This window comes from Vidua chalybeata, chromosome 3, assembly GCF_026979565.1.
Source record: "Vidua chalybeata isolate OUT-0048 chromosome 3, bVidCha1 merged haplotype, whole genome shotgun sequence".
In the NCBI taxonomy this organism is placed as follows: Eukaryota; Metazoa; Chordata; class Aves; order Passeriformes; family Viduidae; genus Vidua; species Vidua chalybeata.
Window position 1 is genome coordinate 69,921,982 of NC_071532.1, and position 144,179 is coordinate 70,066,160.

The window sequence follows — 144,179 nt, forward strand, 5'->3', positions numbered from 1 at the left end:
GTCATCCTTGACTACATGATAACCATTAAAATGCAGTTAATTCTTACCACTAATTTAAATTCAATGTAGTTTGAAAAATAAACTTACCTCTAAATATTTTTTAACTTTTCCTTGTACAGCAGGCAGAAAGTGGACTTCTCTATCCACTTCTTTTTTTTTAATCTCCCATTTTACCCTACTTTGTAGGTTTAGTTTAATAGCAAGTGAAGCTTACAATGAATTGCAAAGGATTTTTAATTCAATCTGAGAGGAAGTAGCAGTGATCTTGTTGTGACTGAAAGGAGTTCAGATAGTGAAAAAAACACTACTTCATCCACCAACACTTCCTTTTTCCCTGAAGCCAGAGTGGTCATTCAAAATACTTTATCTGGAAGGGTCAAATGATGGTGAGCCCTATGAAATTTTTTCTGACAAAGGCTGAACAGGGGAAGGGAACTCTGAGGTGGGAAATAATATATTTGGAATGAAGGTCAAAATAAAGGAGAGATAAAAACAACACTATGAAAAGACAGGGAAAGGACAGAAAAAGTAGGCAAAAAGATTGAAGGCATAAACTAGAGAGAGAAGATTAAGACACAAGGTATTCTGAGAGATAGACTGAATGAGATAAAACAAGAAAGAAGACTGATGTCCTCCAAAGAAAGAAAATACTCTGAAAAAGAGAAAACAGAGATGACAGGAATTTATCGTATAAAATAAGAAAGAGGGAAGAAGAAAAAGAAAAGGCCATTTTAATTTTTAATCCGTGACTCCACTTTGTTTTTACTTTAAAATTTTTTTTTCAACATGTCTGTTCTGCTATACATGTCACAAAAAAGTCTTGTGTTCTGATAAGTCAGCCCCCATTTACTACAGTGTTTCAACAAACAAATGCTATTACAGCTTATCTGCTGGTTACTCTGACTCCAGCAGACACAAATGCATTTTCTGGTGTTATTTTAATTAGTCTCATGGCTTTCTGAGGTTCAAATTCATTTATTCTGAGTGTGAGCCAATAACTAAAGCCTTCTCATTGTACTTAGATTAGATTCACATGTCGATGTACAAATTCCATTCTCAAAACCATACCTGGTTGCAGCATCTGTTGCTGTTTTATTCTCATGACCACACTCAGACAAGAAATAGAAATTGGCTAAAATGTAATTCCGTCACTTGATTTCAACAGAAACATCTATTTTGAGGCATTTTAAGCTGTTTTATAAATGCTTCAAGCAAAAAAGGCAAATAAACAAATAGGCATAGATTTGCCTTTGCCAGAAACAAACAAAAAACGGTTTTCCGTAATAAATTATATAAAGAAAGATAGGATGCAATAAAAAAAAAAAAAAAGACATAGCCAGGAAGAAAAAAGAATTCAGTGTGACTGACCTTCAAGTTCCCTCTGCTCTTTCATTAACTGTCCACTGAGGTGATCCCTGGCCAAATACGAGCAATTCAGAGCCTGTCATAGAATTACAAGATGAATTAGGGACTGCTGCCACAAATTTACAGCTACCAAGGCCTCTGCTGATTGCTTTTTCCCAGACTTGAAAGTGATTTCACTGGAAACACTCTTACCATGGCCCCAAGATCAGCATCACGACAAATGAGGAACGGGAATAACACTTTTCCCTTCCAATTATCGGGTGATTTTTTTCTCCTCTGTGATTTGTACGCAAATAGACATAATTTAAACCAGTGTGACATGGAAATGCCAGACCTAACATGGACTGTTTGCTTCCTGAAAAACTTCCCAGGAAAACTTGAGTTTTCAATTTCCTTGCAGAAAGGTGACTCCTGTATTTTTTCTTTAATTTCTGACTGGCAGAGCTTGTTAAATAACTACAATTATCAGCCTGAATAATTACTGACTCACTGCACAATCAATTGAAAAGCTAATGCAGTTGAAACTGTACACAGATAGCTCACTACAGGTGAGTAACTTCACATGCATGAGTAGTGTCACTGCACCCGGTGGCATAACTCATGTGCATAAGTATTTGCAAAACCAGGGCCTCAGATTGTAAACTCACTGAAGCAGAAACCAGATCTTATCTGCCTGTAAAGCACCTGGCAGTGCACCTATCTTTGCCACTACATAAATTAATTATCATTAGCATCTGAATTTTGTCAGCTCCAGCATTCTCCTCCAAGCTCAAACACTGAATTTCTTGCCAGAGAAGTATTGGTGCACAGTAGATGATAGTAATATGTGCATGAATATTTAACTATTGTGGCATTTAATGTAGAATTATTTCAAAAATTTCAACACAAGATGAACATGTGTAAGGCATCTGAAAAACTTCTAAGGTCCGAGATCTGGGTGGGGTGAGGGAAAACTTTAAACGTAAAAAATATACAGAATTGAAATCTTGAAATGCTTTGACCTTTAAACGGAACCTTCCTCCCTCCTGAGGTTTAAGATAAGTTCAGCAAACAAAATTTCACCCTAGGCTTGACACATAATCTCCTAAATTACTAAAGAAATAAATAAACACTTTTTCCTTTAAAAAAATTCAACATAATTTCAAAAGAAAGACAGACACCAATTTTTGTAACCGTTGGTGATAGTTTCTACGTACAAGCTTACCTACAATGTAAAGCCTTCAGATTTTAACAGGAAATACATACTTAGAAAGAAACTGTTGTGAAATAGCACCTTGAAGATAAGAAACTCTGGACAAGATGACTTTTGGTCATCTGAAGAAAAGAATAGTCATCTTCCTTAATCATTTCAGACTGATTGCTTCAGTTTGGTAATCTCACATTTCAATAGGTTTTTACTGCTGAACCTACAGAAACAGGGAGTGGTGGGACAGGAGGGGATGTGAGAGGACAGGACTGGAAGTGCCAGTCAGTTCACTCAACCCTTCCCAAAAAACCCCAAACAAACAAAAAACACCCTACACAAACCAATCTCAGTCATGAACTAATAAGTCAAAAAAAAAAACAAAATAAAACAAAACAAGAAACAAAAAAAAAAAAAACCAAACCAAACAAAAAACAAAACAAAACAAAGAAAAAAACAAGTCACAGCAGCTGGCTTTGATGCATTTATGGGTATTCAGTGCCACTCTTTCTTCTCTGCTTTCTCTTTCGACTTTCTAGTCTTTGCTAGTGGACTATTTCGATAGCTCCTTCAACAGGCACAAAGTACTGCAGTGAACAGTGAAAGCTACTGCATGTTCATCAAACCAAAACTAAACTAAAATTGAGAAAAACAAATAAAACTGATCAAAAATTTGAAAGGATTAAGCTCTTCACTCATTTGTCTAGGTAAGACAGAAACCCTATCTTATGAATCCCACGCCACCAAAGACATTATAACTGTAATCACAAAGACTCTGATTAACTTATATATTGCACAAAAAATATTGCCTCATTAAAATGAAAAAAGAAACTGCGTTATTTTTATTCTAGTCTGAGACCTGCTTGGATATGTATGGACACAGGAGCTCTTTACTTGCTACCTTATGACATCGCTATTTAAAAGCTGTTTTTCTTTTATTGTCCCCAAAATTACAAAAGCTCCACAAGTCAGTTTCTGGTAGCACATCTATCCTTGAATTCTTAGGTGGGTCCATTAAAAAAAAAAAAAAAAACCTTGAAGAAATTTTAGCATTTTTGCAGGAGTGTGATGCTAAAGTCCTACCATGTAGAGCAGTACTTTAGGTCAAAGAAAGAACAGTGTTTTTCATGTCGATGACAAAAAGGGAAGGAATACCAAATCAAATCTGTCACAAAAAGATTTACAGAAATAAGTGTATGATTAAAATACACACAATGACAATGAAATCGAATCTATTCTAAATCTTTACTCTTTCCCTGTTTGTGTTGTGTAACAGAAAACTGAATACACTCAAGATACCTCACCCCAGAGAGAAGAGTCTCTCCTCACACAACATACACCACTTTGCATCTAATAACTATGTACATTTGAAAAAAAGAGAAAAGGATTTAACTCCCAAGAGTGACAAAAAAGTACAGCTGATAACTTGACTACGAAAGCACTTCCTTAAATTGTGCATCATCTTGAGGGCTTCATCCACCTCAAGATGCTATCCTTGGTGGCAGCTACTTACACAGCTCTTTCTTCCCGTGGAAAACACTAAGTGGAAACCTCACCTTGGATATAGGTCAGGACAGCAAGTGTGGTCTGCTGGTCAGTGCCTAGGGCAGGTGTGAACAAGGGCCAGCTGGTCGCTTTCACGCTGAGACCTGCGCCAACACTTCAGGGTCTTTATGAAGTGAGAAAGTAGAGCAGAAGCTCAGAGAGTACATCTTTTAAGCAGGATATTTAGGAGCCTCTGCAATCCTTTTACCAGACACACAAATGCAACCTCGGCTGCTTGCTGTTTTTTTTTTTTTTTTTCCCTCCACTCTAAAAATATTAACCCTTCTTCTGAACTAGTTGGAAGGGACTTGTGAAGGGGTGGAGTAAGGGAAATCAGTGCACAAGTCACCTTTCAGCCACCTATGACATCAGCCTGCTGCCCTGATTCCTTCATTAATACCTTTGAGCTGAAAACAATGGGGCTACCATTAAGCACCACACAGTTCGAGATAAGAAAGCCCTAAGCAGATAATAATCGGTGCATTTAGCTGGATTTCAAACATTCAGCTGCTTAATCATTTCTTCCTCACTGCATGCTACCCAAACACACGGGGAATGCTTTGGATGCCTTGGGCTAAGGAAGAAGGAGCTGGGGTGTGGGGAAGAGGAGGGAGAGAACGGAGCCACAGGATGGGGGTTGGGGGGGAGAGGGGGATTTCATTGGCAATCCTCTCCCTGGGAAATGAAAACATTTCTTAATTGCCATTAGGGAAATAGGTTAAATACAGGCTTGCTAAGCTGCTAAGGGCTGGCTAACAGATTAGAGGGGATGGCTGCTGAAGTATTCTCATTTCCATTATATGACAGAGCAGGGAATTTTTATTTTCTTAATAGTCTTCAGAGACTGTTTCTGTCAGGCACTGGGTGTGAGACTGCTAGTTAGATTTTAACTAGTCACCTTCCAGCTGATGAAATGAGGCCCAGTTCCCTGGCCCTGAAGTGACTGCTTTCCTGTCTCATCCAAGGAAACAGAAACTGCAGGACATGCTGACAGGGAAGGTATTGTAACACCTGCTGGCTTTGCTCACACAAAATAACAATGAGTAATCACAGAATCAGAGAAACTAAAGGCATGATGAAGCATACCTGTCATACAGGAGGGGAAGAAACCACCTCAGGATCCCCAAACACTGAACAGATTCACGAGCTGAGTTTGGGCTTAACAGCAGTCCTGAACAACTCCTCACCTCGGAAACCTTGGGGTCTATGGTGGGAAGAGTGTGGACAAACCAAAAATCTCAGATGCCACTGCCTGCCTGCTAAGATCCTCGAAGTCTTGTCCTTCTCCACATTCTCCCAAGGCACCTCCTTCAGGTGAGTGCCCTTCCCCCTCACTTGTAAGTTCCTCAAAAGCCCCATCTCTAGCTTATAAAGAGGATGATAAAGTTTTTAGCAAACTGATTGGGAGCAAACGGAAATCAAATTTTCTTGTAAATGGGCACAGCCTTTATTAATCCATAGAACTAAAACGCAGCTACAGGCAGCACACACAACAAAGCTGAGACACCATCCTGTAATCCTGCGTCATGCAAAACTCCCTGGGGCATGAGTGGGAGTTTTATCTGAGTAAGGTCTGAGTTTTTAAAGGAAAGTCTTTGTTCTGGGGCTCCCTGAAGCCAATATACTGAACTATTCAAACGACCATGGATTGTCAGGTAAGTCGACAGGGGGTCATTTGAAGAACAAGTTTCTGGCAGCAATGCTGGTTTAAAGCAGTTGCTGCCACCTCTCTGTTTCTACCTGCTGATATATTTACCTTCCCCCACCCCAGTCTTCTCCAGTGATAAAGACACAAGGATTTGCTCAGCTGTGGCTGCAACCATTCTATGGCACTTCAGACTACTCACCCAGGAGGGCCTATGTCACATGTACCAGCACCATTCAGACTCCTTCACAGGGCTGCATGCAAGCCACCTACAGCAATGGCAACTACACCTAGCTTTAACACCCCAGCTGTGTCCAGGTATCGTCCAAAAGAATGCTGGATGAGTCAGGCCACAGCTGCTAGCAACTGTCCCCACCAGTGCAGTGTAGATATCCAGCACCTAAGACTCCTGTACCCAGTAGGCCAGCATCACTAGCCCAGCAGCTCAGAGACTGATTGTTCAAGGTGTTTTGTCTCCTCAGGGACAAAAGAGCAGCCTGGAGTGATCTCCACCATCTTTTGACATACTGTGTATCCTTCTGCATCATCAGACATCTATCTCAACACACTTTAAAAGTCTGGTGCTAAGTGTCAGTTTCATCTGACCAAATGTAAACTTCTCTGTTGATGATGTCTGAAAGAGATTGATAAATGTGTTGTAAATGTTGGCTGGTTTTCTCTGTGGACAGTAAAGGAAGCTCTGAGAAAACTGACTCAAACTCTGGCATGTGAAGATGGGTGAAAAATATGCCACCCCCACTTCCTGCCCATGCTGGAGGCAAATGCCAGCCATGAAATTTAATTTGGATGTTCTCTCTTCCAAGTAAATGTTCTTGCCACAAGATGAGACCCAAAGCACACTTACCTGGGTGTACAGACTGTGCAACAGCAACCACTTTGCTAACAAATGCTGTTGAAGGGCATTTGCTCAGCTATGCTGCTATCCCACATTCAGCCAGCACGGGCAGAAAGCCCTTTCATTTACACAGCACTAGGCTGTGTTTCACTTGGCTGGTAATTCTATGGACCTCATTTGCATGGAGTGTATTTCCCAGGAACACACCTGATCTTGATCTGATGTCAATAAGAAATGGAAAAGCATCTCGCTTGGTTCTGTTTCCCTTTGTAAGCTCTCATTCAAAAATGTTTGACTGTTCCCCATACAGTCTTCCCAGATGATCCAAGAATTGATTACATATACCAGGGCAGCTAGGAAACCAAGGTTATAGTGTGCTTGTTCTAAAGAGCCTGGGACAGATCCTTCATATCTGCCAATCATTTCAGGCCAGAAGTTTTTAATGCATGGTTTTCCTGTGACCACCTATTTAGTCACAACCTACTTAAACCAGCCACAGCAGTGCCTGAAAGACAACGGAGTAAGGAAAGTACATCTTTGTGTACAATACAAAAGTACATCTTTGTGTACAATATCCTTAGCACCTGAAAGCAGCTGCTCTGGCTGGGTGTAAGAAACACTGCTTTAGGTCCATGGAAATCAGTGGCAAGTTGAGAATGTGCCTTTTGTATGCAATTCTATAATAACACTGAACTATCTTTCTTAGAAAAGAATTATTAACATAGGGTTCATTTATGCCGTGGTGTTGGTGGGTTTTTTTGTTTGTTTGTGGTTTTTTTTTTTTTTTTGGTTTTTTTTTTTTTTTTTTTTTTGGTTGATAGCGAACAGGAGAACAGCAGGGAAGTAAAAGAAGGGTCTACTGGTCTACTGTTATCCCAGAGTTTCTGACAAGACTTTTTTTCCAGCATAGGTACAGTTCAAGACTGTGCACCCTTTATTTACATTTGGACATGCAAGTGTTAGCCTTTCCAAACATAACCACGCTATGGTGCAACCCTTCTTGGCAAACAGCACACATTTATTCGTGTCCAAGACCATCTGAGTGCCTCTGAAAGGCACTGCAGGCTAAGCCAGCACAATCCTGCTTCCCAGTGAAGAAAAAAGAGGCTGTCACAGTTAATGTGTTTTTTTCTCTTGTTAGGGAAAGGAGAGGTACTCTTTTGAAGTACCAGTACAGCGGCAAATAGTGGATACACTGTGCTTAACATGAAGTACTTTCCTTTACAACCCAAGTAGCTTACAGGTAATTTGTCTCTTTCTGCAAGTTATGACAAGTCCAATGACTCTGAACTCTACCTTTGGTTTAAAGAACTCAAATTCTCATTCCATAAACCCTCTAGCATGCACATTCCTGTAATATAACAAATTCCTTTTCCCTGCTTATTGCATATGCATTTATACTACATGTAAATATAGAAATAATGTGTCTATATTAATGAAGATCCTCCAAAATAGTATCATAACATCAGAGAGTTATCCTTCATAAAATTAATAGGGTCAGTGGAAGAAGTGGCTCTGTGGTAAGCATGGAAGCTGTTGCTGCAAACAGGGCTCCTGATTCCTAAATATAAATAACTCCAGATTTTTTTTTTCCCTAAGTTATTATTTACAAATTTTTTTCCATCTCATGCATCTATAGAGAACATCTCTATTACAGTATCATATTCTACAAAAAGGAAAATTAACAATTTTCATCAGCAATTCTGGAATCCACCACATTATTAATTGCATCTCAAACCACATTTGGCAAACCCAAAACTTTGAGTAATCCTGGACAAGTATTTGGACAGAGGTCTACTTATAATTACATAAAAATGTTGTGCTGGGAAATAAGTTGCTTGTGAATTAACTATTAAGAATAGACCATTTTTCATCAAAATGGTACTTGCATCCAGTCCTTTACACCAAAGGAAAATGAGGAACAAATGGACTATATGCCAAATAGATGAAAATCATCTCAGCTACAGTAGAGCCACTCCACTGCTGCCCAGTACAGACACAACAGCAAGAAACTGTAACTGTATGAAATCAAAGAAAAATAAATTTTAAATACTAAATTTTATTTTAAACAAATAATAAACTGAACAGTCTGACACAGGGGATTGTCTGTGTTACTTAATACCTTTCAAACAAGATTAAATGGCTTCCTAAATACAAGCACATTCATTTAGGATATGACAACTGTGCAGATATTACTGGGTGAATTTCTATTACTGATGCTCTGCTGAAGATAAAACTATGTGATTGTAACAAATGTAGGCTTTAAATTCTCTAAGTATGAGGAATGTGACCCGCCACTACTTATGATGTGACAAAAAAACTCCATTGACTATTACTTAGAAAAGGAAAATTAGCTTTAAAGGATATTAACAGAGTTTTTCATTATTCAAGTACATTTTTTTCTCCTGTCACTCTCCTATCCCTCCTTTTATTCAAAACACTAATACACAAGCTTATTTTACCAAATTAATGTGGGACTGACTTTGTGCATGAAAAGAAAGCAAGCCTGAGTTCCTATAAACCTTTCAAACTTTCATTCCACCTCCTTCCCAGTTTGCACGGAGGAGTCTATTTTACAACTTTATCCATGTAATGATCCTTGCAGCCTGCTTCTTCATGCCAGAATTTCTCTTTGAAGTTTGCTCTCCCATTAGTGTTTCAGTGTAGGTATTCAAACTGATGGCGCAAGCACAGCAGAACTCCAGAACTGTCCATGTTCCATCAAATACAGTTGTTTCATGTTGCTCGTGATTTACAGTCTTAATTAATGCTCTCAAAGAAGAAGAGCACATCTTGGTGGAGCATCCCCCTTACACACACACACACACACACACACATGCACACACACACCCCTCCTCCCTTTTTTTTTCCCCCCCTTTTTTTTTTTTCGGTACAAGCCAGTGCTCTCAGGGTTTTGTTGGACATTGTGCAGGATGGCTTTGCCAAGTAGAATGGAACACACTTAATACTTTTCCTTTATAACCTTTGCAATAAATCAGCTACCACTCCACTTACACAAGAATGGCCATTAGTGTCCTGTCCCCTCCCCCAGCACTTCCCGAATTTTAAACAAAGTAGGAATAAACTGAAGCTGAGCAGAGCCAGCGAGCCCAGTAAATCAGTTTAATGAGAACTGAATCAATCGTATGAAGTCCACTACTGAACAAATAAGGTGGACAGGAGAGGCTGAGCTTTCTGTGGAGGTACTGGGGATGGGGAAGCAGGAAAGCAGGGTTCACATACTTCATCTTCAGCAGTGACGCATGTCTGTTGTGAACACTCTGTTCTTCCAAATCACATTTGCCACAGCTTGCTGCTGAATTCCTTGTTTAGATTTGGCTGTTTCCTCTCCTGTTTGTGGTTTAGCTCCTCCATGTTTTCCCACAGAAGCAGAGTTTTCTGTTTACCCATTTTCACCACTTATCTCCTCTGAGATTCACTTTGACTCTGTGTTTATCCTTCTCAGGTCTTCCCTATTTCCACATTTACTGTAAGTGAAGACATCTACACACACACACACACACATATATATATGTATACACACACACACACACGCACAATGCTATTCCATTACCAAGTCAGAAAGTGAATAATTATGTATTTTCAGGAATGCACGGTATTAAAGAAACCACAAACTTTTGTGTATGACAGCATGTAGACTCGGACCTTCGGCATTAAAAGGGCCTTGCCAAAAGTGTAAACACCCACCCAACAAAAAAAAAATTAAAAAACGAAAAACAAGCCAAAACCAACCAAACCAAACCAAAGCACAGTGCTTCAAATGTGGGTTTTTTCCCCAAACCAGAGGCAGTAACTTATACAAGTGGGGCCAAGTATGGATTTCCTCAGTCAAAGGATACTAAGAGGCTTTTTACTTCACATATATCAGTCCCCATCTTAGGGACTTTTTGATCATTCTGTCTCATGTACTCAGAAAAAGGAGCTGTTATAATGCATTAATGAGCAAAATCAGGAATTAGTATGTCCCCTTTGCACAGGGTTATGCTACTGTCCTGCTCCAGCTGCAAAAACTGATGGATGAAGGAGTCCATGGCCCCGTCATTCAGGTTACCTCTGTGTGTCTTCCACAGGTCTGCCAAACCTCCTTCACTTGGGACTCGGTAGGACAACCTCATCCAATCTCAGATATCCCAACCCCAGCTATAACTCTTTTCTTCTTGAAACAGTCATCCCTTTTCAAAATTAAGGGCAGAAATATGAGTCACATTTTCTCTTCTGTCTTCTTAGATCCTCCAGAATGAGCAAGCAGATCCCATTTGTGAGATCCTGTTATCACAAGTCCCAAAGTTTGGACTAAGATAGAAGCCTTTAGAACTTATTTGTGAATGCGGTCCTGTTTCCAGAACATTACTGTCTTCACTGTGAGTCTAAAAGAAGAGTGCACTTTGATTCATAATTCTGAAACACTTCAAGATCATACAGCCATACTTTTAATCTCAGCAGGTCAGTCAGTGCATCGAGTCAGAGCATCCAGTGTTTCTTCTCTGCCAGTGCATCAATTTCTCAGATGTACTATGACCCATGAAAAAGTTGAGTACCTATTAAATTTCCACACTTGGCAACAGGAAAACCTATTACCACTGTCACCTCTCTACCATCTGCATGGCTTCTGGGAAAAGGCAACTAATTAACATCGCTAATTAGAGAGACAGACAGGGCCACTTTGCGCCCTCTTTCCCCCTGCTTTCTCCTTTCCCAGTACAAAGGAGAGAAGAGGACAGACCCGGAGCTGCCAATCTGATCTTGGAAATGGAGACCTTCTGCTACTGCAGGCACAGCAGAGACCATTCTGCACAGTTAAGGGTGGCAGGTGGTCCTTAGGTGTTTATGAGCACAATATTTAAGGATGTTAAGATAGTATGTATCCTTACCAGGTGAGGAACAGACAGCATTTATTAGAGTAAGTTTGGAAAACCTGCTTATCTATCATCAGCTTGTACTTCATGCAAGACCAGTGCTGTGAGCTCTTTGGAATTCAACTGTGAATCTTACAAGATAGGCTTTTCTTAAAGCCTTGTATTTAAAATAAAAAGTGATTTTGTGGGACTATCAGTTGTCATGAAAGAAAGAAGTTAGGTGTCTAGCCTTGGTGACAAAGAAAAGCCTGACACTGAAATCTATTAGCACCAAGCCCAGAATTAAAAATAATTATTTTTTATGAAAATAAAATAGTTATTTTCATAAACTGTGATTTTTAAGGCAACTTCATGACGTGACTTACAGTTCTTGAAAGCTAGGGTTTGATAATATTACAGGTGATAATCTAAACCCCTCATATTCTCTGAACTGATTTAATTTTTTTCTTGGCTTTTTTTTGGTAGGTAAAATATTTTGTCATCATACCCTAAGACATAATAAACTCCTTTCTCTAACATCTAGACCAATGTTTTGCTCTCCACTGCATTTAGAGTGAAGGCTGTGGTTTTCTCACAAAGCAAGTGCAGTGTCTGCTGTTAACGATAAAAAAACCCAAATCCAAATGATAAAAAAAATTAATGCAAAGCAAATTACACTAGCAAATATGCAGTTTCAAGCTTCTGATATGCAAAATCACATTGAAGAACTCAAGATAGAGAATATTAGGACTATATTTGAATTTTTTTTGAGTCCCTGCTGTTCACTCTGTCTTTTCTTCTGTATGATAGGTATTTAAACTACCTAGGATGACCTATGGATTCAGATAATCAAAAGAACTGAGCATTTAAGAACAACAAACAGAAAAGGAAATTAAAAGCAAGCCCTTGGCATGGCTAATTCACTCTTCATTCTAAATGGTTACATATATCTCTAATTTTTGTAAAAAGAGAGAAGAAGAGGTACTGCATTCAAAACAGAACAATTAAGAGTCATAAATAAACTCTAGTTTCAAAGAGAGAAGGAGATTTCACTGGAAGGTTGTGCTTTTCTTTCTATTCTTACCAAAACTTTGCAGGCATCGGGAAAACATGATTCCAGTAATTATTTATTGTAAGAGACCATTGTTCTGGTCATAGCCACCAGTGGGTCAGTCAGATCCAAAGCCCTCTGTAATGAGAGTCTTCTCTGTTGATTTCATGGCTTTGGAGCCAGACCAATGTTTGTGCATTTCTTTCAAGGAACAGTTTTTCCAAATAAGCTGGGATTCTTTTGGAATTATTCCAAGGGCTACGTGACACTTTATATTCAGTTTATATTCATCCAAGTGACTTTGAGGAGCCAGTTCTCTTATTTTACATGGAAAAAACTTGGCAGAGGATGGGAGGGAATGAAAAGCACTGTATGAATCCATCTAGGTATTTCTAGACTCTTCTTTGGAAAGTGTCCCTCAGATTTGATGTCAAAGGCAAGGCAGACAGCAGCACACCTTCCCTTCCCTTCCCTTCCCTTCCCTTCCCTTCCCTTCCCTTCCCTTCCCTTCCCTTCCCTTCCCTTCCCTTCCCTTCCCTTCCCTTCCCTTCCCTTCCCTTCCCTTCCCTTCCCTTCCCTTCCCTTCCCTTCCCTTCCCTTCCCTTCCCTTCCCTTCCCTTCCCTTCCCTTCCCTTCCCTTCCCTTCCCTTCCCTTCCCTTCCCTTCCCTTCCCTTCCCTTCCCTTCCCTTCCCTTCTCATGACTTTTGCTTCCCCACAAAGCAATCTGGTAAATGCTTTAAAGCATGAAGAAGCAAAAATTAAACACACATTCTCCCAGTCATGGGGTGTAATTAGAGATATGGCTGAAGAACAGAAGTCCCACTCACTAGCTGCAAACACAATTTTTTAGTTCTCAGAAACCTTTGTGATACGTTTAAAATAAATACCCAGCTACAAAAGTACTGTTAATATTAAAATTATGTCAAAAAATTCTTGGTAGACCTCTGGGATCTACCCAACTAACACTAGTGTCAAAGTGCTTACAGATAAATAATTAACACAGCTTGAAACATTCAGTACAAATGTTGAGCAGCCTGAAAATTTTACTTTTACAGCAGCACTCCTGCACAGATGGAGTAATACCATGATTTGTTACAGCAGCAGCCTGTTAGAAGAGCAGTGAAGACACGACAACATCTTTATTAATTAAAACACTAACTTTTGCACTTAGTTTTTCCTTCAGTGGACACAGAAAGGTATTCATGCCCTTCAGTGCTGGAAAAGTATTCAGGTGGTCCTTATGCCCAATATCCTCAGGCAATTATGGGTTTAAAATCCGTTGAAATCAAACTGTTTTGCTAATATGTGAGGGACTATACTTTGACTCTTTAGCAGCTTTTTATAGTGTTCAGTTAACAAACTTTCTGCCCAAAAGCCAGGCCAAAGGGTCCCACTGCATATGCAGCTAGCTAGATTTATCACATTTACATTAGCTACTCCGAGCACAAAATAGTGAGTTCATAAAAAACCTAAAAGTGTCTCGATTCAGCAAGAGCTGTTGCATAGACCTGCTCTTATTCACTTTGCGATTTTGACTGCCCCTTGCAAGCACTACTGTGAATACTCAAAAGCACTTTTTCAAATGAAAGAAAATCAGAGCATCTAGTGTCGGCAAGCCTTGTAAAGTCCATACATGTTTACACTTGGCATCAGATTACACACATTTGACTTCTTGATTTACTGAGCACACTTGTGTTTTCCCTTCTTTTGTCAGAAATAAAATACAGCTATTCTTAAGAGAAGTCTTTGTTTTTAGAAAGACCTAATTTGTACTGTATGTTAGGAGAGTTCACTTTTTGCCCCACCCAGAGAGAAGCCTGATCCAAATACCAGGGGAAAAAAGAGAAACTCAGAAGAGGTTAATTTGGGTAACGGCAATGTCTGTTCGCAAGATGTAAAAAAAGAGAAAGACAGAGAAAGAAAACAGACAGTGAAGTCCTTGGACAGGTTCGGGGGGGTTTTTTTGCTGCATCACAAAAGCAATTCTGCTGAAATCTTACTCGGAACATTGCCTGAGTAAAAAAGAGAAACACAGTTCTTAAATTATTTTGTACTTTCCACGTAGAGGAACAGTCAGAACTGTATGGGGTTTTACGCCTTCTTAGTAGCCAGCTTATAAACAGTGCTGCTACCAGTCTTTCCATAGGAAAAACAGTGTTCTGTGGATGATGATAACATGACTAACTGCCTGAGCTTCAGAGGAATAGAAGGACTTCTACCTAAATAAGGTGTGGTGTCAGGCCATCTATTAACTAACAGATGACTGGCAATCAATAAACATTGGATGAGAGTCAGGAATCAGAGAACAATCTTACACACGTGAAAAATTTTCACAAGTTTACTTTTCTATCTCTTATTTCCGTGATTCTCCAAGAAGAATATTACATTAAATCAGATGAAAGGGAAGAAGTTTTATTCGAACAATGTGTGTTAACAAGCCATCAAGTGGAACATTGGTATGTAAGAGTTTGAGAATCAAACTCATAAAGATAGCAGTAACCACAACAAAGTGAATAATTAGGTGAGACCTGAAATTTTCAACATATTTTTATGGATATTTACATGCAGGAAAAGGAAACTTATCCAAATGTAGAAATCAGGTCAATTAAAAACAGTTGTGTGATTTCCAAGCTAATTCAGGAACTGCCCTATTATTGATCATTAGGCAAAAGAAAAGCAAGATAAATCAAACACCATTTGTTCTGCTGATAATTTGAGGGAAAACCATAATCCAAACAATTTTTTCCAAATGTAACAAAGCACAACTGCCTCAGAACATGGCTTGATGCCCTCTGCACACAGGCAACCTAAAATCAGCCCAAAAGAAACCATTTATGAGCAAGTAAACAAACAGAACATTTGGTTATGAATCCTACTATCTCTCTAAATTGCCTGACAAATGAGCACACTTTGCTTTGCTGCCATGGGGAAACCTACTGGAGATTTGCAATACTGGAGCCTTACTTATAGCTCCCATCATCTAAACACAATATATTTATCTGTATTAAAAAAAAAAAATTTAAAAAAAAATTTACAAATGCTTTATATGTGCAATTGAACCTATAGGTTTCCCTTTTGTGCTAAGCATGCTAACCCCACAGCATTTCTCAGATATTTCCTGCAGTACCTTTTCTAGAAAAAATGATTTTCACACATAGGTTCTGTCATAAATCTATCACAGTTCAGTGTCAAATTAACAGTGACAGAGAAAAGTCTGTCTTCTTATTTCTATGACCTTAATGTTGAAGGCTGTTGTTCAGAGCTACTGTGAATGCACCAAATAAATTCAGGTCCATATAACATCTTCCTGATAATGTTGCAATTGATAAAGCTATAAATGACATTTGTGTGATTTTTATATGTGCTGTGAAATTGCTGATCGTTTAAAAATTTACATTAATTCATTATCTTGCCTCAAAAATTTCATGAGTGAAAATAAAATCCATGATCTCAATATATGGTCAAGTTGTACTTTTCCCAATTTCAATTTTGTCTTTTTTTCAGAGTCACAATATAAGACCAAATTTGTAATAGAGGACACAGACACAACCTGAATACATTACTCACATATAAGAAAATTTTGATATTTTATTTTCAGCTGAGATGTAAAATATCCCCCTGGAAATTGCTGTTAAGCTGTGATTTGGTACCTCTGCATTCAATTAGGAAAGTTATTATTTAGACTTAAAGGCTACCACAATAAATAGTTGTCTTATCCCTTCTCAGGAATTCTCTTTGGGCTGTTAGAAATCTCAGCTTGGGCAGTCACCCGTACACTGGGGAAAACTGCAGCTTTGTTATTCATCACTTTTTCTTCATCTAGGAAATGCTAGACCAGTACTAAAGCATGTTATGCAAACAGCTTGTACCAACATGGAAACCACATTTAAAATTATATATATTAGGGTTCATTTAATGAGTTTCAAAGAATTTTTCCCATCTGTTTTATTAGATTTTGAAAAATAAACTGTGTGATGTACTGATGAAACCCAAAATAGGAAGGTAACTGTAGTTGCTTTTTTATATGAAGAACAAGTGTGTTTCTCTTTAGGTTAGCAAAGACAAATAAATTTATGTATAAGAATTTTTTTAAATTGCTGATGTGCAATCATTTTAGCAACTGAGTGTGTACTTGAATTTTGAGATGCTGCTTGTCTGCTTTAATAATCACATTAATTATAGTTTTATTCTGAATTCTCTGGAACACAGAGATGTCACAACAGTAGAAGAGCACACATGCTAAAGGAGCCTTCATCATTAGGAATTTTGATGGGACACATGGAGGAGTGCTCACAGAGCCTGTGAGCAGAAATCCCAAACTACTTTAAAGTTTTATTTAAACATTTTCAAACAGAGATGCACTAACTGCAATTCTGAAGGGATGTCCTGAAAATGTGGATTCAACTGCTTAGAAGCCAGAGCTGCCATGGTACACGTTCCTGTGGTGGCTGCTGCTTGGCCAACACCAGGCATCATTCCTAAATCACTAATCTGGCACTGTCTTAGAAGGTTTGCAGTTTGATCACAGCTTCTGCAAGGAAGCACCTTGGCAAGAGGAAGCTGTGTAAGTCCATGCACACCAGCTGAGCTAAGGCTCAGTCACTCTCTCTACCCTGCAGAAAAAAACTAATGAGAAGGTCACTGATATCTATTTTGCAGTTCCACCACTTGTGATACTGGAGTGCTGTATGAGCTGAGGACCTGTGAAGCTTTTTTTTTTTTGCCCACTCATATTTTGTCTCTTTTAATAATAATAATTTCCCAATGTCTGTTGGCATATTTTTAAACCAAACAGAAGGGGTATTTTCAGTTTCTTCATCAGGATGCAAAGATGAAAACGTCTGTGTATGGGAGCCTCCCCAAAAGTTTGTCTGAGACAGGTGCAGGAAGGAACAGTCTGTGTCTAAGAACTACAAGGGTCTGCAGGAGACATCATTATAAAGTGTGCTATGTGTCTTGAGATAATTCACCTATGGTTTCTGGTTAAAAGCTATAACCTTTAAAATATTATTTCTATGCTAGGCAGGATGGAAATAGAGTAACTAGTATGTGAGACCCAAAACCAGAGAGCTTTGCAAGGTGTTTGTGGTTCAGATACTAAATTACAATTTGATTAACCTACTTAGTAATATTCAGATGACAAAAGTAACTTTGGTGGAATTATTTTCTGAAAACAAAAACTTCTGCAGACTACTTAAGGATATTAAATACTGTTACAGTGATTTAATGAGTGTTTGGTTTCACTGCGACATTGGAAAATCAAGTAAGAGTTTCAGTTCGAGCTTGAGTAAATTCTGATCAAAGGCTCTCAGTATTTTCAGTTTTATTTTAAGGAAGTTTATAATTTTTGTATTGCTGAATTTTGCTTAAATTAGTAATGTAAAGTGCCTCCATTGTATAAAGTCTGCACAATTTCCTTTGCCTAACACAATGACATGCTTCACACATAAGCCTTTCACACTGCACATCTAGAGACAAAAATATTTCAGTCTTTGTATCTCCCTCCAATCCATCTGCTAATCACTGGCCAAGGGGCCAGTTTGTTTTGCCCTCGCATTTGACTCTTTTTGATGAGCTGGTGCCTGCAAAGCCTCCACCTTCCAATGACTTCCCTGCTGATGTACAGTGCACACCTGTGATTGCAGTTTTTGGAGGCCACCTGCTTCTAGCCCATCACAGCCAAGGTACTTTGTGACCTACTTCACATTGCTGTCTGACAAGGACTGCGTAGCTTCACTGATAATTTTGGCAGGTATTGTCTCACCTGGAACCTTCAAGCTCCAATGCAAAGTAAAGTAACTGAGGCAAGAGGAATATACTAATTAGTAAAACTAATTTCAGGAAAATTTTGTGGCAGTTGAGAAAGCCTCAGAGAAAAAAAAAAAAAAAAAGAAAGAAGAAATAACTTCTAGATAAAATTAACAATTGTACCAAATACCTCCATCATGGCAGTCAGGTGACAATGAGAAACAGGAAATCTCACACTTGCATAAGTGAGAAAGGCTGGAGACCTTTAATAGTGTAACTACAATTTCCAGTATTTTGTATTGCTCACTCTGTGGAGCCAAAAAAAAGACAAGACACTCTGTATAAACATGAAGCAGTATTACAGGAAATATGCATTTTTCCTAATTTCAGGGAGTTGCTTGCCACATTTGTTTACAGAATAACTCATTCTGTTTACAGGGACATTAACTGCATGAGTATAATTTTTCCTCTCTGTGATTTTTATACACTGTGCACTCATTCTGAAAGTAAGTCAGTGGACCCTCTTTTATGCAGTTCAAGCCTAACATTGCAACATAGTCATTATGGTGCTTCCTACATGCATTAGTTTTTGAAAGGGCTGACCCCAAAATAAAATGATGCAAATCACATTAGCACTCAAGCCGAATGCCACTGTGCCGGGAGAAGCGGAAAGGCACGAGTCTGTCTCCGGCACTGCAACAGCAGCAGGGGCTGCTCAGCCAAGCTGCAAAGTCCTCTGCTGGGGCTGGGCAGGAGGAAGCAAGCAGCTTGGAAAGGAGGAGAGGGGGGACCAGGGGATCTGGCATAATCACAGAGGAGAAACGAAAAGCAAATAGCAGAACATGAGAAAATGCATGCTGAAACTTGAAGGAAACCAAAGTGAAAGAAACAGGTGTGAACAAGTAGATAAATGATGAGAGGAAAAAACAATCAGTCATGATTCTTATTTTCAAAAATAAAAGAGTAGATGAGAAGGGAGGAGCGAGCCCACCCTTTAGAGAGAACACAGGAAAAGTAAAGGTGAGAAGGAAGGTCAGCATGAAAAATGGAAAAGTAAAGTGGGAAAAGAGAGAAAAATCTCAAGAAAAATGAGAAAATTGTGATGCTTATCCCTCCACCCTCCCCCCCCTGCAAAAAAGCTTCTCCCTTGTCTTGTTTTTCTTTTGGCAGAAAAAAAAAATGGAGACTGAAAGAAAGCAAAAGGATTATTACATTCTCACAGTAAGGAGATAAAGGACAGGAGCAAATTGGATATGAACCGTATTCATCAGAGGATATGTAATGAAGTAGTTGAATTCAAGAACACTGCAATGCAAAAAGAACATTTCTTCAAGAATGAAAACTGTCTGTCCAGCAAAATTCCTAAAATATTACTGCAATCCCACAGCTTTGTCCAAAAACCCAGTAAATAAAACTTTTGTCTGAAACTTTTCCCACCATTCCAAGACAGTTGGTATTTAATCTAAATAACCTCCTGCTGAGTGTTGATCACAGGCTGTAGGTCTGCAATTCAGCCTCATCACAGCTCAGTCTAAATAAACCTTTAATAAATAGTCAGCTCAAATTCACTCAAATTCCAACTTGCTTAGAGTATGATCTCTATTTCTGAACTCATAATGGCTGAACCAAAATCTGGAACTTTGCGATGTTTCTGGAATGCAGGATTTTTCTGTTGGGTCTCCAGCTGTTGTGAAGTCACTGCTGTTTAGTGTATCAGCAATTTTGACTGGAAAAAATAGAATGTGTTTTCAAATATGTGGTGAAGTCTGCAGCTATGGCCAGACTAGAGTATGAGAAATGCCTTGATGGTAAATAGGCCACCAGCACTGCATCTCAGGTAGAGGCTGAAAAGGGAGACCAAAACTCTATTTGGTTCAGCCCAGGTTCCTCCCACCTCACTCCAAATGCTGCTTTTGCAACTGGTTTGCTTCTGCTCATTATTCATTTTAATGGCATAAGGACCTCACTGCCTGTCCTGTGCTCACCTTGAATCCCACTGAGCCACACCTCATCACAGCAAATCCTCCCTGAACAATGACGGATTTATTGACATGCACAGGGGTCCAAACATGAGAAAATTAGATTTGTTCAAATCCAAACTTCACAGGAACCATGAGCCCAAAAAGCTGCAGGCAAGACTTCTAATGACATGGACATTTTTAAGCTCCATAGAGACCCACTGCCTCCCTGATATTTTTTTTTTTTTTTTGGAAGAAAAAAAACCCAGAAAGCTCCTATTTGCAAGCAGATGAGGACTCCCCAGTCCTCACTTAAATGCAATGCACTTGCTGCTGCAAGAGAGCTGTGACTGCAGTTGCTCAATCAGCCAGATACCTCTTCCAAAATAGCCCCTTCCCACCTGCCAGGTCTAATCAGTAGCCCAGAGGAGGGCTTTTATAGAGGCCAGCTATCATTTCCTCCTGCTTTAGATCCAGTGACCCAATGCTAACACCATTCCCCACTCCCAGCATTACTGCACTGACTGACAGGGTCAGTCTTTGCTAGATGCCACTAAATCAACATCCCTGCAGGGTCTCTTTCCAAAGGGAGAATACGCTGTCCCGGGTGACCCTCAGAGTTCACAAGTGACGGACGCAGAAGCGCCACACCATCCATCACTCCGGCAGGAAGGGACATTTGCAGAGGATCAGAATGGCACGGGACTGCCATGAACTTCCTGCACCCTGCTTCCCCTGCATACCGAGCCCCACTGTTTCCAGTGGTTCATTTATCAGGAGAAGGGAATAGAAGGTGAAGTCAATGAAGCTGCACTGAGTGCGGCAGAGGTCAGGCCCAGGAGGGAACCCAAAGTGCGCATACACACATACACAAGAGACACAGAGAGAGGGCAAGTATGTTTTCTATTAGCTGCCTGCTATAAATATTACAGGTCAAATATTTTGTTTTGAAAATAGCCAAATCCCAAGGACTGCTTCCACCCATCAATCTAAAAGGAGGGGAAAGAAATGTCAGTGCTTTCTTCATCCGAAAATTAGCTCAAAACCAACAAGGTCATGGCTTCATAGCTAACAGTGATGAGCGACTTCTATCAGCTCCTCTTCTGTTCCTGACCTAGGTAAGAGAAAAGCCAGATTTCTAATGCACAGAGGAGCATTTCCCAGGACAATACCTAGACAGGCAGTCCTTCATGTGAACTGTGATCTGGAGTGCCTATACAGCAGGTCTTAAACTGACCAAACTGATTTTCAGCATGAACATGTGATGCAGCTAATGCCTTGCCACACAAAGATATTAAACCATAAAACTAGAAGTAATGGATTACATGGTAGATTAATTTTCCAGGAGATACGACCCTGCTTTAATACATCCTTTACAATTAATATTTGCCTTAATGGCCTTATTTAAATACAAACAAACAATAAACACTCCTTCACTATACACCACCTGTTGCTGAGGAATATTTGTGGAAACGTAGCTGCTTGGCTGGCAAGTAACACCTGAGACCTGATAAACAGCCCTGTTTTCCATAACACAGACCTTATCAGAGATAGGTGGAGTCTGGGGGACACAAATGAAGAGACTGCTTTCTGAAACCCCTCTGCCCGTGCTGTTTCAGTATCTGTAACAGCTCACAGCCCCAGCTGCAGGCGGGCAGTCACTGGGAGCACACCTGCTGCCCAGATGCCAGAGCAAGAACCACACTGGTCGCTTTTCCCACTGGCATCTTTTCCCTCCATTTGCTGAGCAAATGACGGAGGAGGGCTGTGTTCCTCTGCTCAGAGCCACGCAGAGGGATGGAGTCTGGGCAACATTGCGAGTCAGCAGCTCTGACTCACACACCCCCGTTTGAAGGCTCTCCTGAGTGAGTGGAATTTTGCTGGGAGCTCAAGCATTGCGCTGAGTTTTGTAAGGTAGTGTGTAAACATCACATCAAAACCCAAAGCAACTCACTCCCTTCTAAATACACTATCACCAGATTCACAAAGACATGTTTTTTCATTCTGGCAGGTGCACTTACATATGGCAACTCCTCATAGTGTATTTTTTATGGCCTGGTAAATACTCTGCATATGTTTTGAAAAATAAAGAGGTTAATAAAAGGTTAGAACATTCCAGCCCAGGAGCAGAGAGCCCTACCTGGCACTCTAGCTCTGTCCCATGAGTCCATGGGATGGGAGGAGGGGTCCCTAGGCACACCTCACCCATGGCTCCTCACTCTTGTACTCCCCACACCAAAAGTGTAACAGGCATCTTTGTGCTCTGGCTCCTTCCTAAAGTCCAAATATATTCATTTTCACTAACCACAGCCATGCTAGTAGTTACACTACATAGCCAGTCACTAACAATTTTTATACACCAGTGAAGGCAGAGTTGGGAATATCAGCATTTTCTGGGATGGAAATGTAGGAAGTGGGACAGCAGAAATAGCTACCACCACCAACTCACCTGTGCCATTCATTAGTAACTTGGCAGCTGAAATGCCATTACAACCTATCTGGAAGCCCAGGCTTTGAAAGTGCTTTTATAGTGCAAACCTTATGCCTTATTTTGCTCTGCTCTGGCTGCTGGTACAGCAAGGGCCAGGGAAGACAAAGTTGTCAGGGCAACCCTTCTGTCCCTGCACCTCAAGTCTCTGCACTGAGAAAACATGCCAGTCACCACAAGAGTGACTATTCTGCTGTGATAATGTGTGGGACCCCTTTAACTTTCAAAAATCAAGTGGAGCATGTCCTTAACCAACTGCAAAATCCCCCCTTCTGCCATCTTCATGGACAGCCTGAATTCTGGAGGAAGTGAACACCCTGATCATACACATCCCTGACACCCTAACATGTGCAATACCTATGCAGGAGCTGAGGACTTCTCATCAAACCAGCCAACACCATTTCATGGCTGAAGAGTGAGGACCAACGATCCATGCAACAGATTAATTACAGTAATGTGATGGGAAGGATGTTTCTTACCTAGCAGAATATCTAACCCATTTTTTACAAAACTTAAAGGCACTTCAAAGACAGTGGTAGTGTGAGAAAAGTATAGCAGAAAGGCTATAACGTAAGGCTAACATGCTCCCCTTAGTTATGTCATCCTTTACCATTTTCCTACCACATCCATTGCCTACAGTAAATACAGCATAGGAAGATTTACCATGCCCACATATCCAGGGATAGAAGTCAAATTTATCAATAATTATGACTCAAAGAGGGGCACTGTCTTGTCTTATGCTGTCAGATCAGGTGTATCAAAACAAACTCCTTTACAGTGAGAAAATGCCAGGGCAAATCAGGACTGTGAAGGAGAAAGGCATGAAAGAGGGGTCCTTATGATTTACGTAGGTCTTGCCCCAGGCACAGAAACAGGTATGAGCAGCAGTGGGGTGAAGGGAAATGGTAATATTAATTCAGCAAAGTATTAAACTCTATAGGTATGGAAACTGCTATGTGTGCTGGGAACCAGAGGGAGACACCAAGGCCACCTTGCCACCTGAGGTGCTGCTCTCTGGGCAGCAGCATTTGATGTCCATCGGCCTCTCCAGTGGGAGTATGTCTGCAATAAGCAGCTGCTATGCAATTGTTTACTGCTGTTATGGCTGCTCTGGTTTATGCACTGGAATGGGATTATCTGGGGGGTTTAGGTGATTGGGCTGGGATGAGGACTAGCTGGCTGAGACACAAGCTGGCCAAAACAGAGATCACCCGAGAGGCGCAGAAGGCAGGTGGGGGGTGGAGAGGACAGGAAGGATAAGCCTGTACCAGACCTTCCACCCAACAGTACAGCCTTTTATACACAAATCGAGTTCGAGGCAAAGGTCTTGTTACAGACAAAGCTGATACTACACTAGAGCCACATCAAAGAGCCTTTTTTCTTCATCTGCGCTTGGTAAAGAGTGTGTGACCTCTTATTTCAGATGTGGATTTCTGACATTTACCGTATTTTGGTCACCTCAAGAGCAGGCTACTGTGGTGGCTTTACTTGCTCGGGTCCTTAAGATTACACAGAAGCTGAAGTGAAATCAAACACACAGGGCAGCGTAAGCGTGGCTCTATGATTACTTATGCACAACAGTTGGCAGGTTGAACTTAATGCAGTGATAAGGGTTTAGCTGTAAGTGCTTTCAGTTTCCCCAAGACGCGGCTGCCTACCCTGCCACAGCTTAACTCCGTGGTCCCCGAGGTCTGCATAAGTTCATTGATATGCAAGAAGCAACACTGTCTAAATGCTAATCTTAGACTTGTAATCAGTTCACTGGGAAGGCTTCTCTTCCTGAGATGACGTTTGCTATCAATTGATGATTTTTGCACTATCAATTCTTCCTGGTTTTGCTTGGATTTTGACACTGTTGGCTTTATATTTCTTCAGAGAGATAAATTTTATACTAAATATAACCAGGCAGGAGGAGGACTGCTAGTCTGTGACTCTCTGAAATAATAATAGAGCTGTCTTATAAACTATTAGACACTGAATACTGCAATTCAGTACTCCAAATTTGGTGGTTATGCTGTACATACCTATTATATGCACAAGTTACACTGCATGATCATAAAGCTTTCACACTTCCCTCCTGAGTGAGATGAGATTCAATAAGATAACTGCTTCCCATAAAAAATTCATCCCCAGGAATTATGTGTATATAAATACACAAAGCTATATCACAGTGCAAGACACATCAGTCTAAAACAAGCTCAAAATATTTCCCAATATAAAACAATGTAGAAGGTATTACCTTTACCACCATAAAATATTTTTATTTTTTTCTAATCCTATCATTGTCAATCTAAAATGGAATGCACTGAAAAAAATCTAGTTTTTCTGAGAGGAGTTTTCCAAAACACACCAGCTTACCAATTTCTAAAGAATTTAGCAAGCATGCCCATGGAAACAAAGACCTATGCACTGTTTCCAGGTTTAATGGTTCAGCAGGGTACTGAGGTATGAGAATCAGAAAGCGAGCTAAAAAGAGTAAATTTAGTGGGATGTTTTCAGCTGAGACATGCATAGGAAATAAGCCAAAATCTGGGGTAACTAAAGAAACAGTAAACTTATTTTGATTCTAAGAAATACAGTTTTGCAAAACAGGCATGTTGTTTATTACTAATTTTAATTTCCTACCAGCTCTGAAAGCACAGTAAGTGTCTGCTCTTGCCAAGTGCAGCACTAATAATAAGTTTACTTTTTCAAGTGACATTCTGCTACATTGCTTCCCTTTATTTTTTCCAAAAAATGAGGAAAATTTGCTTCAGTAAATTCAAGACACACTGAGATACCAGACACTCTACTTAGATCCAAGAGAGTGACATAGAAAAGGCAGTGGAAGGAAGAAGAATTGTCTTAAAACCAGTAAAGAAGGCAGGAGGCGGGGGTTTTTCTGCACGTTGTAAAAGTTTTGTTTTGGAATGAATGAATAATGTTAAGCAGTGTGAAAAAGAAACCTCTCAATTGTTCCCAAAGAAAGCCTGAGTATTTTTAAAAATACATGTCTTATTTCAAAAGGGATGCTCAGAGATGCTACGCTTTGAGAATGATTAAGGAAATTAAAAGCTTAAAAAAGTTTCAGCTGAAAATTCTCCAACTCTCAACCAGAACAACAAACTGAATTCATAACCAACCAAGTTAATTACTTTGCTTTTCACAGCAGCACGTATTGGCAAAGTTATTTGTCATGAAAACCTCTTTTACACAGCTCTAGCTGAAGAGCACAGGGCTGTTTCCCCGAATCTGAGGGATGAAAGAGCTGCTGTGACTTTGGCCAGACCACAGTTTGCATCTCTGGTTGCCAAAGGCAGCTAGTACTCTGCAGAGCTCCAAATACCCCTTGTTTTTCCCCAGCACACTCTGGAGATGGGATAGGCAAGAGATAAAGAAGAGGCATGGAAATTCCCCTCCAAGCAGAGGAAGGCTGGAGGGGGGGGAAGCATTCGGGGAATTTCCTTCACATGAGGTGAATTTCCTGGGAGCAGCACTGGCTGGGATCTTTTCACAAAAACCATATGGACCATCTACAGAACATGGTATTGGCCTCACCTCCATGAAAGGGAATCAGCAATGCCACTGCATTGATCAAATCTGGCTTGTGATGGACTTCAGAAGCATTGTGTGTTATTAGGTCACCTATTTCTCTTGCACATTTTTCCAGTCATCTTCCTCCAGCAGTCTTAAAATATGTAACTTCAAACTAGTGGCTAGGTACCCTCAATGATCCAGGCTGCTTCTTTATTTATCTCTGCTTGGAATATTATTTTTTTAAGCTCCATTTAAATAACATTCAAGAGCTGAGGACTGTTATCCTTCACCACCTAACTTTTTCACCTGTAATTCCTGACCAGACTAAACCACTAAACCATTAACTTTGGTACCTTTGTGAAAGAGCATATCAAAAACATATCCAATTTTTGTTTTCACACTTTCTTTCCCTCTTCAGGAGAAACCAGAATGCCACACAAAATCCTCAGTGTCTACTTCACTTCCTCCTTTTACCTACTAGGGGGATTGAAGGTGACTATTCTTACACCTACCACAACCATTTAAGTCATTCTTTGCTTTCTTCAGAAGTCTCCACACACACACACAAGTTCCTCCTCCCTTGCATATGTTTCAATGTACATTGTAAAGTTCTTTTATTTCATTCTTTGGGGGAAGAAATAAGGGAAAATTTGTTGCATTTTTCCAATTCCTCATCTTCATAACTGGCAGTGAGTAACTCTCAATTCCTGTATGGCTATTTTTCTCCATCATCCATTGGGGTGAAGTTGACACAGTAATTCCTAGCATACAGTTGCTAGAAAAAAAAAATCAAAATGTGTTTATTTTCATTATATGGTGCTAAAAGGATGTGCAACTGCAGCTAAGGAGCTATTGTGTAAAGCATTGAACGGTTATTTTCTATTTCATCCAAGCACTAAGTAAAAGTTTAACATCAAGGATACGAGTCATCCTACCCATTCAACCAGTATCCCTCATGGCAGTAAAACTGAGGATGCCACAGGAGCATGTGCCAGTACTGAGAAGCCTGTGAGCTGAACACATGCCTTTCCTACGTCAGCAGAAGTGTAACACTTCTATAAAAAAATACCCTTTACCTTCTGACTCTCAGTCACAAACGTACCTGCACTTTTAAACTCAGTTGAACAAACCATGGCAAACACTTTAAAAGTTGTACATTTCCCATTTGAGGACCAGCAGAGGTATCAGAGCTGGCTGAGGAATTGCGAGCTCACATCAGCACTCAGCCATGCAGAGAAACATTGAAGGAAAAAACCCCGAAACAGCCACCCGCCAGGGAGATCCCGTATATAAAGTTGTTGCAAGAGGTGCCAAAAGAAATAATTTCGAGCCAAAGAGTTTGGCTTGATGGCTCCGCTAATTACAGGCCAGGGCTGCTCCCGCTGGGCTGAAGAAGGCCAAGGCTCGCTGTCAGGCAGACGGATTAGCCCCTGCTGCCCATTAAGGGCACCGCTTGAGTGTAGGCAGGGACACGGAAGGAAACATAAGAAGGCGGCATGTGCATAACCAAACAGGCTACCTTGCTGAAAAGAAAACCCCTAAAGCCACATTCTGCTTCATTAGCACATGAAAATAAGGTAATTGAATACTTCATTCTCCCATCCAGAGCCAAGATCCATCACTCAGGGAAATGGAGTTTTGATAAGGTGGGGCGTTTAAATGAGGCAGAAAGAGTCTTTGAGAGTGGTTACTTTGTTTATCTGAGAGAAATCCCACTAAAATATAAGCAAAAAATATATAAAAACCACTTTGTCCTATGAATCACTCTAATATTACAAAGCCCCTCCAAGAATGGAATTTATACTAATTTCAACGTTATTCTAAAGACAGAAGGTATTACACTTGTTGCTGCCTTTATTTTTCTATCAAAACCCACTTGTCTCTCTTGTTTAGCTTTTTTTCTTTCTTCCTCTCGTTGAACTCTTTGTCTCACTAGGTATTTTTACTGGGTTTTAACATTTCATACATCAAGAGATGAAAACTTCAGCAACTGTCAGGGCAAGGTATTTGAATAAAATTTCTCTTGTTCTTTTTTTAAGTTATACATGTAGCACATTTGGGTTTTGGTGTTTTGATTTATTCAACATTCCAGCTAATTACCAAAATATGAAAATAAATTTTATAAAATATTTATTATTACCAATTTCAAACTCAGACAGCTCCTATTTTAGTTTTTTAGTCTTGTTTTAGGGAAAAAAAAAGATTAAAAAATCTGATATTTGAAAGGCAAAAACATAAGCAGAATTTGTTTCATTGTCTTTAGTGTTTAGCAAGCTAAACAGCAATAAACTCATTTTCTCCCACTGGCTAATCACCTAAAGTATGAAGTGCAGTGACTGGCATTTCCTCCAGAAAAAAATATTTACGTAAATATTGTAAATAGACCCCTTTCCTCAGCCAAAAATGCCTGCTATGGTATTAAGTTTTTTTATAAGAAAGCAGGAACTAGAGATGCATAGAGCTAGACAGACTGCACCCTTGTTCCTTGGGTTTCAGTGGTATAGTTTCCCAGTCTGCTATGCTGATATATTATGTTGAACTATAAAGAAAAATAAAATGACATTACAGACCAGCTCTCAGCACTGGCAGCAACAAGGATTTTGATAACATTAAAGAGACACCACCCCCCTGCAGCCTCTCTAACAGTGATGCCTAACCATGTCTCAGGCTTTTGTCTTGCTCTCCCATGTGTCCAGACATGTGATAAAGCAATTAAAAGGCTTTCTTGCTTAGAAATATGGGCAATAACTGCAGTGCTAGGAAAGAGCTGCATTTTCACAATACTTATAACAACTAAATTGTGTTGGTGCTGGGGCTTTGCTATCATTCCCCCCTGTCCAGGCTCTCTGCTCCCACCACCATATCTTTGCTGCTGGTGGCAGAACAGGTCCATAGCTGTGAAAAGCCAGTTTGGGGAGATAACTCTGCAGAAATATTCTTGATTTTCTGTGGTTTAGTCTGCAGGTTGGGGTCTGTATGGTGGCTTGTACGGGATCAGCTGTGAGCCAGTTCTAGAACAAAGGAGAAGGCAGGAACTGCAAGGAAAGAAGGAGTTCAAGCTGCTGTGGACCTACACCTTCTGGAACAATGCCACTTTGGCCAAATCACTGAAGAGGGACCAAAGATACAACTGAAGGCCTGGGGCAGGGTCCAGGAGGTAAACATCTTGCCACCTCTGCTCATAGTCAATATAATGGTGAGAAAATTAAAGGGCTTACATCTGAAGGCAAGCATTCTTCAGGCTGAAGCTTCAGGAAGCAATTTTTAAGGTAACTAGGTCCTACCACGTAGCTTTGAAATGCATACAGCAGAACCACCACCTTAAAGTTCATGACTTATAGCTTGGCATAAATGACTTATAGTTTGGCAACCCAAAAACCAGAGGAGTGACACAGGGAGCACACGATATCATCAGCTGACAAGAAGGCACACTGCTGCTCTCCAAAGATGCAGTGGGCAAGCAAAGGAGGAGCTGGGCTGAAGGCTTTACTGCGAGTGAACTTCAACAGTCCAGCCTCGAGATCGATCTGAGCAGCACTTGCCGGTCTTGCGCCACGGCTGCCACAGGCAAAAGCAAGGCTGGCAACCCTTTTTTTTTTGTGCTGCTGGCTAAATAGACCTCCAAGCAAAATTAGCAGGCCAGGAATTAACACCCCCTTTAGTGCCTGCCAACGGAAAACAAAAATAAAACAAAACCATGTGGCCAAGGGTTGTGTAAAATGCTGTCACAGGCCTTCTTGCATATTTTCCCCACCCTTCAACTGGGAGAATACACTGTGAAAACTTTGCAACTAAAGAAAACATTTGCAAATTATACCCAGCTTGTGATTTTGTCTGGAATAAATCTGGATAAAGCAAAATAAGGGCTTGATCTCAATCTCTATCTCAGAAATAATATCTTAAATCAAACTCTCTAAACAACCCTCTTTATCACCTAGTAAGGTACAGATTTCCCAGGCCTGAGTCCAGAAAGCAAACCATGTGCCCCAGGAATTCATCCAGAGCAAACTAGAGCTGCAGAGCCCACCAGGAAAGAGAAAAATGTGTATCATCAAAGCACTGGTAACTTTCCACAATATGTTAAAAAATGATTCCAAGAGGTCTTACGCACATTGAGAACAGACACCAAAATAAGCTCTTGATGACCACAGTTACCCAACACCCCTGGCTTACTTTTTCTTACCAAGCATGCACCCAAAATCATGAGCAGTTTCCTTCATGACACATCTACATTCAGATTTCCATGCAAAAGTCTAACAGTGTGTCTGCTGGCTTCCTGGAGCCAATGGAAAATTCTGCCTGAAATTCCCCATAGCTAACAAGGTGCCAGCACTGAAGCAACATAAAAAATAATACTAGGACTCTCATGTAAAACACTTTTGTTATACATTTAAATCAGATGCGTCACAGAAGCAAGGGAAAAATTGATGGCAAAAATTTCTCTCCCTTACTAGATTTTTTTAAAAAGCTAGTTTTTCAACAAGTTCAGTTAAAGAAGATGAGAATTACTGCCAGGAGCAATAGCATACATTATTATGACACAAAGATGTACCAGCACACATCCACATAACCCGCATAAAAAGAAACCAAGCATAACTCTACTTATTCTGCATATCTAAAATTAAATCTAATTTTTTCTAACCATGCTCAGCAACAGAGGAAAATTTAACAGGTGTCATTATTTCTCCCAGGTGTAATCATCTTTTTAATTTGCCCATGTGAGAAAAGAAAAGCCATTTAATGAGAAGGATGAAATTGATGATTAATTAAACATCTTCAAGGGCCTGGAGGATTCTCCTCCGTTTGGGATAGATTTCTTTTAGCTTTAAGCAAGCTGAAGGGCAAGAGACAGATGCTTCCTTTGCTTTTTGTTTTAGCTGGTATGTGTTTGTAAAGACTTGAAGACGTTTCTCAGTTTACTTGTCAGCCTTTTTGGCATCGGTCATCCAGAGGTCTCTGCCCCAAAACACAATGGGTTTTTTTAAGGGCTTGTGACAATATCCCAGTGCAGTTCAATGCAAGACTGGACATTAGTTTTGGTATTTAAGTGGCAGCACTTGCTAACAGTGTTTTTTCTTCTGTTCACTGCCATTTTTTTGAACTTCATATTTGTATGTAGTAACTGAAAGTAAGTCACCACATCGAAGCAAGCTCATGACTGATTTTCTAGTGAAAACTTGCAAACAACAAACAGGACGACAGGTCAGAGTTGCCAAGACATGTGGCCCCTTTCCCTTTTTCTTACACCACCACCACCTAGGGGACCTTTGATCTGAATGTCAGCGGTGAAAATACACAAACAGATACTCTCTTATTATATACTCACAGGTGTACATTCCTAAAACTGTTACATTCCATTACTTTCAGCTGTGCCTGAAAACAATACCTTCAGAAGTTGACCCCTTCTCTCCTCTGATATCTGAGTACAAAGCATCACAGCGAGCACGGTATTCCAAACAGCGGCAATGATCACGCCAACAAATTCAAGCAGCTCTTGTAAGGACAGGGCCAGAGCACTGACTGAAGTTTCTCTGTGTTACTTACACTGTGCACCACTTTACAGCTTGCACAGAAAGGGTGCTTCTCTCACTCAGTAGGAACATTCCTGCTCCAGGCAGCTGGAGTTTTGATGCAGAGAAGGCTGCATTTAAGGCAAACTCGTCTCTGTTTTACAAGTGCAGCAAGAATTAAAAATCTTATTGAAATACATTCAGCCCCAGTGGATGTTCAGATCACTTCCCATAACAGCATGCAACAAATAATCTGTTTGGGCTGGGGTTGTTGAATGCAAAAGCACATCCCATCCTCATGATGTCCCTACTTTAAAAAAAAAAAAAAAATCAGTCTCGACTTTGGCAGCATAAGGTAAGAAGAAGTGCTCTTCTTCTGTTAAAAATATGACAATACACTTCAGTAACTGGAATGGAGGAAAAAAACGTGAGGGAATTTCTCCATTCTTTTCTCTGATTGTTCCGTACAGTGTTTATCAGCAGGTTGGTACCACATCTCCTTTTGTTAGAAAATTAAAAGTTGCACTGCAAACATAAAAGCCACCATGAACCATGCAATAACCTTCAGGCATTTTAAGAGCAGCAGAGGTTAGAAGGGCAGCTCCTGACTCTAAACAGCACCTATTGTTTCTCTTTCTTCTTGAATAACAAAAGCAGAGCTGAAAGCTATTTACCTGGTTTTACCTCTGTCAGATCTCATTTCCCCCTTTATTTTCAGCAAATGATCTTATCAAATAGTGTAATTTCTAACAATTGCTTTGATCAGATTTTGGTTTTTAATTTCGCTGTGATAGATTATTTCATTCTCAACTAGATAACTCAGTATACAAAGTCACAGCAGAAAAGCACCTAGGAGACCTCAGGAGTCTGTCAATGTGTATTTAAATTAAGAGTAAGTCCTTTTAAGCTCATAAGTTAAAATGCTTTGATTTTGAAATCATAAGAGTCAACTTACAGTACAAGGCTCTGATCCTGCAAACACTCCCTCACAAACAACTTTCTGTCTTAACCCTCCCATGTACTGGACACTTAACATGCCCAAAACCAACTGCAGAGCAAGGCTGGAAGGATTAAACTCCCGACCCACAAACTTTTCGGTGTTCTGCTATCTAACGTAGCGTGTCCATTATATTACTCAAATGACATATAAACAAAAACCTTACATGAGTCAGCACCACGCAGATTTTTGTGAGTGGCCGGGAGGGGTCTGTAGTTAATACAGAATTATAGAATCATTTAGGTTGGTATATAAAATCCTCAGAGATCTAGCCTTAAAAAAAAAACTCTTGCTAAAAGATAAAAGCAATACGCAATATATAAAGTTCTTCCACTGTTTTAAAATATTTATAAAACTTTTGAAGGAAAAAACTCCACTTTTGGGGGGTGTTTTGCTTTTTAGGAAAAAAGCTCATACAAAGCAAATAATTTCTAGCATTACTGATTTTCACTTAGAAAATAATTTTCTTTTTTTACTTTCTCCCTTTCTCTAAATCACTTCACAACACGCACCTCTTGTATTTTATATACTTCTGTAATTTTATTAAAAAGGTGGGGTTTTATTAAAAAGGGGGAAAAAACCCTTGAAAATATGTAACAGAAATTTGAACGGAGAAATTATTTTATTGCTATAGATTAAATGCCAGTGAAGTATTTGCAACCCTAAAAACATCTTTAGACATAACAATCTATGATACAAGTTTACAGCGTTTGATTCTTTGTCACTAGCTGCAGTTTGTAAATCCATACAGAAGTTTGAGAAAACCACTAAAACCTGTGAAATAACAGGACTTCCCTCTCATATGAAATCATCTTATAAATTTATATTTTAATGAATTCTAGTATAAGTGTTTAGAAGTTCATTTTCCTTACTGTAACATGCTACCTATGAAATCTAACAATGTTACATTAGCAGGATCAGGTTCTTAAGTTAGAATTCTATCAGATACTCAGCTGCTATGAACTGTCATATCTCAGCTGGAGCTGATGTCCCACTAGGACTAATTTCAGACCAGCAAAGTGTTTCTGACAATAAAATAGGTACAAAACCAAGAGTGAAAACATGTCTTCTTATACAAGATGGAAATATATTGAAGAGGCACATTTTTGAAAGTGGCTCACTCTTACAGCTTTTTGGTCCAGTTCAGAGTTTCATTGGAATATTTTCACTTTCTACAAAGACAGCATCACCAATAGAAAATAAAATCAAGCCAAGTTCTGAAATGTGCTGTACTTTTTTGGCATCAACGTTTGCCCTTTTCCAGCCCCTTTTCTATCCAAAGTTTTTCCTAATTATGAACAAAAAGAAAACAGACATCCAAGTGCCTGTAAAAAACTAAAATTATTGCATACATTATTGGTTTTCTATATATCTCTATTGAGTCACTTGAAATATTGTAATTACATGTATTTCCTGCTTTCATAAAATGTTGGTGAAAGGTTGGTTACTGTGGTCCTTTATATGTCTGGAAGAACTGACAAGTGGAAAGAGGAAAATAACTTTCCAGTCAATTCAAAGGAAATGGAGTATGGTCATTTCCACTTGCAGAATCCACTCTCTGTCAGGCTCTACAAACATTTCTGTGTCACCTTCGGCAGTACAGCATCTGGACACAACACTTCCCTCTTACTACTTTTATTTTCAGTGAAGGTATTATTAGTTAATAAAGATCAAGAAAAACTGGGCATGAGGTGAGAAGTTTGAGAAACAATGTATGGTTAGGCAGTACATATCATTCTCCTCAGAACACACCTGTGTCCCTGTGTTTTAGGATTTATGATTTCTCTATTGTTTCAAATCTCACACACACAAGTATCTCAAATCCTTCTTCAAAACCATCAATTTTGGGCAGGCATCTAAGAAACTTCATTACTTTTCTACATTACTTAACAAAGCAAGTTTTGTTAAAAACATTTATGCTGAAATTCTAAAAATGGCATTATACTTCAATGGGAAACAAGATTTAGCTTAAACATTTGAAAATCAATCAGATTTCCTATCTCTAATCAAACAGATTTCCCATGTCTAACAAGAATTAGTTTAGTAACGTTGCTTTCAAGACTATTTAACTAGCGGCTTGTAAGAAAGAGAAAAGAAGTTTATTTCTCCTCTTTACTGCACAAGTATCATGTGGGTCCTCCCACCACACAAGACAAACTCAGCATTTTCAATTATTTTGTACACATGATGCAGTTTAATAACTAAAGCTATTATGACCCGTAGCAGACAAAATAAAATTATTCTGGGAAATAGATGTGGGGGGCAAGGTTTTAAAACTTCTTCATGTGACACAAATTGTTAATAAGAGGGTTACTAACAACAGTATTAGAAACCTTTAATTTAATTTGTATTTAAGTACACCATGATCTGGATGCTACTTGCAATATGCTTGCATCTGGTAAGCTAGACAGGACTGGAATTTTTCAGAATATAATTACATGTGTGATTTTGCGGAGGGCAGCTATCTTCACTGGCTTGAAGAGGACATAGAGCATATATAACTAATGAAGCATACACCATCACGCAAAAGAAAAGCCTCCAAAAGCTTGAAAGGAGAAGGAAAGTAAGGAAACATTATCCCATCGGTCCGTCCATGCTTCTGGAATGTGGGCAGATCATAGTAAAAGTTTAAGCAGCAGGAAGATTAAAGGAAAACTGTTAAAGCCAAAAAGGACACTCACATCATCTGGCGTAAGTCAGTCGTGCCTCTGCAGACTTCAGTGGAGATTCGCTGATTTACGCCAGTTGATGTTTTGACCCGACGGCTTCACAGAAGATACTATCGATTAATTGCGCGTTCTATTTCGATTAAAAGCTTCTCTTGCCATCACAGCACATCCTGCTCCAGCTGGAAGCCACTCTGGCATTTTTCTTTTTGCTAGAAAGCACCCCATAGGTGAATTCCAAAATCAAAATAATAATTAAAAAAAAATAGTCTGCATAAATTATCAACGACTGTTTGTTATTATTTACCATTTTTTGGCACATACAGACATGTCAGGCACTTTATAGAAAATACTTTGAAGACAATTCCCTTCCCTGCAGAGCTTAAAAGACAAGGTCCATTCTGGAAATATAGGGTACTGCTTTACCAAAAATTATTGCAATTACTTCAGCGGCATTCCTCACAGCAGTAAGACTGTGCTTATTATGCATGCTGGTAATTTCGGGTCTTGTGATGAACATGGCAAACAAGAGAGGGTAAAGTTTTTCTGTGCATTTAATGAATGTGCCTAGTTTTCACAAAAATAGCAAACTAACCTAAAATGATCAACCAAAAAAAAAAAAAAAATAAACCCAACCAACCAAACAAAAAAAATACCCAAAACCAAACCAATAAACAAAAAACCAAAAGAAAAAATACCCAACAAAAACCCCACCCAGAAAAACTTCAAGGCTTGTAATTTTTCAAGTACATGATGCTTAGTGTGTAGTTTCTACTGTGATACATTATTAATGAAGAAATCCTTAGCATTTGGTTTAATAAAAAAGTGGAATTGGGAAAGGTGGCAACAGTTCTGGAAGAGTAATACCCAAATGGTTTCAAGCATGGACACCCAGCCCTACACAGAGCTGCAGACCCTGACAAGACTTCTGCCCAGCCTTCACATTAAAAAGAAAAGTGGGTCAACTGTGGAACTGAAATGCTATCAGGTTTGAGGAGGGCTCCAGGGAAAAAATGGTATTAACTTATAATTCTTAACAATGAAGTTCACTTTCAACTTCACATCCTGAGTATTAGAAAGCCACTATCATAATTTCAGAGCACCCAAAAAGAGGAGTGACCTATCAGCTCAAAAAGTATCTCTAGGAATACTTGATGGTGTGAAGGCACAGTATCTTTCCAAATATTACTTGGAACTAACAATTATTTAGTTTTAATGAACAGGGCAGATCCATACTGCTGAGGAGTGGCAAATATTAACGTATTTGTTATATAGTGAATTTATACATAAAGGCACATTTCCTTCTTTGCCCCTTTCTCTGGGCCACAGGCTTTTCATGGTAACATTTCATTACTACCTCAGGTTGGGTCATTCACTTTGACAAAAGTTAATACTTTAATAAATTTTGGTATGACTGTAATATGATTTAAGACACAAAGTTAAAAAAAATCTGTTAGACTTCATTTGTACAAGGCTTTTAGGAATGCACTATTATTTATCTATTGTTACTTTTAAGACATAGGTAGTATCCTGTCAATTTTCACTAGTCTCAAAGGAATGAATTTTGCAAACAAAGCCACAAGAAACAAAATCTGTGATGACAATTTACATTCATGTATTAATTTTCAAAAACACAATCTTGACCATTAAGAAGAAAACATTTCCAAACTTATCAGTTAAACACACAGCACTGTATTTCCGTCACAGTCACAAGATCTAAAACACATTATTCTTAGGTGCTTTAGCAAACTCTTAACAGGTGCTGAGAACAGGAGCATTTCTACAGCTATTGGCAAGATCTAGCAGGTTTGAAAATCAGGAAAATGAGATCTGGCAATGATATTTTTATGATCAAAACTTTAAAAAAAAAAAAAAGAGGTCATAAACTAAGCAATCATACATGCAATTTGCAGTTAAACTGTCAATTGCACTACTCTGCCTCTTCTTATGTAGTTACATATTATGCTGTATTCTTTTAATTTGACAAGGGGAAAAGTTGTTATGAGTACCAGAGCTGCTCAAAAAACTTGAAAATTCCCGTTGTGAAACAGCTGTGTATCAGTGTATTTCTGAAATTGTATTTGCTGCTGTTTAAATGTTACTTTTTTCAAACTGAAAGTGATGGAATGAACTCTTTCACTTCCATCCTTAATGCTTTATAAGAGTTACAGAGTGGTTTAATTTGTTATATTTGCTATACTGGCTTACCTAATTTATGTAAAATTGTTTCCTCTTTTGAAGTGTTTGATAAAGATTAATTTGAAGGATGCAGTGTCCCACATAAATTTATTACTCCAGAAAAACTTTCAAAAAATTACACTGGTAGCAATAGAATCCATGAGAACACTTCAGGTTTAGAAATACTTTCAAATAATCTATTTGGCTCTTATTTGTCTTTGAGAAATCACATGTTTAGAGGAAAGAGGTATATTTTGCAAATTCTTGTACTCCATCTGGAACTAGCATTTCATATTTACCAACTGGTGCAAAAGAGAGTTCATCTGAACACGAGAGCTAGGACAGTACTCCACTTAATTTGTCATCCGTGATTACCACTTGGAAGCCTCTGAGTTTATTAAAGACAACTACTGTGTGATAAGGACAGTAGAGACACTATTAACCATGTCATTTAAATTGCTTGAGCTGGCATCGTGCCCAAGTCCTTCAGATCCGTATATCAAGACACTTGTTGCTGACAAGGACTCATTTTAGGGGGGAGATGAGGAACTCCCTTCAAACTGAGTATGCTGTACAGATTGCTACAATAATTCATGAGAATTTTGTATTACTTGGTCTTTGTATTTTTGATTCCTACACAAGAGAACGAGAAAACAATGACAAATATGTGAAAGACTGTTCTTACTAGGGAAAAAAAGGGGAGAAAGCATTTTTTCAACTTTCATTTAAAATCACTTGAATTTGCATTTTACAAGCATATTTTACTTGTAACTGCGATGCTGACAAACTAACAAAGACACTGCACTCAATCACTTGCTCTGCCAAATTTTATGATCCCATATCTCTCCCACCCTTGTCTCCTCCACAGGATCTCTTGCTTTCACTTCATTAAGCCTGTAGGAAGGAGAAAACCTCTGGTGGCTGGACATAGTTTATCTTCAAAACTAGTAAGAGTAACTTTATTTCACTTCTGGCAAGAACCATGCCACAAAATAACAATAACACATTTGGAAAAGATGCAATTAAGAAGATGCCAGGATCTTTTTAGCCCCAATTCATACCAAAACAAATACTAACATCTTCGATGGAAACAACATACATATTAAGTTAGGCACGCTACTTTCACCGTAGAGAAGAGTCAGAACAGAAACTTTTACACAGTAGTCTTCATCTGCTGTTTTCTTAAGCTATGTCCTGATTGAGAAAAGAAAGGCCATCCCGTTTTTTGGAGGGGAGGAATTCATTAGCTTAAGAAGGATCTCAGTGTGTAAAAACAGCTAATTTCTTTGCTTAAAAAATCCTGTGCTTCCCCATATGAACACCGTGTCCAGCAACAACTCGACAGTCTCCTGTTTATCACTTCTCAGCGCGGGTGTGCTGGCTTTGCGGGCCTGAGCAAACACCCAGGTACTCACAGCACACGTGGGCAGGGTATAAGTGCTGGGGAAGAGGCTCTCTTACCTTCCACGAACTGTCCTTCGCCGTCTTCAAGTGAAGATCTGGAAACACAAATCCAAACCTCCTAAAGTAAGAGTACAAGCAGCAGCCAGCCTCACTTCTCTGCCGTCCCCTCCCGCCCCCCCCACGCCCTCCAGACCACTTTCCCACCGCTTGCACTGCAAACAGCAACTTTCCCGTGGCATTTATTTTTTACTGGTGAGCCATAAAATCGCCTACTTGTCCAATTAATGCAAGCATCATAATTTTCATTTACCTTTCACCATCTCAATTGAAGGAAAGAAGAAGGAGGAAAACAGGAAAACAAATGTACAAATGAAGCTTCAGAAACATGAGTTTCAACTCATTTATGAGCCTAGATAAAGGTTAATAGTTAAACTCCTTCCTCTCCCTCCCACCCTCACAATTATTGATGCCCTTCAAGAAATGAAATATTTTTTGTTCTCATTTACCAGAGGCTAGACAAACTGTCAACATCTCCACTTTATTTACTGGTTGAGCAAGAGCAGTTCCTCAAACATCAACATATTTTACGTTAATCCTGGAGAGAATCCACTTCTCTAAAACTACAAAATTTGCCAACTTCTGTAGTATTTATTTTTAACGAACGAGAGCAAGAGCCTTGAGCTATCCTCCGCTGAGGAGGGGAAGGGGGAAAGTGCAGCTCCACTCTCCCAACTTTAAAGCACTTTCCCCCACCTTCCTGCACCACTCAGCCCCTGATCACTCTCCATCCCATCATCCCCTTCCACCCCAAAACTTTCCCCTCCCGATCCCCCACCTGCTCCACGTCCAGTGGGATTTCAAAGGAGGAAACAAAATTTGCGAAGTGGTTCCTTTTGGGCGACTTCTTCAACCCGTCTGGAGATTTAAACCTGAAAAACAAACACCTCTATTGAATGCAAACTAAGCTTTGGGGGTTGCCGAGTTAATTCCTCGGCAGACAGCTACTCTCAGTGTCTGGTTACACAAACATACCTACAGACAGGTTGGAGGGGAGTCCCTTAGAAACCGAGGAGAGGCGGGGGGAGGAAGTAAAATCAAAATAGGCAAAAAGGTTGGAGTGAGGGACTCCGGGGGGCGGCGGAGTAAGCAGGCTGCAGAGAGGGATGATTCGCAGCTGGAGACAGGTTTAATACGCAGCAGTTACACGGAGACTCAAAGCAAGGGCCAATGCGGGCAGGGTCTGAGACCCCCGAGGTCTCGACTGGGGATGGGGGGAAGGGAGGGAGTGTCCTTTTGGGTGGCGGTGATAACAACTTTTTACAGACCACCTAAATAAAACAAAGGAAGGCACAAACCCGGCCGGGCGCGGAGGCGCGGGCGAGAAGCGGGCTGCTCCGGGGGCGGGCGGCTCCGCGCCCTCCTCACCGGCACCTCCTGCCCCGGCCGTGCCCCGCCAGCCCCTCGCCGCCGTCCCGCTTACCTGCCGCTGCCCCCGGGCCCCCCCCCGCAGCATCGCGCCGGGCACAAAGGGGCGGCGGGGCAGGGCCGCGTCGGCAGCCCCGGGAGGAGCGGCGGTAAGAGCAGCGGTGAGAGCGCTGACAGCCGCGGCGAGCAGGGAAATTGAAAAAAAAAAACCAAAATAGTTACAAGAAAAAAAAAAAAAAAAAAAAGAGGTGGAGAGACGACCACCCTAATAAGCCGCCGTGATCATGCTGGGGAGGCGAGTCCCTCCTCCCGGGGGCAGCGCTGCGGGGCGCGCTCCTGCCCTGCCCTGCCTGAGGGGGACGCGGCGGAGGGGAGGGGAGGGGACGAGGGGGAGCCGCCCGCCTTGCCCTGCCCAGCCCGGCTCGGCCCGGCCCGGCCCTGCCCGGGCTCCAGGGATGGGTGCGAGTGCGGCTGCGGAGGGAGATGCCGGCGGTGCGGGATGCGGGGAGGGGAGGCGGCGCGGGGTGCCCCTGCTGCGGCGGGCGGGGAGGGGGCACCGCAGCCCTCAGGAATCATCCACACACACCCCCGCCCCCTGTTGTTCGCCCCCCGTGCGGCCGGGCTGCTTCCCGGCTATCACATGGCTCCTGCCGCCACCCCAAAAGGGTTTCGGGAGTCGCTTCACTTTCACTTTGGCCCAGCCTAGGGGCTCCCGGGGCCGCGGCGCCTGGCAGGAGCCCTGGCAGCGAGGGGCTCCCCTGCTGCCCCGCGCCTTCCCCGGCTCCCGGGGGGGATGAGAGGCTGAGCCCAGCCCCCTCCGCAGCCCTTGCCAGGGTGCGGGGCTGCCCTTTGGCCCTTTGCATCGCGGTGTTGTCAGGAACGACTCTGCTAGTGTCAGCCTTCCTTTCGTGTTTTAAGTAGGAAAAAAAGGAGAATAATAAAAATATATCCCGGTCCGTGGGAGCTCCAGGCTGGGGAAACGCGTGCAGCGCTGCAGCAGAGGGGTGTGCCAGGGGGACTGGTAGGAGTGGAGCATTTGAGAGCTGCAGACAAGCACGCTTGCTCTGTTTTCTGGTGGGACTGATCCCATATACATCCTGCCCCCCAGCCTGCTTGATCCCTTATGTCAGTCAATCTAAAGGGGTTGGGGAAAATCCCACTGGAGAGCCAGAGCCATGCCTTGCACAGAGAGGGTATCCTTGAGCAATCTCCAGCATCTGGCATGGTCATGTGGAGGTGCCTCTGCGCAGTCTTTCCATGCTTCCCACCAAAACACTCTGCATCCACACCTGTGGGCACAGACTGCTCAATACCCCACAATGTCCCAGTCCAGTGTCTCACAATGAACACCAGGGATGGATCTGGTCCAGCAGTATTATTTTTGAGCTGAGAATAAATATTTCCAGGATGAGAGGCATGCTCCATATAAGTATGTCATATGCTGTTGCATCCCTGCCTCATTTTGCAAGAGCAATTAAAAAGGAAAAGGGAGTTACAACTTCTGTCTTGCTGCCCTCTTCTACTGTAGGCACCCTACTGTTATGGACATGGCTCTCTTGATGTGATTTTCCATGCGTATCCCTGGTCTTAATGCTGATGCCATGGAGGGGAGAGAGCCAGAAAAACGCAGCAGCCTCCCCAGAGAAGCTCTCCATGTGCCTCCTTTGAAATGCCCATCACCTGCCTGATGCTTGTGGGCAGGTGGCCATTGACGACCTAACAGAACTTGTAGCTTCCAACGCTTCCCGAAAGACACAGCAGCACTTCCTGCACTCATTAAGACTACACGTGCCCTGCACAGAGGCAACCTTGTGCTGAGTGAATCAACTGGCGTTATGTCCTGGCTTTTATGTAAGCTCTTTCTCTCTGGCCTCTCTCAACAGTCATCAAACGTGGCACAACACACGTCCATAATTATTAATGAGCTGGCCTGTGACCACCTTCACCTTGTCACAAGCACAGCAGCAATCCCTTGGTTTTCTTGGCTGGTGCCAGCAATCAGGCTGCACGTGCTGTGAAACACTAGCACATGCTCATGCTTGGTTCCCCTGCCCCTCAGCCTGCTCTCCCCAAATGTCTGACATGCTTTACTCAGCATGAACAAGCAAAATGTAATCACAGTGGGGTTTGGTTTGGGGTTTTTATTTTCAGTGCACAACTGGATAAAAGATTACCACACAGAATATACGTTCCAGTGACGACAAAGCCCCAGCACCACACATTATAGTATTCTGTCGTGAGGTTTCTGGTTCTGAACTACAACTGTTAGCTTTGAGTTTCACTGTTAAATGGAACAAAGACGACTGTGATGTTGGCGTTTGTGTTTGTTTCTTCTTTTTTTTTTTTAGTGTTTATCATAAGGCAACAAAAAGCACTAATAAATCAGACTGTGAACAAATGCTTTCTCAAAACTCACCCAGTTCATGAGTATGATTCTGAGTATTATTCTGTCACTCTAGGTATTTGCTAACTTGAAAATTAAATTGCCATTTGAGACTATTCCATATTCCATAATATTATCTTTCCTCATTTTCCAATTACAAGGCCAACTTTGACCCCTTTTATCTATGTTTTTTCTGCTACAAACTGCCATGAAGTCAAGAGCACTTGCGAACAAGCTACTGCTAACTGGCAAAATATGGCAGAATCTGTCCCCAGTTACATAATTCCATCCTCTCACTCTGTCTCCAGTGACAGCATGCTCACTACTCAGGAACAATGGCCTGAAGTTAAGAAAGAAAACATTTTACAATAAGTGAAATACAGGGGAAAAATAGCCTAATTTACCAAATAGGAATAGTGAGATTTCATCCCTGAAAAGAGTCAGTAGTAATCCAGATAAAAGAGGAGAGAGTGAAGAGATCATCAGGTGCTCATTCAGGCCTATCTTCTGATGCTGCCCAAAGATTAAATCTGTCCTAACAAAGCAGTGCAAAGACCTGAAATAATGTTATCTTTCCTCTCCTCTTCTTCCTCCCATCCCACTGCTACATTTTTATCAAGCTCTTTTACCTTTGGATGCTTGGAAAACAAAAGAAAAGAGCAGAAAACACAGAAAGTGAGAGGAAGGAACATTACTTCTTCTTCTTTTTTTTTTTTTTTTTTTTTTTTAACTTAAAAAGAGTCACAAATTTATTTAGACGTTGTCACACTTTCATCACAGGACATTTTAATTTAAATATGTGCACTTAAACTAACATCAGTTGTACTGACAAAAGACTAGAATTAAAGGAATATCAAGTTAAGCTTCCATCAAGTGTCCATGACATTTTAAGTAAATTGGGTGACTTTGTTTCTTGGTTTTTTTCAACATCAAAAAAGTGTTCTCAAACAAGTGAAATACGTTTTTAAAATCAACTGACTCAAAGGCTTTTCATCCTCAAAATTACAGGGAAGGGTGCTGCCCAGCAGTAAAAATATTTCAATAATCAATAGCAGAATAATCTGAGGCAACCAATCTGCATTTGCATGTCAAGGTACACAGAGAACGTCTGCCAGGGTGTTGAGAGGTGAAGGGAGGAATGAGCAAACTCAAAGCTATCCCTTTATGTAGTTTTCACAATATTCTAATTTACCGACGTTTGTAAGCAAAAAAACAAAAAACAAACAAAAAAAAAAACAAAACAAAACAAAAAAAAAAAAAAACAAAACAAAAAAAAAACCAAAACAAAACAAAACCAAAAACCCAGGAGGAAAGGGTAAATTAAAATGTATACCTGGCACACATTTTTGTTTACAAACACTTGAAAACTCTTTTTGTGATTTAAGTAGTTCTGAGGTTATTTATGTTAATGGTATGCATGAGTCTAAATGGCATCCTGTTCTGAAAAAAGAGCTGAGGGAAAAGTGCTTTGGGGCAGTCTACAGCCTTTTTTGTCCTCTGGCCATAATAGCAACTGAAATGGAGAAAATGTGACAAAAGTGTGGTGCTGTCTGAGGTGGGCTGGCTGGTGTGGAATGGTGTTCTTCCACCATAATGGGGATTAGGAAGAGCTTTTTCTTCCTAACTAGACAGACTTCCTTTAAGCTTGGGCAGGATCTTGTACCTTACTTTTTCTGTGCCAGGTAAATAATATTTCTCTCTGAAGCAGTCACTGGGTCACAATGATTACAAGCATGGTTGTTTTCAGGTTTGTAACCTACTTCAGCAATCCTACATTGAAAGTATTTGATTCAAGGTGGCAGAGTGTGGCTAAGAAATTTCAGTCAGCAGAGGAATTGGTATTGAAGCACAGTCTCTACTGAGAGAGAAATGACTGTATTATAATCCTGGAAATTTGCTGCTTATTTTTTTTTAAGCTTCAAATAGCTTGAATTTACCGATGGCATTTTCTTTCAGGGTACAAACCCCCTGCTCTTTTTTCCTCTTGCCTAGAAGAGATGGGTGTTTGGAAGGGCAAAGAAATATTGTTGTAAGTCTTTAAGGGCAGTTGACATCTATCAGTGGTTGCTCTTGGGTTTATTTAATTTGAGATTAAAAAAAAAAAAAAAATTTGTTGAATCACTGTATTTGTCCAGACTGCTTAGAAGAATCGATATGCAAGCACTATCTGACAGTGCCCAGATGTGGTAAATTAAAATTATACTTACTAAATGTTAAAGAACAAAAATAAGGGCGGAACTTTTCTCTTTGTAGTTTTTTTAAAAAAATTACATTTCATGCTGGCACTCTTTCTAGTTCCACTAAAACCAAATTCAAGTCTCAAAATTAGTATGCAGATATAAAGATTTCCTGTAGTGATTACTTGAATTGGAAGAGAAAGTCAAACTGACTCTGCCACATGTTAAGACCCAGATTATTGTTTGTGATTATTATTTTGAATAGGGTGAAGAGGTGATGGTTTATACATTCCACATTATTATTTAAGCAGTGAGTTTAATATTTTCAAGAGTTTCCCAATCCCATCTTCATAAATCTAAAGACTTAATATTTTTCTGACACTAAAATAAGATATCCTAATTCATATAGATGCCATAATAACATGAAGAAAAAGGTAGAATTTTATTTGATTTGTTCTACTTCCTATTTTGGTGCCATATTCAATACTTCTATTCTTTGAATTCTCTTCAAGTCTTGCTGCTAGGAAGCTGAACTAAAATCTTTCCAGGAATGAAAGCTGCCTCCAGAAGAGATTTAAAAACACAGTAATGGTCATACTAGCTCAATCCAAGGTGTATTCAGCCTCAAAATATGACTACTAGTGGCTGCTTCTGAGGAAGATGCAAAAAATGCCAAAAATAACATTTCTACATTAATCATGTTTCTTCCTAAACATTCAGTTGCTTAGGCTTAGAGATGAAGATTTATTTTACTTCCAGATGGGATAATATAAAAACACTATTATTTTCATTTTAGAGTATAACTCTGTCTATCCAGCTATATTTTTTTTCCTGTAATTCCATTAAGACCTTGCTTTTAATGGCATATGATGACAATGTTCCACAAGTTAACTCTCCTTTGTGCAGAAAATTCCTAAGATCTCTTTTCCATTTCCTCTTGTCTTATTTGTGTATTACTCATACAAGTCATGAGGGCCAAAAAGTTCCTAATCTATCTTCTACTACACCCATTGTATTTTACACATCTGTGTTATTCATCCTATGCTCTCATTATCCCATACTCCCCAAAGCAGCCAGTGGTCTTTCCAAACATAAGTTTTGTGTAGATCACTGACAATTTGTGGTGCTTTTCCCTGAGCCATTATATTTTGCTCTTTTCTTTCTGAGATCCTATTTCTGGCAGGGGCTTCCCGCTGATCTACACGATGACAAAGCTTATGTAAATCTTTCTCCCACGCCTGCCTCCCCTTTCCATTGCTATCCAATATTTAATTAGCTTCCTTTACTGTCGCTGCCCTTTGACCAGACGTTTTCACTGTATTATCCACAGTGATGTCCAGATTTCCATCCTGAATCACTAGAACAACTTGAGGAGCAAATCAGTGAATGTGTTCTAGTTTTATGTCTGTTGTTTAACATTTCCCAAGCTGTTACCCATTCTTGTGGCTGCCCTGGACCTCTGAAATTCCTCTCAGTCTGTCACACTTTTGGCCAAGGTAACCACTTGCAACAGTTAAGATGGACACCACTTAGCTGAGTTGCACTTACCCTCCTTTTGCCTGCCAGACTGTGGGCAGGATGAGGTTACTCAACTGAGTTTAGGAAAGAAAGTAAAGGAGAGCTGGATGCTTGGGCCATCTTTGTGTCAAAGGGCCTGAAGAACATAATCTCCTGATTCTTCCTCTGTAAAGGAAGATCCCTCGTGCCTCCTCTCTGGAATGGGATTGTAGAAGCAGTGCTTTTGCAGCCTTTTGTGCTGTTTGTTTGAATCTGCTTATCAGCAGATAGACCATGGCTTTTGGAAACAATGCTTTTTTTAGCAAAGGGCACACCAAAGCAAAATCATTTTTTTTGTTCAAAAATAGCTTTAAATATCAGAAATACTACAAGCGATTAAACAGCTCTTTTCCCCTTCTCTGTTTGGATATATCTACTACAGGCACAAGAGAGAGACCATCCCCTCTGGATTAGAGTTAGAGACATGGTTAAAAGGCTAATAAAAATCAAGGAGTAATAAATTCTAAGTGATTTTTAAGTAAATATATATGGGTTCTTTTTTTTTTCTTCCAAAGGAATGCTCAGCTGTTAGTGTTACGTTTGACAGCTTGTAAAAAGGTGAGGTTTTGCTGAAGAGCAAGAACAGGTTGAAGAGAGACAAAGGCATGGTCTAAGATAAAGAAACCGAGAGGTATCTGCTCCACAGATTGAAGGTGTTACATTACTCTGTGCAATGTCCATAGAGGGAGAAATCTGCACAGCAAAATGGTCATAAAATACATTTTTGCAAAGAAGACAGGAAATGTTTCTGTCAAGAAACCTCCCCAACAAGCGAAAGCAACACCCTCCCCCCCCCAAAAAAAACAAACCAAAAAACCCACCAATCCCTCTGGTACAGTTTTCCCATCTGGAGAAACAAAGTGAGACAGATCTCTCCCCTCTTTCAAACTACAAGCCCAAAACAAGCCCAGTGCCTTTTGGCAGCAGTTTCAGAGCCAGAGCAGGGCACTGTGCCCTGGGCCCCTCTGCAGTGAGGCTGTGGGACATGCTACCAGCCCTGCACGTGCTGGGACACTTTTGGCATCTTAACCAAGACAGGGCAATCAAGTAGACTAGCACTGAGTTTGCTGTAAGATCATGGCTCATTTAAGTATGTAACTCAGAGGTCACTGCATTACCTCTGAGAAAAAGCACTTGCTGTGTCATTCTTCCCTCAGGGTTTATTGCCAGCGTGATTATATTTTCAGGAGCGACAGGGAGGCCCTGAGCTATAAATCTAAGGGAGATAGAGAGTGAGCTGATTATCAGACACCTCCTTCCCCACTCCAAAGTCAATAACCTCAGCATCTCACAAGGTTACTTTCTGGAGGAAAACAATCTCTCATCCAGGTTCTGTCTGTTTGCATCTGCTGAATTGTATTCAGTCTTCTCAACAGCTGGGAAATCAATAGCTTGCTAACCATTCCAGAGCCCCAACCACACAATCTTTTTTGTGCTAGTGAGGAGGAGGCTCAGGTGGCACCAGGATTAGGTGAATTGGGTTTGAAAAGTGATTTAGGAGGAAAGTAAGTGCTTGCTTGAACGCAGGTTTCTGTTCCCCTCTCCCAAAACCCAGTATGTATATGTCTTCCCCCTGGACGCCTGGGGGCCCTTTACTGTGAACCCCCCCCCCCCCCCCCAAATAATTCTGTGGCGTTTTAATGACCAGGTAGCCACTAAAGACTATGCAAAACGTTACATTTAGGACAATCCAAAAAAGACATCAGCAGTTTCCCGGAATCTCCTTTTCACCTCCGGGGGTAAGTTTATTTACAGAAAGTTAGTTTTGTTTTACCCTAATGGCAAGTGGTAAACTCAGCCGATAATAACAAGTCATTTATTTAGCTTCTGAGGAACTGCTTGCAGATGGGAATCGGATTTTATATACCGTGTATGGAGGGACACATTTGAAGTGGGACACACTCCCAGCGCTGCGGAGCCGGTAAGGAGCGTCAGGACTCGGCTCGGCTCGGTCACCTCCCGCCCGCGGCACCGCGACGCCGAGGAACGAGTTAACTCCTGGGAGCGAACATAAACCCATTGCCGAGGGACTTCATGTGTTATCATAAATTCTCGCTCTTTATAACGCACTTAAAAGGGATTTTTTTTTTATTATTTCACATAAATCCCCGGGAAAAAAAAAAAAAAAAAAAAAAAAAAAAAAAGAAGATGCCCGCTTTCCTTCCCGACACCCGCCCGAGCGTGTTTCCCGAGCATCAAGGGCTCGTCCCGCCAGTGGCTGATTCACGCCTCAGCGCAGGAACCACCAAGCCGTTCCCTGTTTGCGGTGCGCGCTGCGGAGCGGTCAAAGCCCAAGGCCGTGCCTGTAATCCCGCCGGCGGCTGGTGCAAGGGGAAAAAAAAAACACCCCACCGGTCGTGGGGCCCGTGGCGGGCGCTGCAGCGGCCCGGCCCGGGCGCGGGGGACAGGCACCGCCGGGGCGGCGGCGCTCCCCGATCCCCGCGCCCCACCTGCGAGATGCGCCCCGGTGCTGCAGCGGCGCGGAGGGAAGGATCACCCTAGCGCTGCGCTAATGAGCCCTCAGCCTTCGCACACCCCTCCTTTCAGCAGTCCCCTCCGCGGCCGCAGTCTGCGGGGGACGCGACCGGCCCGGCCTGGCCCGGCCCAGCCCACCTGCTGCTCGGCGCACCTGAGCGGGCTCGGCGGGCCGAGAGCAGCCGGCTCTGCCCGCCCGCCGTCCGCGGGGGCTCCGGCGCCGCAGCGTTCCCCGAGCCAGCGCGGAGCAAACACGAGCGGGTCTCCCTCGGCAGCACCGAGAAAAGTACGTTATTCCTAGCGTGTGCTCTTTTTCTTATTATTTTTTCCTTCCCCATTTTTTCTTTTCTTTTTTTTTTTTTTTTTTTTTTTTTTTCCTTACGCACACTCAAAGTGCTCCGACGAGGAGTGCGATTTAAATTTGAGCTCCGCCGTTGTTCTGGCACTATCAAACCACATTCATTTTCACATCCTTCCCAAAAGTTTTGCCGCGGTTCCCTCGCTGCAGTTTACGTAAACAGCTTTACTGAGTAACTATCGGGAAACATAAATACACGGAAATAAATAATAGCGCGGCAATCGGAATGAATAACCCAAAGCAGATCGGGCAAAGGAGAGCAGAAAGTAGAGATTATCTCCCAGAATGTGTATTGCATTTTGGTTTTCTTTTTTTTTTTTTTTTTTCTTTTTACCTCCCTGTGCTTGCGGAGAAAAATTAATTAAAATAAAGGTTGTTCCCCCCCCCCCATTGTTTGATGTATCTTGCTCGCGTAACAGCAACGTCTCGAAGAAGACAAAGCAGACGGATTCGGGCTCCGCTAATTAGAAAGCAACGAATGCCGGCATTTAATAAACATTTGAGTGGCCGGTGGCGCAGAAGGAGCCAGCGGAGGGGCGGCGGTTTCCGAGTGCCGTGGGACCAGCGCCGAAACGGCTCCGCGGGACGGGAATTAGCGCGGTTCTCCCCGCCGGGCTGCGGAGCGAGAGCGGAGTCGCGACGCGGGCAGGGAACCTTGCCCACCTCTCGCCTCCAGCTCGCTGCCTGCGCAAACGCTCCGCACGGCGCCGGGAGAGCCGGCGCGACATCCACACTGATTTATCCACGGGGGGATCCAGCCCTCCCCTCCCCTGCTCCGGGTTTCTCGGGGGTCTGTGCTGCTTCCCGCCCGGCCACGCACCCTTTCTCTCCCCCGCAAGGTTCCCGTCCTCGCCGCGGGTGGCTGGCGACTGCTCCGCGCACCCCCGCGGCTCTCCGCTCCGGGGCGCGGGGCGGCGAGGATTGGGCAGGGGCCGCGCAGCTGTTGACAGACAGAAAACCTCGATCTCCCAACTCCTACTCAATCCATCTTCGCGGGATGGCAGTGGACAGCCCCAATGGGTTAAAGTAAAAGGCTTTGTCACCGCTGAAAAGAGGGAGAAGTGGAGAGAGGAGGGGGGGAGGAAAGAGAGGTCTGATGCTGAGGAGTATAGATACAGGGTAGGGGGGAATCACCTGGAGATCAAGCTGTGAGGGAAGTTAAATACACGCCCGTCCATCCATCCAACCATTCCACTGCCACCCCCCAGCGCTTCACCCCTGTGCACCCACAGCAGTGTTACCAAGTTGGGACCCACCTGGGGAAGGTGCAGCACGGCTGCAGGTATGCGGTGCAGAGCAGAGTGGAGCACTGTAGACCAGGGAGGAGAGCTAAAGGCAGCCGGAGAGGGGGTGAGGGTCTTGACCTGCTTGTACGCCCCCAGCACCGTTGGCCTCCATGGATGGAGGGTAGGGGGTTCACCTCCGTGGGTTGGGGCAGGGTGGATGAAGTTTGCCCCGTCAGCAGAATCCTGGGCGGTGTGAGGAGCTGGCAAGGGAAGGGTTCCCCACTTGAATGACACTGGCTTTGCTAGTCCCACAGAAGGGACTGCAGCAAGTGGGGAAACGAGAGCCAGCTGAGCCCTCCTGCCAGCCTCGTCGGGGCTGAACTTGAGGTCAGTGGAGCGCAAAACTCCTCCAGGGAAGGAAGAAACAAATGTTCATGGATCGGGTATCGACAAACTTGAACAAGTGGGAGGGAGAGGAGGAGAAGGGACAGTCAGAGCTGCCTTCATAAAACTGTAAACAGTGGTGTTGGGACAGAGTTGAAAGGAAATTGCCTGGCAGCTGCTTGGAGTTTCCCTACTATGTGCTTGCCCTTGTGAGAGACGAGAGAGCCCTTTACTGGAAACGTGAAGTCTCCCCCCATCCCTGGGAACTGCATCCTGTGGCAGAAGCTGTCCATCCCTCGCAGATTCCCCTCCAGGTTACAGTCAGGCTGGTGGGGGAAAGCTGGAGAGAAGAAATCTCGTCACTGCTGATTCAGGCCTTTGCACAGGGACACAATGCACTCCAGTGTCCTGGCCCTCGCAGCTCCTCCTAATGCCAGGCGAAAGGTGACTGCCCCTTCCACAGGCCGCCTCTCTGTTCAGGTACTTATTAAATTGGCCCAGTCTGCTGGCAAGGAGAGAACTTCCCATTGATTTTTACAAACTGTGAAACCTTAAGCCTGTATCAGGTGATGAGAGAGAGGGGGAGATCAGGGGGTTTCAGCACTTGCAAATCTCTTCATTTCATCACTTTAAAAAGGAATTTTTATCTCCAACCATATTGAAGATAAATGATCTATTAATAACAATAAAAGAGAGTTCGAAGCAGAGAGACCCAGGTAGTCAGGGTTTTTTTAATGGTTTAGGATTTTTTTCTGGTTTAGGATTGATTTTTTGAACAATGCTTCAGCAATGGTTTTTCATAAGATACAATATTTGATTTTTCCAAAAGATATCAAGAACAGATGCATCTAAGTAAACAGATACATGTAAGTACAGACTCTTGCAGAAGGCAGTGCTCATTTTGTCCATGTGAGCTTCGCAAATGATTTATTTTTGTAGCCTTTAAGCATAATAATAATAATAATAGAACATATGTGTCCATTTTATTGCCATATTTCCAAAGTTCATACAACTCAGCAAGCAATGAGCATTTTTGTTTCAAGCTGGGCCTTAGACCATATACTTTATTAAAAAGAGAATTCCACAAAACCCAGACCTGGTAAAACTGTGTACAAAGGGCCAGGGAGCTGCTTTATTACCATAGTAGTGCCTAACATGGATGAAGGTTCAGAACTGGCTCCATTCTTACTGATCTTACCAGCAGGCCTGTGACGTCCCGAGCTAAAGCTGTATAATCATTCCATTATAAACCACACATTTCCCAGTTGTAAATGGTCATGGTAAAAAATGTATTTGTGGCTTAAATTTGGTGTGGAGAGTCTCAGTCAGGACATTTTTTTCCACTCTGTAAGATTTTGAAATTAGGCAATTTGGTCAATTATTTGGGTTTGGAAAAAGTAGAAGAGGGTATTATGAATTTATTTTCCAGGTTTTAATACTTAGAAGAGGTCTGGTTTTTAAGAGTGATCTTCAATCATTTGAGAAAGAACTTGAACCTATGCATTAAAGGTTAAGGGGAATTTATGGTGAAGTTCAGCAGAAATGGAAAAGAGCTCAAAGTCTTTCCTGACAGTTATATGTGTTATATAGGCTGTGCATTGTAGGTAAAACATAGCTGAAGTTCCAGAAGTCAGTTTGGGAATATAAGGGCAGTGTGAGTGAAAAGTTATGATGAGATAAATACTTCAGCGTGATACATTTATACTGCACATGATGCTCCCAAGAATCCAGTTCTGTATCATCTTGTATAGACGGGAACTCTTCTCAATTCGTCAGTGAAACCTGGGACGCAGGATGTGGTAACATAATAAATTATGGGGGAAATTAATTTTATTAACATTCATGATGTGATTAGTTAAAACTAGCACTCTGTAGTCCAAGGACCTCCCTACATCAAAGGGTCTTGTGCATCACTTCTGGAAGTGGCTCTCAGAATGGGATCAGAACAAAGACACAGGTCCAAAGATTTTGCAGCTGGACATAGTGATCCTGGAAATATATCCCACCTCTGATTTTATTTTTGCCATAGAGACATAGGTAGTAGTGGCAGGATACAGTGAAACCCTAAATATAAAAAAGCAAAAATACAGGTGTAGGAGATGGGGACAAAAGAAGGGTAGGAAGGAGAGAATAGCCGGGACACTATACAGTAGACTGACTAAATTAAAGATGCAACTAGTGAAACTTTAGGAAAGGTCTGCTCCTAAAGGCCAGTCAGTCAGAATCCCTAGACTCATGTCTCCATCTCTATCTGTACTCTATGCACAACTATCTACCTACCTGTGGGACTCTGTCTGCATTAAAAACTTATGTTTCTGAGCTGTAGGCTGGCAGCAGGCTGGAATTTCTGCCTTTCCCATGTGCTGGGAAGAGCAAATTCTCTCTCCCTCACAGAATTAGGGTGAAAGCTGGAAAGGGGCACTGAGAAGGCAGAGGTTGCCATCCTTCTGCAACCTGGGATGCATCTAATGCATCCTGCAGCGCTGGAGAGCACTGAACTTGTGCTGGATGAACTGCTATGTCAGCTCCAGAAACATGCTACATTTTCTCAGCAGAATGGGTATCAGCATGTTCCACCAACACCCACAGTTGTTGCTGCCACTTAAGGGGGCTGCCTTAAGGCCCTGCCACAGAATGACTGTGTATTGCATGTTCATGGAGACTGGACTTCTGGCACAAGCCACGTGTAATGCTGTTTCACTGTGCATTACACGGACATGGTCACGCTGCTCATGAGTATCACTTAACAGTGCACATCATTCAGCACACCCACAATACCATGCTGTGAGACCTCTCCAGCATGGTCAAAGTATCCAACAGAATGCACACTGAAGGCTGCTCTTCAGCTAGGGCCCAGGGCCAGACCCTCTGAGCTCATGCTTGGCATTCACTGTCATTATTCTGTTCAGAAAATGACCTCTTCTTAGCAGTGACATGCCTCCTAGGGTCACTCCTACATCCACGGTGGTGCATGGTGGTGGTGAGACCCGTGTTGAGGTGAATGGATCACAGGTTGAGGAAGAAAGGATGTGTGGACGAGAGGGGGGTCACACTCACCTCTCTGTCAATGTCACCACACTGCAAATAAAATGTCTAAAAAAAGTTGCCTGAAAGGAGTAAAGAAGACTGAAAGAAGAGTGTGAACATGGAGGCAGTTGCAATTCTTCACTTATCCTTAGGCTGATGTTCCCAAGAGCAAGATGAATGGCCACAGTTCTGCCAAGAACAGGAGACATGCTTAGCTAGCAAGAGTTAGATAAAAATTGGCAGTGTTAACAGTTGGATTTGATGATCTTACAGGTCTTTTTCAAATTAAATGATTCCATGATTCTATGAAAATGTGGCAGGTTCTGGATGCAATTTCTGTAGAGGCTCTTAACGAAAGCAGTGACTGTATTTATTCTTTGTCAGCTGGCCTGGTGCATGTTGTGGCCTCTCAATAGTCTCAGGTTTTGTGGTCCAGGGGTCCCGGAACAAGCAGATTGCGTTCCTGGTCCAGCATGGGGATGCTGTGCCTGGCCCCAAAGCCATAGTCACCTTGAGCAGCTGAGACACTGCCTCGGGGCACATCATCTGGCCCTACTGAATCTCCTTTTCTCTTTCACATGCTATTCTTGTCTGCCTAGCTTGTAAGAGCGCCATGGTGTCACCTTTTAGCAGTGTGAGTGGAGCAGCGCTTCTGCTCCCTTCCCGGTGTCATGCTTACAGAAACTGAAACAAAAGGCAGGAAGAAAATCGGTGGCTGCATTTCAGTGTTCTGTGAATTACAACGTTGTGCCATCCTGTGGAATGAAATGCACTGGGGGGGGGGGGGGGGGGGAAGAAAAAGGAAACAGTATTCAGTTTTCCACATGCTTTAGTGCACAACAACTGAGTGTGCTACTCAACATCTGCTAGTGATATTTAATTTAACTTCTGAAAGTGTGAGTTTAGGTACTATCAAATGGATGGTTCTGATCCTGGAAACCTCTTAAATGCATAGCTCTTACATACATTAATTGCTTTCATTTAAGTAAGAAGATTATTCCTTTATCATCAGGTAATTGATTTAAAAGCATTTCACCTTATGTTTACACTTGATACGAATTGGTGTGACCAATAATTTAATCATTTAATAGATTTAGTAATTTAATAAAATCTGGTGGTCATTGCATTACACTGGTGACATTACATTAACACCTGATGACATTTATGCATTCCTTTCTTGAAGGAGGAGCTGCACAACTCTGTATGCAGGAAGAACATTTCAAGGACTTCAGTCTCCATTTTTCCACCAAAGGCTTTGAAAGTGCTTATTGTATATGAAAGGTAGACCACTGAGCTGTGCATGCACATGAAGAGCAAATATTCACAATGCACAGTTTTTTACTGAATATATCAGTATATTCTTTGTGGCATTGTCTTCGTAGCATTGTCCATATATAAGTTTTTTTGTGTTTTATGGACTTTTTTGTGAAGCTGCCTGTTCATCATCAGCCTGCCCTGGTGTTTTTTGCTATTATTGACTACCTGGTAGATGCTGGTTAAGATAGTCTCCAAGAAAATAATAAACTTTTAGACCAGTTGTGGAGATGAAAATGTGCCAAGTATCCAAAGTACCTTTTAAAAACCAAATTCTAAAAAAAGCTTTTTACATTTTCATCTTATTGAGGTGACCAGCAGGGTATTGCAATAAAATATACTGCATTTAGCCTTGTTGTTGTAAACCAACTTCTATTGATATGCAAGAATGTGTGAGAAGTCTTTCATTTGACTTTGCATGTATCTTGGGGTCATTTGCAGTATTAAGCAATCTTAGAGCTGGTCTTTAGCAATAGATTTTAAAAGTGACAAAGTAAAAATGCTCTGTAAATATATTACCAGTGGAAAATGCCTTTCTGACCAGAAGAGTTTATTGTGTTTTCTAGTTTGAGTTCTCATGTATGGTTGATGGCATTCATAGCATTTAAAGCAGTTATGTCAGGTTCTCAGTCAATGATAATGTCTAAGGATACTTGTGCCGGAAATGCCTTTGGCCTATATTCAGTTTGCAAATAATTTTTATGGTTTCAGAGAAGCATTGTTACTGCTCTAAAGGATGCACAAGCATGGATTTCAGCTCCTTATACTTTTGCTTAATATAGTGTTATTTCTTCTCTTGGTATGTATGTAAAGGTGACATAATTTTATGTTTATAGCAGATTTGGTTACGACTATGAATCTTTCCCTATATATTCTACATTTATTTCTCCAATGATACTTTAACTATTCATATATTTGTTAGGTCCCAAAGCAGCATATATTGTACTTGTTACTCTGGAATTACCAAGCTCTTCAGTGCCTCATAGCAGCTGATAAAGTGCATTATAATGTTGAAGGAAGCTGTAGAAACACAGCTTCAATTCAGCAAAGTGTAACTCCCTCCTACTTGGATGTAAAGATACCTTCCCCTTCCCCTTCTCCATCATTGCCATCTTCCCTTAAAAACTGTTATAAACAACTCTTACTACTTTGTATAATTCCTATTTTTAAATGATTCATCTTCTGTTCCCTCCTTCCCCCCACCACAAATATGTTACTCAGTCTTTCAGACAATAGCTGTAATTTGGCTATAATTAGAATCTGATCAGAGCAGGGAGAATGGGAGAATACAAAAAAAATCATCAGATTCCAGAGATGTGATACCATAGGCCAGATCCCACTTGCTTTGCTCATGAAAACTGACTTGCATGAGTTATGTGAATATAATTTTAATCAAAAGGAAAAAAGATCGAATAATATCAGCTGTTACAGAGCCTAAAAAGAGAAAAAAAAAAAGGGTTGAGGTCTTTAAGTAAAAAAAAAAATCTTCAAAAGCATATAAAGTATTTTGATTTAATCCTGCTGACATCTGCCTGTTTTGAACCCGAAAACAGCCTAATGTTTATCTAATAGTCTTAGTGCATTTTGTAATTAAACTAATTAAGGAAAACATCTTACAGCTTTTCCCTGGAAAGGACTTCCCCCCTTCTCACTCTCATAACAGAAACTGAAAATAATCTCTTTTGTTTGCAGGGCAGATAAAATGAATTCCTGCTTATAGGCATATTCTCCAGCAAAACCCTTTTAATATTGGAGACTCAAGAAGCAATTGAGTCCTATCCAGAGGAGGCAGAAATTGCTCTCCCCTGAAACCTTTTTCTACAGAAGGAAAGTTTTTGATCTCAGGAGCTCTGCTTCCCTCCACTCTCGACTTCCAAAGTCCATAAAAATGCTTCTAAGCAAAATTAGCTTCCAAGTCCATAAAATTGCAATATATCATTTAAATCATGACATTTATAGCATCCTTTTTTTAGTACTGGTAAGGGGAAACCCATGAAAGGGTGTGAAGACATTCTAGGCTTTGAAGATGGTTAGAGATATGATGGCTTTTTCAGCACACCTTCTCATTGCCATGAAATGAAAAGTGCTTAGTTGATTAGCAGGCTGATCCAACAGAGTGAACTACAATTAAAGTCAGTGGCAGTTTTGCCAGAGTAAGAATTCCATGAACAGCCATCCTGGGTCTTCTTAACTACTTTCTCAGAACTGTAATGAAATCTCTTTTTTTTTTTTTTTCTCCTAGTACTCCATCTACCTTTCTTCTTTATTACAGCTACTCCTGCTTAGACTCGATGAGTTCTGCTATTAAATAATTTATATCACCCTTATATATCTAAATAAAACCAAATTTGCAAAGAGCATGGGTTTTTTGGTCTAAAGACTGTATCTATTTTCACAGCTGAGACTTTAAAATTCTGTCTCTGCTTCATGAACAAGAAAGTCCAGAATTACTTTGTGTGAGAAATGTGGTGCACTGAAATAGCACATATTGTGTTAACACCTAGGCAGTATTGGTACTGTTACTGATATGAATTGTGTATCTAGCTCTTGCTCACGTGTGTCCATGAACAACCAGGACAGTGTGAATTCTAAAACCACAAATTTTCTGAGACATCTGCAGGTGGCACCTCAGATGGCGTTAGGAAACTCTGCAAGAGTCTGCTCCCACTGGACTCTATGACAAAATTTCTGGTGCCTTCATGGCAACATGCCTTCATGAATACATATAACCTATTAATGTGGGCCCATGCCTGTTCTTGAGAAGCAGGATTCCCTCGCTTATCTGGGAAGCCCCTGGGCTGCAAGTCAGGAATTGTGTCATGCCTTTGTTCTCTGTAAGATCTGCTCTACTGAGTGGTGAAGACATAGAAGGACCCAGTATTCACCCATTCTGACTTTGAAGGGATAGGGGTAAGACCCCTAATGAATATCACTGCTTCTTCAAGGAATAAATAGCTTGTTCCTCCCAGGAAACAGAGAGGTACATTACATTAAGTGATGCAAAGGACAGTACAGTTCACATTTTGAAAACAAGTGTGAAAAATGTCAACTGCTATTTCCAAGATTTTTTCAATAATTTCCCCAGAGCTTAATGCTGTATCCCCAAACACAGCCTGTTCCCTTCCAAAAACATATGGTTATGATCATGATTTCACATTAGAGTGTTTGACATGCAGTTGTTTTATACATTGTGCAAGTGAATGTAAATGACACTGCTAACTTTATCACACTTTACAATTTCAATGACCAGGTGCAAGGGCTGGGAATTGCTTCTGTCAGCTTCAGCTCATCTCCTCAGTGTCAGAAGTAAATCAGGTTCAAAATGCTTTTGTGTAAATATAATACAAACCAACAAGATAACCAATAAACTCCTCTCCCTAGCAATATTTTCACATATTGTTTCAGCCAGAGAAACCAGCTACAAGGAGGAATTGAATTTCTAGAGGCTGCCAAATGTCTGTGCTCAGCTGAGACATTTTAATTAGTCAAGAGGAGTCTTTTCACTTGGCCAAAGCAAAACAGTACTCAAACCAACATTAAAAAAATGGGACATGGTGTCTATCACTGCTCTGGCAATTAGCATTATTTTGTGCATGCATCTCTCATCTTCACTAATGATACTATCTATTGGTAGTGTTAATGCTTTTTAAGTGAAGCTTATGAACAGCAAATGTCAGCTAGACTGGGAACAGTTCAGAGTGAAGGTGTGATTTTGCTGATCAACTTCATTGAAGAGTGGCATATAAAAGTTTGATGTTTCTCCTTGTGTTACTGGAGTCCTCTCTGCCTTCTTGGCTGTTAATTCCATCTCCTGATTTCTATTCTTCTTTTCTTCTCTCCTTGTGTTTCTAATGTTGTCAAACTGATTAGCCACTAAATTACATTGCATTCAGGTAACAAGATCTTTGTTATTGATTTGCTCTGAAGGCTTTCTTTGACAGACAGACTGGCAGAATCCTTCATCCAGGTTAGAGAATAATCTATTTGAAGGATTCTTCCAGATGTCACTACTATAGCAACAGCTTCTATAGTGTTAATGCTGATATTAAATAGGGTTCAGCCCTGCATTACCATCTAGCCATATGGCTCTGTTTTTTTAAACTTGAAAATGAGTTTGCTGCTTCTTCCGTAGGGAGAGCCGCCTGTCTGTACCTTCTCATTATTTCCACTAGTGACTCTTTATCACTTCCAAAATCACATTGTAAACCTCTCAGAAGACCATTAAGAAGGAGCTCAAATTCTTTTTTTTCATCTGTAGATCTGATGAGTCTGCCTCAGGAAATTATGGAAATCTGTGAGATTGCATAATTATCTTCTTATTTAACATGGTATTTCAGACATTTTCTGTTTGCTGTCAGTTGCTTTCTTTCCTAGGTAGGCTGAGTTGTGTCCATTTTATTTCCTCTCATCTCTTATTCACAGGAGTCCCAATCCAGCTTCCTTTTCTTCTGATTTCTAGAAGCTCCCTAAATTTCCAGGATATCTGATATTCCTGGAGACCCAGGTCTCCTCCCCCTGCTGGTAGAAATCTTCTGGGTAGATCATTTCCCCACTGGATGTGGCCATCTTTAGGTTTTTTTCCTCCTTTTTCTTGAAGTATGAGGGATAAGATTTAGCCAGCCTGTGCATGTTGTGACCCCATTTTTTATTTCAAGTAGACTCACTAAATGCACCACAGCATCAGCCCTGAAGATCACCAAGGCCTCCTCTCTGATCAGACCCCACTAGCCAGACCCCAACTCACAAAGTGAAGAAACCCCACCAAACACGATGGGAGCAGCACAGCTGGTTTGGATGCCACTGTGGAGGGCTGTGAGATGAGCAGTGGCCAAGGACCAGGGGAAGGTGGTATGAGGGAGTGGGGCAAGGCATGAGCTGGGTGGGAGAACCCTGTGTGACTGCAGGCAGCCTGGTGTGGATGAAGAAATGCAATTTCTCAGCCAGGCTCCTGGGACATGGGCTCCCACAATGGTGGGAGTCACCCGAGATCATGCTGCAGGATGCATGGAAGGCTTTTTGTTCCCATAAAGCATTGCCCAATTAGTGAGGTACTTTACAAATAGAGTTAAAAAGGACAGGAAGGATGGTCTTGTAATGATAGGATTCAGTGGCAAATCAGGAAATCTGGGTTTAATAACCAACAGTGACAGATTTCCTTTGTGACCTTCTCTGGATCACTTCTTACTCATCCTGTGACTCAAGTCCCAGTTTGTAATATGGGGCAACAACACTTCTTTTCTCACACCTTTTAACTGTCCTGTCCATTTGGGCAGCTCTTCCCATGGGTAAGGAGTGTCCTCCAGCTACATGTAGCACCTTTCCCCAAAGAGGTCACATTTAGTTTGGTTCCCTCCTCATAAATGAAAGTACTCTGCTGTTACTTCAGTTCATACAGATTGTCATGGATCTGGCAAGACTAATCATAGAATCATAGAGTCACAGAATCATAGAATGGTTTGGGTTAGAAGGGACCTTAAAGACCATCTAGTTACAACCCTCTGCTATGGGCAAGGACGCCTTCCCCTAGACCAGGTTTCTCAGAGCCCCATCCAATCTGGCCTTGATCACTTCCAGAGATGTGGCATCCACAACTTCTCTGGACTACCTTTTCCAGGACCTCACCACCCTCACACTAAAAAATTTCTTCCTGATACCTAATCTGCACCTACTCTCTTCCTGTTTAAAGTGCTTCCCCCAGTCCTATCACTACATGCCGTTGTAAATAATCTCTCTCCACCCTCTAGGCTTCTTTCAGGTACTGCAAGGCTGCAATCAGGGCACCCCAAAGCTTTTCTCTTTCCCTGAGTAGATATTTTGATAATATGCTTCATGGCCATTTACCTATGAGAAGCCCCTTTTCATCTGAAATAACTGTATTTTTCTCAGAAGAGAAATTCAAGTGCAGTAATAAGAGAGGTGATCCCACTGATATATCACTAAGTAAAATCTGACGTGCAGCTATAATGAAAACATGAGGCAGTTTAATAATGAAAAATGTATTGTCCTGAGCTAATGGCTGAAAAATGTTTAGTGAAGGATTACACTGAAGTAAAAAACCACAAGAAAGACATTCAGATAGATTAAACATTGGGAATTCATTTGTATGTCCAGACAATCTATGGTCTGTAATGTACTTTTATAGTACGACAGGATGCAAAGGAATCATTTTTCAAAAGACTTATTATCCTTCTGGTAGGACTTCTGTAGCCTTCATCAAGCACTATGGACTTTGAAACTCCTGTGTATCCCCAGAGTCCTTTGGTGCCATACCCACTGAGGGCTGCACAGTGGACCAAGAGTCCAAGGCTGCCTGAGGGAGAAGAAAAATGCTGGATATACCCGGGGAATAACTGAGTGGAAGACTTTGTGAGACCAAACTAAATTGATTAGTGGGTGAATCCCTGCACAAAGCAGTGCAGTGGGACTGGTGAAGATGGGCCTGGGCTAAAATGCTGAGTATGCATTGAATACATGCCCTATAGAGACACAGAACATTGTTTACTGAAAATCTTGGTTCATGCTCTTTTACCCTGCCTCGAGGCATTGCACACTAACTTACTGTATCTTTGGGACTTTTAAAGAGATTCCAGAGAAAGAGTCCTGCTTAGCCTCAGCCCTTTCTATCCTCTGAAAACAGGCAGGGAAGGGGAACTCTCAGCCCACTCTGGTTCTTTCAGGCTCCCATGTGTCTTGGTAGGGCACGTGGATCCCTCTGTCAAGCAAGCAGCAGACTTGGTTTCTTTCATGTGCTCTGAAGACTGAGCCTTACACTTCACTGCAGGCTTTCATAAAATGTTCTGTCTGGAAGCTTTCCTTATTTTTTTTTGACCAGCCTCATTTTGCCAGCTATCCACAGTGCAGGGATGTGTAAATTGTTGTCTCACTTGAAACTGAAGGGTATCTGTTCAGTGTCAGCTTTGAGGACAACTCTTCTGCCCTTTCCTTGATATTTTTTTATCTTGCTGTTTCTTTAAATTTCTGTCGTATCCTTGAGATTTTGTTTTTCCTTTCCCATCACCAATGACTTCATTTTTTAAAAACCTTTTGCCCAGCAGTACGCACTGTTGGTTGGACTACGAGGAGGGTGGTGCTTTCACAGTATTGGACAGGGTCCAGTGAAGGGTAGGGGCCAATGGGACCAGCTCTGGAGAGTTGTAATCAGCTTTTTTTGGGTAAGAGAAGAGACCTGAGATGCCAGGGCCTGCCAATGAGCCTTTTGTCTCAACTCTTCTTTTGCCTGACATGGGGTGTGTCAGATCCCAGCTGGCATGACTCCAGATCTCAGGAGGCCAGGCTGGGAATAGTCTGATGTTCTTCATTTGCTGATTATGGCTTAGAGCCATTTCTTCCCTGCACTGAACACTTCTTTGCACGTTAGCATTATGAACTATTAACTGGTAAACTATCTCTAACAAAGTTGCTGTCTACCACTTAGGCACATCTGTTGCATCTTAGCCCACCTGAGTGTCCCAGTCAAAGCCTTTCCACAGTTGGGGCCAGCTTCTTCATGCTTTTGTTGTCTGATTTTGTGGTCTTGGATTAACCCTTGCCATGTCTTCACATTTTAAAAAAGCGATGTCTTTGCAGGAGTCACGATCTCTAATGCTTTCAAAATGTTCCCACCAAGGTTTTATTTGAGGAGCACAGTGAGCAGTGAAGATTCTTCACATTACCAAATTACTGGGAGCTTTGTAAACAATTTTCTGTACAATTTTCTGCTCTGATTTCTACTGTAGTTTCCCATTGTCTCTTTGCTTTTTTAAAATTTATAAGGCTAATTTTAAGAAAACTGCTCCCTGAGCATAAAAATCAACATAAAATCTTTTAAGACCTAGTTTACATTGACCAGCTGTCACAGAAACAGAGAAATGTGTGGGATAGTGGTCGACAACATGTGTACAGAGGAAGGTAGGCATTTTAGAGTTGTTAAATCCTATTGCTAAGCCCAGGGCTTAACAGGCTTCACATTTTTTTGCTCCAGGGTATCATGGTACAGTGAAAGCAAGTCGATGGGCTCCATTAGCATGAATGATAGCTTCCTTCTACACACAAGTCAATTTGCAGGTAACTGTTCTTTTTTCACGCTGTCAAGAGATAAAGGAAACCTTTCTGAAAGTGTCCCAGAGCTGATCTTAGGGCAAGGGAGGGTCTCAGTTCAGTCAAAGCAAATGTTTGCTGACATTGTTCAGCTATTTTGGAAACTGTTAACCATTGTTTTCAGCCTGACAAAATTAGTAAGTGGATTCCCCGAATCTGAACATTAATCTCTGTCATCACCATCTTCACTTCTTTAAACTTCAGGAGTATTTTTGTTAAATTCTTGCTTGCATTTAGTTAGTAAAAGGACTTGTGTCCTTCACAAACCTCTATTCACACAATAAATGCTGCGTGCATTTCTTGAAACTAGTTTTTTAAAGATATGGGTACTTTTATAAGTTCTCCTTGCAGACTTGTGTTTGCTTCCTTTGCCATTTGGTTCAATTGTGTCTTTTGCCAGTGAATGAAGTGGGACAAATGGGAGGACTTTCAAAAAAATAGACTGTAAAAGAAAGCAGTGTATGTGTTAGGCTATGGGAATCTAGAGAAGACATTATTACGGCCAGGCATAGAATACTTGAAGGATTAGATCCCAAAACAGCATGGGTGTTACATGCAGCATATTCCAGCTATTAGGCAATACTTGATGTCACTGTTTGCACTTCTAAGGAGAAATGTCACCTGCATGCTTTAATGCATCAGAAGAGTTAAAGCACACATAAATTACTGCCTAAAAAGGCCACATGTGAAAACTCTCAAGTGGCAACACTGCTGTAAATATTTATGCTGGAATTAGGCACCTGCATATAATGTGCCCATAATTCTTCAACAAGCTGTGGTTAGATTAGGTGTTATGGAAATAGCAAAAATGTAAATAAGATAAATTGTCACAAGACTGATCCAGAAAGTGAGTGCAAGCTCGGTGGTGAATCTTCAGCACTTCCCCAGACAGAGAAGAAAAAAACAAAAAGGTGGTTCGGTCAGACCAGACCATCAGTTTGTGGCTAATCTCTGCTTGTTTTCCCTCAAAAACTTTCAGGGTCCTGGTGGTAGCTTTGTGTTGCTCCTTTCATTGCAGCTCTGCATGGAGCAGTTGAGGGTATTGATTTAAGCAAGGAGAGTTAACAGGGCTCATGATACTATCACTCAGGCTGTCTGCATCCTTCTGTTTCCTGGGGCTTCACCCCCTAGGGCTTAATGCCATTAAAATTGCTGAAAATACTACAAATAACAAGCGTAGCAGCACTTTGCAAAGACTGATGAGATTGCCTGGCAGCTTGTACAGATCAGAGTGAAACTCTGGCCCCATGAAGTCAGTGTTAACATCCTGCTAACTTCAAGGAGGTAAGATTTTTTATTCTTCATATGTATCTGTCTGCTAGAGCATGCCACTGCTGCCCCTTCATGCTCTTTCATTTTCCATTTCATTACTGAGAGGAAACCCAGCCCCAGTTCATAAGGTACCAGGAACTAGAAGTGTACAAGGAAATTGGCAGGAACTGACTTTTGGTTTATGGGCAGACGGTCTGCATTTGTAATGAAGCTTTTTACAAGAACCTCCATGGCTTTATAAAAGTTCTGTTCTCTCTCCAAGGACATCATGGCTCTGTCTCATTTATGGGCATGGTGCAGCATGCCTTATTCACCCAGTAGTGTTTGCCATAGCCAGACATAACCTTGAATATTAATTTGTTTTGGGGAGAAAATACAACAAGCTCTGCAGTGGCTTACCAAAGAAGGAGAATTCTGATGAACAATGTCTCTGAAGAAAGTGTTTGCTTACATCTCTGACCTGCAAGTCGCTGGAGGCTAGGAGAGTGTTATGGTTGGGAAAGTGTACCGGGAAAACATTGCTGTATTTTTTCCTCGGTTTGTACCCCTCCAAAGTTATCTGCTTTTGGCCCCTGTCCCAATGGTTGTGGGTATTTTTTTTTGTTGTTGGGTTTTTGGTTTTTTTTTTTTTTTCCTTCATTATAGGTATGGGAAGCACCCCATCCGCAACAGAAGCTAAAACAAAACAAAACGAGACATATTAAAAAAAAAAATTAAAACAACAGGCACAGAGGGAGGAGAGGTGAAGAGAAGACACTGGGGAGGAGGAAAAATACCTTGTGATCACAAGTGGCAGAAATTATAAACAGAGATACAGAGGAGAACCTGTGTGTTGAAAACAGGGAAACATAACAGGGGGCACTTGGCAGGGCAGCCCAGCTGCCCTCATTCCTCCCTTGAGGCACCCAAGAAGCTGCCAGATGGTGACCAGGGGTATCCTGCAAGGGGATATGGCAGGGCCAAGTATGGGAAACAGGTCCTACGGTCCCAGACTGCCAAATTTTCCAGGCACACAGAATTTGCTCAGTGTGTGATGGCCCGCTGATGCTCCTGCCTTCTTCTGGTAAGGAGAGCTCTTAGCACATTGTGTCTGGGTGGAATGGGTTGATGAGGCAGAGGAGTGACGGCAAGGACTCATAAAAATGTCCTCAAGGTGTGCAAAGCAGTCTCCCTGGACATCATATTTTCCTGTAGAGGAGCATGTGAGAGGGCACCTGGCAAGGCTCATAAACTGGCAAGCCAGCAGTAGATGGGAATGCTTTGGAAGGGCTGAGGCTGCCAGCAGCATAGACTGCTAAAGTACAAGACTCGTAGCTCTAATCTGCTGCAGTCCTGCCTCTAAAGCAGTTTTTCATCTCTCTGAGGCAGGGAATAGTTTGCACCTCTGTTTCTAGTGCCTGTCGTGGCACCACTCGTATCCCGGGAGAGCAGATTAGATCAGCCTGTTTCCAAGTGTCCAAAATTCTCTCTTTCTGAACCACAGAGGATCTAAGGAAAAGCAAAATCAAACAGAACTGATCCATGGCTATCATGGCTGAAAGATGGACTCAAACAGTGGGTTAGATCCTGGGCTACCTTTTCTGTACCATTTGGACTCTGAGACACTGTACCTTGTGCAAGAAACTTATTCTCAGCACCAGCTTCCTGGGAAAACAAGAAACACACTGTGCAGTAAGAAAGCTCATGTATAACTTCTGAGGCTAAAAGTGGCATTCATGGTATTAGAGGTCTCCACAATATATTTTTGACTGAGTAATTTACTTAGCATTTTTGAAACATGAAAGCATCATGTCCTTTATGAAAATAAATGCTTGTTCACCTGCACCTTCTGTCTGCCTGACATGGTTTAATTATCAGTTTTAGTGGGGCTTCTCTTTAGTCAAGTGTGGGACAAGAATGAAGACAACCTTCCTTAGATGCAAACTGCTGCAGCTGCTTGGATTTTTTTGCAACTCCATGTTGTGGGAGAGGACTCCAGACCCCTCAGGGTGTCAGTCATTACAGGTGAGGCAGTGGAAGGTCTGCACTGATGGAGGAAAGGTCACTGAAAAGATGGACAGTTAATGCAGGCAGAAATCCTCTTTTTAGGGTTTTCATGAAGATCTTTACAGGTGTTATAGACAATGAGCTGTCAACCTAATGGCAAGCCATTGCTTGATTGAAAGCTGGGGATGGATCCACCTTCCTCCTTTCTCCACTACTCCTTCTGTTCTCTGCTGCATCCATCTCTGCTTCCTCAGGCACTGGGTACCTGGTTCCTTGCAGTGTGGTAAGAGTTAGATGGGCTTAGCTTCTTTGGCAGGTTTGTTGCTTCAGAAAGATCTCAGAGAACTAGTTTGGGAGGAACTGAACTAGAGCCCCTCATGAAGAAGGGACTTTGCTGTTCTCACCACTCCCCACACTGGGCTGACTGAGGAGTCTGACATGCTGTGAGAGGAAAATCCCCTTGCTGAACCATATATACATACATATATATATATAGTTAGCTATTATCTTTCCATGCAGCATTTTCCTTAAGGAAACATGACTGAATACCTCTCAGCCTGTGTTACCTGGGTCTCAGCCTGGGTCTCAGGAATTAGCAGAATGCACCTACTACATCTCCTTAGGGAATTTGTCTGTCCTCCATCTCTTGTACTCGTACCCAGAGCTAGAGGGGTGGCCATCTCTCTCTGTTGCATGGCAAACCTCACAGGGGTGCACTGTCCATTCCCATACCTAGCACAGAGATGATCTGAATTACTCAGTGTCAACAATCCTACTCATCCTAACCTTAAATCCAAGGCAAGTCAGATTCAGACTGGTGGGAAGACATGAGACCTCTCACTTGGCTGTGGCTGCTGATCTGCATCCTGCTTACCTGCACTGAGCGATACGCATGTTATTTTTCTCAGGTTATTCAAATGAGATCATTATGGGAATATTCCTCTCCCCTACAAAGCTTCTCAGCAATTTGAATTTCAGTTGAAAAGGAAGTTATTAAAATGTGAAGATTGGAACTGACCTAATTCTTACAGGAAAATTTAAACAAAAGCCTGAAACTTTGCCCAATCTGTACAGTTAAGGTTCAGTAACTAAACAGATGCTTGTGTGACCAAGGGGTGTATGAGCCCTTGAACTAAGAAATGGAACCATGTCAGAATTTAAATTTGTCAGCTTATATAAATGTGATTTAAATGACAGAATCCGGTGTCTTCTTCAAGAAACTTTTGGAAGAAAGTAAAATGGTGAAAAAATATTTGTTTAAGGCTCCTCAGACTTATCCTTTCTCTGAAGTATTTTCTTCTTTGAAATTTTAAAATATAACATGTTATTATTAAGGCTGATCTGCATGTACATTAAATGGAGAATGTACTCCAAATACTTCTTTATTAAAAGAGCACTAAAAATACTTAAGTTCTCTTTGTCTTCCTCAGCCTCTCAGACAACTTTGTGTGAGAGAATACCATTTACAGACTGCTGTAAATGTAAGATCCTTGTGAAGATCTTTGCTTGAATCTTTGGCTTCAAATCAACAAAAGAAAAAAACAAGAAAACAAATAAACTCAGTCTGTCTGTCTGATTATCTCGGCACCTATCTGGGTTTTATAATCTTGTTAGTACCTGAGTATGCTCTACCTAAAATCAGCAGCAGCAGCACAGTCTCTCTGCTGAATTCTCTTTCTTCATATTTGGTGTGGTTTTCATATTTTTGTGACTTCACCAGTATTTTCCCCTCTTTTTCCCTCTCAAATTTTGGAGAGTAATGGCAGATTACTGGAATGTGGGAGGGTATTTGGTTCAAGTTATTTTTTTCTGGTGAGAAGGCATTTCTAAAAAGAGAGATGTTGCTGTGTTTCCTGAAGAGACAAGCTCTGGACTCACTCAGCTGATGTCCTCTGGCCACGTGCTGCACTGTGGGATCCTGTGGCTGGGGCTTGCATTGTCTCCTCTTCCCTCAGTGCTGGTCAGGCTCTACCTGTCTCCTGGCAGCCACAGAACTCCAGTCAGGCAATGTCACACAAGACCTCAGTCAGAATACTAGGAACTCACTATCTCATATATACTTAAGAGGTTTCAGAAGTTTAAATGAGTGATTAGAAGTACTATGTTATACCTGTAAATTTAGAGTTACTTAAATATCTTTCTCCCTCTTAAAAACCTCCTGAAACAACAATTTATCTCTTATATTACTGACTTGGACTCTTTATTGAATAATAATGTTTCAGCTTACATGAATCTTTAAGTCATTTATCAGTATGTCTATAATCCAACTCTGAGGTAAACAGGCTAAATTCTCTAGAAACTACTATGCTGGGGAAAAAAAAAAAAGGAAACCTCTTGTCTTTGTTCTGGTAAATTCTGGTAAATCGGAGTGATTCATACCCCTTATAAATGGTCTTGATATGTGTTCAAAGTAAGTTTCCAGTAACACACTTCAAGGTATTTCAGAAGGGAACATGGGAACATTAGGATTCTTCTATTCCTTACAGGTATCATCTCCAGTGAGAGAAACTAGTCTCTGTACAGAAGATTAGAAGTCCCCTTTTCCTTTAATGAGGCCATATGCTGTTATCCCTTTACCTGTGTGACAATAATTTTATCTTAGCTTGTTTAGCATGGAATTCTGGGATTCTCTTGTGGGTCACTTTCTCCACCATCTGGTAATTATTTTGGCTGTGTTCAGGCACAGACAGAAGATATCTACACTGCTCACATTTCTGCTGTCTTGCACACACTGCTGAGTGACACAAACACAAATAACTTTCCAGATTTGGTTTGACAGGTCCAATCCTATAGAGAACACAGTTGCCTACAGGTTAAATGGCACAACACTTGCTAATATCTGATTTCCCAATCCCTGGATGAGGGCCTTGTGATGCCTGTTGAGTCCTTGACTTGAATTTAGCATTTCAGAGTGGGTTTCATCTCCTGCAGATATCCTGCCCATAACTGCCTGGAGTTAGCCAAGGGAACAGCACGTACATTGTGGTTTCTGGTTCTCCAGCAACCAGCTTGGAGTTATCTGGCTTCCCTTGCTCTGGATTTGTCACTGTGCAAAATGGTGTAAACCATTCTGTGATGACCCATGCACCTGACCGAGAATGGTCCTTTTTCTTTTGCAACTCTGCAGGAGCATTGAGCTGTCTCACTTCAGTGCTGTGGGTACCTGTAAGGGCCCTCACCCCAGAGTCTTCCTAATGTGCTTCTCTACCAGTGAGCATGAAGTAGTCCTGAGACCAGGATTAATAACCTAGAGCTTTTGCTTCCTGACTCTGCCATGTTACCTCCTATTTGGGAAGCCACTTTGTGGGGTAGGCATGAAGTTCCTCAGCTTTCTGTGTCAGGACAACCTTGGCATTGCACACAGATCTGGAGATAAAAACCTCAAAACCTTTTGGCGAGTAAAGACCTTCTGGGGTTTTGATGGCAGCTGAACAAGGTCTTCCAGTGTGGTGGGTGTGGATGTGCCTAAGGAGTGGAGAGAGCTGACATAACAGCTCAGAGCCACTGCTGGGGAAGGTCTCACTCTGCCCCTCCCCATGCCCACTGCTTCCCAACCCCACCTATATGCTCCTTCAGCTTGTTTTGTGCCATTTGTCAGTCTCTGAGGATGTTGGCCCACAGCTTGGCTCAGAGCTGGGGAGATGAAAGGAATAGTGACTTCTGTCCTATCCCCATCTCCTAATGCCCATTAAGGCCCTTTTTGAGTCTGGTTCAAGAATCCCCACAAAAAACCCCAAACCCATTGAAAATTGAGTAGTGGTCCAACCTACATAGCAGCCAAGGCATTCTAGCTGGAATTATTCTCCCATCTAGCCCTTCTAGAGACCAAGGCTTGAGGAGGGCTGGTTGAGTCTCCACCAGTGTCTGGTAAGTCAAATTCCTGTTTGATAGTGATCAGCATTGCTCTGCACAGTATCATGAAGCTTCCCCATCACAAATGAGTTGTAATGATCTGTGCTAGCTGAGATTTTGCCTTTTATTACTCTCTCAAGTTACATGGAAAATCAATCTGTTAATAGCATCATAGTTCCTAGAATATAAGGGTGCGTCCCACAGCTGGTAACCTTTGCTGTGGAAAGAAGAGGAGCAGGACAGTGTGCAAGTCAGGACTGGAGAGACCTGGCAGGGCTGTGGGGAGCTGGAACAACTTGCACGGCATCTGCAGGCACACCACATATGTGGAGCAGCCGTCAGAAAAAAACAGGTTGTTAATATGCTATATGGAGAGATAATTTAAAAGCCTGCCCGTAAAGAGAAAAGCATTATTCCCAGAGCAGTAAAAGGTATTCTCAAGTGTGCTAGTTCTTGTTTCTCCCACAGCATGCCTCAAGCTCAAGCATTGGAGAGGTGATTATACGTGTGTGTACCTTTTAGGTCTGCCCTGGTTCAGGGCCTCCCCCTCCACCACTGTCTGAAGCCATGATTAGCCACCTACTTATGCAGAGGTTAAAATCTGGCCTTTAACCTCTTTCCTTTTTAGTTAAGCTTCCTGTGAAATGGGTTTAAGAAATATAAATGGCACATTATTTAGAGTAATACTTTTAATGAGGTGACTAATAAGTGTAAACAGGTACTTAGCTGTTAGCATAGGTGTATCTGTTTAACCCAACTTATTTTTACCCAAGCAGTTTTTCACTTCTGCAGTATTGCCAGGTTGTCAAGCCCTTGCTATCAAAGATTTCCCTGTTAGTAAGAAGCCTGATGCTGTAAGAGGAATTGGGCATTTCAGGTCAGTGTGTCAGGACGTGAGAGAATTAACGCTATCACAAGGCTTCTTCAACAAGCTTTTTTTAACCTCAAGACATAATTGTTTAAAGAGTTTGCACCTGAAAACTGGAATGTAACAAGAAATTGCAACAGGGATGAACTGTCTCATTCGCCTTTATGTTCTGGTACCTATAATGTTGCAGTGATTTTAACACTGCAGTATTTTCACTTCCTTCTGTGAGGACTTTGGGCTTTCCGTATTTTGGCTGTTGGTCTATGTACCACTAGAGATCCTCAGACTTCTTCTCCGAGGGTTCCTTGGAGATATGAGGCACAGAGCCTAAGACAATGCTCTACACGTGCTCTGCAGGGGTGCATCTGCCCCATCTCCATTCTTAGGTATACAATTTGGGGTATGTAAAGTGATAAAATCTCCTGAATTAGAGGTTGCAATTAAGAGACTAGGCTCATACTCTGAAGGTGAAACAATAAACACAACACCAGAAATCAGGCTGTTGTTGGTACATTTCTCTCCAAATGAAAGTAGCTCTGTGGTAATTGCATGACAGATCTGATGACTGATTCCAAGAAGAACAAGGGTTTCTTAGCACTTGCAGTATTTAAGAGTCAGGCTGGTAGAAATACTTGAAATGATTGCTTTAGCACGTGACCTTGTCCAGAACAGAGTTGTTGCCTTGTCTTTAATACCACCCTGTTGAGTTACTGGAAGTTCAGAAAAGCACCAAGCTCCACAGGAAACTACATTGGAAGCACTAGCCCTGGCTGCCAGGCCTAAAATCTCTCAGCAGCTTTACTTGTTTCAAAGTGCAGAAGTGGTTCAGATGTCTACTCAGCTCCACCTACTCTTTTGGGAAGTTGCAGGTGTGTTTTGGCATGGCTCAGCTTTGTTGTTGGTTACCTGCTCTGTGTCTGGAACATATTGTGTTGATATGATATTCACATTGATATGAGCATTGCAGCTCATATTGCCATGAGGTAGGGAGGAATGGAAAGGAAAGCCAGCTAAAGGTCACCTGGGAAAGAAACCAGATCTGAGTTCACTTTAGAAAGTCATTAGAAAGCAAATGAGGACACTAAACGGATGCAAGGGTGGGGAAAAAAGCAGAAGGCTGATTGTGAAGAGCAGGCAGTGGAATTAGGACATTCTCCAGATGGACTTTACAAGGATTAGTCCCTAAGGCCATAGTTAGCTAGACTGGCCTTGGAGGTTAAGCTTTCTCAGTAAGCTACTAGTACTTTTCCTGTGAGGAAAAGCTATCTATTCTTTTTTTAGACGACTAAAGTTATTTTAAGTTTTGGTGTTTGTGATACGTCATCTTTTAATTAACTGATTATTTAAGGACAAGCCACAGTATAAGGTCAGTTGGAAACCCAAAGGCTATATTTGGTCAGACTGATAGAAGAGGAGTATATTCCATTTGGATCTAAAGTTGGTAATCTTTTAATTCTACCCTTTCTTGGAGTGTGAACAGCAAGAACAATAGGCAAGTGAGGAGATGTGGTTCAGTGTAGGGAGATGCCCGTTCTAGAATGGACATTCAAAACTCCAAAATGTTCTGTGCTCCATAACGATTTCACAAGCATAGGATGACACTTGATGCTGTTGTCCCAAATTTACGGCTTCCAGCCAAACAGTTTAACAAAGGAACCAAAAGAAATGGTTTTATTGGCATTATTAGAGGCTCCAGCTATTGATATGCAATGACACTGGTCACAGAGTAATTGAACCAATTCTCCTACAGCCAGTGAGAGGCCATTAGAACCTAGTTAAAACTGAGTTTTATTTTCTGTTCTTTCAAAATTCTAAGTTTTACAAAGTGGCCACTTGAATTAAGACCTTTCTCCCATGTCATTAGAGAATATTTTAGGAGGAGAGTTCTGTTTAGCAAAGGCCACTTAGTTCCCATTTCTTGAAAGGAAAATATTATCTTGTAGAGTAAACCAACATCTACAGTCATAGGAAACTGCATAGGAAAATGACCATAAATAAATATGTTTTTGACTTGAAGCTTGTGGTGTAGCAGTTATTTTCATGTATGGGGAAAGATTGGGGAAGTATAGAAGATTATATTTTTTGCCTTTTTTTTTTTTTTACACGCTGTTGAAATTATTAATAAACATTTAATGTATCTATTATTTGCACTGAAAGAAATAGAAAAACATAATGTTCATTGACATTCTACCTTCATTGTTCTGTATAAAATAAAATTGTGCTCTAGAAATTAATACTTTTCTTTTTTTTTTTTTTTTTTTTTTTTGATTCAGTAGAAGCTCATAATTCAAAAGAAGTTTGAGTTTCTGTACCATAAAAACATACTTTCATTTCTTCCTTGGTAAAACAGGAGTGCTCTTTGACATCCTCAGTTTTGTGTCTGGCCACCTTTGATGTAGCTTGAGATAAAAATTCCCTTTCATTTCAAACTTTTCAAATTGAGAACATCACAATATTTTTCTGTAAGGAGACACTGGAACAATTAATTTAAAATCTATCTAAAGAACCCTGTTCATTTTGACCAACATGAAATGATTTACTTTTTAGCAAATAAATTACCCATGCAAGAAGCAAAATATTGTTCAGATTTCTCTGTGCTCTCTTGTTCCTTTTGTAAATCACTTGCCATCCCCCTAAAATCAAGGAGACACTCTTGGGAGCTACAGGGATATAAAATTGTCATTAAAAGCAGTAATTTCAGGATATTTTCAATAGTAAATCATGGTCTAAACAAACTTCTTCAGATTTATCTGAATAACTAAAGAGAAATAAATGAAAATGTAAGATCCTACTTAGTTACCCCTTAACAATCAAATAGTAAGAGGAAAGTAGTCAAATTGCTGCCCAGCTATGCTGTGTTATGTGCTCAGCCTCGGGAGCACCTTGAGGCTCATGTTTTACTCTCTTTGCTTCAGACTATATTTTCTGTAGAGGGTCCTATCCCTGTGTTTCCCAGGCCTTGACTATGTGAATGAAGTAAAGAAAAAACCTGCAACAAATCCCACCCCTGCTGTTCCTTCCAGCTCAGACTTTCTTAGCATTTGCCTTCCAGGACTTGGGCATGGGAAACTCCCCTTAAGGGAGCAGGGATGCTACTGCAAGGTCTGATGGGTGGCCAGGATTTCCCCCGGAGCCTCACAGCAAAAAAGATGGAGACCTGTCCTGAGTATGAAGAGAGGATCAGCTGCTGACCTAAAGCCAGGTCACAGCAGCATGACTGATGTGCCTCGAAATCCATCACTCTGAAATTCCAGTAAAATAAGGTATGAATAACCGTGTCACTTCTGCACATCCTTCAGTTGTTTCAAATTTTGGGGTTAATGTTTTTCACATTATGATCTTTTAGTACTTCTCTTTTCCAAAATGGAATTACTTCAAAAAGGCCTTTTTTGGCCCATCAGACATTCTTGGCAACTGAAATGTACAACTTATTTAGCTAGTCAACATTTGCTGTCCATTTGCCAACAGGGATTTAATGTTGCCTCAAGTGATCAGTTTGTACTGTAATTTCTGGACATGGGAATAACATTGAACACATGTATTGTTGGACTATTGTCTCCAGAGGATTAATTAAACATATAATTCAGATCTTTTTTTCCTTAAGTTCATAATATGTATGCAATTTTGTTAAATGAAGACCTGTTTACTGGAAATAAATGTTCATCTTGGTTTAGTCTGTAATATCTAATATCCTGGACATCTATCAGAACCATGGCCGTTGTTTCAATACAGGGAATGTACAAAGACAGAAGTTTCTGGTTTAAACATCAAGCAAAAGGAAAGCACTTTGGTCTTTCAACACACTTGTGTGTGCGTGGAGCTGGTCTGTGCTGCTGTGAAAAAGGGCAGTTAGTGAGAATGTGATATGGGGAGAATTACAGCATAGGTGCACATAATATCTGTGGATGGATTCATCAAAGAAGATATTTTCTCTTCTTTTTATTAAACAAGGGTAAACAGCAACTACATGAGGTAGTTGTACCAGTGCTTTGGAATTAGAAGTAAGATTTAGACAGCTAAATTTGATTTTTGTTGTCTTTTCCGTGCAGATCTGTCTACTTCTTTTGCACGCCTGTACAGAGAGAAATGGATGTATTCAGGCCTAGGTACATGTGTTTTACCAGCTGCAGGCTGCTGAATGGTCAGTGAGGGGAATGGAGCCACTCCAGACTTACCAATCCAAAATTCTGCATGTCTCGACAAATGGTGAACTCAGAGGTGGAAAGCAGGGGACAGTTGTAAGTGTTATACTACTTATAGCAATAAGTTATACCACAGTGGATGAAAAAGAGATGGGGGGTGGTTGGAAAACTGAAATTAGTACAGATGAGGAAGATTATTGGCAGCATCAAAGCCCAAAGTTCCTATCTGGCGAAGAAAAAGGGTGTGGGAACCGAAAATTAGAACAAAATTTGTATATTGCATTTCAGTCTAAAATGGTGACTGAAATGATGAAAGTCTATGTTTCCCTTCCCCCCTCCCTGCTTTTTTTGGCATCTTGAGAAAAGGGAAGCTTTGGGCCGAGCAGATGTTTGGGGAATTCCCCAGTGGAAGGCCTGCTTTGCCATGGAGACTTTTCCCTTTATTAGTAAGCCTCAGTCACTGATGATCCACACTAGTCCAGCCAGGAGGCCCCTTCACCCATCCCGTGGGACCAGACCAAGCTTAAATGCCTGGGGCAGAATTCTGCCTTTCTTGTGCCCCTTCCTGCGCTCACACCCTGTGTCTGCCTTCTTGCACCTTCTCCCTCCTTCTCTCCCTGCTCTTTCCCTGCTGAGCCCTGGGGCTCTCTTCTCCCATTTTGCCATTTTCTTAGAGACCTAGAGTTATGCAGCATTCACAGTGAAGGGCAGGCATTTGGTTACAGCCAGATAACATCCCAGGAAAACATGGGGTCTAAAGCAAAAGCGACCTGCTACCCCAGAGTATCTGAATTGTCTGAGCAACGTCTTCAATTCTAGAGAAAGCTACAACATTTTGCACTACCTGGTTTTCCTTCCCTCTTGTTTGCTTTCTCCAGGACTAGAATGTGGTCTCCAAATGACCAACCTGTGATTCCCCAAGGGAAATAATTTTTTGTTTGGCCCAAATTAAAGAGCTTAATTGAACAAGAAATTAGAATTGGATGTCACCTAACCACTAAAGGGACTTCCTGTTAAAACATCTTGCCATTTCAAATGTTTTGCTATGTTTTGAAGTTTCCTGATCTTGTGATTCCTACCTAAAAAATACTCAGATTTGGACAGAGACATTCTCAGAGCAGTCTAATTTCTGCTACCAAACCCATGTTAACTCCTCAGTGTAGCCACTGAGTTCTCAGGGTCATCACATTTGAATCCCTCAACCAAATTTTCTATATTTTCAAAATGTATTTTCATGTGAAGAAGCACAATATTTTTCACATCCTAAGTGGAAAAAAATACTCTGTTAGTATTGTGTCAATAACTCCTGCAGAGGAACATGAAGCACAAGGTAAGGAAGATAAATGAAGGAGAACATATAAAGGAGGATCTCTGAGAACATGAATAAAGTGAAATTTGAGTGGAAAAACTACTTGTGGCACGTGATTTCATACACATGATTTTTTTTCTTGGAGGTGGTTTGATTTAGACTAGCTCATAAAAAGGGATATAGAACAAAATATTTGTTTGAATGTGTATGTAGGAAGACACAGAACAAAACCAAATAAGCGTGGCCTGAACACCCTGAGTGGGATACCATGTACATTAGATAGGCTCAGAGAAGACAGAATCTAGTGGTTGTCAGACACCCTGTTGTATCACTTGCACTTAATACAGTTGCTGTGGCAGAGCTCTCTTTTGCAACTCAAAAAAATGTTTATACTAATTAAATTAATTAGTTAATCAAACATTAGTTAATTAAACATTAACTCAGCACTTTTGCGGGGCTGACTTAAAGGGGATGGGCATGATATCTTAAAATTCAGTATTTTAGCTCAACATAATGTTTGTAAAGATTTCTGCTTTCACTCTTGCGAGTCTTTCCAGGAATACCTCTTTTGGCAGAGCACTCCCGAGCAAGAGGCAGTCAGAGAAGAGGTGTCAATGAGGTTAAAAACTCCCCAGGAGTTTGTAACCCAGCAGCAAATTCACATTTCTCTGCCTTGCTCCTTGTAGGGAAGTTTTCAGCTGAAAACTGCAGAGGTTGCAGTCTAAATGAACAGAGACGCAGGTATCACGTCTGAACCTTAACCAGTTTCCCTCTTCCACGCAGTCAGGAAAGAAAGTGGTCTTTTCAGTGAAATGAAACTTGGCTTGATCAGCAATATTTAGAACATGGAAGGAGAAAGTGTTAACATCAGCTGATATATTCTGAGTCTGGGGCCAGAGATTTTGTCACATCTTGTCGGTGACAAACATCAAATGTTTTGTGGTAAGATCTGCTGCCTAAGAATGAGATTATAATTATAAAAGAACATTTTTTTCACATTTAACCTAGAAGTATAATATCTCCACAGAGATGTGTTCAGGGCCAATTTCCAATCTCAGTTACATTAACTTCTGTTTAGATTAATTTAATTCCAGGTTTTTGCAAGCTTCCTTTATTGTAACCAGGGAAGCTCCTGGGAATTGCCCTGACCTTGGCATTCATTCTCTCATGGCTGACTCGCACATTCTTTTTTTCACACTATAGAGACAAACTTTTCTGAAATGAAGATGGTTGGCTGGCATGTTAACTGTGGATGCTCACTAATAGGTCATTGCTTGTGTGTTTTAGAGTAATGGTTTCCACACCAGAATGAAGCAGTCCTCATAGTCCAGTACATTTTCCATCAGAATATGTATTTAAGGAGAGAAAAGGAAAAAAAAAAAAAAAAAAAAAAAACACCGAAAAACCAAGAAAGTCCCTGGATGGGACTGCAATAAGGCAGTGGATGCAAAGGCTACAGGTCCTGCAGGTAGGATCCACAACACCAGGTAGGTAAGGTGAGAAGATTAGTTAATTACCAATAACAAAGGGCTACAAAATTATGCATTGGAAATATTTTTATTTTTCCTGTGGCATTTATTCCAGTTTCATCTGAATGCATGCTCATCAGACCATGATGTGAGAACGAGGTCTGCAAACACTGTATAAGCACTTACTGAACAGGTTTAAGTCCCACTAGGAAGAAGAGGCATTGCAACATCGTGTCCCAGTCCTTCTACACCTGTGCCCTAGCCAGGAGCCTATGATATTAAAAAGGTGGGAATGAACATAACAAACGGCTTCCTTCCCTCCTCCAGCATTTTGTGTAGGTGATGGGAGTGTGCCTGGGCACTGATTGTGATACTTTGTATGTATGGGCTGCAAAGGACTTCTCTGAGCCCCCGGGTACTTGGTAGTGGCAGCGGAAAAGTCAGACATCACATTTAGGAGAGCAAGGGAGTGCATTGCAGGCAATGCACTGTACACGTCTTCTGTAATGAGTTGTAACAAACTTGGTATGTTTATATGCTACTTTACAGGGAAACAGTGCTGCTGAAAGATCATAGTACTTCTGAGCTGCAGTAAGACCCTGTATGTGGGAGACTATAGGATATGCAGTCTGATCAGGGAGACTAAAATGCTGAAAATATAGAATACTTCTGTGGCACAGAAGTATTTTCAAACTGATATATTTTCAATTCTGCCACATGAAATCACCCTTGAGATGCTAATTTAGTTTGGTTAAGGCAATCAAGACTTTCAGAGGGAGGGGTATGATGGACTGTCTGAAGGAAGCTTGCTCTGTTTTCTGTGTTGGCTAGTGCTTCTGAACACTCATTTTAAAGCTTTTTGATACAATATGATTTTCAAAAGTTTCTCTGCACTGACTGAAGACTAGGCTCATCTATGTGAACAAATAGGCTTTGGAAGTTAGACTAGACATGCTCTTGAATACAGGAAAAGAAAGAAAACTCTGTGTCACAAAACATATGTATAGGGATGGGAGAGGGGAAAAACATGTGGCAATTCTTTCCAGATAAAATTGTCAGTAATATTGCATCCCATGACACATTTATAGATATCAATTTCTTCCAGTAAAGCACAGTAGCTAATAGGAAGTGGAAACTCCAAGTGCTATTTTTTAGTATCCTTATCCTCTACAGAGTTTAAATGCAAGAGCCAAGGAGAATGCCAATGTAATGATGTGTTATGCGACAGCAGGTTATTTGACCTCCTTCCTTTGAAGTTGGCTCTTTTAAGATAGCTTCTTTGTCCTGCTTCTCTTAGAAAAAGTAATTCCTGTTCCCATTGTTGTCAGCACAAGCTTATCAGTGACTTAAAAAAGATGGCAGTTAGGATACCAGAGAGTAAATTCTTTGAAATCCGGAAACTATCCAGTTTACAAAATTTTGAACCCATAATTCAGATCCCCGGATAAAGATGTAATTTAAACATATGGGTTTTTGGAAGTCCATCTTTGACAATACAGTTCTGTAAGACAGAAAATTAAGAATGAGAAACCAGTAAATGGTCATAGCTTTGGTTATTGCCCCTTTGTCTTTTTCACATATAGGCCCAGAAATACATTTTGCACTCTGAATGTACCAGCTGTACTAAGTGCCTTGTGAGTTTGGCCAGAAGGTGAACTGCAAAGTAGGCTTAAATTTCAGATTTTGAGTAGTTTGGGAAACGTTAATTAAAGATGAGACGTTGTTAATATAAGGAGTATCAGCTGTTTCTAAGTGCATGCTTTTCTGTCTTTGAACCACATTGACTATGCTTCTTTTATTAATCCCCATTGAAAACGTCAGATTTTTAACCCAGGCTTTGGGAAAGGTGCAGAGTCCACTGTGTCCCAGCTCTTTCTCCCCTGCTTACACCAGCCTGTAACACTATGGGAGCTGCTGCCTGTTGTTAGACAACAAATCCTGGAAGCTTGTCCTTCACTTGGTCACTTGGACAGATCTGATGAGTTGAAAAGGAGCACTTATGGTCATCACCTCAGCAGGGCTGTTTCCCAGCAATTTTCCCTGTAAAACAACTGCAAGGGTCCACGGGGGGAGCACACACACTTCAATAATTCCATACCTGGCGTCTTAGAGTAACCTGCTCTTCCTTTTATCTACTTGTTCTACCTCACTTTATGCCAGTCTTGTGTTGTCCTACTGTCTTCTCATTTGCTTGACTACCAAATCAAACTGATCTTCTGTCTTTCTTAAATGACACGCTTCAGTCCCTCCCTTCAGTCTACAGAGGGAACGAGATCTTTGCCACCTTTCACCCTGCCCTTGCTCTGTATGCTACAGCTTTGTTCTTCTCTGGAAAGTAAAATCATCAGGGCCCACACGGTTCATTGTCGTAGACAGGGAAAGAGGAAATTCAGCAAATGTATTAGTACAGGCTGAGCAATATAATGCTCATCTTATTGCTCTTTGAATCTGCCTTAAGGCCAATTGCATTAATATTATGATTCTTGATACACCTATGGATACTGGAGCCTTCCAGAGAGAGCAGAATAACTAACAGGAAGCAGGAATTCTATTAATTTGTTTTTTAGAATCCACACATTTGCAGAATTTATAGCTTTTGAACTTAGATGTGTTTTCTGGTACATAGGCTTTGACAAAAGACATATTCTGTCTCTTATTTTGAGACATATTTTTTAAGGAGCAGCAAATGCAATTGCTCCTTCAGAAATACCACTGACTTTATTTCTGCTCCTGGAAGAAACAGTGAGAATGATTTCTTAATTTTCTGTGCAAAACCACGTCAGTGAGACTATTCGTGTGAACAAGATGAGTGGTAGTTAACCTCAATTTAGCAGGGGAAATGAAAGTGCAGTATATAAAAAAACATGCTATCGCTGGCTTTCTGTTCAGGCACTAATGCTATTTTTAGAAAAATCAAATGCATTAATTTTGCAACCTATGTCCTGCCACAGAGCTGCACATCTACGTAAGGACTGACAAAAGTCTTGCATAAATCTCTGAGCAGCCATATTGCAACAGAGTGGGAAAGCTAAGAGTCAGACAGCATGTGAGCAGGCTGGGAAAATGAGGGCAAGGTACAGAAACCACCAGAAATGCAGAGAAGTTAAACATGCTGGCAAGTTTTCATGGTATATTGCTCATACTGTAGTTATCCGGTTGTGAAGTTTGTTAAGAAATGGATGTAATGCTCCATCTAATTGCAAACAGCTGCCTATTAGGCAGCTTGGCCAAAAGTTTTTAATTCCACCCTATGATGATGAAGGAAATGGGCAACTGTGGTTTGTGCTGTGTGTGAAATTTCTGAACGTTTCTTTGCAAAGTCACAAAGTGTGGTGCAGAGCTGAGAAAAGACTTTTGAATTGACTGCAGGCTTTAATGATGCAATCTCTTCCTAGTTTTACCCGAATGTGTTTGGAAAGCATGGACCTGCATAGGAGATCAAATTGCAGTTTTTGTCAGCTTCACAAAGTTATTTCATATGAGGCTAGTGACTGCCAGCGGTGAAAGTGGTTTGAGCAAAAATTGGATCAGCTCATCTATTATGGAATTCCAGGCTGAAGAGGGAGAAGGAAGCTTGGAGGGTAGGCAAAAGGAAAGCTCTTGGGAACCCTTTAAATAGCTGACACGGAAAATATTGCAATCTGGTGCATTTTAGAAGTGGTTTCCTGTAAATGTAAAGTCTGTTGTGAATTAAAAAAAAAAAAAAAATAAAGAGTTTTCGGGAAGTCTTCATTTTTTTCAGTGTATTAAAGCTATCCAAATTTTTGAACCAGTGTAATTCTTGCCCACCACTAATTAGTTTTGGAAAACAGGTGTAGTCACTGAAATTTTTTACAGGCAGTATTTACATGTCTTAATCTGAAGGACAAACAGCTGAGCACTAGGAGCAATCAAGGATGCTGTAAAGGGGACGAAATGCAAATTTTGCATTGCTATATTATCCCATACACATTTATCTGTGGTATAATATTGACTTTCCAGAGAAAAGAGCTGCGACAGGTATAATCTCTCTGGGCCTCATCAAAGCAGTAATCCTGCAGCATGGATCATAGCACAGAGGTGGGGATACATGCAAGGGGACTAGGGACTATACATACATGTATGGGGGCTAGGGAAAGGAGGAGGCTGGTATTGCAATGGAAATAGTACGCCTAGATGGATGCAGACAAGGGCAGTTCCTGAGGGGCTTGGTGCTGAGGACTGATCTCGTGACAAACTCTCTCTAGTGACTTGTTCGGGCATTTTTAGTTCCAAAGAGAACTGAGATGGTACAACAATACTAGAATAATTGGAATGACCTAGAGTTGAGGATTGGCATAATAGGAACAGAAATGTAATAATATTAAGTGCAAAGTCATCACATTGTTATGGATTAATGCCAATAATTTCTCTACATATTGGACCTCATCTTTTGTAAATCTATTAAGAGGAAGAATATGTAGTCATATGTTACTGTGAGCTACCAGCATGACATGGCCTTAAAGAAGACCCCTAGGAAGGTGTATTGTCCCAGGAAGGAAAGTATTGCCATCCTAATACAAACATAGCAAAATTATCTGGTTTGCTATGTACTGTTCTGGTCAGCCATGTTCAGGAAGGAGAAAATTCAAAGAGAAACAGATGCAAAGAAGGTGCAGAGAGGACTGGGAGAAAAGAACGCTGTCTTCCAGGAGGAGGAGATTAGAAAATTCTATCTCTGTTACCCTAAAAAATTGGCTATAAAGGGATGTAATTGCCTTCCAGAAATAAATCAAAGAAGTAAAAAGTGGAAAGAGAAAAGAGCTATATATATCAAAGTCCAGTGCTGGCACAGGAACAAATGTGTATAAAGGGGATCTGAAATTGTGCAGGAAAAGAGAAGAAAAGTCTTGACCATCAAGGCAGGGAGGGTGTGCAACAGCCTTTGTGTGGGAGGAACAGCAAAAACTGAGTAACTTTCAGCTGAAGCTCCGCTGCTTTATGGAGACATTATATAAGGCTTCCAGTAAAGGCAGGAGATGATGAACCCAGTGACTCGGGAAGTTCATTCCAGCTCCTAATTAGCCTATCATTTTAGTTCCAGGATGTTGTAATCACTCAACCTAAATGTATCAAGTGAGGCATACACTAAAGGCAAACCTATTCCTTGTATGTGGGAGCTCTGTGTTTGAGCTGAGTCTCACAGCAGCTTTTACACCAGAACCACTAGAGGCATTTTTCAGTGAGATGCAATGCATCACTAGCCATTGCTGTACACTAGCACAATGTCTACAGATCAAGGGAATTGCACATTCATGTAACAAATTTAACTGCAATTCATCATGCTTGTGTTACATGTGTCAGAGAAGGGAAGTTAAAACTGGGGCTTTCTGATAACAAAACACCTTGCAAGAGGAAAATATCCATTGTAATTACCTACAGACTTCTCCAGACATCTCAAATTGCTGTCGCCATCATTATTTAATGTGTCACTGCATCCCACTTTTCCTGAAAGTGCAGTTGATACAGTCTTCCATCCTTCCACAAGGCACAGCATATTTCCTTTAGCAGATTGCAATGAGGAGTCCATTTCCTAGACTCATCAAGGATTGCAGCTGTAGCTGTACTCAAGAAATTTTAATAGGAATCATCATTATGTATCAAAGGAAGGTCCTGACAAGAGTCATCAGCTCCTAAGGATATCTTGGCTACCCTTGGAGTTTAATATTCTATTCAAAGTGTATCGTGACCTATGTGCAACTGAAAATTCAACTCTGCATTTCCACTGTTTTTGCATGGCTGGTAGAAGACATTAACTGACAGAGTCTTGGAAAATGATTAGAGGAATGGAGCACCTATCCCATAAGGAAAGGCTGAGAGAATTATTGAGATTGTTCAGCCTGGAGAAGGGAAGGCTTCAGTGTGACCTAAGTGCAGTCTTCAAATACCTGAAGGGAGCCTACAAGAGATATGGGGAGAGACTTTTTTCAAGGGCATGTAGTGATGGGACAAGAGAGAATGCCTTGAAACTGAAATAAGGCAGGTTTAGATTAAGCGCCAGGAAGAAAATTTTTACTGTGAGGATGGTGAGGCACTGGAGTAGGTTTCCCAGAGAAGCTGTGGATGTCTCATTCTGGGAAGTGTTCAAGGCTGGGTTGATTGGATGGTGCCTTGAGCAACCACGGGTGTCCCAGCCCATGGCAGGGGTTTGTAACTAGGTGATCTTCAGGTTCACTTTGAACCCAAACCATTCTGTGGTTTTGTGATTCTACAAAAATGAGCAGACAGAAGCACAGCTTTGTTAAGGTCTAGCCAGACTGGCTGTAGACCTTTCTGTTCCACTGCTTCCAGTATTTTAAAATCTCAGATGGAAAAGCAAGTCTTAATTTAATGAGAAGAAAGAAAACACTGAATATTATTATCTTCATTATCAAACTCAATGCAGAATATTTCAGAGGTACAATTAACTAAATATCTTTCAGATCATAATGGATCAATAAATTCATTAACACCTATAGCAAACATGTTTTGAACTTGAGTGAGCAGGTATCTTTTCATGTCTCAGTGGCTGAGTAGCAGCACTTATTTTTCATACATCTGGTGCATGCAGTTTCGACTGGAACTTCACTGCTATCTAAACAGACCTGAATTTCACTCCCCTTGGTACTCCCCAGTTAGTACATATATTCAGCAGATTTAATTTTAAGTAATTATCTACAATAAAATAGAGTAAGAGAATGGCAGCTAAACAGTGATGGGAAAAAAGTAGGAATCACACAATGTGAAACAAACTATAAAGAAGAAAAGGTCAAAAATTTTTTTTAAACAAGCCCCATCCCAGTTGATTTCTGAGCTAAATAAATGTTTTATCTCTGTTTTGAGGACTCTTTACAACTTAATGTCACCATGTCATCACAACTGAGGTTTATGGCCATTTTGTGGCTTTCCCTTTAATTCAAAGACAGTTCTGAACCTTTCTCTTAAACACTTCTGTTGCCTTCTCCCAAAATCCTTCTCAAAGCACCAAAATTCTGACAATTTCTGTTATATCCTTCTTCTGCTCTCTTTTCATAATGCCTTCAGAATCCACTGCAAAAATTGTGATCTATCAGGTGAAGAGCTATGAGTACCTTTCTACATCCCTATTGCTACTGTTTTTTTTAATTAAGTGAAAATTACAGTATGGCTATTTAAGAAACTGGACCAGTTTTTCATCTCATTTGTTTGGATGAGATAACTAACTCTTCCTATTATTATTATTATTATTATTATTATTGTCACTTTAAAAACATTTTATTATTATCATTGTCCAGAAAATCCCGTAGAAGAGATTATCTTTCTAGATTTACCTTCTAGAGAGACATCCTTTACTCTGTTTGTCCTTTTCCCTGAATATGAGTATAGAGATTACTACTATTATTAAAATCTGAAATAACCATCCTTCCTGACTCACTGCTGAGTTTTCTGCCTTTTCTGACTATAATACATGGTTGATGAAATATGTTTTTCTGACAGTATGGTTTTTGAGCCTTCTGGTTTCATTAAAAAAATTGGTGTTTCAACAGTTTGTTGTGTGGAGAAGGAAACATCTCTTCTGGTGTCAATTTAAGGTGGTCATCACAGTCTGAAACAAACATGTGAGACTTTGCTCATCAAGCCTTTGTGTGATACACACCAGAAGGTCCCAGACCAGGAAGATCCCTTCTTGACTAAGTGTTAGATCATAGCCTTGGTTTGTGACAAAGAACAATGAAGACACAGGGTGTTTAAAAGACGTGCTTCAAAATACAGGACAGTGGTCAGGAAGCAGACAGTTACTTATTTTTCTAGGTAGGAAGTTACTGTTTTCCTAATTAGAAGCCAAAGTAGAAAAATTAGATGCCTTTTTTTTCCCCAAGTTCTAAAATAGTTATGGGAATATTGCGGCTTGGGCGAAATTCCTCAGTTGTGTTATCTATGTTGGTTTATTTTTCACGATTTTTAAACCCATCATTCCTTCCTTTTCTTGACTAAAAATGATGTCACCCATAATAAAGTCATAATATCTTTTTGATCATTACTTCTCAGTGGGGAAGGCATAGGAAATTTTTAAAGAGAAAACTGTTCATCTTTATACTGTTAAAATGTATAGATATTACAGTAATTCTAATATTTCCCACTGAAAAAAAGGGAACCATTCTTTTAGTCACTGTACAGTCTTTGGGTAAATCTTTCCAATGAGTGGAACAACAAGGAAGGGGTCAGAAGAAAAGCCAATGATAACAAGAATACTTCTGCCTATTCTACCTACATGCATTTTGCAATTACAACATGGGGTTAATTTTCCTTAATGGAAGAACTAATCAGATTTAAACATGTGAAGGAGAGAGTGGCAGAAACACTTCTGGGCATATACACATATTTCCCATGTGAATCTGGTCTAAGACACCTTCATCAGGGAAAATGTCTCTTTTTTTTTCCCTTAAAACATTTGAATCACATGAAAAAGTGTTAGCATATATGCACAGGATTGAAAGTGTATAGGTTTGGATTTTTTTGAGTCTCTTTTCTTCACATTACACTGTGGTAACATTCTTCCTCTCTTGTGTCAGCACTTTTGGTTTTCACTCTTTGTGAAAGTTCCTCATTTTACAAATGAGTAGAGTCTATTTGCCTTGTAAAACAATGCCTATGATGAGACCATTTTTTTTGCAGGCATGAAGCAATCTGTTTTCGATTTTGAGAATGAGGGAATTTTATTATCTGTTTAAAGAACACTCTCTGGTTGCTTACTTTTTTCCCTGATGCATCAATAACACTAATAAAAAGGAGCAGATTAAGATTTGGCTCAAGCTGGAGGAACAAACAAAAACATCTCACATGGATACTTGGTATTCAGAAATGCTGCTTTTTCTTTCCACTTTTGCAGAAAGTTTTTTTTCTTTCGTAACATCAAATGAAATACTACACCAAAAAAAAAATAAATAACAGATTTTTTTCCCCAGAAAATGCTGTTCACAGACATCAAGGAGTAAACACTCTGTGTCTAATACCTTCACAGGGAACTTGGGTCTTGATGATCTAAGAAGATCTACAATAGATGTGAAAAAGGCTATGAGTGGCTATGTTTATCATATTACTAATTTTCCTGCTATTTTGTGTTCCTCCTGTTTCTTTTAGGCACCTGCTCTTGCATTAGGTGCTCACTTTGTAAGTGTGCTGGGTTGGACTGGTGGCTGCTTCACATGTAGGTCATGTGCGGCAAAATGGGACCTCACTCAACTGTCAGCTGAAGCATCTCTTTTCTCTCAACTCAACAATGTGAGTAAAAATAGAGATTGCTGAATGGAGTTTTTCCTCAACATAAGGCCTGGGGGCTTCTTAACAAAACATCTGTGAAATGAATTGCTCATGTGCAGACTAAATGTGTTGATTAAATTTCCAAAATTTTCTCTGGTCAATTAGAAAGCCACCTGTAGTGTATTTTTCCCTTAACCCACTAGGCCAGTACTGTTAAGCTGCTGACTATTTGGAGCTAAATTGTGCTTTTATTTAAACAGTTCACAGTCATTTGAGTAGCTCTGTTAAAGTTCATGCATGCATTGAGATTTCTTCCATTAAGAAGGAGTGATTGTCAGCCTCACCCAGCTAAAAGCAGTTTCCTCTTGACACATATATGACTTTATGACAACTTGCAGATCCTTGCATGTGCTGCAGCTGATCAGGGGAAGGCTCTCTCTAGGACTAGGATGTAGGACAAGGTTTTGCCTTGTGACTTCCACCTGCCCAGGTGCTGGGTTCCAGATCTTCCCGGGCTCAGTTTGCAGGTGGAACTGCTCACTGACCTTACAGTGGTTAAAAGCCTTTATTACTGCCTGTGTTAAAGGAACGTTACCTGAGTAAGAGTCTATGAGATTTTGTGGGTGTGAGAGATCAAAATCTGTTTGATCTGAGATCCTAACCCTGTTTTTGACACTTCAATGCATTATTTCAAAATGTTGCTGTGCTTGGTAGTTTGTTGTGTGTCCTCAGTACAAGATGTGGCCATCAGGTAGGTCTGGACTTCGCTGCCTGACAGGGTGGCAAAAATGGCTGGTGTTTAGTAGCTCGGCCAATCTGGAAACCAAGCACTACCATTTTGGAGAAAAAGTGAAGCTATCATCCTTTCTGCCATGATGGGCAGTTTGTGGCAGCTGCAATGTATAGACTGCCATGCAATTTGCTTCTACTGGGTCAGAAGCCACTGGACACCACTGGGTGGATGCTGGAGCTCTTTACTCTTTAGTAGCTCCCATTCCCATGGGACAAATTCAGCCCATCGCAGAGGAAAGAGTAGCATTCCCACAGAAGTAATGAGAATCTGAATCAGAGGCAACTGTTCTGCCCAACTTGAAGACTGCCAGTGTCTCAGCACACATAACTGGGAAAGATCCAGATGGAACCGATTTCCACAGTCCAGTGGATGACATGAAGTGGAAAACATTCAAGGAGGGTAGAAAACAAAAAAACAAACAAATAAACAAAAAAAAACCCAAGAAAAACTCGTCTTGTTTCTTATTGCTCAACAGTTTACTATAGTTATTGTTCCATTTTGGCCACAGACTTGTGACCCCTCTCATTTTATTTCACACTGCTTTCAATTCCCTTTTTAAAACAAAACAAAACAACTCAAAGTGTTGCTAAAGCTGTGTCAAACTTATTTATTGCTGTTTGCAAGTCTTGCATGGGCTGATGTTAGTATCAATACCAGAGATGGATGGGACACCTGCACCATCCACACCATTGCACACACAGTGCTGAGCCACCAGCGATGTGCCTTGATTGGACATTGGAGTATTAGATGAAAAGAGAGGTATGTGTTAAAGGAATAATTGTATTTAACAATAGCCTGCATAAACAGCAGGCTTCCATCCTTGTGCTAGCACTGCTTGAGGTTTTGAAGTGCTGCTAATGCAGGATGAATTAGTGTTTTCACAATCTAAATAAATACACACAGTATATCTGTACATATATTCATATCTTAAAATGCATACGTACAAATGCTTACATGCACAAATACATTTATATGCATACAATATGTCCAGAAAATTGTGATCAGTGTGGATGTCAGGAAAAGCACTGCCTGAACTAGCTTACATCTGTGTACAACAAGGCCTTCTCCTCCATATTACTGTTTCACCACCTTTATCCTGAGGTGCTGTGCCTGCTTTTGCAGAGGTGCTATTTACTGCTTACATGCTATTTTAAGGACACAAATGTACTAACACAAGTACCTCTGTTCCATAATTTGCTCTGTCTCTAATGGGAGCAACCTGTCCAGTCGGCAGAAGACCCACACCCTGGAAGACTCAAGACTGGAAGGAAGCTGAGCCATCCCTTTCCTGGACTGGCTCCATGTCAGGCATTCTGTTTTGCTTATAAAATGTGAGAAAAGCCCCAGTGGGGTGAATGGTACTTGTGCTGGCAAAGGAGAGAAGCAGCCTGTGGAGATGTAGCTTTGTTCAGAGCACAGATTCCTGTGGACAAAAGCCTCCCAGTTCGTATTTCCTGGTCCCCAGGAGGTTTAGCAGTCTGTAGCCAGGGACTTGTCCCTGGGCCCAAGCTTGCTCACACCGTGTGCCTTGGCGTGGGGTAGGAGAGACCCGTGTCTGCACTCCACGGAGCCCCGCGGATGCTGGCACTTCCAGGGCTGTGTGGCTGCTGGGTGGAGTTTTTCTGGAAGACAGTTCTGGAATTGGGTGCCTCAAGCCATCTACATCTTGCCTTAAGTCCCAAAGCGCTTTTTTTTTTCCTGTTCCTGACTCAATGTGCCTCAGAAGACTTCTGGTAACAACTTGCTTTTGGCTGGAGATACCATGAGAAAATAACTCCCTCAGTGCTATTTTTTTTCCTGGCTCTCTTCTTCTGAGTCCTGGATAGAATTAGAAAAGCACAGTCACACCTCTCCTCCTTCAAACTGTGAATTTATTCCCAATCTTTTCACTTTTCCTCTTCTCCTGTGTATTGCAGACACCTTTGATCACTTTGTTCCCTTTTTGATTACTTTGTTCCTTGACTGTACTCTGTCCAGTGTCCCCACAGGCAGAGCCCCAGCAAGACAGGGTTTACTTGCCTTTACTTTAGACATCATCTGGCCAGTGGTGCATCCCTGCCAGCAGGAGCAATCCAGGGAAGGAGGCATCCCAGGTTCCAAAATGTATTGCTGAAGCTCTGCCAACAAATGTAAGGGTGAAATAATGGTATTCAGGAGATTATTTGCAGTTTTTGCTGGTGGCATCAGAATCTGATCTCAATTACAATGAAGCAACCAGGCTAGATTTGGATCTGGATTAGACTGACCACATTTAAGTCCCTTTTAAAAGTTTGCTACTCCAATGAATCAAGTTGTCTTGCACATAAAGGCATATTATTGTCCTACTTCCTTAGCATCTTTTTATTTGTTTGTTTATTCTTGGGCTTATGCATGAAATTTTCACCAGTAAAAATATAATAGGCTTTTAAATTAATTTAATTTAAAAGATACAATCGTCTGTGAAGACTCTTAAATTGAATTAAACCCATTTTGTTATGGACAGAGCATCAGCATTGCAAAGTTGGTCTAGTACTGCCCTGTATAAAGGTTTGTTTAAGCAGTTACTTCCGATTGTGCCAAGTGTTTACAATTCTGGATTAATTTTCTGACATTTCTAGCTGAGACCTTCCTAAGTGTATATCTCACTTAGATGCTTTTGCAGAAGCTAACAACCTGGATCCAGCTGTTTTTAAGGATGACATTAAGGAAATACACTGGCAAAAAGTTGATTTTATTTTTCTTTTGTCCCTTTGCTTTTAAGAAGGGCTAGTGCTTCCATGCATTGCCACTAGGATTTGAAACTTGTCAGGGGAGAAAAGGAGATTGAATTTTGCATACACACCATAGCTTATTATTAGAATATTGTGAGGTATTTTTCTAAGAATTATGGTCAACTGCGACCTAATCTGCCCCGCCACAATTCCTCCCAAGATGAGACTCAGTTAAAGATATCCTGCATCTGGGTTTTCTTGGACATAGCCTCCTTTTCTCACTCCGGAAACCTTGTCAATGCAGATTTTGAGGAATTCATATACATGTCCTGCCCAGATGGTCTGAGCATGTGTTGTAAGTCTGGTGCACTCCAGAAGTCCTTGATTTACAGCACAAAGTAATTGTCCATAGTGTGAGGAACACGGTCATGATACTCACTCAGTAAGTGCTGGGAAATACAGAGCCATGCTGCTCTACATAGGGAATCTTGAGCAAAATGGGGAGGTTTGGAAGCACCTGATTTGCTTAGGCAGACAGAGGGAAGAGGCTTATTTCTTACACCATCATTTTAATGCAAATTTTAAGCCCAAACTTTTAATGCTGCTTATGTCTGTATTATGAACATGAGGTGCATTGGTGTTCGCATTGTACTCTTGAGTTGTCCTGTTGAAAGATGGACAGTTTCTCACCGTGAAGAATCTTTTACCTGATGAATATTTAAGAAAATCACAGTTATGATTTTAATCTAATATGACTACAAATTAAAGCATGAACCACAATAAATGAGTTGGTCACTGAAATGTGATTTCCTGCAAGTCTGCCTGCTATTTGATGGTGGTAGCAAAGCCTTGGGCATAGAAAAGATGTCAGATCCAAAACTGAGTGGGTGAAAGTGTTATATAAAGTTCCAAATCAGGAAATTTCCACCTAGGATGACCTAAAAAATGAACAAAAACATAAAGCATATAGTCAAAAACTGTTTGATACCAATGCCCCGGAACAGCAACACTTAAAATTACTACTGCTCATGTCATTTCTCCCAGGTTTGGTTTGTGATCTCTGTGTGTACTCATGTGCCAGAAGTGCATACCTTTTGGGAAAATTTGTGGCCTGCATTATGCAGTCAGTTAGCTGCAAAGACAGCAGGTCTCATACATTTGAGCTGGGCTCATGCATTTTTGGACTTATTTATGGCTGGGATTTTCCATGTATTTTGTCCTAACACCACATGGTCATCAAAATCTCAGGAGGTATTGGACTGGCATATAGGGCCTTCCTTCACAGGTAGGACTGAGGCTGCTCTGACCTTGTAGCTTAAGCAATGAAACAGGAAAAAAATTTGCTTTGCCAAGATAAATCAGGCTTCAAGTTCCTGGGGCTGCTCTGCACTTGGCTTCCCCTCTGCTCTGTAATGCCATGCTGGTGGCCATCCATGTCCAGACAGGTACTTCATCTGCATCACACCTATGTTTGGTCTGTCATTTAGGGGTATTTTAGAAAGGGTTTTATTTTTGTTTGCGTGTTTGAATTTTTTTTGTGCAAAGGCTGTTTCACTTTCACTTTACCTTTCTAAGGTAAATTGGAATCTAATCCTTGACACCCTGTGAAGATACAGGAAAAGTTGAACTGGTCATGTTTGGGTCTTCCATCTTACTGGTCATTGCTCATTTTTCTTCCAAATCAAGTCAAACCAAGCAATTCCAGAAGTTACCTTGAAGCAAAATTTTGGGAAGAATTCCTTTTAAAGACATTTTAAAATGACAGAATATGCATGTATCATACTTGAATTTAACATTTTGAATACCATTTAATCCCTGTATTTTTATTGGAATAATATAAAATTTCAGAGTATATCTGTACATTAAGTGTCAAATTTTCCCACAAGCTGCATATTGCGCTGGAAAAAAGGATGAGACATATCAGTTCATATTAGGCACTGGTGCCACACATAAAACAAAAGGCATGGACTCTATCAGTTAGGATCATGCTTTGATGATGTGTCCTCAATAATAATATTCAGAATTGCACAATATGTCAGAGAGCTGCCACTAAGTCAAGAAAAAAATGGTGCATCATGAACAGGTAACAGCATAAATCCATAGAGAAACAATAATTATTGGAAACATCTTTTTGGGATGAGAATCACACTGCTTTTAAAATATGTTCATGGAGAAATTTTCCTTTCAGTTTATAGAATATGAGAATAACTGGTTGACCCTACTGGCCTTTTCCAACAAACTTACATTGCAAGAAATTTTTCCAACCTGTTTTTATGTGAAACAAATGAAAATAAAAGCAGATTTGGGCCCTGTTTCTATATGGTTCATATTAGAGATGGGCTCAAACCAAACCCAGTAGATCAGAACATTCCCAGACTTTGAGGAAGTTTGGCTCTGATTTCAGTTTTAAAATTCAGTGCTGGTTCCTTTCAACAAGGAACTAAATCATCTGAGCACTGCTTTGGGAAATTTGGATCCAGATCAGTACTTTGCAGCTGCAGCTGCAGCTCTCATTGAAATCTAGAGCTTCTTGAGACCAGTCTAGGGGGGTCAGGAGATCACGAGGCTCCCCCAACATCTCATCCTTGCAGACAGCCCAAGTGAGGGCAATAGTCACACCTGGGTTCTGCCAAGAAGGAGATCTGGAAGGAAGAGGTGCATGGGGAGCACACACACAGAGTGCCATGTATCAGCCCTCACAGGAAGGTTGTGTATCCCAAATCAGCAGGGATACACAGGGATAGATCCCAACACTCAGGTTAGTATTCCTGTAGTGTGTGGACTCAATGTGAAATGGGCTGACCTGCTGTTGAAGGACTTGGTCCATACCCTTGAAAAGCAAGTCTATTCTAACAGTTTTATTTGACAAGTTTTCACTGTTCCGATCTCTGTGGTGTAGTAGAGGACTGGGATGGTTTAGGAGCTGATCGGTCAGATTGGTAGCAAAAGTGTTAGTGGAAGCTTACAAAATGCTTGATCCTGGAAAACCAGGAGCTGTGAGTCCTGGAGATTTGCTGATGATGCCAGTGACAGGCAAAACAGACCTGAAGTTTGTGCTGCTGTTATATGTGGTAAAGCCACTTTTATTACTTTTCCCCTTGAAGTCAGTCAAAATAGTCTAAACTTGTTTCTCCCAAGTTGCCTGTGTGACCACATCAAAGCCACTGAGATGCTGAACCTCTGCACCAAGGACAGCAGGTACTTCAAGGAAAAGAATAAATACACCTCCCAGATTTGGTCCCATTCTCTCTGGCTCAGCATCATGGCTGAGCTGCAGCCGTGTGGGGGAGGCCCTGCAGTGATGGCGTCATGAAGAGCACAGTGATTTCCTCCAAACTCAGTATCTGCACAAGGAGAGAGGAATTCTTGGAGACTTCAGCTGGAAAAATGGACCTGTATCCTAGGTCCATTCACTGAATGGCTTTTAGTGAACCTTTTGTTCACTAGATACATCCTTCACCCTTCTGTAATATAAAGAGAGCAAAATGATTTTTATTCCTTTGTTGCCAGAGATCTGACTTGATTGTCACAGTCCAAGCTGCTGTTCAGCTAATAAAACAAGTGCATTTACACCTCTGTAGTTTGTCATGATGCTGTGTAAGACTTGTGCGATAAGAAATACGTGCCTTGCAATGTTTCCATGAACATTGTGATCCTGTTTGGCCATGAGGATTCCTGAAAACTGAGCATGGCACAGGAACAAGACAGAAGATGTACTTGGGAATGGGAGCAGTATAATCTGTGTTTCCCCATCTTTCTTAGAACCCATTATTTTTTTTACTTCAATCTGTTGCACTCATTCTGTGTCCATTTCAGCTGTTCAGTACAGTGACAATCTTTCACTTTCTCTTTGTATGCCACCTAGAACAAAGGAGAGCCCATTTCCAGTTAATCTTTGGTGGTTTTGTATTAAACATGCTTACTTTTAACACTACTTTTAAAGATCTCTTAACACCTTCCAGGTTTAAATACTGACTGGTCAAAAGTCACTTAAATAGATAACTCACTGCAGTGCAATTTTTCAAAAAGAAAGATTTTGGCCGTCTCCAGTTCTTGTTTCAGATGGACTTTATTCTTCATGTTAAACAATCACTTTAATTGAGCCTATAGATCTCTTATAAAATTGCAATCCATCAGCTATTATGAGTTCAAATGAAACAGCAGAGAGTGAACCAGTGTGGGAGAAATTGTCAGATTCTTTGAGGTGGTTGGAAGGAAACTTATTCCCCAAATTATAATAACAAGACATCTTGTACCATCACTCATCAAGCTCCTAACACCTAATCTGATAAAGAGCAAAGTTTTCAACAAGTTCTTCAAAGGGGTTATGGTTTAGTTGGCCACTAAATATTTTTGTATAACCTCTTGTGGAAGTGTAGCATTTCCCTAAGCATGTGAAGGTGCTAACTCCTGTTACTGACTTGCAGAAAGCTGTTCATGACCTTGCTGAAGGTTGATGGAGCATAAAGTGGTCCTTGCTGAAGCTGGAGCTGCATCTACAAAGACGCAGTGAGTTTGAGCTTTTTCCTTCAGCTATTAAATTGTCATTGAAGTTGAACATGTAATATTCTACTTTCCAAATGCCTTAAATCATTTTGAAGCCACTTTTTATGTGCATTTTGACTTTCAAACAGGATTGATTATGTCTAAGAATCACAGAATACTTTTCTGGGACTCTAATTAGTTAGGCTGACCTCATGTCCTGACGAACTTTGGCAAAAGCTTCTTTTACTCCTTTTCCCAGTGGGACAAACTCCATTTACTGAACCGTTATTTTACCATGTTAAAAAAGGTGAAAGGCCTGATACTTTTTATACTTTTGTGATTCCCTCATGAATGGAAATTACATTAAGAATGGAGGATTATCCTTACATTGTAGTCTATGGTAATTTTACAAGGGAAAACGGAGGTATATGTTAGTCTGACCTCATTTTTGCCAGGTTACTGTGAAGTAAGCAAAGTACTGGAAATGTGTATGTAAAAAGCTCACATAGTTAAGGCCAGAATCTGCCAAAATCCATTTTTACCCCTAGGCTACTAGTCCTACAGTCTGGAATTCCCTCTCTATTTATTGCCCTGGAATTCTGTTACTTTTACAGTACTTGAGATTTCTAGGTCTAATGCTATTAGAGTTTTACAAGGGAACAGTCTCCTGAGTAAGATCTGAGTTAAGCATTTGGCTGACATGCTCCATGACTGACAAAATTACTGCAATTGAGTATGATCTTCTATTTAGGTCAACTCTACAGTTATCTTTCCATCCCTTTTTGGTCTTACCTGGAGTAAGACCAAAAAGTATGTGATTTTTTTTTTCCTCTCTTGACTTATCTTCTCTTTATTTCTCCTTATATTGTTATTTTTCATCATCTTGTACCATTTTGAGTTTGTCTGGAAGTAAAGAAAGCCCTAGAGTTACAAAGATTTATGGACATGAGTAAGCCTTAGACAATTCATTGGTCTGCTGGAATGTGTGTAATTGATAAAAATTAGCTCGGCAAGGGTGATTCAGCTGGACAAAGTTACTCATTTGCATAAGTCTTAGTGCAGCATGTAGCATATGTAATTCAAAAGCAGTATCAGTCTGAGATAAGCACTCTCCTTGCCCCTGTGTGTGTTTTTTTTGTCTCAGGAGTCTTAAGCGAAATACATTTTTAACAGCTTCAGCAAATCAAATAAAAATTTGGAAACAAAGACAGTCTTAAAAAAAATCTGTCAGCAATGATTATTCTTTTTTTTTGTTGTAGGCACAGTTTCAGCTGAAAAGAGTTCTGCATTAAAAAAATTCTGGGTTTAAGAAAGCTCATTGATGCTCATGTACTTTTGCAAGTTAAATATTCAGGCATAAAAATGCATTTCACTGCGTTATCCATCTCATGGATGCTCAGCCAAGCAGAAATGTTTCCTATCAAGCAGAATTTGATGCAAACCTTTTCTTCACATTTGTGTACAGCTACTTTGGGTGGACAAAAGGAATTGCAACAGTTTTGTGGTTTGGAGCACATGTTGTCTAAGCTGTGGATGCTGAGAATCAAGGTACAAAAACGCTCTGAACCTCACAAAACACTGACCTGCTGGCCCTGAAACCACAAGGAGCTAAAGCAAGTGCTCCCATGCAGAGATAGTCCCAAAGACCTGAAAGTAAGTTAACGCTTCTGATCTCTCCTGGATCAAAGGGAGAATGCTCAGCACCTTGCAGGATCACAGCAATGCAACTCATCGGCTTGGGACCAGCCTGCTTAAATGAAGCCATGTAAAAGAGTAAAGAAAATATGGTGAGCAGGGGCCAGAATAAACAATTAGAGATGGCTGAGAAGAAAAAGGGGTCAATTTTCTTTTATTTGTCTGTCTGACTCTTTTTTGACTTGAAAACTTCTGCACTGATATCAAAGTAAACTCAAAATGTTTGTGCTGGCAGAATTACACTTGCATCAGGTTCATTTGGTTTTACTGTCAAGCTAAAGAGCTTGCAGCCACACAAACCTGTACCTGTTCTGAAAATTAAAGAAAATTAATGAGGCTGGATATGATTTTGTTCGTTGAAAAAGTTTGTTGTTCTTGCATTTTCCTAGAATTTCCTGCTCTTGGGATTGCAGCATTGAAATTTTGGAACTTGAGGAGACCAAATGCACAGAATAGCCATGAGTCTGGATGGGTGAGAGCCAGTCCCCAGAACTGCCAGCCTGCAGCATGTCTCTGCTCCAGGTCCACCTCCTTCATCTGTCTGGAAATCACTGAGCAGAGGATTGATGAGAACAGTGAACCCAGCTAATAATCACTTCCCTCCCGTCCCTCCCTGTGGGCAGAGGCTGGGCTCTGCTCCAGCTATTTGGCTTGTCTGGGAATACATCAGCCTGGGTGCAGGACAGAGCACCTCCTGACTGGGAATCCTGGGCTGATGGATCCTGGGCTGGACCTTGCTGTGGATTAAGCAACGGGCTAGTGGTACTGCTGGAAAGAGCCTGCAGGTTGCCTAGCCCAGCTCCAGTCCCACAGGGAAAGGCAGCCTCTGCCCCTTGTCACTTCTTGCTCCTCCACTGCATCTCTTGGACCACCTTCACCCACGATTCAGCTCCATTTGTTGTCACATTCATCATCCTTGTGCATGCAAAAACAAAAAGGCAAATGACTGCCATGGAAAAAAACCCCAGTTTTTCAAATGAGAGAGAAGTGGAAGTTTTGAAACTGTAGGGAACTCATCTGGTATCGCGAAAAATATCTTCATTTCAGCTGTGGGTGCAGGGATAGCTTGTGCAGCTGCTGACAGGTATGTTTTTAGGGACACCATCAGAAATTTATCACTAAATGGCCTAGCTATCTGGAAAACCTTTAGCAGTGCCATTTGAAAGACAATTTCTTCTGAGTTTTCTGGACTTGATTCTGATCTCATGCTAGTGTGATGGGGATGTGCTGGTTTTACTTCAGCACAGACACACTAGACATATTTTATTTTTTTTTCCTCAGGATGTCTCTCAAATTGTCTGGTTGGAGAAGAATATTTACATTTGCTCTTTTTGTTCCTAATTCAAAACCCACCTCCCTTAATCTTCATGGTCTGTATGTTACAGCCTTGCATTTGCCAAATGAAAGACCTGAAGCTGATTTACATGTACATAACTCTGCTTATTTTCATAGCTGCTCCTGACTTACATGTGGAACTCCCAACTGTGAACATTTTCTCTGCCGCTTTTTCCAGACTGTGCATTCTAGATCTCTTCACATTATGGCACATGAGTCACACAACGAAATGTCTAACAGGACATTTGTGTTATGTCTACAGCAGAAAAAAGACCTCACTGGTTTCACATGAGAAAGTTGAATCCTAAATGTGGGTGGAAAAAAAGTAAAGAAAAGGGATAAAAAGATACCACCAGATAAATATGATACATGTATTCTTTTCCTGTAAAAGATTTACTTATGCAAATAAACCACATTTTCAAAGACACTTCTTGGGGTTTTTTTCATACTTTAAATGGATCACCTTGAACAAAAGCCATATTATGAAGGAAAAAGAAAACAGAAAACAAGTCTGACCTTGAGCAAATTTAGTGTGGAAATGATTCATCTCAGTATCATCTTAGTCAGATAGTCAGCCTCAGTTAATCATAAACCCATGATTGTTGTATATGTGTGAGTGTATTTATATAAATATACATATTTATTTGTGGCCACTCATATTGGAACTAGAGATGAACTCAGCATCTCCCACACATAGCACAAATTAGTTTGTAAGACCCTGTTCAGGGGAGATCTTAAAAATGCATTAGTAATTCTAAGGTGCTGCATAAGTTTAACAGCACTCACATGCTTTTCTGAACTGAATTGCAAGAACGTATTCCTACCCATATTGAAATCTGTTGAAAGACCAGCTCAATGCTGCTGACTTGACCTTATCCAAGAGCTGCACCTCTGTCCACATCTAGTGAAGCTCAAGGTTTTCTTTAAGCAATTGAAACAGAAATGCTGTATTCAATATGGAAACATAAACAAAGTTTGGTGTCTATATCTAGGGGACTTGTCAGTAGAAAGTGATTGCAAGCTACAGCCAGTGGTACCCCTTATTCAGAAGGGTGTTATGAAACATTTGTCCCTTAAGGCTGTTTGTGAGAAATCCCACTTTCTATGTGACAAGAACAAACCAGGCCCTTCTGGTCCTCTGTTCAAACCGGTGAAAATGAGAACTGCTGGGGACCCTGGGGGGCTTTTCCATCCGACATGCACATCTTTAGTGAGGGGGGAAAAAACAAGGATTTATGAAAGCCCAGAGGAGAGAGGGAAATAAAATAATTGGTCCCAGTGTGAAATTAGAAAGGAGCAAAATATATTTGTGCTGGGTGTGTTTCACATGTCAGTTTATGGACTCTAGGCAATCAAAATAATTACTGGGTCGCAAACATATGTCCCCAGTTGCCCACATTTTATCTTACCTTTTTGTTTTTCAAAGAGGTTCAAAACCAGACAGAACATACTATTCCTTCACACTCTGTAATGTTTATGTTTGGAAATGAGATTAGAAGTCTTCAAATGAAAGACAGTTTTATTTCAGGGAGATAAAATTGCTTATTAAGCCTGCCCTTAAATCCAGCTGCCTGACCAAACCCCAAGTGTTGCAAAGTGCAAACATTTCTGTGAGCTAGAATTTTCTCCTACTTTCACTGCTGCAATCAGCAAGCTATTGTTAGGCAATAGGTGTAAGTATATGAGTATATGGGTGGGTGTGTTCGTAAAGAATGGATAATACCCTTTATACAAATCTACTTTTAAGTTTCAGCAGTAAATAGAACACATTCTCTCAATCTCTTTGTTCTTTGGTCAAACTTTGACTCACACTACTTTCCAGAAATGTTCCTATTTTTTTTAAGAGTCCCAAAGCTACCTATCAAAATCAGTACTTTTTTTCTAAGAAAATTCCATTTAGAAAGAAGGAAGTAGAAGACAACAAAGGCGGACAGCCTGTGACAATGACTCATTATGTTCCTTATAAATTATGGCTGTGAATTTAATGCAAATTGTTTCTCACAGTTTCAAAACCCACTGTAAGACAATAACTTAGGGCTACAGAAAGAGAAGCACCTAGAGAAATAAAGGCATTTAAAAATTTTTGTAAACAGAGCAAAATGTGCAATAAACAGGAGAGTTATTTGGAAAGCACTTGAAGATGCACTAGCAGATTAATTTCATGTTGCAGCACGCAAAACTAAAACAGAATCAAACTCGAACTTGTGGCTCTTGTGGTATTTATTAGGCCTGAAATTTCTGTAATTTGTTTGGCAAGCTACCATTACATGGGGCAATACTAATCGGGAAAAGATCTGAAACCTTCAGGAAAAGCGGCAGATGTTCAACCTCTGGAGTTCAATCTACTCTGACTAGAAAAAACACTTTCTTTCTCCATGTCAGAGGTGAATTTGGGCTGCAGGAGAGCAGAGCACTGCAGCACACACTGAAAGCTTAGCACACCACCCTGTTGGAAGGGAATAGAAAGGCTCATGGACTCTTGGTCTCCATGTTGTCTCAGATTCAGGTACTTTGTTACAATTTCTATCAGGAATGGGAGAGTCTTCAGAGCCAAGTGTGCACTCTTTGCTGTGAAGCTTGAATATTTGCTCTGCTTCCCAAACCAGGCTGGTAACAGAGTTATTGCTAAGTGTGGCATAAGCCTCCAGACGTGTTTGCAGTTGCTAGAATTTTTATGTTATTCAAGAAGATGAAGCCTTACAGCCACATCATTACAACTACCTTCCCCTACCTACTGTGTTGGTACAGCATCTCAGACAGCACTTGAAACCAAATCAAAGAGCTCCACAGCTAAAGGTACAAATGATTACAGTCCTGTCCAGAGGACTACAGTCTGCTATGCCTTCTGGAGAGCAAATACCATGAAGGGATACCCAAAGTTCAGTGACTAGCACATGGTGGCCTTAATTGATCTGCTCTGCAGTCACTTGTGGCTGTCTCTCAGAGAACAAGGACCCATTAAAATTTGTAGACAAAGAGCTTTAGCCTAGAGTCCTTTGGTGTTCAAGTCTGCTACTCCTAAACACGTCTCTTAATTGTGCAATGCAGCCACATCATTGCTATACTGGAAATCACTTTGTTTACAAAATAATTTTTTATGTCTTAGTTCTCTTTGAGGGTCAGAAAACAGATTTGGAAACTTTCCTGATGTACCTTTAAGAAATGTCTTAACTACCAACAGGAGCTAGCTGAGTCACCACTAAGTCACCATGTCCCTGGGCATACACTACAGATGTAAGTTACAGAAGAAGCATTTTGGAGGAATTGTGTTGGTGCATGTACATATATTTGTGTACAGCCCTAATTATAGTTTCAAACAATGTGTGTAAAGGATGTATAAGGATGAACTCATTCAGATCTGGCTTTTACAAATAGTTTGGTAACTGTGACTGAGTTCCAGCTCATTCTCTCCTTAGAGGGATAGATCTGACAGTGTATCATAAGGGATATTTTCCTGTTGTTTTAAGAAAGCAAGGTCCTTTATCTTTCCATGAAATTACAAAGAGTTTCCTTGAAGCCGTACCTTATCAGGCATCCTGACCAGCACGGAAGCACTCACTCCTGATCATTACATTAAAAGGTCTTTTGAGGAAATGGTTTGAACCTTTGATCCCAAGAAAACTATTTGATAGAGTATGTTTTATATCCTATGTGTATTTCTTTAGTGTAGCATTATTAATAGTTCTGCTTTTCCCACCAACTTCTTTAGCTGCTCATCTTTTAGATATAAACTCCCCAAGAAACAACACTTTTTTCTTATTAAGAGCAAGTGTAACAACTCTTCTGTGTTTTCAGAGATTCCACTCTATTGACAGTGGACTGGATTAAAGGACTATAATTTGGGTATTATTACTATAGCTATCAATGGGAACGCCATATCTTTACCAGCTCCCCAGGCTTTGGGCCAGATTGTCACCCCACCTAATTCATCTCCTAGCTCTCTGTCATGCCCCACACCCTATCCAGGTGAGCTTGACTGAGTTTAGGTAGACAGAGTCAGACCCCTGTTTCACCTTGCCATCCTGGATGATGAAATAATGCTGACATAAATTCAGTAAGCCCTCAGCACGTCAGTAGGTATGTGAGCCCAGGAAGGAAAGGGGAAGACTGTTTTCAGGAGGAAAATAAAAAGGCAGAAGGCTGGAGGGGAACAGCATGGTGAAATACAGATGGAGCACATGATAAAACATCTCCTTTTAAGGACGACACTGAGCTGCCACCCTTTTCTATACACTCCAGCCTTGCTGTGGGGCAAGGTGGCTTCAACCAAGAAAGCTCTGTCCTCACATCTGGGTGGTAGTGAAGAGATACTGGGGCAGGAAGCTTGGATGACTGACTTCATCTGCACCATTTCCTTCTTTTGTTACTGTACCCTTTAGCTGGTTGTCATTCCACACAGTTCCTGACCATCCCTTTGTACTTGACAATAAGTGGAAGAGAAGTCAGAATACAAGCTATTATAAACAGTTGCATTAATGCTCCCTGCTAATGTAATATTCCCTCCTACAGTGTTTAGACAGTAATTCAGTAATTGTTGTCTGAGTGGGTTGCACTTTCTTCTGAGAAAAAAAGAAAAAGTAGACACCTCTTACATTGTACTGCCTATCCTTAAAATGCATCACTGAAACTAATGTCTCTGATGACCTAAGTGATGCTGGCTATCAGCTTTCAGCTGGCAGGCAGGGGTAGGTCAGTAAGGCTGCATCAATCCTGGGTTTCAACCATCTTCCTGCCATTCCAGGAGTCCACAGGGCAACTGTGTAATCGGCTCATACTCATACTCTTTTCTCACTTTTGCTGTGCTTTTTCTGCTAAACCAAATGCGTTTCCAGACAAATATTCATTGTTTTTCCTGCATTATACTCTATTGCTTTGTGTGGCTGCAATTAGAATGGCTCTGCCCTGGGTTCACTTCTGGCATAGTCTCCATACTCTCTCAGGAATGCCATGTTTATAGTGCTGCTAATAATCAGAGTAAGATAAGCTGAGGGAGTTTCTGAGGTTGGCTTTCAGGATTCTTTAAAAAAAAAAATTAATGACACTATCAGCAGCAGCTTCAGTTCCTAACAAGTGCGTTATCATGTCCAGACTCCCATCTGCCATGATCTCATGGTCAGTAAATCGTGCCAAGCACAAGGCAAAGAGGCACAGCTCTGGGTACGATATGGAGAGTGTGTGACAGTATCTCTTGGCACAGAATTGCAGAGTGTGCTCAATGACTATTGCTTTACCTCTTTAATATGCTCTGGCTATGATGACATATGTATGTGCAGTATAACATGATCTCAAATGGTTGTAAAATTTGTTGAGTGAGTAAGTGAAAAACAAGGGAACACCTGGATCCTTCTCTAGTGTCTGATCCTGCACACCATGTGTCTGAGTCTCAGTGGAAGTAATTAACCCACTCTGAGCTTCACTCCAAGCAACATTTTTTCATATCTTTATTCCACCTGCTATGTAAGAGCTATTGGGCAATATTTGACAATATAAGGGAACCAAGAGGTGTGTTTCCCACTTAGACCTTCCCCCAGGTCTACTTCTCTATCCTCTCTCTGGAAGCATGACCAATTACAAAACATATATGAATGTACCTTTTTTATATGTAGAAACTGTAGTATAAGACTGTAGTACGAAACTGTAGTAATGAGACAGAAGAAGAATAATTTTAAAAAGAAATATATTCTGTTAAAAAAGAAATATATTGTTCAAAGACATGCTATAACTCTGCTTACCGACTTGAATTTCTGTTCATCTGCTTTATTAGTTTGATTTCACACATGATGATAAGAGACAAATTTCAATGTCTTCTCTAGGAGCTTTGTGTAATTAATGGAGCATAATGTCTTCTCTAGGAGCTTTGTATAATTAATGGAATATAATCTGAAGATTAATCTAGATCTCAACATATTCAGAGAGGTGTAAGCAGTATTTAAAAGGAACCCAGAGTCCTCCTCTTTCTTTCCACTTGGGTATGAAACAAACAGGAAATCTACCTGGGGGTCCTTCCCTCAGCTTCCCAACAAAAAAAGCCAATAAAGAAATAATAGTGGAGGTGAGAAGCAAAGGGGAAACAGGATCTCTGAATGCTAAGGTGGGCATGGCACAACACAGCACGCAGAAGAACGATGAGTGTTTGTGTTTTAAATGCTCCCCAGTGCAATAATGCAGTACAAGCAGCACCCTGAAGCCTGGTCCCACCTTTCTATTTCATCATACACCTGCCAGACGGTGACAACACTAGTCTTAAAAATGGGCAGCGTGCATGCATTTGGCTTGTGCACTGTTTATTTTTTTACCTCACTAGAAACATAAGCTCTAATATATGTTTCCACATCTCTTAGCTGCCAAGATCAGAGCTGCAACTCAGCAAAATGTTTAGCAGACTAGAGTGCAGCAGAGAACATGCTTAAATTACTGTAGAAATGAGATGAAATCTTTTTTCTACTTCCGTCTCTATTCTTTGACTTTGTATTTTTTCTCACTTAGATGATCAAATTCATTAATTTTCTCTTCCATATATATGTAGTCTTTGAATGTCTACTTTTATGCACTTGGAGGCACATTAAAGAAAGAGCTGCTTTGTTTAGGACTGCTGATTTGTAATAACTTATAAGAAATTTAGAATTGAACGACATTTTTTTGTGATCTTTTTCTGAAATAAATGATGCCAGAAGACCTGAAACAGGATTTGACATGACTTTATGCATATTTTTGTTTGAGTTTTGCATCATTTTGTCTTAATATTTTCTGAAACAAGATTTCTGTTTTTTTTGTTTTGAGGCAATAATTAATTTCAAAGTTTGTCTGAATTTAATGCTAATTTTTAAAGGGATAAAAAAATTCAGTGAAGACCTAAAAATCACCAAATTGAAAACAAAATAGCCTATTCTGAGTTGAATGAAAGTTTCAGTCAGTAGTAAACATTTCTGTTGTCTTGTTATTGTTGTCTTGTAAAAAATGTAGTTTCAGACTAAACCAAAACAAATGAATTTTTTTTTCTTGAAATAACTGAAAATGGAACTTTTGAAAGCTGCAATTGAAACCACACAAGTAAGTTGCAAAGGGAAAGATAATTTGCCCACCAATCCAATAGTTGTGGTCAGCCATTGGATGAAAATGAGTGGGATTTATCTAAATTAATTCACCAGTTAAGGTTCTGCTGTATAAACCTGATCTAGTCCCTGAAAGTTTCTATTATAGCCAATGGCATGAGATGAGCAGTTTTTTGGAACATGTGTCACATCAACTCTCTCCAGTACCTTTTTAGAATGGCATGGATCAGAAATTCCTACTTGTTTCCTCTGGCAGTGAAAAGAGACCAGTGGCACTGCTTAAATTTCTACAACTCATGAGAAGTTGAACGGGGTGAATTGCACCAATTATATCTTTCCAAGGAAACAGAGGTCAGGCCCAATGCAGCTGAATTATATGAAATGGAATGATTTTGCTATTCATCTTGTCTTCTTGCATGGATGGTAAAGAACTCCAGATCTCAAGACAAGCTCCCTCATCACTCAGGAATACAGAAGAAAAAGTCCCCTTTGCAAGATCAGAGCCAGTTCTACCAGACATTTCAAAGTCAGATCAGTCAAGTAATAATTAACTTTAATTGGCACACCCACAACTGCAACATTTATTCAGTGCAGTTGAATGATTTGAAAATCATGGGCATTCTTATCTTTAAATGAAGAGAGCAAAGAAAATAAACTTTAAGCAATATTTCTAATATTACCATTGCTATTTTTGTATGACTAAGACCAGACAGAGGTGTCCTGGCATGAGGTAGTGTCGCATTTTAATGTCTGGTCCTTGCAGTCTTAGTAAGGATGAGCACTGCTTTTCTCTAAAATGACTCTTACTCTGTGTTATCAAACCAGCTGTCAAGGGCTGATACAGCTCTTGAGGGAACTGGGCTCTGGGGAGCCAGTAAGTTCTTACCTGGCTCTCAAGCATATGGACAGCAGCTCATCTCCCCATGCTCAAGTGGGGCAGCCTGCACTATGCTTTCACTGGTCTTCTGCTCTTCCTGTGCTTCAAAAAGGACACTGTGTCTGTTTACAAGGAATTAATATCTGAACTGGACTTTAACTGTGCTGCTCAATGACATAAGCTCAAGAAGCAGTTTTAAACATTGCATTTAAAGCCAAACCCAAGTGCGAGATAGGCAGCCACTCAATGAATATCTTTGCAGATGAAGAATAATTTCATTACAGTTATGAGTGGTGTGACTTGTCTTCACAAAGATCTCCAGTGTCAGCAATTTCCCTCTGGGTACAAAAGATGTGACATAAAATAGTGATAAAATCAAGGGGAAAAATACATACTGGTTGAAGGAAGGAAGGAAGGAAGGAAGGGAAGGAAGGAAGGAAGGAAGGAAGGAAGGAAGGAAGGAAGGAAGGAAGGAAGGAAGGAAGGAAGGAAGGAAGGAAGGAAGGAAGGAAGGAAGGAAGGAAGGAAGGAAGGAAGGAAGGAAGGAAGGAAGGAAGGAAGGAAGGAAGGAAGGAAGGAAGGAAGGAAGGAAGGAAGGAAGGAAGGAAGGAAGGAAGGAAGGAAGGAAGGAAGGAAGGAAGGAAGGAAGGAAGGAAGGAAGGAAGGAAGGAAGGAAGGAAGGAAGGAAGGAAGGAAGGAAGGAAGGAAGGAAGGAAGGAAGGAAGGAAGGAAGGAAGGAAGGAAGGAAGGAAGGAAGGAAGGAAGGAAGGAAGGAAGGAAGGAAGGAAGAAGGAAGGAAGGAAGGAAGGAAGGAAGGAAGGAAGGAAGGAAGGAAGGAAGGAAGGAAGGAAGGAAGGAAGGAAGGAAGGAAGGAAGGAAGGAAGGAAGGAAGGAAGGAAGGAAGGAAGGAAGGAAGGAAGGAAGGAAGGAAGGAAGGAAGGAAGGAAAAAAAAGCAAAACAACAAAAGAAATAAACTGAATGGATAAAAGGAAAAGAGAAAATGTAAGAATAAACCCTAGTGACTGAAATGGTCATGTTGCTCTATGTTGTATAGAACAGGGCAGAAAAATCAAAAAACCCCCCAAGGAGTATGTAGAAGAGAGCAAATAGTATATGTGCTGAGTGTACTGGGAAGGATCCACTGGCTAATAGCATAGATAATCTGCTTTAATGGGGACAGATGAGCTGTGGCTGGTTTTTTTGGAATGCTTTCTTTAGCAGTGCAGGTTCCAAAATTTTTCCTCTTAGTGTTGCAATGTGCTTTGCAGGAAATATCTGAATGCCATTAAGACGTGACTGCCATACTGCATTTTTTAATTTTAGACAGAATATACATACCAGGGCAAAATTATTTAAGCAGATAAAATAAATTATTTTGTAGGAATATGTGTATCAATATAAATTAAAAGCATTTAAAATGCAGAAAATTGTGATTATTCTAATTTCTTTTCCCTATGAAAGAATCTCTTACATTTTATTTTTTTAGCCTTCTCCTCTCTCTTCATCTCTCTGATGCTAATATCTTCTGGATATTTCTAAGGTTTCCACAAAAGGAAGCAGAAATGTGAGAACTGAGTGGGTAAGACTGAAGAAGACAGAGCTGTGGTGAGAAAAAAGAGTTTTGAGGAATCAGGGAAAATGGACTGTGCTGCTGAAGATATAGATGCTGCTCTGTATTGATTCAGGTTAGAGAAGAAAGGGTCTGATGTGGTGTTGTTATTCAAATGCACAGGCTCTTGGACCATGTATGATGAGAAGACATAAAGGGGGTGTCTGCCAGTGCCAGAGAAGAAATCTGATCCAAAACCTTCTCGTTCATTGCCACTTTTAAAATTATTTTGTCTTTTCCAGTACACATTAGAGATAACTCACACACAAACTGTGAAAAAAACAGAAAAAAAAGTTTTCTTTCTCCCAAGGATAGAAATTAATATTTTCATGACAATCTTTGAAACCCAAAATGAACAACAACACGTTTTGGCAAGAGCTGACAGGGCAGATACAGCAAACAAGTACTTTCCACTGTGGAAAACCAGAAACATTCAACTTTTGTGTTTAGGGGTTTGCAGAACGAACTGACAAGGAGAACTCAGCAGTACAAAAAGAGACAAAAACATCCTGCATGCTACTGGAGCAACAAATGGTATATTTTATCTACCTCTTTCAAAGCAGAAGCATGTTGTCAGAAATATTCGCTTCTTACATGAAAATTTATGGTGTTTCTTTCAAATTCAGGGAACCAATCTGTGTTTCCTAGCACAAGGAAATCAATTTTGTCTGCTCTTGAACATAGGCCAGTCTGTGCATTTTCTTTAGAAAGCAAATGTACAGGAAAACACTGATCTAAATAATATCCTTTATGTCTGTTGGCATAACACAAAACGCTCTATGTACCAGACTTTACTTCTTTGTTTGAAGTTAACTAGCAATATAAAACTTTCAAAAGTTGCCTGTGCAGATCTTCCTTTAGACTTCTGGGCAGATGTCTTCAAATTGGCATGTTTTAGCCTGTGCTTTACTTAGATTTGTACATTCTTGGTATGTGTGCACACCCTTGTGCTATACAGGGACATACAGTGCTTGATTATGAATGCTCACCAGCAGACCTGCTTAAGACACGTATTCTAGAGGCAGCAGAGACCAGGGCTTGAGTATTTGCCCAGATGTCAGGTGCTGCTGAATTTTAATCCTGGGTCTGGCATGGATTTGCTGTGTAGCCTGTGGCAAATCACATAATCTCCCTGCATCAGAGTCCCCACCTGTGAAGTGGGGATAATAACACTGACAATTTCCTACCTCACAGGCTGTTTTGAGGATTAATGGATGTCTGAGAAGTGCTTTGTGTACTGGAAGTCCTGGCTTATGGGGAGGTATTTTGACAGTGTCTGAGTGAAATTTGGATCATTGTTTTGGACTTTTCAGGAAGAATGAAAGAAAAATGTATGGAAAATAGCAGCACTATCATAACAACTCTTTTGGCATGAAAAACATTGGTGTGTCTAGGTCTTCTCATGCATGAAGTTGTTGTACACAAGTTCTACTGCTGGCATCAGCAAGTGGTCTCACTTAAGGATGCATTTGGAGGATTAATTCTCTACTTGCAAATTCTCACACCAGACCCATAGAGTTTGAATAAGAACTTGAGAAATTGGTGAATCATTCAGTTTAGTTTTCTGCATACTAAATTCTTCCTTTCTTGCTGCAGTTACCCCTCTATTGCATGTTGGTGTAACCTAGGCCTGTGACAATCACTGAGAAAGGACACAATCTTTGAGAAGGTACAGTCCTGACACACTGGCAGGGTTAGGAGAAGAAAAGGGAGCAGGAGTGCCAGAAGGTCCTCCAGTGAGAGAGGAATGCAAAAGGGAAACAGAGCCCATTCTTTAACAGCACTCCATTGCCATGGTGTGAGAAGGCAGGATTGTGTATGGGCAGACCCCAAGGACTCCGAGCCACCTTTGGCTCAGGTAGGGATGAAATGCATTCAGCTGCTGTGGCTACCCAGGCAGCAGTGCCGGTGCTGTGGAAGGTGCTCCCCTTGCCTCAGCATGCCCTGCTCTCACCCCCAGAGTAATGCAGCCTCCTCTGTGAACCACTGAGGAGAGAAACAACAGTGGAAAATGGGGGGTTATTTTCAAACTCAGCTAAGCTTGCTAATGTGGGGGTAGTTTGCTGATACCTGGAAAGATGCGGTTGAAGGCGGGGGTGGCAAACATGAACCCCTTCCACTAGTGTTTCTGCTCAAGTTCCCCTATTGCAAAATTAGGACTTCAGCCTGAGTGGGAGTGGTAGAATCTAGTCCCTTTCATGGAAAAAGAAAGACCATGATTCTCCATTACCTGCAACCTTGCATAGTCACTATCAACCCTACAGAGTAGGAGTAAAATACTATCGGTCTGATTGGTACCTCCACTTTTAACTCAGTTTGCACAATCTAAAATGACTATGAAGGAAGACGTAAAAGGTTGGAATTATTGATGGTAAAACCATCAAATGCCCATTTTTTTCTCATTGCAGGTGTGGACTGAAAAATCAAACAAAACCGCCGTAGCACACAAAGTCTGGTCTCATGAAGACTCACATTACTGCACACTTCCTAAAGCTGCCTGTAACTGAGTGCTGTCAAGCAAAGACAGAAATTATGTGGTCTTTTACTTCAAAGAGTACTTCAAAGAGTACTTTTCACTAAGAGAAAGGGGAGGTTGGCAATATAATGGCTAACAAGATTTTAAACAACCATTGACAAGAAATGGCCAGGGAAAAATATGCTAGCCGGTAGTGACCAAATCTCAGAAGACTTTTGAGTTCATAGTAATGAATCAAACCCCTTTTTGAGATGTCAAAGTGTTTCTAGATCTATTAATTTAAAAACACTGAAATCTTCTTTGCTCATGTGACTCTTACAAATGACCACTATGTGTTGTGTACTGCATTTATTACACATATTTCATTTTCCTAAGCCAAACAAGACTGTTAAGATATCCCTCCAAGAAGAAGCTGGCTGGCACAGCAATTGTAGGTTAAGCTGTTTTGTTTCCAGATCAGATTTCTCCATGGTCATTCAGTTCTGAATTAAAAATATTCATTTTGGCATGATAACTTTTTCTTACAATACAGTAAGTATTAAACTATAGTAATACAGTAAGTATTAAACGAAATAGGTTTATCGGTAATAAACCTATTTTTCTTTCTACATTCCCTGGCCCAAACCTGGGAGACATTTTCTAATAAAAAATAAATTCAATTAGGATATTTTAAAAGTCTTCATGTTTCCTCCAGGCTTGAAGAATAAATGCCTATTTTACACTAAGAAAGTTCTTGAGGGTGGAATATGTTTATCAAAGTTTGTGATCAGTGAATATTTCCTTTTCAACAAGCTGCATCAACAATACCTCTGGGCACAGATGAGCTTTGGAGAAACTGGAAGGTAGCTAAAAGATAGGAGAAATAAAATCCTACTCATTCCACCATTACACATCACATTTCATGGTGTTTCAGGATATTTCATACATGTTTTATCTAGCACTTTTAGCAAATCTTTCAAAATAATGAGAAATCATTGCTGGAATTCTCTTAGAGTTTTCAAGTAAAAAAATAATGCTGCTCAAGGGAGTGTGCCACATAACTAACCCAGGGAACACTAACCTATCAGGAAGTTTGTGAAGAAATAGGAAAACTAGATGAGCTCAAGATTGTGGAAGCCATGAGAGGGAAGCCCATGTTCAGAGAAGTCCTTCCCTCACTGTCTCTTCCTGGTTGGAGAGAACATGAGTCAGCAGACAGATGGAAAAACTTGAGCCAACTCTCAGTCCTCAGAGTGCAAGAACTTCTGGAATTCAAGGACACAGGTGCTGAGGTGTTCTCTCACTATCTCCCCCCCACCACACCTGTACAGACATTCACTCCCACTTTTACAGGACAGTTTTTCAGCTCAACTTGAGCTTTTCTTAGGGGCAGAAAAGTCTTAAACAAAAAGAAAAATCAAGAAAAACCCTATCAGAAGCAGATCAGCATTAAAAAAAAAATTAAATCTCCAAATGATTTGCCAGTTCAAACATCTGGTGCTTGGCAACATTTGGATGACCTGCTGAGAGAACAAGCAGAGAGATGCGCTCTTATTTGAAAGCCAGCCCTGAAATTAGGAGGCAGCTAGATCCCAAAGCACAAAACCTTCCTTCTTCCTCCCTTGCCTTCTGCCTGCCTGTTTGTCTTTCTCAGGAAAGGCAGATAGTGGTGACTTGGATCTGGGTGTAAATGCCCTGTTAAAACTCATGGACAGTAACGTATCTCCAGAGTTTTGTCTTTGCCTCAGCTGTAACACCTGGCCAGACAATGTTTCATTCCTGCTCTCCTGTCTTGCTTGACCTTCTGCTTGCTTCAAGCACAGTAAATCAGGTTTGAAGACAAGAAAGAAAAGTAAGTCTTAGTATAGAAGGTGAAGGCACTGAAAGGTTGGTGCTGCAACCCTTCTGCTCCAGACCTCTGATCTGTGGCATGGAAACACAGAGTACCAAGCCCTTTTTTTGTCCATGTAGACCACTGGGTAGAAATCAAATCATTCCGTTCCCATATGCTCCACCCAGCCTGTTTCCTCCAGCTCCTTTCCCTTTTTGTACCCCTCACTGCAGGGCATTGCAGCAACCTGACTGAAGGGTGGTGGCTTTGTAAGCAGCTGTGTCAGCACGACTGAGGTGGTGGCAAGCTGCTGCTGGGAGGGTGGAAATAAAGTGTGAGGGAGAGCAGGACACTCGCAAGCGTGTTTTGCAGCCAAAAAATGTAGATGGAGGACCACACCCTGGGGCACTTCAGCATCCCTGGGCACCTCTGCAGGATGATGCAAAGATCCTGTGTGCTGAGCAGAAAGCCACCAAGAGCTGGTCAACAGGTAGCAGTAGTGATGATGAGATGCTGGGGGAGCCTGCACTGCAGAGGAGCAGGTTTTCTAGGGAAGAATCCTGTCCACCTGCAGCCTAATTGAGATCCTGTGAAATAGCCAGAGAAGGCACAGTCTTCAAAACACAGCTTTAAGGAGAAAATTATTGCCAATCTGGCATCCACCCTTTATGTATCTTAGTGTGTAAGGCAAGAGGGAGAGGCAGAACCTGGTAAGAGGGAGGTGGAGCTCCTGTGCTGTCCTCAGTCTTGAGGAAGAATGGAGGCTGCAGGTGAGTGTCTAGCTATCAGGCCATCGCTAGAGCAGAGGCAGGGATGTGTACTCAGTCCTGGTGAAGGTGCACACATTGTGCAGTTCATTTGTTTGGGGAGCAGTCTGCAACCTCATATGGTTCCAGCTGTGGTGTCTCATGTTCCAGTCCTTTCACAAGCTACATTTGAAGCATTCTTACATATGAGCTCTCTGACTGAGAGACAGCTGATTTTGCTGTCTATATTGCAAACCCAACATTAGGCTGGAGTGTAGTTCCTTAAATTCCTTTTGACATACTAATTTTCATTCACACAAGAAACAAAAAGTTGCAGGAGAGTTTGGAAGGGACATAACCAAGTTTTACAGAAAGTTTCAGGACAGCTATTTTCCTCATATACACGGTGTTTTGCTGTGGTTTTTGGTGGTATGACTCCAGTGACTTCAATGGAAGGATTCCTGGGATGAATCTGGCCCACTGAATTAATCCTAATGAGGCACAGAGGAAACTACCATCTTAAGGGGGAGTCATTAGTCTCGTTATGAAAGAGTTAACACCCTTTGAAAGATTTTAGGAACACACCCTTTCATTGCCTGTTTGTTTTCTACTCCATAAAGCTTCCTTGCATTGCTACTTCCTTTCCCTGTTTTGTATTCCCCACTGAGCCCGGCTACAACGAGGCAGTGCAATGCTTTGGGTTGTGGTGGTAGTATTCCAAATCTTCTCACTTCCCTCTTAAAAGCTGCCACTTCTGGTGGCAATTGATTTTCTTAAGCTGCCGTCTGACATGAGAGAAATGAATGTTAGTGAGAAAACAAGGAGGACTTATTTTCCTTTATTGTCAGGACTACCTAAATAGCTGCAAGGTACAAAAGAAAGGTAAAAAAGCAATGAGAGTACATTTGGCTTCTCCCCCTCTAATAGGGATCTGACCAAGAGTGCATAAAAGCTGTCAAGGGAAACTCCCTTCACTTTGCATCGCTTACCAGCTATCATAACACCTCCAATTGCAGTCTGCACTCGGTCAGAGGGGACAGAAGGAGGAAGATGTATCTGAAGAGACTCACAAAACCCTGGGAGCACATTATAGAGCATTTTGTGAGCTGTCAGAGCTGTACCTATCCTCAGGTTGTGGGGCACCCCATGCAGTTGCAGAGCAAGGCTAGGAAGACTTGGCACAAGCAGATCTAGAGGCTTTGCAGGTGGAATTGCACTGTGGGTCTACAGTGAGCTATCCCCAGTATAAACACAGACAGCTGCTGCAAAGCATAACCAAGCAGTTACTGTGGGAAGACTGGACAGAGCTGAGAGACTCAGAGAGTCTCTATGTTTACACAGAGCCTCATACTCAAGAAATGTGTCTTCCTTCTTCCTTCCAACATGTACGACAAAGCGTTTGTTCATTCTTATTATCCCAGGCAGGCTTTGAAGCAGAGAAGTGCCTGAGGACTTTGTTCCAGGGAGGAGTGTTTAGATGCAATCTGAAAGAGCTGTGGAGAGCAGCCCAAGCTCTATCATCGAGGTGGAACTTGTCCAGGGCCCCTTTGGAGCTGGCAACACCCTGTTACGCTACAGCGACTGCCAGGTACCTATCTACCCCTCCACGGTGTGGCTCCTGATACTATTATTAGTAATAGCATCCCAGCAGCTTCAGTGTGAAAAGCTCCAGTTAGAGGTGGGGGCCTTGATGATGTGAGTCACTAAACAAACACTTATTAAAAAGCCAGGCCCTGCTTTCAATCTGGTTTAGTCTATGCTAATTCTAGACTGCTCAGAGACACCACCTATTCCCTGTGATAGCCCTACTAGCTGGTTTAGCTGGCTTTGCTCTTCTTCTGGCCCAGATATTTAACTACTGTCAAGGGCAGTTAGACACCTAACTGCCCTTGACATCAGATAGGTTCCTAAGTAATTTTAGAAGTCTGCCTATTTGTGCCTGTTAGCTTGCAAAAATATGTTGCTCAGGATCTGAAGTCAAAAAATGGCACCCAAAAAATCTCCATCTGGTAAAACTCAGCAGTCTATTGCAGTGACAGTACATGAACTGACTGCAGGAGTTTGTTACTTTCTTCATCACTGCAGGATTTTTTAAAACTATGTAAACAAAGTAATGAAGCACTTTCCTTCAGAGATCTTTGATAAGATGCAATTAATTAGGAAAAAGTCTCCATGAGAAAGGTGGGCATGCATGTCTTGTGCTACACAAGAGCTAAACACAACGGAGCATCTAGTAAAAGCAGAAAGTTTGTTTCTGGAGTTTTACATGCTGTAGATAGACAAGAAATTGTAGAAGCTCAAACAGCACACTTTTGCTGCTGCTAAAGACATCTCTTTGCAAAAGCAGGGACTGCAGCATCTCTCAAATGACAAAAGGCTGAAAGTGCTGTGGCTGTTCAGCATGGGGAAAAAAAAGGTTCATTTGGATCTTATCAATGTATATAAATGCCTGAAGGGGATGTGTAGAGAGGAAGGGGCAAGGCTCTTTTCCATGGTGCTCAGAGACAGCACCAGACTCAACAAGCACAAATTGAAACACAGGAAGATCTGTCTGAAGATTAGAAAACACTTTGTTACTGTGAGAGTGACTGACCACTAGGACAGGTTGCTCAGAGATGTGGAGTCACAGTCCCTGGAGATATTCAAAAGATATCTGGACATGGCTGTGGACAACCTGCTCTTGGTAACCGTACGTGAGCAAGGAGTTAGACCAAATGACCTTCAGAGATTTCTTCCAACCTCAATCATTCTTGGATTGTGTGAAAAAAAAAACAACTGTAGCCACTATTTGATATTGAAGCATATGGAATATCTCAAACACCTATTGGGTAAGAAAGTGGGAAAACACAGTCTGTTTCACATGCTTACAGGAATGTTGTAATCCACAACATTAATGAGACACATGGAAGTCTCTGACTGCCACGAGGACCTTTGAATGCAGTGGTACCTTAGACCAGTGGTACTTGTCCAGAAGGTTACTATCTATGCTGACCTTCTCTCCTTAGTAGACAACATACATGAAGAATCAAGAACCCTGGAATCACTTCATCTCTGCTTCCCAGTGGAAACAATTCCTCTTGGCACACACATTACGTCAGTTTTGCAGCACAGCTCTTTTGCAGCTAGTGGTTGAATGGCTGTCACTCCCAGGGGCAGGAGCCAAACAAGCTATGGTTCTGCATCTGTGTTTAAAATTTTTAGAAAAGCCACATGTGGAATGTATGTGAAAATGATGTGATCTAGCATGGTAAATCTACTTTTCTGGGAAAATAAAAGGAATAAAAGGAAACAAAAATTAGTTTCTGGATGTTGACATATGTCCTACCAATGACATTAAAAGAGACTAGGATCTTTTCATCAAAACTAATTGCCTTTCTCTTTATTCCATTACTGATGCGTCCATTATGTAATTATTGGAGGTCTGCACATACACTAATTCCAAATCCCATGACTTATTAAAAAAGACAGCTTTAAAGTTACTTTTGCCAAGGCAGAAAGGATTACACGTCAGCTTCTTCATTAAGTAATCATAACTGTTTCTTGCTACAGTGGGGTATATCTATATCTTCTTCAGAAGTTATTATGTGCCTACCATTCACTGCTCCCTGTGATGCAAATGTGCTTTGCATGTATGCACACACTTGAACACAATGACAGTGTCTCCCAGATTCTTATGAGCATCTTGAGAGCCTGGCTGTGATGGACCATGCAGTCTAACAATGGCACTTGCTTCCATCACAGTCCTAGCGCTGGATCTTTGCTTGGAAGATACATGCAAGACACTGACTTTTTGTGTGTGTGTTTTTGGTTTGTTTGTTTTAGTGTTTTTTGTTATCTTTTAAAAAATTCATTTAAATGGAGTAAAATAAATTTAAGAAAACAAATATTAATTTAATGTTAAAGAAAATAAAAAAATTAAAAGTTACATTTCATGAGGCAGACTTTCTTTTGAAAATCTGAGTCACATCTTTCTTCATTGTGTTTGTTTTTTAAACAATGACATAAATAGGTAGGATACAATGAAATGTTCTGAAGACCCGAGGCTTTACATTTCCTCCTTTTTAGAAGTTAAAGTATGCCTCAACTCTGAAATAGGATTAGTTATTACAGGCTCAGTGCAGAGGAAGATTTGCGTCAGTCAGTTCTCTCTGAGTTTGTGCACCAGCCTCACTCAGAGCTGTGCAGTCTCAAAATGATCCCATGCCCTTTTTACAACTCTCTTTGGCAGCTCTCCAGGAAAAGACAATGCAATTTAATGCTGTCCTTCCCCTGCCTCAGAGTAATACAAGTAACTGTGCTGCCAACACTGCCTTGCTTGGTGGGATTAAAAAAGGTGTTCAAATGGCACAAGTGTGCCACAGCGCTGCCTATGTGACCACAGAGGTTAGACCCAAATTGTACCATGTACCTACCTCCTTAAGCTAATTGACTGGTCATTAGCCCAGAGATTTGTGTTTAGCAGTCCTGAATGTTTATAGAGAAGGGCAGAGGAAGAGGAGGCTGATCTTGCTCTGGCACAGAATGATGATGTAATTTCAGTATCTGATAAGAAGAAGCAATGTTCCAGATACAGGAACAATCCAGAGGACGAAGCATAGAACCTCTTTCTACCTGGAACTATTGAAAGCTCCTTAAGCTGGATGCAATTGCCTTCTGGAACTGTCCTTGCTAGAAATGTTGGGAGCCAACATGCCTGATCTGGACTAAATGCTTAGCTTTTACACAGCTGGAGTCAGCTGAAGCTACTCTTTTCCAAGTGTATTTTTTTCACAACAGTGGATAAAATATAAGGGCAATACTTTCACATCCATCCTCTTTCAGGCCACACTAAGAGAGATTTCATTAAATCAGCCAGGCCTTCACACATCATTTTTTGGTATTATAAAAGAAGACAGTTTACCACAGTTTACCAGTTAACCACAGGTTAATTTCTCCTCTCTCCTCTCCATGGCACCTGGCTCTGCTTTATCTTTGTAAGCCACTAAGTTTGACAACAGGGGTGCTTGGGCTAGAGGGAAGGGAGGAGATACACCTCACAAAAACCTTAATGGCTCCAAGGAGGAGATGGGTACTCGTTGCACTAGTAAGAAAAGCAGAACTTTCAATGGAGGTTCAAAGCCAGTTTACACTGAATTGACCAAATAGGGTTATGTACAGTCTCAGCTTGAGACTCTTTGTGAGACAGATGGAGAGAAATCATTGGATGGTGTGGGTTGGAAGAGACCATAAGATCATCTAGTTCCAACTTCCCTACCATGGGCCTGGATGCCTCCCACTAGACCAGGCTGCTCAAAGCCCCATTCAACCTGGCCTTGAACACTTCCAGGGATGGGTCATTCACAACTTCTCTGGGCAACCTGTTCCATTCCCTCACCACCCTTTACACAGTAAAGAATTTCTTCCTAATATCTATATTTCTTTCTAAACATGTCTTCTTTCAGTTTGAAGGCATTCCCTCTTGTCCTATCTCCTCATGTCCTTGTAAAAAGTCCCTCTCCAGCTTTCTTGTAGGCTCCCTCTAGGTCCTGGAAGGTGCTGCAAGGTCACCTTACAGCATTCTTTTCCCCAGTCTGAACAACCCAGTGTCTCAGCCTGTCTTCATAGGAGAAGTGCTCCAGCCCTCTGGTCATCTTTGTGACCCTCATTTGAACTTTATCAAGTCCACATCCCTATTTTGTTGGACAGTTTTAGGGCATAATTAACCTGCCAATTTTGACCATTTGCCCTCCAATGAGGTGAGAGAGGGACAGGTGTAAAGAGATACTTTCCTTGTGTACTTTCCCAGGTAACCCTGGTCTACTTCAGGTCTTCCTTGTGAGGTTCTTCGCTCTCAGAGAGGGGGACATCCTGTGAGGTTGATTTTTCAGGCAGGTTTGTTTGAGCATGATGTACTACCTTAATTGTCTGCTCTTCAGTTACAGCTGATTTATCATAATTGACAGTAGAATCAGAGCCTTTTAGTTTATAATCCACAAAAGGACAAATAGTCTTCCTAACAGGAAGATAAGCATGGCTGCAGTGCTGATATGCAATCCTACTTTGAAATGCTGAAACAACTTCAGTTTCTCATGAAGGAAGACTGTCCATCTTTGTGCATATGTTCTTGTGGCAAGTATCCAGCAGGAAGACAATACATCAAAACATAATTTTTCTAACATACTTCTCCTTCTTTGAGTTTAGACCATTTTCTACTCAGAGTGAGTTTTTAACTGTAGGGTGCCCAAAGCTCTTCCTGGAAAATGCCATGGAGAAAAAAGGGTTTCAGTACTACGTAACATAGGCACGTGAGTCTGACCCAGCTGGGATCACTGTATCAGCTGCACTTGTACCACACAGATGGCTGACACATGCTTAGGAAGTTCATCATGCCTCCTGCATATCAGGTGATCCACCTGATCATCAGGAGGGTGTGTGTGCTGTAGATCTCTGAGGGGGTTCCCTCTGAAGAGCATGGGGCTCCTTGTGAATTGGTGCATCCATGAGCAGGGGACATTAACCTGAACCTTCCAGGCAGCAAGAGGGCAGCAGGGGTTGCTTGGCTGCTGTGGCATTGCTGCAGAAAAGGGAAAATTTCTTCTTCCTCTCAGTTTCTTTCAGGTGGGCACAATCTCTGCACAGGACACTCCAGCTTTGCTCAGACTGCAAGGAGAAAGCCTGGGCTGCTGTTGTATTGTGTTTTTATACCCCTGTAACAGTTCTGTAATGATTTGCCCCTTCATCCCCCATTTTTTCCCAGTGGTTCCATCCTGAGCTTTCCTGCCTTTCCCTCAATGCCAATCTCCCTGAAAATGCTCAGTCACTCCCCTGTCCCTCTCTGGCACCCTGTCCATCACTCGGCTCCCAATCCCCCACTCTCCCAGAATCTTCCACCCTGGGCATTGAGTGAGTGGATGAGGGCCAGGGGTCCCTCCCTTGAACTTCCCCATTGGTTTGTGTGTCTGTCTGTCCCTCCACCTTCCACTCCCCCAAATCCCCCCACTGGGAGGTGGGCGTCTCTTCCCCCTGGTTACCGCCCCGGTATTTAAGATGATTGTGAAAGCTTTGAGAGCACTTTTGGCCACTGGGACAATGGCATTCCGAGCTCCTTGGAGCTTGGATTAAACCTGAGACTTTTTCCCTGGCCTTGAGTGGACTCCCTCATTACCTCCTCAGACGCTGCCTCTCTTCATTACAAGGCAAACAGTGAAGTGCTCTGTCTTAGCCACTCCTCAAATCTTCTTGAGAAATAGAGGAGTGTCCCCTGCAGCTGACCGTGCCTCGGCCGGGCAGGCGAAGCCAGGGAGCTTCAGGGTGGGCACAGCAGCAGGCTGCCTTGTCCCGTTATCTGCTACCTGCCCTGGCACAGTGTATGTATGAGAGTGTGTGGTGCTGACACGTGGCTAGTGGCCTCCCAGATGTGTCTTGCCCTCCTTGAAAGGGAGTGATGCCGGTGCTGTGTGTCCAGCAATACCTGTGGTACCTGATGGGATGTGGTGTGCGCAAAAATCCTGATTGATAAATAAAGCCTGTTTTTCTCATTCAGTTGCCCATAATTGTAAACATCTGTAATGCTGGATGGTTTTGGTGTTTGGAGGCTTTACTGAGAAAACACGGCTTTGAAAATCAAAACAGAGAGCAGAGCTACACCATCAAGTTAGGTCATTTTATGGCTCTTGACAGCATGGTGCAATTTTCAATTTTCATTTTAATTTATTATATTTTTTGCAATTATAAAGGATATAAGCATATTGAAAGTATTACCCAATGCATTTACCAACAGCGTTACTACTTTAGAGAAGACAATCCTTTTCTTCTTGTTTAGAGAAAAGTTGGGATATGATGTCTTCTGCTATGAAGAAGAGTTACCTAACAATAGCTGACCTTAAGGTTAAATGCCAAGCCTGGCAACACATCCTGTCTGCTGCTTCTCTTTTAAGGTAGAAGATGTGCACTCTGTTACTGAAACTCAGAAGGACATGGATGAACCTTCCTCTGTATCACAGCAGGAAGGATAGACCTTCAGGGTGTTTTTTGGTACGCTGCATTTCATGCTCTGGTCTTTCCATTGGGTGGTGATAGTTGGGAGATCAATAAATTCTATAGCAAAATCTACATTTCATCCATCAACATTCTGTCATGTTCAGGAGAACTCTGCCTTTTTTGCCTAAGGAACTGGAAGAAAGGTTTGAGTGATTCATATGCCGTAAGCCACATCCCTGGGTACCACCCAGAGACCACAGTCCCCACTTCTGCACAGCTTCTGCTCCCTGTGGCTAACCCCAACCCAATGCATGGAGGGGCTGAGCCCAGTGGATGCTTCAGGTCTGGGTTCACATAGCACAGCTTGCAAAAGTCAGCTGCTCTCTTGAGTCTGCCACAGGAATGCCACCTATGTACATCACTGCCCCCTCCTAGCCTAACAAAGTACTTAGCAGCTGAGGAAAATGAGAAATAGCTTTCTTGTCCATGGAGAGTTTTTGAAATTTCAACATTTTTTCCTTGCCTAACACATGACAAAAAAGATGTCTTCTTGGATGGAAACTCAGGAGACTAATCAGGAAAATATGCATTGAGGCAAAATATTTCATCAAGCAAGATAGACATTTCATTAAAATTAAGCAAAAAAGATTAATTCAAAATTTTCTACTTTAAAAATTATTCCTTAGTACAAAATTCTACATTGAGGACAATTTCTAGGTGAAAAATGATCTACATTTTAACGCATATTAAAATGGAAGGCTCTTGTCATCTTTGAAAGGTCTACTTCTTCATCAGGCAAATTCTTCTACTTAAGAAAGTTTAAAATAAATATTTTTCTGATTAAAAAATTTTCCCAAACCACTTAAAGGGAAATTGCCTCTTCAGTGCTACCTTTGTACAAAGTAAGTGTATGAAATCTTGCAAGTAATTGTGAACAACCTTAGCAGGACTTAAAGAATCGCTTAGGTGGATACATGAAACAAAAAGAGCCCAATGACCTGGTTTTGTGGTGAGCTGGAAGTCTGAGAGGCAAGTGTAAAAGAGCCTCATGACAAGTATTTGGAAGTGAGTTATTCTAAATCCACAATATCAGCAAAATATTTTAGATTGGAAAAAGGAGATGGAAAAATCTCATGGAAGGAGGTCACAGTGTTTTTGCTGAATTCTAAAATTTCAAATCTTCAGTGCTATTGTGCTTTTCTGCAATCTTTATTTTAAAACCACTACAATCTCAGTTGGAAGAAGGGCTGGGTACATCCTAGTGCCACAGCAACCATAATTAATCAGGCCTTGCCCAAGGGCAAAATACATGATCCCACTACCAGAACTGAAATCACAGACTTGCAGCTTTGGTTTGCTGCAGTTTTCACAGTTTGCTGCCCAAAGTATTACACAGCACCATCTTATATAAATTTCAAAAAATGAACTTTGAAAAAAGACAAAATGTCAGCAAAGTCTTAGACAATAATGGAAAATATTACTGAGGGCTTTTGAAATACCTACACTTGACAGATGAGAGTAACAGCAATGAAATAGTGGAATTTGAGGGATGAACCGTCATTGACCAAAAAGAGATGAGGTCTTATGTGATTCTCTCAAGCTTGTCTGCCATGTTAAGCCTTGTGGAACCCATGTCCTCCTCCCAGATCTGCCATCTGCCACTGTTTCTCACCTGGAAGGTAAAGCTTGACTTTCTTTGTAAAGTAATTTGAGTGATGCATAGAGAATTTTCCCAGCCTAAACCAGCTGTGACTTTGAGAGTTACATCTGTTAGCCTAGACTTCACTTCAGACAATATTTTCTATTTAAATTTGTTTCTTGTAAATGCAGTGGAAAAGACAAGACCAGAAATGGCAGAAGTATGACATTGGACAAGTAGATACCGGTGATGTGCATGGAGTGCCTTGAAAAATACTGTATTTCAAAGTCCAAATAAATGCATATAGGACAGCTTGGTATCCACCTTCTGACTCAGTCTCTGAAATATTTGCTACCATATGTGCACAGGCTATGTGTTGCTCTTACAGAGTTAAAACATACACAGTGGTAATTATCAGAGTCAATTTAATTAAGTGTGTGAAAATTAGCAGCTATCATTTTCGTCTCTATACTTTCTCCAATATGCAGTGCTTACTAATTTGCATATACCAAAATTAAGGCCTAGTAGATGGAAGCAGCCAACATTTTGTAGTTCTCTCTTTGTTTTAATAAGCCTTTCCCGAGAGGTGACGCATATACAGACCCTGAATCCCTTATGCCCTCTGACTGGGGAAGACATGACAACACTGGCAGACGTTGGCAGCAGCCTCTTGGTTGCCACAGGGCAACTAATTGCACAGGCTCTGGCAAACAACTTGACTTCTGCTGGCTACCAATGAGCCCTAAGGGAAAGACTGCCAGAATATTTTGGCAGAACCACCATGAAACATTCAAGGGCCCCAGGCAGAGGATAAGGCACGAGCCTTTTCTTCCTCCCTCAGAAGCCAGGGTCACCTTGTCAGCTGCCCACCAGCCTCCAGCTGCCCCTGCCATGGGGAGCAGGGCTGGTGGCCCAGGGTGTGGTGCCCCGCCTGGGCGCTCAGGTGGAGCCCTGCGGCCTCTGAGCACCGGGAAGAGCCTGCCCCATGACGTGAACTGTGATTTGGGTAATCAGCCATAATTATAGTTAATGATAGCAGTGTCTGGGCACTCCTGCCAGAGTCAGGACCCCATTGTGCTTGGCATTGTGCAAACATTTAGCAGGTAAATTAGACACTGCAGTCAAAGCACGTTAAAATGCCTGGCGATCTGACAGCAGCACCTTAAAGGAGTGAGGAGATAAAGCATACCTGGCCTGCTCCAGCAGTCTGAAGGGAACTCCGAGATGGAGGTGTGTGGGCAGCTGTTCAGCTGTGAATGGTCCTGCAGAGCTGGTGAATTTTTTCTGGTGGAGACTCAATATATTGGGCAACCTTTTGTCAGCATGAAACTATTTGTGGATTGAGGCTGACTCCCATAAATAGTGTCAGGAGTAGAGGACTGAGGTCACAGAGCTGGTGGGGGAAGAGTTCCCTGGTTAGCCAACTTACAGAAAGTATAATCTATGGGAGATGATGGTGTGGACTGTGCGTGCTGACCTTCCAACCTCTCCTTCTCTTCAGCTGTGACCTCTCAGTTAATCCAGTATAGAGGAGCTAAGGGCCAGGCTTTTATTCTTGTTTACCTGGTCTTCTTTGTGTAAATAATTAAGCATTAATTGGAGCAGGGTTAAGTGTCCTTGCACGTCACACCTTCCAGGAGAATGTTTTAACTAGCATGCCAGGAGTCATTCTTCACACTCTTCCTCCATGACTATCTGGATGTTTTATAAGAAATGGGATAGTTCCAAAAGGAGGAGACAGAGAAGCCTCTTCCACAAAGTACCTACAAATCACCTCCTGGGTTAAAGTCCTCACAAGCAAATTTTTGCCTTGAACCAGTGGAGACTTTAGACCTGCACTAACACATTCCACCTCTCAAGTCACTGTTAGCCAGGAGGTTATAAATACATACAGGTGTGTCTCTCCTGTAGGAGCTGTTCTGCTTATGTTAAAGTACTTACACAGTTACGTAGCAAGGGAGTGAAATGGCTTAAGAGCCATGACAACAAAGCCAGCCTGCTGGGAAATGGAGAATGGCCTTCTGTGTTGCTCTAGTGAAGGCCAAGTTACACTGTGAAGTAAAGAAAGTGACTGCAGTATCCTATCTCAGGATATCCTCATAGACTGCTTGATTAATCACTGCTGAGAGAGAGAGATGTTAAAACCTGCCTCAGTTTTTGCCCTGGTGTTTTAAGGGACAAGGATAGCAAAAATCCATCTGTAAAATGTTTACAAATCCAAACATAAGGATATATTTTTTAATGTGGGGGTGACTGAGCACTACACAGGTTTCCCAAAGACATTCCTGAGTTTCCATTCTTGTAGATACTCCAAAGCTGCCTGGGCATGGTAACCTGGGCAACTGGCTCTCAATGGCCCTGCTTGAGCAGGGGTAGGGTGAACCAGATGATCTCCAGTGGTTCTTTCCGTCCTCAACCATTCCAGGATTCTGTGATCTGCCTCTTCAGTCCGTTGAATCTTTCAAAATTTCTCAAAGTGAAATGTATCATTTTCAGTCAAATGCAACGTTTCCTTTGAATGAAATGACATTTTACAGGTTTTCATTCCAGCAAGACCAATTAGATTATTCTAATTGCATTTTTTTATTTAAACTGTGATGTTTCTGCCCCAAAATTTTTCAGTTCAGAAGCTCAACTGATAGAGCTTGTTATTTGCACAGTTCTAGGGCTGCAAGCTTAAGTGGTACAAACACCTCTACTGCTCTAGGAAGTGGGATTTTCAAAAGGACTTTCTGAAGCTCTGACTCCAGACTAGATGGACTAGATGCCTATTCAGTGTGGTATGTTGACTGGTAGCCTTACCTTGATCGTCAAAACAACACTCCAGGCATGCACAACGCTTTTGAGAGCAAGCCATGCAGTAGGACCCTGCCCTGAGGAATTTTCAATATTATGCAGTCATTATAGCAAAGAGGACAGTAAAGCATGGGCAGGGTGTGTGTGTGTGTGCATATAAATGCCAAAGATTTTTGCAATAGGAGAAGATGAGGGGAAATGTTCCTGCCACAGGAACATCTTGGTTGCTTACATTTTTCTTTTCTGTTACGCAGTGCAACCTTTTCATTTCAGTGGCTCACGTGAGCTTGTCTGGGAACAGTGCTAAGGGAAAAAAGGAGACAAAGAGCACAGCATGGGATGAGGCAAGAATTCCTGCCATGGAACAATGACAGAAGCCAGGTTATCTGTGAGTGGGGAGTGCCGAACTGCTGAAAAGTAAGGTACAGAACAAGGGGACAGGAAGCTTTGGCAGGAAGAAGGCATGGTAATTTTTTTAGAGCTTGTTTAATAATTGTGGTAATTAAAAGAAAAATTGATATTCCATGTTTTTTTTTTTTTTTTTTTACAGAATGGTAGTTGAGTACTAGTTTACAGCCAAATTCACAGCACACTGCACTCTATTACAAGAATTGACTTTAGTGGGTTTTGGATCAGGCCTTTGGAACACAGGCCTGAAGCAGAGTCTGTCAGCCCATTAAAAGTGAAAAAAAAAAAAGTACCATGAATCAATCCTCCCCATATCTGCTCCAGATTCTGAATCAAAACCATCCCAGTTCATCTGATTGCCAGAGAAAAGAGAAAAAAGGAGAAAAAAAGTCCTTCTGTGTCTGTGGAAAGATTTCTCATCTGCAATACCTCAAACTTCTTGGGGATTACCTGGAGTGTACCTTGAAGAAGTGCATTTCTTTGCTAAGATTTACCATAAGTGCAGCTTATGTCTGCCAGCCTCCAGCACTGTGCCCACACTGTGCTCAGAGCTGGGATTGCAGCACGTGAGATGTACTGAAACCAGCTTTCATCTTGCACTTACACGAGCCAGGAAGATACGGTGGTTTAAGCTCTCACTCCTTCCTTCCAAAACACATATGGAGCTCCTTCCATAACCTGCCCAGCTGCAGATTCCCTGCCATACTCTGGAAGCTGGCTAGAACATGGCTACGCTGCCGTCACATCTCCAATTACTGAACCGTCTGCAATGCCTTGGCAGTGCTACGGACGAAGCCTGTTTACCTAAGACAGAATCTTGGCCCGCCACTGCATATCCACCATTACTGCTCCACATCTTGGTGGAGTCACTCCTGGGTTACATAAATATAATTGAAATCAGAATCAGACCTGCTGATCCTCATTATTTTGTTGTTTTTCATACCAAGATGGCCGACTCCAATCATCTACACGGCGCACAAGGACTTGAACCACCAGGTCTCCCTGGTTTTATTTGTTATGGATGGTATTTACTGCTATGTAGAAGTCTGTTACAGGTCTGTGCATGTCTAATTGATGCACATACATGATGCAGGTCCTGGCACAGTTTCATCCACAGTAAATCAAGACTCAAATTTTGGAGATTGTAGCTGATCATAGACCCTTTGCAGTCTTGCTTAATGGCCCCATACCTGTTGTAACTGAAGCTTTATTACCACATCATGCAAAACATGGTCACAGTCCCAGTTAAGAAAACAACATACAGCTTACAAAGAATAATGTGAAGCTACAATCTAGAAAAGTGGGGTGTGTCAGATGCAGGTCACTATCTTTCTGTCACTCATCTCTTTCTGTTTTACATTTCCCATTTATGCATTTCCTTAGGTCTTCCTTTGCTCTCCACATTCATCTTGTCTGAGGACTAACAAAGAATGAACGAATAGCAGAGCGAGTGTGGGTGGATTTTTAGGGGCAAAGGATGGCAGTCAAGTGTGACAGAAATGGCAATGCTTCCTTCTGTGCTTGGCAACAAGCAGGGCTGGGACATTTAGAAAGTTGTGATGATGAAAGTGTTTGGAATGGTGTTTTTCTAAGCTATTGTGTTCAGCTCAACTGCAACAAATTATAGAGAAATATAATGAACTAACTAAATAAACAGCGTCGGCAAGGTAGATGTTGGATGAGATGCTATGATGTTGGATAAATAATAGGAGATGAAAACTTAATTATAGGCCAGATTGTTTCCTTCCACTGAAAGAAGCTCTTGAGTTCCCCCTGCAGAATTTTCACAGGTTTCTTCTGCTCTTTGGGTGGGATTGTAGGACTTGTGACAACCTGTTGATACGCTCAGGAACATTCAGATACCTGCTTACTTACAGAAAAAATTTCCCACTCCTTTCATTTCTCCAGTCCCTTCAGCTTTGTGACTATGTGATTTCAACAGAGGTATTTTGCTGAGGGATTTACCTCTAAGTCCTCTCCCTGAATTCCTTTTCTTTTCTGGGTTATCACGCTGTGGACTGTGAAAGAGTTAGAGGTGCTTGTTGACTTTTTAAACTTTTTAAATGATTTCCTTATGGTACCATGAACAGATGGGAAAGTCCTCTTCCACCCATAGGCTTGATCTACAATATTTATCCTTCCTTTCTCTACTGATGCCTCAATCTCAAGAGCTCCAGGCCAGCCTAGGGTAACCCTGGCTGCCTCACTGAGGTGGGTCAATAGCATTAGATGTGAGCAGAAACACGTGATGTATGTGGTCTTCTGGGCTAGAAGACACATGATTTTATTGACAACAGACTTTGTTGTCAAATTCCTGTGCTGAAGGAGCTGACATGGCCATTTAATTTTGGCTGCACAGTCCTTTGCTTTCGCAATTTTGTTAAGCAGAGCATGGGGATTTGTCAAAGGGTTCTAAAACAAGTGTCTGATTGCCTCCCTGAGTTTGTATGAAGAGTCATTTTGAGAGGTAGTTTCAAACTTGCTTGCTCAGCTCATTCCCCATAAAATTTACCCACCCCATCATCTACGCCCACACCTACATGGTGTTCCATCCCCATTAAGACGAATCAAAACAAATCAAAAGAAAATTACACATAATGAGTGGGGAGACTCACTTTCTCCTCCTCAGCTTAAACTGCTTGCAATCACCTTGCACAAAGAGGTAATACTTTTGATATGCATTCTAAGGATCAGCAAAAAGGGAAAAATTATTACTTTACACAGCAAGTATTGTATGCACAGAGCTCCCATACTCCTGTACCTATGGGACCAATCATTCATTGTCTCAGAGATGGAACAAAGCAAAGTCCCGTGCAAGCAACACTCTGAAATGGATATGTTGAATGGATGTTTCTTTCCAGAGCAATTGTATAATAGTTCATAGAGAGCTGAATAGTTAAAACAGGTGGTTGTGAAATCAAAACTAATTTTAAAATGGTGGCTGAAATGCAACTACCAGAAACTCTATTTCTTCACCTCTATACTTTGCAGACATTCTTCACTATTGAGTGATTTCTGCCAGATTTTTTCTTTTCCTCCCATCACCTTCATTTGAGCCACATAACTGCAAATGATTGGTATGAAAGATATCCTGACTTCTACAGCACTGGAGTAACTCCACCCAATTAGGCCTAACTTTAAAATCCAGGTACCAAACTCATCACAGTTATACAATAAAACAGACTGAAATGAAATTTAGGCTATGCCTAAAATATAAAATATCTAAGTAATTGTAACTGAAGACAGAATGGGAAAATAAATATTGAATACTTTGTAGAACTCAAAGATGGGGTACATTTCTAGTACATAGAAATGTGGGGTACATTTTCTTTACATAGGTAAAAAAATATGAGAGAATATATGTGATGTGAAGGGGGAAACCTGAGGGATATTTAGTGATGCTCTTATATGTCAAGTTGATACCACTGAACTGACATGGAAGAAAAAGTGTTTCATAGAAGAAGATTAAGTCAAGGGTAATTTTCAGCTAACCAATGGTGTATTTTTAAAACAAGGACAAAACTTTTGAACTTGCCATAAAATCTCTGCAGAACCTTCCCATGGAGTCTTTGCTGGTGGCAATAATTCTCCAACTTGAAATAACATGGATTTGACTTTCAGAGCAGTAAGTGTTTTTCAGCATTGAGGCCTAGGCCCCCCCCCCCCAACTTTGTAAATATAAATTGTCTGGCACTACTCTTATGGATCAAAGAGATGCAGAAAGCACAATGGCATTTTTCTGACTGTGTCAATTTTTGATAAAGAATTAAAATTTTAGACCTGCACATTGAAAATAAAGCAATTTAATTATTTTTTTAAACAACAAGTTACAACCTGAGAAAGGGATTCCCTCATCACACTCGATAATCAGAAAAGCATATCCTAGCAAACCATTTCCTATTTGACCATTTTGTCTATGGTCGTACTGAGTTTACTACTCCAAAGACAGAACAGTTTATATCTCTGATATTCCACATATGTCAACTTTAAAGAGACAGCCTACTCTGAAAATTTGCTATTTTAGTTTCTTTATGGGTGACTGTTGTGATAAACCCTTGGCCAGCTTCTCTCCCTCACACATCTGTGATAATTGCCTCATCCTCTCCTAGTCCTGCCAGCCTTATGGCCCATTCAGTGCTTGATTATTTCTGCCCATGGATGCAGCAGAGAGGGAGATAGGAATGCTTAGATCTTTTGCACATATGACCCAAATGCTTCCCTTCTCCCTCTGCTATTCCTGAGCGCTGTAGATTTGTATAATGTCCTTCAGATGTCAAAGCCCTTTGGGCAATTGGCAGCAAGTCAGAGATGGTGAACCTGTGAAGAAGCAAAGAGCTAAATCCCTTCCTCTTTCACAGTTTGCAAACACCTCTCTCTTTCTCTCTCTCTCTGATCTTGAGTCCTGAGGTTTTCTTTGCTGTGGTTTGAACTACAGTTTAAAATGTTTCAATTGTCATCTTGCATTGTGATGCATCACATGGTGCTCCAGCCACAAAAAGGCCTAGTAATTTGGTTTCATCCTGTCACTGATTTTGATGTGTCTGGTGCAGCTGCATGTGGTCATGTCACGGGTTCCAACATTATCTTTAACAGGAAAACAAATGTCAAGAGAGAAATACTATTGTCTCACAATTAGTTTTAAACAAATCAGACTTTGGACAACAGTTAAGATTCCCAGGTCTGTATCCCTGTACAAGGAAGTTTAAGATAAAGTTTACATTTAACATGTGCAGTCATTCCTAGGGAAAAAGAGATGAAACCCTGAGACTTCACCTGAAAGATCTGATAACGCAGTTCTCAGGTAAAACCTCCCTTTAAAATTGCTTTGTGTATGGCAAGGTAGACTGTATCTTCCACCACCCATTTTCCAGAGCAGATATTTACTATTTGCTGTGATTGGTAACAGACACTTTGCACTCTCACCCTGATTTGACTGGAGTTGAAGATGGCCTGCCCTAATTTGGGGTGTTTTTTCTTCTTGAATTAATAAGAATGAAAGAGAAACAGCAAAGCAGACCTACTGACAGCTCAGATATGTTAGGGTTGGGGGAGATTTTTAGCTCCAGCAATGAAAGAAGTTAACAGGTTTACTTGCCTTGGTTAGAGGAAACAAAATGGAAACTCTTGTTGTGAATCCTCCCTTTAGCCTCTTCCTGGTGCTTTCTTTGCTTCTGCAGCCCTCCCACTCCCACAGAGAGAGGACCATTTCCAGGTGTACTGCTAGAGGAACAATGGTGAATCCTCTTGTTCAAATGAGAAAAAAGGTATTTTCTAAGAAAGATGGGAAAGAAAGGACACTGTAGCTCTCACTTTTTTCAAAAGAATCCTGGACTCCTCCTCTCCAACCAGGGGATCTCTTCTTCTCAAAAGAGAGTGTCACCAATAATAACAAGCTTTTCTAAAGGCTTGCACGTTTCTTGGATAGAGGTAGCCAGTGTCAATATTTTCCATGACCAGATAAATGAGAAAATATTGCCTTGGATTCTTGTTTTAGTTAGTGCATTGTGGAACAACTTTTTTTTTTTTTTTTTTCTTCATCTGGAAGAACCTTAATCAATGTATTGGAGCCAAAATAAACTCGCTTGGGAAAATCAGATTTGGACTGTGACTCAAAAGTAGGCATTTGGACCTATGCCTAATGATACCCTATTTTCAAAGAGAAGCATGAATTTTCCACATTTCTAACTAAGAGCTGAATGAAAAGAATCATAAAATCATTTCCTATATATTTATTTGGATGTCTGCATGGATTCAATTCAGCAATGTTGATCTTCTACTGTATTGAATCAGTGGGAAGCACTTACATTCTGGGGCTGGAATTTACACAGACATGTAAAGTACCAATTCAGTAGAATTTATTAAATCAGTGCAAGAATATTTTGTCCCGTCGGAAGCCACACCATTTCACTTTGTAGAGGTGAAGCTTTTCATTATTCACATTTTTGTTTCTATCAACTTATTGTAGGTTGATACAATTTCTTAGCCTCTGGTAAAAATGCCTATGTAAGTTTTGTAGAAATAGACATCAGTTTCTAGAAGACTTTTTTAGTCAGTATGACATCTACACTGAGACAATTGACTGCAAGGACTCATATCTGCCAAAATTTACTAGTAAGGATAATCTTAAAATCAAATTGCTATGTTTGTACACGACAAAGATTGTGCAGTAAGTATTTGTCTTCTTCTCCTATCAGGCAAGAGAAACAATTCCAAATGATTTGTCTGACCATTCACAATAATACCAACCCTGACTCAAACATATGAAGTATTCAGGCTAGGCTTTTTTTTTTTTAATCCTATATTTTAAAACATATGCAATGAGGGAGCATTGAATGAGCACTTCTGAATCATTACTATCAGTGTTTGATTTTAGTAATTCTGAGAGCAGAAGAGAAACAAAATACATCAGGTTGCAATGTCATGATGGAAAATTTGAATCTGCTTACTAAATAACCCTATTAACTCCCAAAATTAGAAAGAAAAGTAAACTCAAGGCCACTGCCTTCCTACTTTTATAATCACGTTAGATGGATTGGAACTGATTTGCTGAGAAGCAGTGTTGAAAAGAATGGAAGAATGTGATTCTTCCCTGTCAGGGAGGCACAGCAGAAAAGTGAGATTGAGTAGACTAGAAGATATCATATTTCTCAGCCTCACCTTATTTTGAGACAAAGGTGGCAAGAGAACAAAACTAAGCTTTTTTTCAGACTATTTTTAGAATTCATATTGCTAATTCATCTGCGTTAAAAAATAGGCAAATGGTTATATACACTTTTATTGGCAGTAAAACTTAAGTCTGAAGCCAATTTTCCCTGTTATTTTACAGACTACAAATACTTCCACATTCTTATTACTGAAGCATTGATAGGAACATTTGAAAGCTATTAGGGTCATTTACAGAATTAATGTGGCTGCGCTTTGAACCTTATTAAAATGTATTAGATCCTATCAACCAAATTGGACTGAAGGGCAGAAAAAAATGACAAAACAAGAAGGGTTGTCGTTGAGAAAGTGACAGAGCTGGCAAGAACAGGAAAACTGGAATGACTGAAAAGGCAGGGAGGCTTCTTTTGGCCCTCTTTTTTGACATTTTGCAGCTTCACTCAGACTGGCACTTTAGAGCTGATTATGACTATGAAATCCCTTCTCAGCCCCAAGGTAACCGTTCTCAACTTTTCTTCACGTCAATGCATTGCTCACAAATGCTTCAAGATATTCTAATGTCCTGCAGATGTAAAAGCCTCCTTTAGAAACAGGTGACTAATAGTGGGAAAATGAATGAGTTTTTGAAGGCACAGTTGGGGTTTTGTGTAGTTTGGGTTCTGCTGCGCAAAACAAAGGCTAAAAATAATGTAATTTAGGAACTGGAACAGAGACCTTTCATTCCTCCTTCAACATGGATAGCAAACAATAGAGACTCCTCCTTGAATTAATTTTTTCACTGGCACCCTGGTCCACAGCGTGTAATACAGTGCAGTCTGAGGCTGCCTGGCCACTGGGTACGTACAGCAGGAGGGTTCCAGTCCTGTAGGTGGGAATGCCACATGTCCCATCAAGCTTGAATTAACATAGTTTGGGTTTCTTGTGTCATAGGTGTTGCCAGCGTGTCTGATGCATCTGCAGGTGGACGTGTCACAGCACAAGTTCATGCAGTATGACGAGGCAATGCAATAAGCTATAGTATTACAAGGGTTATGCAATGTTCTCAGAACCAAAGAGAATAAATCTAGTATTGAAAACACTGCAGGATTTTTGATGGTTGCTAGCCTTTTTAATTTACTCTCTCTATTGGGATTTTTGGACTTACAGATGAAAATGGCTGTTACAGCAAAATAGTTCTGGAACAATCAGAAAGAAAAGTGTTGGAGTTTTTCTCTTAATGAAATCCCTGAGTCCCCTTCCAGCAAAGGAAGACCTGTCTGTCAGAAGCAATTCACACACCCCTCTTTTAAATCCATGGCCTGTTTTTACTTGTGCTGTTCAGGGTTCTTGACTCTTTATTTAACAAGGTTACGTAAGGAGAGGTAGGAGAGGAGGTATATGTAGTACTGGCAAGGGAACAACAGGCTATTTACGTGTCCTTTGTTTAGCAACAGGGCAGTTTGGGTAACCTGACTTCACTTGTCTTACATTAATGAACACATCTGATTTAGGGTTCCAGCTGAGAGGTTGTAAGAGTTTGTGTTCTTCAAGTGACTCCAGTGGCTGCTTCTTTCAGACATCCAAACCATCTCTCATGAAATTTTGTTGGTGATAGAGTTCCTTGGCACCACTACGAATGACCATTTGCTTCTTTTTTTTTTTTCAAAGGTATAGCCACAAACCTCATTGTCAACAACATGCTGCAAAAATAGCAAAGGCATCCTACCCTAAGGGAAACAGACTGCAAGGAGCGGGACAAAACCGAGCAGAGGCAAATTATGAACGATTATCAAGCAAATTTCTTAATAATGATTTCTATTGTGCTGGAGATTATACTCTGAAGGGCAGGGTCAGAACGTTCTGTTTTGCAAGCACGAAAATTCAACTGGGCAAAACATTTAAATTTCTGTATGGCAGAGAATAAGTGTCAGGAACCTGACTGGAATGGCCACCAACTGAAAGTGTTATCCTAATTTCTAGAGTTCTATTAGGTATAAATTTTTTTCAGCTTAAAAATCCAGAAGACAATTAAAAAATCAGTCAGCTGTGGATTCAAATGGGAAGTGTACTAGGGAGTAAACCAAGAGCTCGCCAGAGTTAGCAAGTCCACACTCGCTGTGGGGGGGACAATTTTACTCTGCCTGAAGAGTGCCTTTTTGTGGTTTAGCTCAGCCATGTGTCCCTAAGGGTACTATTATAAAAGAGCAATGGTGGAATGCTGTGTGTGGAATAGTTATTGCAGAATAATTATTTCAGTCTGTTTTTCTTTGTAGACAAGCCTTACTACTATATTTTGACAATAAGATGCACCTAAACTGGTCTCTTTTACTTGAAGCCTAAGGAGTTTTTAGATTTGCATAGGCACAGTAAGGATCTAATGAGAAGTTAGTGTTGTAAATACTTACCAAAACATACTGCCATGTCAGAAGAAAAGAGGTGCAGGAGCTACACATCAATGCAGATTAATTTATTTTACATAGCATGCACCAGCATTACTTCCAACCTGAAGTTTAGACTCTGAACTGAGGTACCAGAGGCAGTGGGGCATACACCCACTCTGACTCTCTCTATAGCACAACTACTCCATAAACTTTTTCTGAGCTTGTATGGCTAATTTTACAGTTGTTTAATAACATACAACAAAGCCCTGCTCAGCAGGAATCTGTTTTCTGGCCCCATGTCTCCAACTGCCTGAGAGATGTGGATTTCTCCCAAGAGCTCCTGCATGAATACAGGGTGTGTCATGTTTGGGGGGTCTTGGGGAGGCCTGGACAAGTTTCAAATCCTGTGAGCTGGAGGATGACCACCTGGCATCACCTCTCCATTGCAGCAACTCACTTTGCTAGAGGGAGTATACGGGGGAGGTGTAAAGTTGGGCAAGACTTAAGCAGAGCTCATGCTGGGTACCTCCTTGAGGTGTCTAAGGTAGGGTGGGGCAGGTCTAAGGCTCACATACCAGAGGCATTAGAATATGCGCTGCACTGAGGGAGCTCTTTGATATTAATGACTGAATACTTTTTTTTTGGTAATGAATGTTAAAGAAATTGTTCTGACATACCTTGTTTTAGTAAGTATTTGATGATGAGAGATAAATGTCTTATCTGAAGTGGAAGGAGCTCTTTGTGGGAGTGAATTGATACTGTTTTGGTCAAAATTAACTCTTTTTTTCCCCCACAAATTGGAGAAATGTTTCCATTTAAATATTGCATGTCCTAACCAGCCCCACAGGAAAGAAGAAATCTTTATTTAAGGGAGAATTTATGCACTCTCTGGTTCTGTCAAACATTAAAAAATAAATAAAATGTTTGTGAAAGCTGGGGACTAAAAGCTTCAATGTATTTTTGCAATATTTTGAAAAATTCAGGTTTTAATCAGCTTTCAAGTGGACAACACATCAAATAGCAAGGGGTCATTTTTGCAACATTGCATGCAATAAATTCCCGTCCCAGTTACACTAGAATTTTTGGTATAGCTAGCAAGAGGAAGTGAGATTTTTTTTTTTAATGCATCTTCTCCAGGAAACTGGGGAGACTTAGAGACTGAAACTGGAAAACATCGATGGGTGGGACCAGGAAAGCCAACTGAATGCTGTATTATGCCACGACACTTTCATCCTGCCCTTCTGTCAAATAGGGCAGGATGAGAGGCAATGAGTTGGCATAATGTCTGAGGTCAAAAGTTGAAAGCTGCCCATTCCTAGAATTTTGATTCTTAAACTTATTGACTCATCTTGCAAGTGTTTTAGGAAAATGACTATAGGCTGTGGTTTATTGCCCATATTTCTGGAAATAAAACACTTTCATTTCAGCATTTTGGCTTCTGAACATATGATGGAGAGGGTTTTTTTGGCCTAAACTGACGCCTGCCACCCTCACAACATGAGAGATCTCAGGAGACTGTTGTCTGGGGAGGCCTTGAGGGGAGCAGGGTGGAGGGAAAGAAGCTATTAGCAGCACAAACAGCAAAGCCTGTCTTGGCAGCTGCTTTGACTGTTGGGTCCAACAACTCTGGGGTCTTCTTGCTAGATTTCTACTGCATGACAGAAAGGGCAACTGCCAGAGTCAAAGAGAAACACCTGCCAGAGCAGCCCAGAGATTTGCTCTCTGTGTTGAAATGTTGTTACCACTGGTGCTAGTGGGATTTGCTCCCTGGTGTGGCGAATGAGATTTAGCTACCCACAATTGCCTCCTGGGTGGTATGGCTGCACTATGGAGTTTGGTTGGGCCTGAGATTAGTTTTTGAATTCAAGACAAATGCTCTTTCTCTGACTGCAGTGTATATTTAATCACTGTAAGAAAGGTTTGTTCTAAATGCCAAGATCAAATATGTTTCAGTGAGGCAGTGGTGAGAACATCCCATTACATCTGTCCTACTTTAAATATACTTGAGGGCAGGTCAGATATTATTTTAATTTGCAAGGTTGTTTGCTCTGTTTACTAAAGAGCAATTCTGTCCTTTAATGACTGGAAGCTGAACACTAATGTAAGCAGAACCGGAATGTCAGATGATGTTGAAAGCTGATTATAGAGCTTGTACTTTAATTTCATAATTAAAATTTTATAGGCTGAAAATACCTATTCACCCTATCTACTGTAAATGCAATAAGTGAATGTAGGTGGACTGGATCTTTATTAACCACTGAATGATGGGTTGTGTTCTCACTTGTACCTGAGCCAAACCTTAGCTCCTTTACACTGAGGACTGACAGAGGGTGTGATTGCTCTCTGTTATTATAGCTGGAGGTAAATACAGGTGAAGGAGTCATTTTAAAGATTAAAATGCAGAGGGAGGTGTCAAACAATTCAATATAAAAATCAGAACAGACAGATTCAGGATGAAGTACATCAGGGGAGTGAGATTTTAAACCAAGTTTCCAAATGAAGGTGTAGGTGCAAAACTGTATCTCATTTTAAACCTGGACCTTAATACTCCCACAGATATGATACCATATTGGCTTCTGATGAGACAGGGGTACTGTACACAGAGTCCCAGGCAGATCAGGTGACATGGCTCTGGTCTTTGGGTTCTGTGTATCATCTCTTACGTGCAAAGGCACTAGCATCTCTCTGCAAGTATTTGGTTAGTACAAGCAGCTCTTCAATCTCTTTCTCTGAGAAATTGTCATGGTTTAAGGAATGCTATTCCCCAATTTAGTGCTCCTACTGAAGCACCCCAGCCCTGGCGTTGTTCACTTATTCCTCTCCTCTCCCTCTGTGTTGGGATAGAGAGGAGAACTGGAGGCACAAAAAGGTAAAGATCACAGGCTGAGATAAGAACAATTTACTAGAAACTGTGCTGAAGTAAGAAAATTGAGCAGTAACAACAGCACAAATGACAGAGTGTACAAGATGAACAGAACACATGTGAGTGCTCACCATGCTGAACCCTGTGTCACCCAAACCCGCATGCCCCCAACCCTGGCAACACTTCAAAGAACACCACCCCTTCCATCCCTAAGACACATAATATGAGTACAATATCCCCAGGGTCCTGGGTGTGCCCTCCTGGTTGCTGCAAAAATGAACCCTGTCCTGGCTGAAACAAGGACAGAAACGTATACTGAGTTTTGTGGATGTGACACGGAAAGACAAAGTAGAAAGGGATCTATTTGGGAAATGTCAATAATTTTTTTTCTAAAATGAAGTCCTGTTTTCTTAAGCTTGATAGAACCAGGGGTATTTCTTAAGTCTCTTGGGCATTCAGTGTGTTAGCGAATGAAGTGTGCTACAGAAAGAGCCAGAGCCAGCTGTTCAGCATGCAAATGATTATTATCTGACAAGTGGTATTGTTTGTCTGCTTGTATATGAGTTTCACCTGAAATAACAGGTCAGTGAAAAAAAAAGAATTCAGTAATATATATTCATAATTTCCCAATTATTTATGTGATATAAACTCCACCCACACAGCAATTCCACCTCTTCCTTTCTCCTTTTTCTGACCTGCATAATAGTGCTAAGTTTGTTTCACTTGTGCTTGGCACAGAGCACACTGCAAAATGCCTTTGCCAGAACTGCCAGAGCCTGTGAGTGACATGCCAGCTCTGCTCCAGCTGCTGCCAATCATCCACAAAGTCCAGGCCAGTCTGCCAGCCCAGGGTTGGCATTTGCAGACTGTAGGGATGTTTCAGCCATGCTCTCTCCACACACATGCCCTACTACTACACCAGAGCCTGGGAGCAGGTGTTTGCAGCAAAATTCAAACACAGCAGGAGCCACAAGCTAGGCCAACAAGTGCAGCAACTTGTCTTCCGCAGTGTTTCTTCTCTTTCCTTCAATAAATAGCAATAATAAAAAGACCATCCTACCTGGTCTAGACAATACAGATTTTGGTGGTTTCCAATTTCAGTGGTACACCACTCTCTTCAGCAAACCACAGGTTGTGATTTCTAGCACCAGTATATATGTCTGTGAGTTAAACTCTTCTAAGCAATGTCTCTTGAAATATCCCTGCACCAGGGACAGAATGGACAAAATAGATTCAAACAAGTAAACCAGAAAGTTTTGTTGACTTTCCTCTAAGACACAAAGGGAATCTTAAGGGACAATGCCTGGTATGGGGAAAAAGGGCTATGTCCTAATCCCAGTAAGTTGTTGTAAGTGTAGTCTATCATTATGGGAATGGACAGCTGAGGTCATAGTAGAAAAAGCATTAATGACTAATCTGACAGAGCAGGAGAATTCTTTCTTCTCCCTCTCCTTGGATGTTATTCTTCCTGTGACCTTGCCTTCAGACCATTCAGATTTATTTGAGCACAGTTTTCTACCATTTGCCACACCTCTGACAACACTCAGACTGGCTGCCAGTGCCTCTTTGCATGTTCCATACTTCAATGCCCAGTTAATGAGCGGGTATGTGACCTTCTTTCTTTCCAGCTCTAGAGCTGTTTCACAATCCCTGAGCAATGCAGCTCCCTGCCAGGTGGCCTGTCATTTTTGGAGAAAGTATTCCTAGGAACAGCAAGGCAGAACAGGTACAGTGTTCTTCACCTTGCCTTGCGGTCTGTTCCAAGCAGGAAAGCTGGCACTAGCAAGTGTTTCCAGAGAATTGTACCACACTGACTCCTGTCCTCCAGCAAAGTGCCAGCTCATCCGTGCTGCAAGTGTCACAGATTTGCCTGCTGCTTGAGTAATCCATTGCCACCTCTGCACCTCTGGATGGAAATCTTGTCTGCGGTCTCCTGTAGAATGCTGTGTAGGAGATTTTCCAGACACATGGGGAGTGTCCTGAGCTGAGGCCAGTCTGGGCACACTTGTCACTGAGAACCCACCTGAGGAGAAACAACTGGAAGATAATGATTGCAACTCCAGTCATCATCCCCTTGCAAAGGCAGTAGGTGAACTAAAAGTCACAATGAATCAGAGCAAGCAAAAAAACGTAGGATTTCTGCCTCTTCCCTCCCCCTGTTTCCAACATTATATATCACATTTATTTTTAAGTAGTAGGATAATCAGTCCCCCTTTACATTCAATAGGCACTTCACCCTGTAGGAAATGCTCAGGCTCAGTGTAAGTGAAACTATGTGATTGCTAATAAGCAGCTCCACCAGTGCTTGCCTGAAGGTACCAGAGTAGTCAGTGTTACTAATAAAGTTAATTACTCCCACTACAAGAGAAATTAGTCAGGGGGAAAAATCAGCGTGTATGAACAAGATGATTAGCTGCTGGTTTCACTTTTGCAAATACATTTAATCTACTGTAGTACTTTTATGCTGGTTAACCAGAGTCACAAGGTATCAACATGCTCCCTCCTTATGAAAGAGCAGAGAAAAAATTACAAAAGAGTCACCTCTGCTTTGGGCTCTGTCTGACAAACTGTGAATGTACCCAAAGCCCTCTGCATTTTTTTCTCTTTTAATAATTAGCGCCATTTCTCTCCTGACCATCAAACTGTGGTCTGGAGGTAAAGTACCTCATAATTAAAAACATCCCTATTGTGGAGTTTTTCCAAGAAAAAAACCACCAGGACATCCCATTTCACTTTATGGTGTCTCTAATCTCTATGCATGTGAAATAGCAAGAATTCCCACCTCTCCATCAGGCATGAGTTTTCATTGACTTCTATGACTGTAACTGATTAATCTTCTAGGAACAACACAACAGCTGGATTCAGATTTACTCTGCTCTAGTTTCTGATTGAGAAATTAATGAGATAACCCAGAAGGAGCCATCACAGAAGTGTTTGATTTCTAGGTGCTTTTTTTTGGTGAAGATCTCAAGGTTTTAAAATTTGATTTTATTAAAAAAACCCCAAAAATTAGATATAGAGAATAGAGAGAATGTGCCCTGCAAACAATAACATCCTCCTTCCCTGGGGGTTATATAACTGGAAAACATCAAAGACTGCTCTGAGACATTGTGTTCCACACAGGATCTGCATATGTTGTAAGAAGTACCAATTATTTCCAGTTCTTGTGGTATTTTTTGTAATATGGATACTGTCCAACCCAATTCAAAGAGGGCATCATGCAAGCATTGAATGACGAAGCTTCTATTCATACTTATCATTAAGGATAGGAGAAGGGAGGGAAAATGATTAGTGGCTTCCCATTTCATTCAGTCATTGATTTACCTTTCCAGATGGTTGTTTTTCACTTGGCTTTTGGCATTTCTGTTGACATTTCCTGCAGCTACCTTGTTCACCTCACCATCAGAAAGGAAAATTGACACAGAGTGGCCAGGTAACCAAGAACAGAAATCTGACACGAAAGTCCTCAAACCTGCTTGCTCAGAGAAACACTTGCCTGTAGGCATTTCAGGAAAAGCTTCAGATGTTGGAAAGAGAATATGTTCTCTGTGTGGCTAATTTGCAGAAAAATAAAGACCACTTAATGTATTTTTTTAATTAACCCTTGTGGTGGAATTGTGAACTGGTGGTAAGATAAACCACTACACAACCTATGATAAAATTTCTAAAGTGTTCAAGAATTATATTGCTAATTACTATTTCCATGCAATATTTTTAAAAGTCTACTTTTTACATGTAAATCTATTACTCAAATGAAAGTAAGGATACTTTTTTGAGAGGAACTTCAATCCTTAGAAAAAGTAGACTGAATTTGAATTTACACTGAGATAGATTTCCCCTATTTCCAGACTAATATGAAGTAATGTGCTTTGAAGTGGGTGTTCCTATCTGCCTCTCCTTTGCACAGCCAGTGCTTTCAAAGTATTCTGGTAGGAATGAGAATCTGCTCCAATTTATTTTGCTTATTTCTGTGTGCCTTCATATTGATTTTTTTTTTTAGTCTCACTTATTTCCTTCTCCTTTCTCTTTCACACATTTTCTGTCTTTCACAGAATCCCATTTTCTCACTGTCAGCACATTTCTCCTTTTTATTGAGTATTCGAACAGATAGCAATGAAGTAACAGACTGCCACCATCCATAACTACCAGCCCTTCCCATAGAATCACAGATTAACTGAATAATGCAGTATGGAAGGCATCTCTGGAGGGTACCTCATCTGTTCCACCCCCATTCGGAAGAGTGCCAACTTTGACATTAGGTTAGGTTATTGAGGGTCTCGTCCTCCTGAGTATGTCAAAGGAGATACAACAACTCTGGATAGTCTGTTCCAGTTTTTGAATCCTGCACTGCAAAAAAGTTTTTCATCAGACTAAATACTTGAACGCACTGAAGAGCTTGTGGCTAGAACAATGGGAGTGTCATTTATGATGTATACCAAATCCTATTGTATGAGAGAGAAAAACAATTTCATTTATGCACTGTGAGCTTGGTGGGGTTGAATTCTTACCTAAAGGAACTGCTTTGATGGTTGGGTTAGGCTAGTTTTGCAAGAACTACTCCAGCCATTCTATCTTTGGAGCTCCATTTTTTTTCCTCCCATCCCAGCAAACCATGGAAGAGGATCAAGATCAACTCAGACACCAGGAAGTTTTTCAGGATTTCTGTCATTCCTTAGTCACTCATAGAACTGATAGAGCCAGATCCCAGGATTGCAGAAGGATTCTTGAGCAGTAGAAACCTTGATGTTAAACAGGAATCAGCTGCGACACACCTTGATGATAGGGTGGAGATAATTTGTTTTGTTATTAATATTTGCCATTCAGGTTCATCATGCAGCAAAGGCAACCACACAGCCTGGAAAAGAGGCTGCAGGCAGCACAGAATCTTACTCATGCATTGCACAAGGGTCACATTTGCATCCAGATCCTCGTCTGGTGATTAAAAGGTGCATTACACAACCCAGGAACAGAGTGAGTGTTCTGTTGGATGATACCCAACCTCTTTCTTCCCGAGTTCCATCATGATCTCTCCTCCCTAGCTCTGCACGAATGGACCGGGGATGTTGCGGTGCCTCCCACCACAAGGAGGTGGTTTGTCAGTGGACAAATCCAGCCCCAGCCCTGCTGACCTTCCCACCACCCTGCCTGTGGTCAGGACTCTTGTGGCACTATGGCCATGGTGGGAGATCCTGATGGCGCAGCGTGCCATGGGGAAGGGCAGCTCCACCCGGTGCAGGAGCAGGGTGTCATTAGGAGTGCCCAGCCCGCCTGCCAACAGCCCCTGGCCACTGAACGCAGCCTGAGTCACCAGCACCTGAAGGGAAGTAGTTTTGTTGTTGTTTTGTCCTCTCCAGCCTTGCCAGGAAGAGTGCACCTCACCAGGAAGGCAGGTGGCTGTGTCAGGCTAGACTGGCCCCTGCGCTGGAACCTGTCCCCATGAGCAAGAACTTTCCTTCAAGCCAGGAGCTCACTATTCATTTGGGTAATGATGACACCTCATGTGCACTGTGCTGTGAACCACTGGATAATGAACTCAGAAACCCTTTTGCCTTCCTCCCAGTGTGACTCCCTTTGGCTTCACTGTGGGTCTTTGGGTGGTTTTTGCAGCAGATTCAGAAAGTCCAGTGTCAGAGTCATATTGCCAGAGGCTGCAATAACAGCACAGACGCCATATCTGCAGAAGCACGTTCCCAGGCATGATGGCAAGCTGGCACAGAGCATGCTGCATCCATGCTGACAGACTCCCTCAGCCTCCAAAACGGGGCAGGACTTAGTAGTGGTTGGAAAGAATGTGTTTGATTTTTCATTTTGTTGTCACAGCTCCATGAAGCTGTGTGAGGCAAGCTTCACTGGATCCAAAGTCCCATGGTTTCCCTTGTGGTACTGGTGTTAAGGGGTGTTAAAGAAGATTTTTTTGGTTTTGTCCCAGCACTCTGAATGTTAAAAAGTAAGAGAAATGTCTCTCAGCCCTAGTAGTCAAATCGCAGGAAAGTGCCTGCCCCATTCCTCATTTTGTGTCCTGCTTCATACTATAAACAATGATCATTACAAGTTGCACCTTGCTTGTCCTCTTTATTTTTCCCTATCAGCTTAGACCATAATTGCTATTCCTTCCCCCTAATTACTCCACCCTGGCTTAAGGTGCAACGAATGGCCTTTGTTTGGCAAATAAAGGGTAGGCAGAGCTTTGAAGGAACACATTGCTGCTACAGAGATTCACCCAAAATTATGTGTTTGGCTCTTCTAGTTTCTGTTAAAGCTAAGGCTTCAGTCATTTCCAGCAGGCATGTCAGGAGACAAGTCCTGTCCTACAGATAGAATATCTGACCCTCCACTGCATAAACGGGGAATAAAAATACATAAACATTTCATTTTCAAGCTGTAATCAATACCAAAT

The 144,179-nt window shown here is 41.1% G+C and overlaps 1 long non-coding RNA gene across 1 annotated transcript; it reads right to left on the reverse strand.

The window, feature by feature from the left end:
- Positions 1 to 38,340: 38,340 nt before the first annotated feature.
- On the reverse strand, positions 38,341 to 40,534 carry LOC128785834 (uncharacterized). The gene is made up of 3 exons (XR_008430050.1): positions 40,448 to 40,534; positions 39,803 to 39,896; positions 38,341 to 39,062 (listed from the first exon to the last, which is right to left on the reverse strand). It is a non-coding gene; the product is annotated as an uncharacterized LOC128785834 (long non-coding RNA).
- Between the last annotated feature and the right edge of the window lie 103,645 nt (positions 40,535 to 144,179).